The sequence below is a fragment of the Gossypium raimondii genome, chromosome 10 (assembly GCF_025698545.1).
Source record: "Gossypium raimondii isolate GPD5lz chromosome 10, ASM2569854v1, whole genome shotgun sequence".
Taxonomy (NCBI): Eukaryota; Viridiplantae; Streptophyta; class Magnoliopsida; order Malvales; family Malvaceae; genus Gossypium; species Gossypium raimondii.
Window position 1 is genome coordinate 7204727 of NC_068574.1, and position 144179 is coordinate 7348905.

The 144179-nt window shown below is 33.4% G+C and overlaps 12 protein-coding genes, 1 long non-coding RNA gene and 3 other non-coding genes across 22 annotated transcripts in view; 10 read left to right on the forward strand and 6 right to left on the reverse strand.

Moving 5' to 3' along the window:
* The window catches only part of LOC105777731 (ras-related protein Rab7), a 2537-nt gene extending 104 nt beyond the window's left edge, over positions 1–2433 (reverse strand). The window contains exons 1-7 of one of the 2 annotated variants that reach the window (XM_012601126.2): positions 2247–2426; positions 2121–2147; positions 1924–2023; positions 1470–1616; positions 1311–1391; positions 1044–1189; positions 1–271 (exon numbers count right to left, since the gene is read on the reverse strand). The exon at positions 1–271 is cut by the window's left edge and continues 104 nt beyond it. In XM_012601126.2, the coding sequence (XP_012456580.1) occupies positions 202–271; positions 1044–1189; positions 1311–1391; positions 1470–1616; positions 1924–2023; positions 2121–2147; positions 2247–2299 (624 nt within the window). In that variant the 5' untranslated portion in view covers positions 2300–2426 and the 3' untranslated portion in view covers positions 1–201. Of the gene's footprint in view, positions 272–1043; positions 1190–1310; positions 1617–1923; positions 2024–2120; positions 2148–2246 lie in introns of both variants that reach the window. The other variant, XM_052622829.1, reaches the window with a different exon arrangement.
* A 19068-nt stretch (positions 2434–21501) lies between these two features.
* Positions 21502–28596, forward strand: LOC105776181 (uncharacterized). 2 transcript variants are annotated; one of them, XR_001127901.2, is made up of 16 exons: positions 21502–22063; positions 22764–23157; positions 23261–23438; positions 23555–23694; positions 23777–25016; positions 25107–25210; positions 25380–25524; positions 25793–25861; positions 26025–26070; positions 26176–26546; positions 26726–26805; positions 26930–27065; positions 27518–27704; positions 27821–27903; positions 28177–28370; positions 28456–28596. XR_001127901.2 is itself a non-coding variant. In XM_012598707.2 (15 exons), exons 1-15 carry the CDS (start codon positions 21952–21954, stop codon positions 28309–28311), a joined length of 3420 nt encoding a protein of 1139 aa, XP_012454161.1. In that variant the 5' UTR covers positions 21503–21951; the 3' UTR covers positions 28312–28596. The 2 variants fall into 2 exon arrangements, 1 of the variants encoding a protein (XP_012454161.1); XM_012598707.2 differs by having other exon boundaries at positions 21503–22063; positions 28177–28596.
* Positions 28597–29870: 1274 nt separating this feature from the next.
* Positions 29871–31331, reverse strand: LOC105776185 (60S ribosomal protein L37-3). The gene is made up of 4 exons (XM_012598711.2): positions 31185–31331; positions 30945–31080; positions 30225–30326; positions 29871–30122 (listed from the first exon to the last, which is right to left on the reverse strand). The coding sequence occupies exons 1-4, from the start codon at positions 31185–31187 to the stop codon at positions 30076–30078; spliced, it is 288 nt and encodes a 95-aa protein (XP_012454165.1). The 5' UTR covers positions 31188–31331; the 3' UTR covers positions 29871–30075.
* Positions 31332–31875: 544 nt separating this feature from the next.
* On the forward strand, positions 31876–36738 carry LOC105776182 (uncharacterized). Its single transcript, XM_012598708.2, has 9 exons — positions 31876–32082; positions 32356–32991; positions 33079–33167; positions 33521–33874; positions 34081–34383; positions 34497–34739; positions 34888–35109; positions 35259–35808; positions 36157–36738. Exons 1-9 carry the CDS (start codon positions 31953–31955, stop codon positions 36369–36371), a joined length of 2742 nt encoding a protein of 913 aa, XP_012454162.1. The 5' UTR covers positions 31876–31952; the 3' UTR covers positions 36372–36738.
* A 1394-nt stretch (positions 36739–38132) lies between these two features.
* Positions 38133–39081, forward strand: LOC105776184 (uncharacterized). Its single transcript, XM_012598710.2, has one exon. The coding sequence runs from the start codon at positions 38485–38487 to the stop codon at positions 38899–38901; it is 417 nt and encodes a 138-aa protein (XP_012454164.1). The 5' UTR covers positions 38133–38484; the 3' UTR covers positions 38902–39081.
* Positions 39082–39148: 67 nt separating this feature from the next.
* Positions 39149–45383, reverse strand: LOC105776183 (kinesin-like protein KIN-13B). The gene is made up of 12 exons (XM_012598709.2): positions 44909–45383; positions 44110–44334; positions 43198–43389; positions 42863–42964; positions 42180–42257; positions 41984–42065; positions 41520–41679; positions 41132–41434; positions 40483–40701; positions 39998–40355; positions 39826–39891; positions 39149–39713 (listed from the first exon to the last, which is right to left on the reverse strand). The coding sequence occupies exons 1-12, from the start codon at positions 45077–45079 to the stop codon at positions 39534–39536; spliced, it is 2136 nt and encodes a 711-aa protein (XP_012454163.1). The 5' UTR covers positions 45080–45383; the 3' UTR covers positions 39149–39533.
* A 16958-nt stretch (positions 45384–62341) lies between these two features.
* On the forward strand, positions 62342–63727 carry LOC105776731 (pyridoxal 5'-phosphate synthase-like subunit PDX1.2). The gene has a single exon (XM_012599598.2). It carries the CDS (start codon positions 62568–62570, stop codon positions 63474–63476), a length of 909 nt encoding a protein of 302 aa, XP_012455052.1. The 5' UTR covers positions 62342–62567; the 3' UTR covers positions 63477–63727.
* A 3815-nt stretch (positions 63728–67542) lies between these two features.
* On the reverse strand, positions 67543–70391 carry LOC105776730 (mitochondrial arginine transporter BAC2). Its single transcript, XM_012599595.2, has 2 exons — positions 69384–70391; positions 67543–68430 (listed from the first exon to the last, which is right to left on the reverse strand). Exons 1-2 carry the CDS (start codon positions 69615–69617, stop codon positions 67735–67737), a joined length of 930 nt encoding a protein of 309 aa, XP_012455049.1. The 5' UTR covers positions 69618–70391; the 3' UTR covers positions 67543–67734.
* A 2165-nt stretch (positions 70392–72556) lies between these two features.
* On the forward strand, positions 72557–76686 carry LOC105776732 (G-type lectin S-receptor-like serine/threonine-protein kinase CES101). 3 transcript variants are annotated; one of them, XM_052621764.1, is made up of 8 exons: positions 72561–73882; positions 74040–74144; positions 74257–74465; positions 74530–74740; positions 74845–75082; positions 75189–75339; positions 75485–75728; positions 76211–76686. In XM_052621764.1, exons 1-8 carry the CDS (start codon positions 72733–72735, stop codon positions 76228–76230), a joined length of 2328 nt encoding a protein of 775 aa, XP_052477724.1. In that variant the 5' UTR covers positions 72561–72732; the 3' UTR covers positions 76231–76686. The 3 variants fall into 3 exon arrangements, with proteins under 3 accessions (XP_012455054.1, XP_052477724.1, XP_012455053.1); XM_012599600.2 differs by lacking the exon at positions 76211–76686 and having other exon boundaries at positions 72557–73882; positions 75189–75334; positions 75485–75691; XM_012599599.2 differs by lacking the exon at positions 76211–76686 and having other exon boundaries at positions 75485–75979.
* Positions 76687–97366: 20680 nt separating this feature from the next.
* Positions 97367–98402, forward strand: LOC128033710 (uncharacterized). Its single transcript, XR_008189694.1, has 3 exons — positions 97367–97863; positions 98144–98204; positions 98299–98402. It is a non-coding gene; the product is annotated as an uncharacterized LOC128033710 (long non-coding RNA).
* A 9721-nt stretch (positions 98403–108123) lies between these two features.
* LOC105777818 (putative disease resistance protein RGA3) lies at positions 108124–114333 on the forward strand. 3 transcript variants are annotated; one of them, XR_008190220.1, is made up of 5 exons: positions 108124–108654; positions 109123–111911; positions 112663–112728; positions 113187–113372; positions 113900–114333. XR_008190220.1 is itself a non-coding variant. In XM_012601301.2 (4 exons), exons 1-3 carry the CDS (start codon positions 108481–108483, stop codon positions 112709–112711), a joined length of 3012 nt encoding a protein of 1003 aa, XP_012456755.1. In that variant the 5' UTR covers positions 108124–108480; the 3' UTR covers positions 112712–112728; positions 113187–113606. The 3 variants fall into 3 exon arrangements, 2 of the variants coding, with proteins under 2 accessions (XP_012456755.1, XP_012456756.1); XM_012601301.2 differs by lacking the exon at positions 113900–114333 and having other exon boundaries at positions 113187–113606; XM_012601302.2 differs by lacking the exon at positions 113900–114333 and having other exon boundaries at positions 113191–113606.
* Positions 114334–116491: 2158 nt separating this feature from the next.
* On the reverse strand, positions 116492–117543 carry LOC105775173 (uncharacterized). The gene is made up of 4 exons (XM_012597702.1): positions 117446–117543; positions 117061–117301; positions 116805–116935; positions 116492–116672 (listed from the first exon to the last, which is right to left on the reverse strand). The coding sequence occupies exons 1-4, from the start codon at positions 117541–117543 to the stop codon at positions 116492–116494; spliced, it is 651 nt and encodes a 216-aa protein (XP_012453156.1).
* Positions 117544–117615: 72 nt separating this feature from the next.
* LOC128033869 (uncharacterized mitochondrial protein AtMg00820-like) lies at positions 117616–118035 on the reverse strand. The gene has a single exon (XM_052622356.1). It carries the CDS (start codon positions 118033–118035, stop codon positions 117616–117618), a length of 420 nt encoding a protein of 139 aa, XP_052478316.1.
* Positions 118036–124480: 6445 nt separating this feature from the next.
* On the forward strand, positions 124481–124677 carry LOC128034418 (U2 spliceosomal RNA). The gene has a single exon (XR_008190543.1). It is a non-coding gene; the product is annotated as a U2 spliceosomal RNA (small nuclear RNA).
* A 10387-nt stretch (positions 124678–135064) lies between these two features.
* LOC128034378 (U2 spliceosomal RNA) lies at positions 135065–135261 on the forward strand. The gene has a single exon (XR_008190503.1). It is a non-coding gene; the product is annotated as a U2 spliceosomal RNA (small nuclear RNA).
* A 1477-nt stretch (positions 135262–136738) lies between these two features.
* LOC128034181 (U4 spliceosomal RNA) lies at positions 136739–136889 on the forward strand. The gene has a single exon (XR_008190313.1). It is a non-coding gene; the product is annotated as a U4 spliceosomal RNA (small nuclear RNA).
* Positions 136890–144179: the final 7290 nt, after the last annotated feature.

The following is a 144179-nucleotide window of genomic DNA, read 5'->3' on the forward strand; positions in this document are numbered from 1 at the left end:
GAAGTTGAATGAAAAATCAACAGGAGGAGGATCAACCCAACTTTTCTTTTCTAACCAATTTATGATACAAAAATCCAAGTCTTATGTCATCACTAGTTTATTACTAATAGTCAGAGCCTGCAATATTAACTGATAGAAATGCGAAATCTTTGGCAGCTGTTTTTGCAACTCTGACAAAACAAGATCCATCCAATGACTCATTTAACATTCGCAGCCTGTAGATCTCTGTGGCCGTCCTCCACTAGCAACATCAATGGTTTCGGGAAGGTAGCTTTCAATTCACCATCAGAGAACACAAGTAGTGAACAGAACCAATTAGCAAAGACTGGTAACCCAATCTAATTTGTACATTCATAAGGCTTTCTATAAACCATCAATAGCATCATACACATACATATGGAAATTATATTTTATACATGTGAAACAATTCATTAAATATACATACAGACAGAAACATTAGGGATAAAGCAAATTTTATGAGAAATTCATTGTCTATTAGAAAAAGTCCTATATCCTGCAGATTAGCTTTTGAACTGTATAAGGCTCAACTGGTTTTTTAACTTTAACAAGAACCCATGGTCCACCTAATAGAAGATGCTAAAAGAATCTAATGCACATAAAACAAAGATCCCCAAGGAAGAATTCCAGTAACAAAGCAGTTCAAAATTGGAATTACATTACCCCAACAACACGTCAGTTTTGGCTCCAGTGTGGTGAGTATGCATCCCCGCCACACTTGAAGCCATTCAACAAACAGGCCCATAATGGTGTGTGGATAGTTCACCGCTCAAAATAAACCCACAAAACAAGTTAACAAGTTCCTAAGAAATTTCTTAATATGAGGAGCATTCAGTTGCTGTTTAAGAAATAAGCTGGTCCGTCATAGAAAGTTCAGACACATCTCCTAGCATCAATTAACTACCTTTGTTATGTTGTACTTTAATATTTTATTTATTTATTTGAAGACTGATGCATCGGTGTTAACAGTTTATTAGGCATCACCTGCTTCTTTTAAGAACATGTTGATTTAAGGAAATACTTACATTTCTTCTTCAGGCTCATTCTTGAGAGCATTTCTGGCTATGCACTCAAAAGCAGCATCGACATTGAATCCTTCTTTTGCAGAGGTCTCAAAGTAAGGTATGTTTCCCTTTGAAGCACACCATGCCTTTGCTTTCTTCTCAGAAACCTAAACCAGAGAGATATAACCTCATCAATACACCATCAAGAAACCCATTTGAACTCCCATATGATACTATAAAACACTAAGAAAATCGTAAGCAAACGTGGAAGGGAGAAAGGCATCTTACCACGCGACTGTTACCACCATCAACATCAACCTTGTTTCCCAACACAACAAATGGAAAGTTTTCAGGGTCAGACGGACTCGCCTGAACACTCAACCAAAAGATAACATTAGTCATTCTTCCAATTAAGGTACTACATGTGTCATAGTATAGAAACACTACCTGAATCAGAAACTCTTCTCGCCAGTTGTTAAGATTATCAAAGGACTTCATGACATTAACATCATGCACAAGTACACAGCAATCAGCACCCCGATAGAAAGCCACACCTAAACTTTGAAACCTTTCCTGCCCAGCAGTATCCCATATCTATGCAAGCAAGCAAAAGAAAATGAGTATCAACACTAAGAACTGTAATTAAAATTTATTTATCTCTATTTCTCAACCAAAATGAAAATCTTCGCAGAGTACAGAAAAAACTGAGCTCGGTTTCTACAGTTGACGATAGCCACTCAAGGATTGAAAAATCAGACAATATATTAAACTGAAACAAATGCTAAAATTCACATTGCATTATCATCATTAGGCACAAGAGAAACCAAATTCTATTGCAAACAGTTGCATATAAAAATCAAGAAATAAAAATGTACTATTTAAGAAATGACCATATTTTTACCTGCAATGTAAACAATCTATCATCAAACTGAACCTCTTTTGTCAAAAAATCGGCTCCAATCGTAGCTTTGTACTGATTACTGAACTTACGATTAACATACCTAATTTCAATAAAATTAAAAACTAAAACATCAGAACCAGCATATGCAAAATTGAAGAATTAAATAAAATTTAAAGGATTTCAGATTCAAAGCTTACTGATTCATGAGAGATGTTTTCCCAACCCTAAAAAAAAATCAAAAGAAAATGCATGATTAAATTGAAAACGCACCGAAATGTAAAAAAAAATCTTCAAATTCAAATAGGTAAAAAGAAAAAGATTACCCGCTATCACCGAGAATTATAACCTTTAACAGCATACGCCGACGAGAAGCCATGGTATCGGATTTGAGATTTTTATTATTTTTTAGCGATTGCTGGAAAATTGTGAGATTTTATATGATCTTTGGTCAGAGAATAGAAAGATTATAAAAGAAAACTTTGTGGCTGTTAATTTAATTTGATGTGTTCTTTTCAGAAAACGAAATGGATAGTTTTCAGCAAACGGGAAGACTGTTGGTCAAATTCCAAAACTGCCCATATTTATAAATCGAATTTACATCCTCTTTTTGGCTTTAGCCGTTAAGTAATGGTAATCAGTTTCAAATTTCAATTTTTATTGCGGTATCTAGAAAAAGGATATTACCTGTTCTCTTTGACTTTTGGATCGCCTTATGGTTGGCCAAGTTTTGCCTTTAAAGTAAATGGACATGGATTGATTTAACTTTTAACTAATACTAACTTACGGAAAAATTGTTTTGTTTATATTAGATGGTAGTTTAAATTGGTAGTAAACTGTTTTAAGGGAGTCTTAGAGATTGAATTATAAATTTTTATTATATTAATTTGTGATTTTTTTAATTTTGAAGGGGTTACAAGGTAATTTTACCATTTGAGGAAGGGGACAAAGTCTTTATCAACCCTGTAAGTGAAAAAATTTATTATATTGTATATAAGTCTAAGGGTAAACTACAAAAGTAGTTACTTTTATTTGCCTCAGATTATATTTTAGTCACTTATGTTTGAAATGTTACGTTTTAGTCACTTAAGTTATCGTTTTGATACGAAGTAGTCACTCCACCGTTAAGCCCCGTTACCTCCCTAACGGCAATCCTACGCGGTAGTCCAAATAGGTTTTAAATGCCAACTTGGATGAGAATAATATTTTCAATCAAAATGGGAAAAAAAAACTAAAAGAAAAAAGGGGACGAATGGTTTTTCTTTTCCAGCTCAATGTGTAATTAGTTAAAACTTTTCAATTAATTAAATTTATTTAATTAAAAACCTATTCTTGTCTCAGTTGGACATCCAAGTTGGCATTTAAAACCCATTTGAACTGTCACGTAGGATTGCCCTTAGGGAGGCAACGTAACTTAACAGCAGAGTGACCACTTCGTAACAAAATGGTAACGTAACATTTGAAACATAAGTGACTAAAATGCAATCTAAGGCAAACAAAGGCAACTATTTTTATAGTTTACCCTAAGACTAATTAGGATATAGTTTGTCTTGCATATATAAGTTGGATTAACTCCTAAGATAGAAACATAGATATAGTCCTTGGATGAATTGATCCTAGATTTGTTTGTGTATTAATTTACTTGTGTTGACTCAACTTAATTTTAAGTAAATGAATGGTTATGTATGTATAACTTGTATATTTCGATGTAATGAATATTTATGTGTCTTGAAGTAGTAAGCAAAAGTTTGGCATATTTGATCTATGACTTTGCATTACATAGTTTCACATATAGATAGTAGAATCATAGCTCAATAAAAAGCAAATTATATCCTCTAGGTAGCATTTTATGGTTTATGAAAATGAACATGACCACAAGCTATTTGTTTAGGATAAATAATTTAATGATTATCGATGCATATAATGATTGTTTTCATCATAGTAGATGCAATAGAAACCTTAAGATAAAAGTGACAACTTAGGTGAATGGATTAAACCTCAAACGATCATGAATATCATATGAAGGTAATATGGATATAACAATGTCATTAGGTCAAATCTTAATAGCACATGTAGCTTTTGTAATGATATACAATAAGGAGTTTAGCCATGTTATTTATAGTGGTTTGACTCCATAATTAAATAATTATGTAATTCATAGACGAAGAGTCAAAACTTAATTACGTGTTATTTTTGCCCTAATTATATATGTACAATCGATCATTCGCTAGTTCATTACAACTCTATATGAATTGCATGTAAAACTCGTAACTAGTGGATAAACCAAATAGAGAAATAGATTGCATGAGTTACTAATAATAATAATTGTGTTTTCTCAAAATAGCAAGAGATGAGCTAAGGTTAATTTAGATTTTTTAAATTATCATTTAACTGGAGGAATAAATTAAATAATCGAGTATAAAGTGAAAATTAAATTAATTGTTTATTGAAGTTAACTTTACTTGGTTTCTATAATTAAATAAATTTACACATAAATTCTAAAACGATAAAACTAATGCTTTTGACGAAAATAGAATTAAGTGGTGTACACTATCTAATTATATTAATTAATTTTAATTTTGAATATCTTTTTTAATTAGTTATTGAAATTACTTTTTTATCCAAATCAAAATAAAGTAGCTCAATTAAAAGTAGTGGATTGCTTGCTACTCAAGCGAGGGAAAATCTTCCACAGGGGTTACTTAGCCCTAAGTAATCGTTTACCACTCCCTTGAGCCTCCTTTATAAGACTGAAGCTCCTTTAGTTTCATTGTTTTATGACTTTCAATTTAAATTAGACTATTGCATATTTTTCCTCTATGAATATACAACCATGGTTAGTTATATTAGCTATTAAAATAGTTTGGGACTACTCTGAAAAAAATTAATGATAATTTATTTGAGTTTTTTTTTACTTAAATAATTTTTATTTTTCTTGACTTTTGATTTTTTTTAAATTTGAGTGAAATTACATATAACAATTATAATTTAAGATTTAATTAATTTTAGGATGTTTTGTTAGTTTCTATAGAGAATTATACAACTCTTTTAGGGTCATCTTGGATTTATCTTAAAATTGTGTTTTAGAGTAGAGCCCACTCTTCAAGTGTTGATGAGTTCAATAACAACAAAAAAAATTATTAAAAAAATTCATTAATTGGAAAATTGAAGTCTGATTAAAATTATATTTTAAAAAATTAAAATTAATTTCCTACAATTGTCACATCGCATGGTGGATTTTTTTTCATTTGAGCTTAAATCCTATTTCAATGGTTCATCCACCAAGATAGCCACCACGATTCTCATAATCCCTCCCCATTTTACATAATTCAGATTCTCAAAGTCAATTTGAATAGAGCTGTGGAAACATGAAACCAATGGCAATAGGAATTGCATTCACAGTAGAAATCATTTGGATTGGTAGATTTGTTACCTGAATCCAGAATTCAATATCTTCAAGTGTGGCTCCAATTGGCATTCTTTGAGAAGGAGGCTTCTGCTTGTCAGCTTGAGCTTTGCCTGAAAACAAACAAGAAAATGTTTGTTTTCAATTCACTGGGTCCCTACAAAAATAGATTAAGGAAATGATTAAATCAATGGCGTGCCCAAAACTTAATCTCCGTGTTAAATTATTTTATTGGTAAAAAGGTACATATCATAAGCTGAGGCATCCTTCATTCGCCTTCTCTGGCAACCAGATCCACATGATGCCTTTGACACTTACCAACAACATGGCTTTGGTCCATTGAAGCCACATTCGATTATATTTCCCTCTACTGTAAAGCACAACCCCAGACAATGCAAAAGCTCGTAATAATTTCAACAACATGCGCATTAATTAGAAAAGAGAAGTATCGGCGGTGCAATACTATATTATATTATACTTTTTACAGAAAAATCGAATGTTAAAATAATATTGTTGAAAATTATAACCGCAAATTCAAAAAAAATTATCTTCATTAAATATAATTTGAACACGGAGAATAATTTTAAAAAGTAGTTATTGTTTTTTTTTTTTTTTTTGCATAATTTTACTTCAAATGATTCACACATTGTAATTACGTACAAAGAGACTCAAATTAGGTCTCAAGAAATGATAAATGCTTTATTACTAAATTCTGATTTACTTAACAGTATGTGGGGAAGACTATACTTTCTGCAAACCATATTCTTATTTTCTGCAAACCATATTCTTGATAGAGTGTCACATAAGAATTAGACTGTACCCCATATGAATTGTGGAAATGTTATGCCCCTAATATGCAATACTTGAAAGTGTGGGGGTGCTTAGAAAAAGTAGGCTTGTCTGCTTTTAAAAAGAGCATTATCGAATCTAAAAATATTGATGTTGTGTTTGTTGGGTATGCACTAAATAGTGTTGTATATAGATTCATGTCTTTGCATGATCATTCCATATGTAGATGTTGTATTTTTTGAAAATGTTTTTCCTTTAAAGAAATCTAGTATAATAATTGATATACAGTTAGACGAGTATATTTGTTCCTCTAGTACACATAATAGAGATGTTATTAAAAATGATATTTAACTTAAGATGAGTAAAAGACGAAGCACTGCCACTAGTTTCGGACCTGATTTCCTTACTTTCTTTGTAACTGTGACTAGTGGTTTAGACTTGATAAGTGAGTCTATTGCTCATGCATTTTTTTATAGATGAGAATCCAAAAACCTATGATGAATCCATAAAATCAATAGATGCTAGTTTTTGGGGAGATGCAATTAATAATGAGTTAGAGTCTATTATGTCTAATCACACTTGGGAACTAATAGACTTGCCTAAAGGTTTTAGACCTATTAGAAATAAATGGATCTTTAGAAAGAAACTTAGACTAGATGGGTCAACACAGAGGTATAAGGTAAAAGTAGTTGTAAAAGGGTTTATTCAAAAATTTGGAGTAGATTATTTTGATACATACTCTCCTGTGACTAAGATCTCAACCATTCATGTTTTGTTTGCTTTAGCTTCCATTCACAATTTGCTGGTACATCAGATGGATGTAAAGACAACTTTCTTGAATGGTGATTTGGACGAGGAGATCTACATGAAACAACCTCCAGGATTTGTGGCACTTAGTATGGAAGATAAAGTTTGCAGACTTAAAAAATATTTGTATAGTCTCAAACAAGCTCCAAAATAATGGCATGATAAATTTCATAAGACTATTATTAGCCTTGGTTTTATTGTTAATGGTGCAGATGTATGTGTGTATTCTAAGATGTTTGGTTCCGATTGTGTCATCATAAGCCTGCATGTGGATAACATGGTAATTTTCAACACTAATATAAAAGTCATTAACAAAACCAAAAATTTCTTATCTACCAAGTTTGATATGATTAATTTGGGAGAGATAGATGTAATCTTAGAGGTTAAGGTTACTAAATTAGAAAAGGGATTTGCTTTAAACCAATCTCACTATATAGAGAAAGTGTTAAAGAAGTTTAATAGCTTTAATATAATCCCTATAAAGACTCCTTTTGATTCTAGCATACAATTGATAAAGAATAAAGGAAATGATGTTTCTCAATCAGAGCATGCCACAATTATTAGAAGCCTTATGTTCTTGATGAACTACACTCGGCTTGATATTGCTTATGTAGTCAGTAGACTAAGTAGATATACCCATAATCCTAACAATGAGCATTGAAATGCTTTAAAGCGTTTGCTTAAATACTTTAAAGGTACTATAACTTGGAAGTTGGAATTTGTCAAATACCCTATAGTCCTAGAGGGATATTGTGATGCAAACTGGGTAACTAATAATGATGAAGTTAGCTCTACAAGTGGATATTCTTTACTTTGGTGTAACAGCTATTTCTTGGATGTCTACTAAATAAACGTGTATTGCTCACTCCACGTTAGAATCAAAGTTTATAGCTCTGGACTTAGTCGAGAAAGAGGCTAAGTGGCTCAGGAATCTACTTGCAAAGATTCATTTATGAAACAAATTGACACCTCCCATATCTCTATTATGTGACTCACAAGTTGTAATTTGCATTGCTAAGAGTTAAGCTTACAATGGTGAGAAAAGTCATATTCGAATAAGGCATGAATATGTGAGACATTTAATAAAAAATGAAGTACTTGCTTTGGAGTACACAATGTTTGAAAGGAACCTAGCTAATCCACCAACCAAAGTGTTAAGTAGAAAAATGGTTCTCGATTCATCGATGGGGATAGGTCGTAAGCCCAGTGGTTGAAAAATTCATGGTGGATACCCAACTTAGTTTTCTAAGTTCAATGTGGTCTTAGTTTTCTAAGTTCAATGTGGTCAAACAAAACCATGGAAATACTCATAGTGTACATTCTACCTACCCCTATGGTAAACGATGTGCATGCATAAGGTTGAGTTCTTACTCTTAATGAATTCATATCTCAAGGTTTAGAAGGTAAAATTTTACCATCGATATGTGATGTTGAGTTTCTTACTCTTAATGAGTTTATATTTATGGCAAAATTTTAACGATTTTGCCCCTGGTAAAATTTCGAGAAAATATGTTTAATATTTCACAACTCAACATGTTCACTATGACTGAATGGTTTGTTTTAATTTTCGAGCATCAAAATAGACCAAAAACACAAACACAATTTTCTGACCATTTTTTAAGTAATCCATATAGGATTGCAAATGGATCATTTCCATTTCCATTTCTACTTTTGAAAACCTACATTCATTTCCAAATGATTCCATTTTAGAGAAAATCATAATCATTCCTAAATATTTCCCATTTCCTATTCATTCTGTTCATTTCTATTCAAACACGTAATTCATTTATAGTTTCAACGAGCTAACAGAGAGACCGATTGGACATATGTAGTTGAGACTCAAATGATTTATAATTAAGTTTCAACTTTTCGCCTATTAATTATAAACTCATTTAGTCATGAAGTTATTCCACTATAGTATCGTGACTAAGCTCTCTCCAATGACATACCATTACGAAAGTAACTACTCAGTGCTTGTCCAGTGACCTTGTCATAAGTGTGTTACCCTTATAGGATATCATTGATGTAACACCCTTAGCCCATATCCATCGTTGGAACAGGGTTACGAAGCATTACCAGAGTTTACGAAACAAATACAGTTAATTCATGTTATTTACTATTCATACCCAAAACCAAACATTTTCAATCATATCGTCCCTTGAATGGGCCCTTAAGGCCCAAAATATGCGTTAGACTCAAGTCGGGACTAAACCAAGAACTTAAAATTTTTTTGTGAAATTTTAAAAATTTTAATAGATGCAGAGGACACACGCCCATGTGGCCAGGCCGTATGCCTCACACGGCCAAGTGACATGCCCGTGTCCCAGGCCGTGTATGCATTCAATGTGAGGCACACGGCCATGTCCCAGCCCATGTCCATACCTGTGTAACTCTTTAACTTGGGTCACACGGCCAGCCACACGCCCGTGTACTAGGCCGTGTGGACAATTTAATTTTCAAAAATTAGGTGCAGTGGATAGATGACCAAACTACACGCTTGTACGCATGGCCGTATGTCACACACGACTAAGACACACTCCCATGTCTCTGCCCGTATGGACGAAAAATAGGCTATTTTCAGGCCACTTTCACAAACACATTCACAATTTACCTTTCACCTACAACATCATCCAAGCACATTCACAAGCCAATTCATAACTTTTAAATCAGTGTCAATACCAAGTTTTATGCATGACATATTATCTCATATGTTCAAGTGTTTAAACTTACCAAAGACACATATTAACTTAATGACACTCCGTAAATATTTTTAAATATTTATAAAAATATTTACAGTTTGATTTATAAAATTGAGGTCTCGATACCCCGTTTCAAAACCAATTAACCTAATAATTCCTTCTAAACTCAAATCACTATTTCACAAATCTTTCTAAAATCACATTTAAATCATAATTACTAAATAATAACAATTTTCAAACTCACTCGTCAGATTTAGTGGTCTCGAACCTTTGTTTCCGACACCATTGAAAATTGGGCTATTACAGAGCATCAACAACCACATTGGTTTTTCCTGGTTGATAATCAATAACCAGGTCATAATCTTTTAATAGCTCAAGCCATCTGCGCTGTCTTAGATTCAAGTATTTTTGCAATATCAGATACTTCAAACTTTTCTGATCGGTGAATATGTGATATTTCTCACCAAACAGATAGTGTCGCCAAATTTTCAATGCAAACACAATGGCTGCCAATTCTAGATCATGTATCGGGTAGTTCTTTTCATGTGGTTTTAGCTTTCTAGAAGTATAGGATATTACTTTACCTTTTTGCATGAAGACATAGCCTAAACCATTCAATGATGTGTTACTATAAATTACAAATTCTTTACCCGATTCAGGTTGAACTAACATGGTTACTTCAGTCAACAAAGTTTTCAATCAATCAAAACTCTGTCGGCATTTATCAGTCCATTCAAATTTCACATCTTTTTGCAACAAATGAGCAGGGGACACACGCCCGTCTGGCCAGCGTGTAAGCATTCGATGTGAGGCACATGGTCGTGTTCCAGCCCGTGTCCATACTTGTGTAACTCTCTGACTTGGGTCACACGATGATCCACACGCCCATGTGCGAGGCCGTGTGTAAAAACCTGGGTATTCTGTTTTCGAATTTCAAGGTGCAAGGGACACACGGCCAGACCACATGCCCATTTTCTAGGCCGCATGTCATACACGGCTGAGATACACGCCCGTTTCTCTACTCGTATGGACGAAAATAGGTCATTTTATGGCCTCTTTTCTCACCCATTCTTGACTCCAACTAACACATCTGAAATTTCATACATATAGGCCATAACAAAATCTTCAAAACAACCAATCCTATCATTATTATGGTCATATTATCACATATACTCTAACAATCTAAACTAGAACATAAATTAATTCACACATGCAACTACTATATTAACATGCTATACCCATTTCATTCATTACCCATACCAACACGTATACTAAACATGACAAACTATACATATATAAGTTAATATGAAACATAGCCTAAATGTAATTTTAATGTTTACACAGCCATTTAAATTCCTATACATGCCATATAAAACATAATATGTTTAGCAAAATCTACCGACAATTTGGATAGTGTAGTTCGATGCGTTGATCCGACCTCTCGACTACTCAAAAATCTACAAAGAACATTAAACAATACAAGTAAGCTAAATGTAGCTTAGTAAGTTTGTTGGCTTTAAACTTAAATCTTACCGAACATACTAAAATGATGCAATTAACTAAATCGTTCATTACACATTTCCTGTCAATCACAATTTCAATTGATGATTTCACTTATTTCATCTCAAAATCGATAATATCATTAAGTTTTCCAATAATACTCCATATGTCACTTACCAGCCTTTGTCAAATTTTAGAACGTCTTACGGATATGAGTACATCGTATATAGAATCCCGAAGGTTGCATAGAAGCACATAAATGCTAAATGGGAACCCGTAAGGGTTAAACGGAAGCTCATAAGAGCTGAACGGAAACCCATAAGGGTTAAACTTAAGCTCAAAAGAGCTAAACTGAAACCCAGAAGGGTTAAACTAAAACTCATATGAGTTAACTGAAGCTCATAAGAGCTAAACTGAATGCAAACACGGAAGTTAGTAACAAATGCTGAACCTTGGTTTACTTTGGTAATTTGCCGTCAATTCCTCCTGCATAGAATAAATGTACTCAATCTTGCATTCCTTTCGCCTCGAACATTCAATTCAATTTTTATAACTTTAACAACAATTTTATTTTAAACAAATGATATGAATAATTACATAATACCAATCATCAGTTTAACATTTAACATTAAATTTTAACCCTACGAACTTACCTGGGTTAAGTTGTAAGTTTGTAGTAGTTCAAGGATTATTTTGTTAATTTCCCTTTTTCTTCGTTGATCTACGGGCTCTTAATCTAAAATATAAAATTATTCATGCATTAGCATATATTTTAGTTTTAATTCACTTTATAATCAGGACCTTACAAATTTTAAAATTACACAATTTACCCTAACTTTTACAGCTTTTGTAATTTAGTCCTCTATAATCGAGATTCTAGGCTATCTTACGCCTTTGATACATAAAATATAATAGCAAACCCTAATTCTTAAATTCTTCACAATTTAGTCTTAAAATCAATATCTATCAAATTCACTTTATAAAATCATCATATAACAAAATTAAAGCCCTAAATCCATATTAATTCATCACAAACATCCAGAACTCATCAACGGTAACTTTCAAAATTACTCATAAAATCAAAAACTAATGAAATAGATAATTAGACCTAGTTGTAAAAGTATTAAAAACACAAAAATTTCAAGAAACGAGCAAGAATTCAACTCACATGGTGTAAAAATATGAAAAACCAACTTTTGATCTCTTCTATGTTGTTTTTGGCTGAAGATTGATGAAGAAATGTCTAGATTTTCAATTTAGTCATTTTTTAACTTTTACCTTAATACCCAAATGACCATTTTGCCCCTAATTCATCCAATTTCAAGATTTTTCTCTACACATGCCGTTTCAACCTTCAATAAGTGTCTAATTTCCTTTTTGGTTCTTCCTTATTCATCACTTAAGCTATTTAATCACTATTTCTTTAATTAGCAAGTTTTGCACCTTTTTTAATTTAGTTATTCTTATTTAATTAACTATCACAACGTTAACATTTTCTGGCGAAACTTTAATACTAACTTAATGACACTACGTAAATATTTTTATATATTTATAAAATATTTATGGCTTGATTTATAAAATTGAGGTCTCGATACCCCGTTTCAAAACCAATTAACCTAATAATTCCTTCTAAACTCAAATCACTATTTTACAAATCTTTCTAAAATCACTCGTTAGATTTAGTGGTCTCGAACTACTGTTTCTGACACCACTGAAAATTGGGCTGTTACAGAGCATCAACAACCATATTGGTTTTTCCCAGATGATAATCAATAACCAAGTCATAATATTTTAATAACCCAAGTCATCTGCGCTTTCTCAAATTCAAGTCTTTTTGCGATATCAGATACTTCAAAATTTTATGATCAGTGAATATGTGTCATTTTTCACCAAACAGATAGTGTCACCAAATTTTTAATGCAAACACAATGGCTGCCAATTCTAGATCATGTATCGAGTAGTTCTTTTCATGTGGTTTTAGCTGTCTAGAAGCATAGGCTATTACTTTATCTTTTTGCATCAAGACACAGCCTAAACCATTCAATGACGCGTCACTGTGAATTACAAATTCTTTACCCGATTCAGGTTAAACTAACACGGGTGCTTCAGTCAACAAAGTTTTCAATCTGTCAAAACTCTACTAGCATTTATCAGTCCATTCAAATTTCAAATCTTTCTGCAACAAACGAGTCATCGGAGAAGCTATCATAGAGAATCCTTTTACAAATCTCCGATAATATCCAGCTAGTCCCAAAAAACTTCTAACTTCATACACAACTTTCGGTGGTTTCCAGTTAACAATTGCTAAAATTTTATTCGGGTCCACTCTGATGCCTTCAGCAGATACTATATGCCCGAGAAAACCAACTTTCCGAAGCCAAAATTCACATTTACTAAATTTGGCCTACAATTGTTTCTCACGCAGAGTTTGCAGTACAATTCTTAGTTGGTCAGCATGTTCATTTTCATCTCGGAAATATACCAAAATATCATCAATAAATACCACCACAAATCTATCCAGATACGGTTTAAAAATTCTATTCATTAAATCCATAAATACTGCAGGTGCATTTGTCAAGCCGAACGGTATCACAAGAAACTCATAATGCCCATACCTGGTTCTGAAGGCTGCCTTTGGCACATCTGACTCTTTCATCCGTAGCTGATGGTAACCGGAACGAAGATCAATCTTTGAAAATACAGTGTCACCTTTTAACTGATCAAACAAGTTATCAATACGAGGCAATGGGTACTTGTTCTTTATTGTGACTTTGTTGAGTTACCGATAATCAATACATAATCTCAAAGATCCATCTTTTTTTTTAACAAACAAAACCGGCGCACCCCAAGGTGAAAAACTAGGTCGAGCAAAACCTTTCTCAGTCAATTCTTGTAACTGTGCTTTTAATTTTTTAACTCTGTTAGAGCCATTCTGTAGGGTGCTATAGATATCGGTGTTATTCCCGGGACAAGATCTATAGAAAATTACACCTCTTTGACCGGTGGTAATCCGGGTAATTCCTCCGGAAACATGTCAGGAAATTCACAAACGACTGACACTGACTTAATCTTCGATTTGAATACTTTAGTGTCCAATACATACGCAAGGTAGATATCATACCCTTTCGTGATATATTTCTATGCTGACACGGCTGATATCACATTAGACAACCTATCCAGTTTATCAGATTCAATATGGAACAACTCACCATTATGACATTTTAACACAATACACTTTTGCTTACAATTTACCACGGCATCATGCTGAATTAACCAATCAATGCCCAAAATCACATCAAATTCATCAAATGACAGTAACATCAAATTAGCCGAGAAACAATGATCTTGTACCATTAACAAATAATTTTTACAAATTTTATCTACCATCACATATTGGCCTAAGGGGTTCGAAACTTTAACCACGAATTCAGTGGACTCGACAGGTAAATTTTTAATAGATACTAAATTCGTGCATACATATGAATGTGTTGAACCAGGATCAATCAAATCAGTAATATCAGTATTAAGAAGAGAAATAGTACTAGTAATTACGTCGGGTGCAGAGGCATCCTCACGCGCACGAATAGCGTATGTCCTTACCGGTACTCGTTCTTCAGATTTAACTTTTGTCATTCCTTGGCTACCATTGATATTGCCAGGGTGACAGGGTGGTCCACCTCTCAAGGCAGGGTTACTCAGCTTTGAAGTCTGAACAATTTCCTTTTCAGGCTTTTCCAGACATTCTCTGAGATAATGGTCAAGAGAACCACATCTAAAGCATGCTCCACTTCTCATATGGCACTCTCTGAAATGCAATTTATTACAATGTTTACATCTGGGTTTAGGATTTCAAACACTTCCTGCACTTGTTATAGATAGGGCTGGAGGTCTCGGATTAGAGCGTTGAGTGTCTCGATCTCTCCCAGAATACCCCACAGATGTGGTAGAACAATCATGATATTTCTTTAATTTCTTTGAAACCGACTATTGTGACTTTCCCATAAATCTTTTACTGGAAATTCGGGCTTCCATCTTTGCCTGTCTCTTTTTTTTACTTAACTCTTCGGCTTTATGTGCCCGATCAACCAGTACCACAAAATTTTTTAGTTCTAAAATCCCAACCAATAGCTTGATGTCTTCATTCAATCCTTCTTCAAAACGTTTACACATAGCAACCTCGGTCGGGATACATTCTTTAGCGTATTTACTTAATCGAACAAATTCCCATTCGTACTCAAATACAGTCATGTTCCACTGTTTGAGCTCTAAAAATTCTTTCCTTTTCTAGTCAAGAAATCTCTGACTAATCTATTTCTTTTTGAATTCTGTTTGGAAAAATTCCCATGTAACACTTTCCCTCGGTACAACAGAAGTTAGGGTATTCCACCACTGGAAAGCTGAGTCTTTTAGCAGAGATACAACACATTTCAAACATTCGTCAAGTGTGCATGACAATTCATCCAGAACTCTGATAGTGTTTTCTAGCCAAAATTCAGCCCTTTCCGGATCATCTTCAACAGTAGCCCTAAATTCTTCTGCCCCATATTTACGGATTTTATCTACCGGAGGCTTACCAGATCTAACAGGCTCTGTACCTTGTGGCATATCATTAAACAGTTGAGGAACAGGAGAGGGAGGTTGTTGTACAGCGGGATTTATTCTCAAGAATTCAGTGAACCATTCATTCATCATTAGAAAGAAGGCTTCTTTAGCCTCCTCCCTCGGCCCTCAGCTACGGGTCTTCTACTACTTGATGCAACTCTTTGAACTGAAACTTAAGCATTGTTCTTAGCTTCCTCGGATTTAGCTCGGTTGGACGACATTATGATATGAAAAACATGTTTAAAATGGTCAGAAGATATCACACTATCACAAATTATATAATGGAATGTATAGCTAAACTCGTAATTGCTACATTAGTCTAAGAATCGGTTAAATCGTAGCTCTGATACCAATAAATGTAATACCCCTAGCCCATATCCGTCGTCGGAATAGGGTTACGGAGCATTACTAGAGTTTACGAAACAAATAAAGTTAATTCATGTTATTTACTATTCATACCCAAAACCAAACATTTTCAATCATATTGTCCCTTGAATGGGCATCGAGGCCCAAAATATACGTTAGAATCAAGTTGGGACTAAACTAGGAACTTAGAAAAATTTTTGCGAAATTTTAAAATTTTTATTTGATGTAGGGGACACACGCCCATGTGGCCAGGTCGTGTGTGTATTCGATGTGAGGCACACGACCATGTCCCAACCCATGTCCATACCCGTGTAACTCTCTAACTTGGGTCACACGGCTAGCCACACGCCCATGTGCTAGGCCGTGTAGACAATTTAATTTTTGAAAATTAGGTGCAGGGGACACACGACCAAATTACATGCCCGTGCGCATGGCTATGTGTCACACACGGCTAAGACACACGTCTGTGTCTCTGCCCATGTAGACGAAAAATAGGTCATTTTCAGGCCACTTTTCTCACCCAATTTGCCTTTCACCTACAACATCATCCAAGCACATTCACAAGCCAATTCATAACCTTCAAATCAATGTCAATACCAATTTTTATGCTTGACATATTATCTCATATGTTCAAGTGTTTAAACTTACCAAAGACACATTTATGCTTATAGGCACGCTTTACCAATTATGCTAATTCAAAACCATTCAACAATAGGTTTGTATATTTCCCATCATATCACCATTTTATCACACATCAAACTTAATAAGGCTTATATAATTGCATCAAAATATGTCTTACACTAGCCATTCCAATGGCTAGTTACAACCAAAATATTTCATCATTATGCCTAACTTAGCTTATACATGTCATTATACCAAAGGTTAGCTTGCTTTATATACCGAGAAGTCCAAGGGATAGTGTGATGTATCTCCGACCAAGTTCCAACCTTCACGAGCTTCTGAGTGCTATAAAACAAAGAAAGGAAAAAATCGAGTAAGCATTTAATGCTTAGTAAGTTCGTATAACGAAATTTAACTTACCATTCATATTCATTTAAAATAACATAGATAGTACATCCAATTCAATGTAATCAATAACCTAAACACACAAACATCCTCACCAAACATGTTAGTTACATAGTTCATATTAATACCAAGAAATATAAATGAGCTCATTAATGTCTCATTTCCACATACATGTGTTTATTATTTCAAGTTTCCAAGGAACTTGTACATATCATTTTTTTGCATAACAAGTATTCTCATAGTATTTCATCTTGAATTCATATTATCTTTTACCGGAACATTACCCGTTGAATCATTTGAAATATTGATGGATACATGGACAGTACACACAAAGTGTACAATACGATAAAATTCGTTAATTCATATTCAAGAGTGCTTATAAAAGCACATAAATGGGAAGCTTATCCGGGCTAAAACTGAAAGCTCATAAGAGTAATATTCAAGACCCTCAAACGAGCCAATAACGGGTAGCTTCGAAGAGCTATTTATCGGGAAGCTCCGGATCGCCATATATCGTGAAATTCAAGCGATCCATATCAGGGAAGCTCAGAAGTGACAATTAACAAAAAGCTCACGAAGAGCCTATAATCGGGAAGCTCGTAAGAGCTAGTTGTGTCCACAACACATGTAGGATCACAACCAATCGAGATGCCCGAAGAGCTATAACGGGAAGCTCACAAGAACCATGTAATAGGAAGCTCATGAGAGCTAATAACGGGACGCTCTTTCAACCTATGGTGTGTCTGCAACATATGTAAGACCACAACCAATACGGGAGCCCTGTATCCAATCGATTTTCATGTATTCAAACGAGATTTCATATTTATCACGCATTATCGGATTTATAATTAATTTCATAAACATATCAATTATACAACTCACATATACAACATTTCATTCAAACATGTAAATTTCCACAATTTAGTTACACGAACTTACTTCGACATTTGTTCGTATACGAGAATCTACTAAGCTGATACTTTTTGTTTTCCCCGATCCAATTTCGTACTAGGTCTATTCAGATCTATACAAGTAAATTTAACTCAATTTAATGAAATTCATATTCAATTCAATCAAATTCACATTTTAGACAAAAGTACCATTTTGCCCCTATACTTTTAATTAATTCCAATTTCATCCCTAGGCTCGGAAAATAAAATTCATGCAATTTAATCCTTATTCCAAGCCTAGCTGAATTTTCATATAACAATAATAGTCCATGTATTTCACAAAAATTAGAAATTTCCCATGAATTTTACATCTTTTCAATTTAGTCCCTAAATCACAATTTCATGAAAATTTCATTTACAAAAGTTATTTATCTATCAACAACCTTTCATTTTCTACCATAAATTTCAAAATTTCAGCATACTCATCCATGGAAAATTTTAATACTTTGATAACTTTGCAAATTGATCCCCAAAATAGATAGATTAGGTTATTACGATCTCGAAAATGTAAAAATTTCTAAAACGAGACATGATTACTTACCCAATTAAGCTTGCTTGAATTTCTCTCTCTTAGTTAGGGTTTTCATAGAAAAATTTGGGAAGATAATGAAATAAGATGATATTTTTATTTTTAACTAATTATCATATTTTATTTTTCCTCTTTTCCAATTTAGTCCTTTTCTTTTCTTAAATTTCCATGGATGAATCATCATAAATATCTACTAACTTCTCTTAATGATCTATTTGCCTTATAAGGACCTCAAATTTTGAATTCCATAGCTATTTAATCCCTCTAGCTACTAGAATTCAACTTTTGCACTTTATGTAATTTGATCATTACTAACAATTAAACATGAAATCGTTAAAATTTTTTTATCGAAATTTTCATACGTCTTTCCTATCATAATGCAAACCATGTAATAATATTAAAATAAATTTTCTTTTTGACTCGAATTTGTGGTCCCGAAACCACTGTTTCGAATTCACTAAAAACGGGCTGTTACAATTGGTCTCTTTGGGATAATATTCGTTCTCCTAATATAATCTTATTTTATCTCATGGTAAACATTACATCTTCCTTTATGAAAAGTCAATCACTATCAAATAGTGATCAAGTCATCCATCACAAAGACGGATGGTCCGTGGCCACATTTACTTTTCATTAACCATGTAATGCCAATGAGAGTATATCATTTACTCATGTTTTGGGCTATGAATTCCACTATTGCAAATGAATCTACATACTATAGAAGTCGTACACCCAACGCACCAGCTTTCGATTCATTATCTATTTGACCTCAGGCTTTTACTTACATCAAAGTGTATGAGTCACGCGTACATAGTCCATCCATTCAAGATTTAGGTATGCCACACTATAAATATCACAAGTGAATATATCCATAAACAAATTCAGGATCTATTCTGCTTGGGTCCATTCCGATGTAACGTCAGTCCAATTAGCCACATCTATGTCTCTAACATCTGAGAGTCAATCACTCTGATGCCCAAAATAAGGGATCTCCCCAATTGGACTTGATAGACGACATATTAGTCTTTCAATCGGTTTGCTCATTTTCGACTAGACTAAGGACATGTTTAGATTCATATACTAATATAAGCTGTCTTTCTATATTATGATCTGACAACGTAATACCGCTTAATATTAATTAAACATTAGACAACAGGTGAGCAACATTTGCTTTCATTTTGCTTGGCATGCAAAAATCATGTGAAGACAATATATAAAATATTAACGTAATTCATGAATAGTTTTATTAACCAATTTGTTTGAAAAAATTACAAGTGTACATTACCCTCATTGAGTAAATTGGGGTTAAAGGTCCAACACGCGCACGCCACCCAATCCATGTTCATGTTTACACGTAATGCACTTGTTTCTTTTTGAATAAACTTTGCATTCCTTTTATCAAAAATATTTTTTTTTGTTTTTCAAGATTTTTTTTAGTTGCAAAAAATCTTCTAGCTGTTGCAGAATATTTTCGATTAAGGAAAATCCTCAACTATTTTTAGAAACTGACACTGCTATTTTACCGTTTTAACCCTTCAAAAAACAATATAAATAGTAAGCCATTTTTCTCATTTTTCCACAACAAAAAGCAAACATCAACCTCTTCTCTGTCTTTCTTAGCTCACTTATTTTCTGTTCAGAAAAATTTTTCGATCAATTTTTTGACCAAATTTTCAAGTCTACTTTTTCGGATACTTTTGAGAAAAGCAATACCAATTATATTTCACCTTCTTTATTTGGGTGTACGAATATTGAGGTAATGTGTTAACCTTGGGGGACGATGTCGACTACACGATTACATCAATTAGGACAGATTCCCTTCTAAGACAGTGGTTCTTTCACGACATAGTAATTATTTTATTTATTTACGCTTAATTTATTTATCCTGCCAGTGCTAACTATTTTATTTTACAGTAAAATATTTCCAACACACATTTATTTAGTTACCGGTGCAAATTTTTTTTGCAACATCTTTAAATCCTTGAGAACTAAAATTAATGAATAACTAAAAAATTGTGCAACAGTTATGAATAAGATAATACAAAATTTTTAATTTGGTGTTAAATACACATTTATTTTAGATTATATACAAATAATGTACTTTTTCAATAGATCATATAAAAACTTAAATCAAGATTAACATGTAAGATTTATCCATAAAATTAAGGACGATAACCTTTGCCATTGTTGAATTATGTTTTCATTTCTTTTGGGAAAAGTAATTATTCGGTACACTATTGATGAAATTGAAAAGATTACACAAGTAACTGCAGTAAATTATTCAAATTACTTTTTAATAGGTAATATTCCTACTATCGGTTTCAGCTACTTAATACCATTCTAGTAATAAATTGGCGCAATCATCTCTTTTTTGCATTGGTTAAAATTCTAATAAATTTTGCAAAATTTTAATTGCACTAGACGAAATCTTATGCAATGACTATTGCATGGATAATATTAAAAATATTATAATAAATAATAAAACTTTTTACTGAAACATAATTTTAAAACAAACCAATATTAATATACACAAATTCTAGTAGAAAAAATACATTCACCAATAAAATACTATTTTAACCCAAACAATTCTCATGAAAGCGAATAGCCTGCAAATAACTTTAAATTACATTAAAAATAAAATTTAATAAATAAGAGACGTATTCGTAATAGAAAAGACAAAGACACATAATACCTTCTTTTAATTGCATTGCTAATATACCTAATAATAATCCTTAAAAAGAGTTGGTGATGCTTAAAACATATATTCTTTTGAAGAAAAAAGTTATTTTAATTAATTAAAAGAAAGGAATTGAAAAAGTAAAAAAATTTAAATTAAATTAGATAAAATACAAGATCAAATCCAAAAATGTATATGAAGCAGTTATCCAAAATTTTTAGAGAAAATCAGATGGAGAATCATATTGATCTTTAAACTTTCGATTTGAATCAGTGTAATTTGATTTAATATAACAGTAACAGAAGAAGAAAATGGAAAGGCATACCCGAAAGTTGAATCATCAGTAAAACAAGACCTAACAGTCCTCGCGTTGAAGTTTCCCCCCTCAATTTATTTTTTCTATTAGTATCGTTCTCATTCTTTCCTTTTTCTTTTTCACTTTCTTTACAAACACAAAATTTCCTTTGGGTTCCTTCAATTCTTTAACTTTTCACTTCAAATTCGTTGATTCGTTATTCTCACCTCATGTTCTGCTTCCCCACTAATTGACATGAGATTTTTTTTGGCGGGTGATTTACAGTTTCCATGAAGAAAAAGGAGATATAGAAAAACACAATGTTTCGTTCGATTTAGAGATGGGTTTTTGATTTGATTTTTGTAGTCTTCATTTGGTTGAAACAATGAACAGGCAAAAGCCGAAGCCGGTGACGGTTGGTGACTTGGTGGAGGAAGCCAAGAAGCGAATTGTGATTTTAGCTATATGCGTCGTCGGATTGTCCTATCTTATGTCAGGTTAAGTTATCAAATCCTCTTTTTTGTTTTTGTAATTTTTTTTTCGTCTAATTGCCGCTGAATTGGCTCTATTTTTTATTCTTTAATTGTTCTTCTTGATCTTCAAGTTAAATTTGATCAACGCTTTCATTCAACTTACTAGCGTTCACTTAGGGTTTTGTCTCTGTTCAGTTAGGATGGAATTGGATCGGTTATATATGTTTTAGAGTTTGGAGGAAAAAAATGGTTATTTAGAACTCTGGATTCAAAATTTAAGCTGGCACCATAATTTAGCCAGTCTTGCATTTGATTGTCTAGGTGATAAATCCCCAGCTGCAAGCACTAAATTTTTAGCTGTTGTACAGGTCGCACAATTTTCCGAAACTGAACTTGTAAATTAACTTCACTAACTGCTGAACAGACTTAAATTTGTGGTACTTAACTTTGGTTCCTTAATGTGATATTATCATTGGCCTTTAGCGAGCAAAGATAGATCACACTGCTCTCTTTACATTTTGTACGAATTGCCTGCTAGTGCAGTACAATGCTATCAACCAATGGTGGCAATGAAAATTTGAAACACATGAAGTTTTTTTCTTAATTTGGATTTGGAGTTTAAGATATTTAAAATGACATTTTCATTATATGATTTCCATTAATTCCTTTCAAATTTTTTTTGTTTTTCAGTTGATGTTTACTAATTTCCTGTTTCTTATATCAGTGACAAGCTCCTCGGTTTTGGTTAATTTGCCTGCTGCTGCCTCCTTAATCATTCTCCTCCGGTATTTCTCGCTCGAATATGAAATGCGGAGGAAAGCTGATGCATACAACATCAAATCTGAAGCTACAGATGCCTCAACTTCAAAGCAACCACCAGAATGTCCTAAAGTTGTTGGACATTGTGATTGGAGACGTAAAGTAAATTCTCCTGTAGTTGAAAATGCAATAGATCAATTCACAAGACATCTTATTTCTGAGTGGGTGACAGATCTATGGTATTCTCGTTTAACACCTGATAAGGAAGGTCCAGAAGAATTGGTGCAGATCATAAATGGTGTTTTTGGGGAGCTATCAGACCGCATGAGAAATATAAATCTCGTTGATTTACTCACAAGGTATAGGTCCATTCAGTTCCACCACTGTTTTGTTAGGTATTTTTTAAGACTTCTTAAGAGGGACTGCTTAAGAGGGAGCTAATCTACTTTGAGGATGATGCAGGGACCTAATTAATCTCTTTTGTTCACATTTGGAGCTTTTTCGTATCAGTAAAGCTAAATTTGAAAATCAGCAATCTGCACCACTAACTATCGAGTATCGAGATGCTGAAATAAGACGTGTTCTGGCTGCAGAGAATAAACTGCACCCAGCTTTATTCTCTACTGAAGCTGAGCACAAGGTTGTTGAGTTTTTACTTTGACCTTCCAGTCATGTCAAATTAGTCCGTTAATCCCACATTCTTTTTAAGAAGTGTATTATCCTTGAGTATGACAGTGCCCACCTTGTTTATTTCAGGTGTTGCAACATTTGACGAATGGTCTAATTTCTCTCACATTCAGGCCCGAAGATCTGCAGTGCACTTTCTTTCGTTATGTTGTCAGGGAGCTTCTGGCCTGTGCAGTAATTCGACCAGTCATAAACTTAGTGAGTCCAAGGTGATCTGTCTTTTCTACGTTTCTTGACTTCATTTCTTTTATGTTGCTACTTGTCTCAAATAATATTGATATTTGGTGACAGGTTTATAAACGAGAGGATCGAATCTGCTGTTATATCTATGACAAAGGCTAAAAGAGGACTTAATGCTGCACAAGATGCATCTCAACACAAACCAAATAGTTCCTCAAAAATCCCATCTGATCATTTTTCTAAGTTTCTAGATCCTTCTGTCACTGGTGTTGAACTTGTACAGTTGAAAACTAATCAGTCCGGAGCTGCTGGAGGCACCACTGCAGCAGATAACCTAAATGGAACACAACTTTCAAAGGATCCATTGCTTTCCATGGATACTCGAACTTCTCGTTCATGGAACTCTGTGTCCTTGAATTCACAAACTGGTGCTGAAAGAGGTATCGAACGACATCGTTCTGGTGGAGAATGGGGTGACATGTTAGATCTCATGTCACGTAGAAAGACTGAGGCCCTTGCTCCTGAAAATTTTGAGAACATGTGGACAAAAGGGAGAAATTACAAAAAGAAGGAAGGTGAAAAACGATTAACTGAACAAGTTCCACAGCATTCCTCTGCTGGGAACCCTGCTACAGTGGATCATTCAAAAGTAGTATCTAAGACCAGAGACAAGTATCCAACCAAGCTTAACTCATCTGAGAGTCATGGTGCTCAACATGCACTAACTGATCAGTGGAAAATAGAAAAATCATTCCCACATGAAGTTAGGAATGTACCACACTGCTCTTCAGTCCTATCTTATCAGGAAGATGATGATCACGACCTTGTTGATTTGGAAGAGGTTGAATCAGAAAGCAATGATTCCTTCACTTCAGGAGAAGAAGAAACAGGAAATGTACTGGGTCTTGATGCTACTGGAACTAAAGTTTGGGATAGTAAGAGTAACAGAAATCTGACCGTTTCTCACATTCATCATCCACTTGAAAATCCTGAAGGCCATATGGTAAAGAAGGCTGGTGGAAGGCGTGTCCACTATCGAAGATTAACTAGAGCCACATCCAGCAGGAAAAGATCTAGATTGACCGGTCAGAAGTTGCCTGTCTGGCAAGAGGTTGAGAGAACAAGCTTCCTATCAGGAGATGGACAAGACATACTTAATTCACTGAATGGACATGGAAAAGCTGAATATTCCAGTGACGATTCTGAGGCTGAATTCTTTGGTAGACTTCACAGTGGAGCAAGTGCTTCTTCATCTGCTTCTTCTGTCGCTGTTTCAGAAACTTATAATTTGACTGCTAATTCCTTGCAAAGTTCGTTGGCTGTGGGTTCTTTTTTTAAATTGAGATGTGAGGTACTTAATAATGACCAAGGTTGTCTTCTTATCAGTTTGCTATAATTTCGTATATTTCCATGATTATTGCAATATTATTTCCTTTTGCAGGTTTTAGGTGCAAACATTGTGAAGAGTGGTTCTAAAACATTTGCTGTTTACTCCATATCTGTTACAGATGTAAATAACAAGCATAGTTGGTCTATCAAGAGAAGGTGTGTAGAGTATGCTATTTACTTTCCGGCCTTCCTTCTATGTTGCATCCTATAGCATTCATTCTTCATTGCATGGGCATCTCCATTGGATTTCTCTAAAATGTCAAACCAGTTATGCTTATCTTCACCTCTATTGGAGCTGCTAGTCATTTTAATTGTTCTCCTTCAGGTTTCGACATTTTGAGGAGCTGCATCAGCGCCTTAAACAATTTCCAGAGTATAAACTTCACTTGCCGCCAAAACATTTTCTCTCAACAGGTTTAGACATTCCTGTAATACGAGAACGGTGTAAATTGCTTGATGAATATTTAAAGGTTAAACACTTAATCTCACCTTATCATTTTTCTTCGTCCCTGAGGGCATATCTGTTGAACTAAGTTATTCAAATTGATATTTTATTTCTATATTGAACTTCCTTTAGAAAGTATATTTGAAGGGCTGTTTGGTTGCTAATACTTCCATCTGCCCGAAGTGCCATTTAGTTTATGTATGACAAATAGACATACCGTATGCTTTATATAATAGATTTGATTATCTTTCTATTTTTAGGGGAATTATTAATATATATTCTTTTGTTTTCAGAAGCTCCTGCAGCTTCCTACTATTTCAGGATCAATTGAAGTTTGGGACTTCTTAAGTGTTGATTCCCAGGTGGATTTCTATTTTCCTTTTCTTATGGGAAAAAATAAACTTTCTCTTTCTGGGTAGAGATGGTGTTTCTTTTTTCCCTTTTGTGTGTGTGTGTGTGGGTGGAGGGAATCCTAGATTTTCCCTTTTAAGCGCAATCTCTTATTATATGCATTTTGTAATGCAGACATATGTATTCTCGAATTCTTTTTCTATCATCGAAACTTTGTCAGGTAAATTCAAATATGATATGGTAGACTGTTTGTGTAGTTTTATTTTTTACTTCTTAACCTGTCTTCTGGTGATTATATTTTTTGTGTCGCTTGGAAACTTTCTAGTTGACCTTGACGATAATCCATCTGAAAAGGGAAGAAAGGCTTCAAATGTTATGGGGCCTCTGATGGGTCCCTTATCTTCCAGGAGACAACTATTAGACACCGAAAGCAAGGGACCTTCATCGCAAATCAGGCCTAATCATGCAACAGATGGATCAAGAAAAGCAAAAGATGTGCCTTATTCTTCATCAAAAAATCCCACTGAAGAATGGTGCAAGTCTGTTGAAGATACAGGCAGTGGTGATGCTAGAGTGCGAAATACTTCGTCTATAAAAAACACAGGGAAGAATGTTAAAGGAAGAGAGAATGAACGAGTGGAAGATGCTTCTGAGTTGCTTCTTGATGCTGCTACATATCCGACCCTTCCTGTAGAGGTAATCAGTTTAAGGTCAAATGTTTTCTTTCCTCTTTCAATGTCCCCAGAATTAACTTGGCTGTCACAATAATGCTTTGTGGAATGAAAAACTTCATGTGCCGTTTTTAGTATTTGCAACAAGTTTTGAAAGGATACTAGGGTCCTCAAAGGTTTTTAACAGATACATCTTCTATGCAGTGGGTGCCACCAAATTTAACAGCTCCCTTGTTGGATTTGGTGGATGACATTTTCCAGCTCCAGGATGGTGGATGGATAAGGTACATAAATGGCTATAGAACTATTCACTTATGTCAGCAGTATATTTTATCTTCAGCTTATCCTTATCGCATCTACTTCTAACCAGATGCACAAATTTTACCGTACCTTGTATGTGTATTTCAGGCGGAAGGCTTTTTGGGTGGCCAAACAAATTCTACAACTTGGAATGGGTGATGCTTTTGATGACTGGCTGATAGAAAAGATCCAGATGCTGCGCAAGGGGTCAGTTGTTGCGTCAGGGATCAAGCGGATTGAGCAGGTAGTACTTGATCTCAGAAATGAATTTTTCTTTCAAACGCATGTGACTGTAAAATTGTTTAGTGGTATGAGAGACCTAAACAGACATATCCTCTTGACCAAGTTTGCAAGATTATTTAGTGGAAGGGGAAGCCCAACCCTACATGATACTGGCTTGGCCTTTGGGCCGGAACAATGTTCTTTCTAGTGTATTTTTCTATACAGCTTAGTCTAGATCAGTCTGAAAAATGCTTTTAAGAGCGAGATCAATTGGGATTCTGTTCGATGTCTTATCTGACTTAAATTATATCTTTTACATCCTTTTATCTTATCTGTTCTTGCCATGTTGGAGATTGTTTCTCTATATTTTTCCTAGGACTGTAAGTGGTTTGTTTCAAATTGTTTAGAATTTTAAACAGGGGCACCTATGCTTGTAATCACTTCTAATATGGAAAGCCTGCAATTGTCATGCAGATACTTTGGCCTGATGGAATATTCATAACCAAACATCCAAGGCGACAACGTCCACCACCATCCAGTAGCCCATCCCAAGCTTCACCTCGTTCACAATCTCCTGAATTATCTTCACCTAGATTGACTGCTGAGCAGCAACAACTGGAAGCAGAACGTCGTGCAAAATTCGTTTATGAGCTAATGATTGGTAGTTTGTTTATCACAAATGTTTCTTATTTATCATCTGTGCATTGCACATTTTCTAATGTCACTAAACTGAAAATTTTAAGAAAGTCAAACAGCTCAGATTTTCTTGTAACACAGATAAAGCACCTGCTGCTATTGTGGGTCTTGTTGGTCACAAGGAATATGAACAGTGCGCCAAGGATCTCTATTTCTTTATTCAGGTAATTTAGGACATTAAGACTTCTCTTTTTTGTTCTTTTAATGTGGAGCAGGTCTTGTGTTCAGAAACAAGAGTTGAATTAATATGATAGTCAATATTAGCCAGGGACTTCAGATCCGTTTTACAGCTGTGTGAAGGGTATCATAGGTTTATTATCAACACCGAATTGGGTAGAATATGATTGGTGCAACTTGCAGTTGTTAAGTCTCGCTGGTGGATTTGGTTATTATATTAGAAATCGTTATAGTTATGCCTTTGTTCTGTCTTGTTGCAGTCTAGTGTCTGTTTGAAGCTGCTGGCATATGACCTTATTGAGCTATTGATGTTGTCGGCATTTCCAGAGATGGAATATGTTTTCAAGCAGTTGCATGAGGAAAAACATAAGTTTGGTGAATATAAAGCGAACTAATTGAGATTTGATATGAGGAGTTTGAATAATAGAGGTTTGGCCTTGTAATGCCCCCTCAGGTAAGTCGAATATTGAGATTCATATTTGCCATTGCCCTTGATTCATTGCATTGAGGAGATATTTACTTCATTCATGTGTTTACAGTGCCATGATCTTCCACTTCATATAGAGCATCAAATTCTGTAATTAGTTTTTTTTCTTAAAAGGTTCACTTTTGGAGGAAATTGTAAGTAAATCTTGAGAACAGTGAATATATATTAATATAATGGAAAGCTTTTTCCTGCAGTTCTTTCCTCGAACTTTTCCTCTCTTAAACATGTTATGCAGTGCTTAAATTCATTTAAGGCTGGCACTGGCAGGTTTAACTTTGTCCAAAGTGACTGTCCTTCCTTTGTAGACAGCCAAGGTTCAACGTAAACAGGTCTGATGAATAGTGTATGAACCTTTTGTTTCTGTTTATTTATGTGAAGTTAAATAAACAAATATAAATAATATTTGGAGATTCAATTTATTAAACTGAATTTGGTTTATAAGCTCATTGTTTGATTGTTATATAATTGTTATCGCTTGTACTTATTTTGTTTATTTATAATATAAGTATTAATATTTTGTTTGATTATTTTATATCTAAAGTAAAAAAAAGTTTCATTTTTCAAAATATGCCTGAAAAAATTCATTTAATTTAAATGAATTTATTTTACTTTAATAAGCGAATGTGGATACAACTTTTAATTTTTTTAACGAATATATATTAATAACTTGATAAATAAACAAACAAACATGATCAGAAATTTACCTGTTCTGTTCAATAATAATCCTCCTCCAATTTGCAACCGTTTAACTATTGGGGGTTACGTACCATAAATTTGTCCAATTTGATTGGATTGAAGTTGTTATTTAACCATCAAAAATTAATTTTATTTAATAATATGTTCACAACTCAGAATTAGCTTGCACAGCCATGAAAGGGTTTTCTAAAGGATTCGTTTACTCCGATTTCTAGACTTGGCCAATCCTTCAACTTCAGATTCAGCAACTGAGTATACAGGATAAACCACGATTTCGTACGAAATAATGCAAACTCCAATACAACCATGACAAAACAAAAAATTAAGAACAAAAACGATTTGCACACTCATTTTATAATTTACGATCAGTTTGTTCAACTTTCCAGTTTTATGATCGTACCACAAATTTTGGGTTCCACCGATTGATGCATGTGGTTAGACATAAGAGATTGGGCAAGAAAAATATCATGCCAAATACACTAAGATAAGCAAAGAACCTAAACCTCACATGGAATAAACAAAGAAAATTTTAAACTCACATAATCTGATTCACAGCACATACCATCAAACATGTGTTTTGGAACAGTTAAGTTTCAGTATCAGCTGCAGAATTTATATAATAAAAAGGACTGATACCTCAGATTTTATTATGGCAAGTGCCAAGCAAAGATTATACCTTTCTAGAATGTAACTCACAAGATGTAGAAAATACTTCAAACAACAATACTCGAATAAAGAAGACTATAATTTGAAACAAGATGAAGGGCATCATAACCGAAACAAGCACATGATTAACTTCATCCACAAAAATATCCAGTAATTAAGTGTCAAGCAACAATAGCCTAAGCAGCTACATGAAAATAGAAACTACAAATATTTAAAAGCATCCAATGTAATAAATGACATTTCTCATGTAATGTTCCCATAAAACTTTTACTAAAATAGATGGATTCATCAAAACAACCTCATAGCCAACTTAAGCCGAAGCTGCTGCAACCTTCTTCCTCGGTGCTGCTTCAGTACCTAGTATCATGATCCAACACAAATATTTAACAAAATGAAAGGGGGAAAAGCCCTTAAACTAGAACAGAATATGTTTATATAATGAAATTAGCAATTTCGTACCTTCTCTGAAACCAGTCTTGAACCTACGAGGAACATGGCGAAGATACCTCATCCTACCAGTTCCAGTGGTCTTTCTTCGGATTGCCTTAACACTCCAGTTATCTGATTCCCACGATAAACAAGTACCCCTTAGATTTACAATCCATTAACATACACACTCTTAAAACTCTCAAACATATTCATGGCACCCGGATTAATACGATCTGTGAGTATAAGCACGTTTCTTGTAACATTTAAACTAACAAATATCAAAATCATAACAAGAAACTGCAGATATTACCATACAAGTTGTATTTTAGAAATGCACTTTCAAAGTTCAAACTCCTAGAAATATACAAGTTCATACCTTTTCTTTCTTCAAAAAAAAAAAAAAAAAAACAGCAGATGACATTCAAGCTGTGCCAGGAAAACAGGGTTAAAGATTCTAGGATTGTTACAACCGCCTCTAAATGTAAGAACTTTAACTTATATGCCGAGATTTTACTAAACAAAGATAAAAGGGATAAGAGGAATGATATTCAATTAGAATAAATACATTGAAGTGGAAAAACAAACTAGAAAACTACAATCACAGATACAGTCTTATCAAAGAGATTAATTTGATTAAAATGAGCACGTAAAGAAACAAACCCAGAAAATAAATCAGCTAAACAAAGAAGAAATCCAGATTTTGAAAGCCGACCTAATAACAGTATGCAACAAAAAAAGAGGGGCACTTACATTTCCTCTTACGGGCAGCAGGGAAAGCACAGGCAGAGCAACGGCTCTTCTGGAGATGGAAGCTACGGCGGCCGCATCTCACGCAAAGAGTGTGGGTCTTGTTCCTTCGTTTACCAAAACTCCCAGTTCCCTTTCCCTGCGAATTACGATATTCATTTCAATTGTAAGCATCCAACCAGATCAAAGGAAGGAATAAAAAGAAAAGGAAAAGAAAAGGAGTGTTGCTTTTTGCTATTTCACCATTGGAGCTGACGCAGGAGAACCCCAAGAGTTGATTCTTTGGGCTCTGAACAAGAAAGAGAGCGGCGGAGGAAGAAAGTAGTATGGCACCAAAGGGTTTATCAGGATTGAGTTGAAGAAGAGTTTGATTACATGGATGGGCCAATATCTGGGTTGTTTCCATTTTGGGCTAAAATCAGAGATTGACCCAATTTAACCTTCCAAAGGACTAAAACACATAGGGTAAACTACATTAGTATTTAGTAGTCTCTCAATTATTATTTTTTCTTTTATAAAATAGTCACTCAATTATTATTAATTTTTTTTGGTCACCTAACTATGAACAGTTACAAAATATTCACTTAACTATTCAATTTTTTATTTTTAGCCACCCAACTATATTGAGTTTTTGAGTGTTTCCATTTCTACGTTAGTTAATTGGTGATCAATAAAGACAAAATTGAATAGTTTGGTGACTGTTTTGTAACTTTTCATAGTTGGGTGATCAAAAATAAATATTTATAGTTGAGTGATCATTTTGTAATTTTTCATAGTTAAGTGACCAAAAAAGAAAAAATTATAGTTGGGTGACCTCTACTGTAATTACCCAAACAAATATCTGTTCTTTCAAATGGGCTTAGGTTTGGTCGAGAAAATAGTATATAAATAAAATTTTAAAAAAACCTATTCTTTAGGGGAATTTAGCGGGAAAATCAGAGAAGAACAGCAAAAGAACTTGGGGAAAAAAAGGCGAAGGCGCCCAAGTTTCAGTCGAGAAAAATAGAAAAAATGGAAAATGGAGGAGAGGCAAAATTTCCAGCATTTCCTTATAAGCCATATTCAATCCAGATCGATTTCATGAATGCACTTTATCACTCTTTGGATAAAGGCGGCGTCTCCATGCTCGAAAGCCCCACCGGTACTTTATCTTTCTCTCTGTCTACTGTTTTTTTAAAGTTTGGCTGCTGAGAAAATGGTTAGAAGAATATTGCAATGTTGAAGCGGTAAAAGAAGAAAAGCTAAAATATTTGTATTTTAACTTAAATAGAGTCCCCCCCCCCCCTTTAATGTATATTTTGTATAATTGATTTTTTGTACATGCTTGGTTCCTTCTTTTTGGTAGAACCAGAGGGTTGTTAATTTTAATTGAAAAAATAGAATTTATTTTTTTGAATTTTTCATGTAAAATCAGGAACCGGCAAAACTCTGAGCATTATCTGTAGTGCTTTGCAATGGGTGCTTGATCAGAGACAAAAAGATCAATCTGAAAAAAGGGTAGAATCTGATGAAAAAAAGGGAAAAAATGGTGAAATTGGTTCAGATGATGAACCTGATTGGATCAAAAACTTTGTTGTGAACAAAGACAACCAAGTTGATGAGAAGAAGAGCAAGAAAAATAAACATGGTTTTGCATCAGAAAAATACAAAAAAAGAATGAATAAAGATAGTCACAGGGATTTATTTTCACGCAATATAGATGAAGAAAGTTTCCCTGAAAACAAAGAATGCAAAAGATCAGTTAAGAAAAATGATGTGGTGGACTTGGATGATAATGAGTTTCTGCTTGAAGAATATGAAAGTGAAGAGGAAGGCGGTATTGGAAGTTTGAATTCAAAGAGGAAAGGCAATAAGTTTACTGTTAATTCTTCGAGTGAAGAGGAGGAAGATGAGTTTGAGGAAGAGGAGGAAGTGACATTGAAGGTCTATTTTTGCAGTCGCACGCATTCGCAGCTTTCACAGTTCGTGAAGGAGCTAAGAAAGACTATCTTTGCCAATGAAATGAATGTTGTGTCGTTGGGTTCAAGGAAGAACTTTTGCATCAATGAAGGTTTATCTAAAACTTTGTAATTTAGTATTGTGTTATTCATTTTTTAATTTGATATTTAGCTGACCTTGTGGAAGTTTTACATTTCAGAGGTTTTGAGACTAGGAAACTCTACTCAAATTAATGAGCGTTGCTTGGAGCTTCAAAAGAGTAAGAAAAAGGAAATTTCTAAAATGAAGGTACTTGATATCCTTGTTCTAACTCCATAGTTAAGTTGTAATGCACTTTATCATGGATGGTATCCTAAGCCTGTTAGCAGTTGCAATTTGGAACTTAGAGCTAGAAGTTCACCAGATTGTCAATGCAACCATGCAGGTTGCAGCCGCATAACTAGTTACTTATCCATATTCCATTACGTCATTAGCAAAGTTAAGACATCATACACCCAGGTCTGTTTACTTTGGAGACCTTTAGTCTTGCTTTTAAGTTCAGTTCACACCCTAATTCAAGTGAGACTAACAACCGAAGAATATGTTGCTGGAAAAAAAAGATGGTTTTCTTGACTGATGACAGTGTACTTCATCTTTTGCAGAATTTAGGCGCAAAGGGAAAAGTACGGCGAACCAAGGCTTCTTCTGGATGCCCAATGCTCAGAAAACATAAGCTACAAAAACAGTTTAGAGATGAAATTTCTCACCAAGGGGTATTGGATATTGAAGATCTTGTTCAACTTGGAAGAAATATAGGAACATGTCCATATTACGGTTCCCGAAGTATGATCACGTCAGCTGATCTTGTAGTTCTTCCATATGAATCACTCCTTTCAAAAGCAACCCGTGAAGCTCTGGGGCTGAATTTGAAGGATAGTATTGTTATAATAGATGAGGCTCACAATCTAGCTGATTCCCTCATTAGTATGTATGATGCGAAAATTACTTTGTCACAGGTATTTTGGCTTTGCCATTGGTACTTGAGAAATAGTGTGCAATCTTGGTAGTTACAAATTGATTTAGAAACCTCATCGTTTTTAGAAGGAATTTGAATCTCCTCCTACGTATTGTTTTTCTCAGATGTACTAGCTTTTGATGTTATATTGTTTATGCTAATTCATCTAAAATTAGAGTCACTGAGTTATTCCATGATTCTTTTCAGTTGGAGAATGTACACAGCCACTTAGAGAAGTACTTTGGAAGATTCCGCGGTCTATTGGGACCTGGAAATCGAAGATATATTCAAACACTTTTGGTCCTTACCCGGGCATTCCTCCGCGTTCTACTCAATGATAAGGATGGGAATCGTTTAAACACTTGCCCAGATGCTGAAAAAGGTGTTAGAGAAAACAAAACCTTTGACTCTTCCATGGCCATAAATGATTTTTTATTCTCCCTCAATATTGACAACATTAATTTGATCAAACTGCTTCAGTATATAAAGGAAAGCAACATTATGCATAAGGTGATTTGTGTCCATACGACCTTTTTTTCTATATTCTGAAATTATGAGCTTAGCTCTTTCTCTCTTTTATTTTTCCCAATTTTATGTCAGAACTCACAGTACCATTGCTCCAGGTCAGTGGGTATGGAGATAAAATGACTACCATGCAGAAAGGTTCAGCAGTCAAGGAAAATGGGGAAAGTTGTGATAATGGTAGCATTCTATCTGGCTTTCAGGCATTAGCAAATATGTTATTGTCACTGACAAATAATGATGGTGATGGAAGGATAATAATCTCAAGGAAGAGACCATCATCTTCAGGACAAGGGGCTTACTTGAAATATGTTATGCTCACAGGGGAAAAGATTTTCTCTGAGGTTAGTCTAAGAATTCAATAATTTCAATAATTGTATTTAGTTCATTTATTCCTTTGTTTGAGATCAAAACTTGGTGTTGAAATCTGTATTTTAAATACTTGACATGGTCTTGCTCTTTTAAGGTAATCCTATCTACAAATACTTGCAGATTGTGCATGAAGCACACGCTGTTCTACTGGCAGGGGGAACTCTGCAACCAATAGAAGAAACAAGAGAGCGACTTTTTCCATGGTTACCATCGGATCATCTCCATTTCTTTTCATGTAGCCACATTGTTCCTCCAGAGAGTATATTGCCACTTGCAGTATCTCATGGACCATCCGGCAGATCTTTTGATTTTAGCTATGGTTCGAGAAGTTCATCAACTATGGTGAGTGTATTGCATCAGAATCTGTTATTGCAATGAATTTTTAACCAACCATTATTGAACCTCTTTCTTTTTTTCTCAATTTGGTTATGGTCAAACTCACTTAAACTGACTTCATTACTGTTTTCATTTTCTGGATCTTGAATATACAGATGGAGGAACTAGGTCTCTTACTTTGCAATTTGGCAACAGTCATTCCTGAAGGAATTGTTGTGTTCTTTTCTTCATTCGAGTATGAAGGACAGGTCTATGATGCATGGAAAACCTCAGGAATACTTGAAAGGATTTTGAAGAAAAAGCACATTTTCAGAGAACCTAGAAAAAATACAGAGATAGAGGTCATTCTCAAGAAATACAAGGAAGCAATTGATAACCCTGCTCCTAAAAGTGGTGCAATACTCCTAGCTGTGGTTGGTGGCAAGATATCAGAAGGCATCAACTTCAGTGATGGGATGGGTCGATGCATAGTAATGGTTGGACTCCCCTATCCTAGCCCTTCTGACATTGAATTGTTGGAAAGGGTGAAGCATATTGAAAGCTTGGGTGATACAAGTTCTACGGAAATCCCAAAACTTTCAATTAGTGAAGAAGAATATTATGGAGGAGACGTTCAGTCTGGTTTCAGCATTCTAAGGAGTTGTAGGCGCAGGGGGAAAGAATATTATGAAAATCTATGCATGAAAGCTGTAAATCAATCAATCGGTAAGTGCAAACCATTATTATAGTACATACTATTGTGAGGATATATCTTCTGTGATATTTGTTATAGTCACTATATAGGAAGGGAGGTGAAATTGATTTCTCTAGGCTCATTGGCTGAAAAATCTTGGCCTAATTTCTTTAAAACTGAACAAAATGCTAGATGTAGGGTTTCTGTTTGATTAGTACCTATACAGAAAATAATTCAAAATGAATTCCTGCCTTCAATGCTAAATGCATACGCTCATAAATGTAACTATATAGTCTCTATAATCTCTTGCTTTATGTCAATCTTGATTTTTGACGTTGAACTGCATCTTATGTTTGAAATCTTTATTTGGTTTATCTTAGGTAGAGCAATTCGGCATGTAAATGACTATGCTGCAATTTTATTAGTGGACACCCGTTATGCGTCAGATTCTTCGAAAAGAAGTTTTTCTCATCCAAGCAGCAAACTCCCACAGTGGATAAAAGAGAGTCTTGTTTCTGCAACTAATAATTATGGTGAAGTTCTCAAGCGGCTGCATCAGTTCTTCAGATTCAACAAAAACAGAAATTGTAATTAGAAGCTGATTAGAGGTAAGAATGAATGATAAAGCAAAAGCCATTGTATTTATGTACAAGTCAAGAAAGCGATAGCCATTCTGAGAAGAAGTTGAAATTGGCAAGGTAGCTATGGATAGATTCCTTTCTCTATTAGATATTAATACTTGTTTTTTGCTACCATATATGTTCCTCCACACATGAAGATGACTCAACATAGAAGAGCATCTCATAATTTCCTGTTGAGGAACCAATAAAATGTGTATGGATACAAGTGTACGTATTGTGGCAATGCTTGCACTATCGAACTTTTGCAGCTCTTGGGATTTTTTACACTTGGAGCACCTTCCACGATAACTTTCTCTAGTAAAAGTTTGCAAATCAAATTCATCTGTTTTGTTGCATTAGATGGACAAACTTTGGTAGCACCGATCTCTGCATCAATATCATGCTCATCATTGTTCATATTCAGGCAGTTCTACAACATCATTATCAATTTTTGGGAGTAATCGATGGAAGAAAAAGCATCTCTTTTTTTGCCAAAAGCCACGCAATTGTTTTAATATTTGATTTTTTGTTTTAAGCGGAACAACTAAACAAAAGATGATAGTTTGTTTTGATGGAACAATTAAGCAAAAAATGATTATTTTGAGTGTGGAAAAACTATTTTAAATTTTCAATTCTAAAATTTTAATTTTAACTTAATATTTAAATTAATTTAAGATTTAAAATTAAAATTAAAAATATATATTAAGGGTGGTACAAAATTGATGTATCAACAATTAATTTTTTGTATAATTTATTTTATTTTACTTTTTAATTAATAAAATATTATATATTTTAAAATTTTAATATACATATTAATATTTTAAAATAAATATCTATTTTTATTATTTATCTTTTATTTTTGAACTTTAATTAAAAATTTAAATTAATAAAAATGGAATAATTTATTTTAAAACCCCAAAACTTTTCTTCATCGTCTTTGCGTCTCGCCGAACTATCCAGCTAAGGGTGGGTTTGGATGCGGTGCGGTGCGTTTAGCTTACTTTTTGTCTCACGCTACACTATCACTACAGTATCTAATCTCACCGCCACCGCCATTTTTACACTAACCGCAGATAAACGCACCGCCCATCCAAACTCAGTCTAACACTGCAACAAAGAACTAATCGTCAAAATCCTCTGCAGTGATGGCTCAGAATATAGGGAAATCTCCGCTTGACTCCAAAATCTCCTATGAAGAACTTCAAGAAAAGTTGCTTGACCACGAGGCTTTTCTGCATACAATTACAACCGCTTGTTCAAAAGAGCAATCCCACTCGCACTACTCATGGAGATCTGCTTCACCTATTTGATATCAAACTTTGTAATAAAATTAATCATCTTGAAGCCAAAGCCAATTCTGTTGCTGGCTTCCGAACAAATGCCGATGGCATCGAGGGAGCCCAAATGGGTGATGGTAATCTCTAACACTTGGTGTACCGAAGATCAAACAAAACCTTATCTTTATTTCTAAATCATGTTACATCAATTGAATTTTTTTCCTTTTATTTTCTAATGAAGGACGCTAGCATACGACCAGAGGTGGATTTTATGAGTGGTCACAAATTCATCCACCAAACCTTCTGTTCAAACATGACACCTACACCTAAAAGTTATGCGGTTAATTTTGAATAAATTTACCCTTGTAGTGCAATTAATACAAGAAGAACCTTTCTGATCATTAGATTCATAAGACCGCAATCACTTCAAAATCTTTAATTTGCATTATTCAACTACTCCTTCAGCCCCCAATGCCATTGCGATGAAGAAAAAGAGAGTGAAAGTGGCAAAAATAGGAAGGATAAGGATAAAATGTAGGGAAAGTCAGTGCAAAGCCTATAGAGAAGAAAATTGCAGGTTTGGGCTCCATTAGCTTTGTCTTTAGTTGCATCTAGAAATACCAATAGATTATTAACAAGCCTGTGTCTCACCATACAACACTACTTGCCAAAAAATAGCTGCTGATAGAAACACCGATAACTTGTTTCACAAACCACTTTAGAACCTTAAATCTTTCTTCTTTGTTGGATTCCAAAAAAGCTATCCAAACCCCCTTTTTTTAAGAACTAGGAAGTTGGTTTAGAGGCAAAGATGAGAAACAATGATGCCATCACATTATTGAAAGCGCAAATGAGCATGAGCTTTGTAGATAAGAGTCCAATGAAGATCACAAAGCATAATGGAGGAAAAGAGGAGAAAAACAAAGTGGGAAGTTCACAATTGAGTAAAGGAGAGGAGCAGTTTTATATCAAGAGAAACGGAGGAGAAAGTTATGCATTAGCAAAAAAGATGAAGGAATTGGAGATGATGAATGTTGGAGACATGGAACATGTATTGGATGTAGAAGAGGCACTCCATTATTATTCCAGGCTTAAAAGTCCGGCTTACCTTTCTATTGTTGACAGGTTCTTCAAGGAAATGTACTCGGAAATCTTCATTCCACCGGCTTCCTCCTCCGCCGCTGGCATCAACAGTTCGAAGCATAGGTTCGGATCAATTAGGATGTAGATCAAGTCTTGAAAGCCTTTTATTGCGCATATCAATATGCTTTCCTTAGCCTAATTTGTTTTCTGTGTCGTGTTTTTGTCTGCATTGTTTCTGCTGCTTTAGCTTTTAGTTGTGTCTCTCTTTGATTGTTATAATTTGTTTGATAAGTTTCAAAGCTATTGTAACTGATTTGCCATGGAAGTTCGATATCAAGATTTCAAAGCCCATAAAACATTTGAAAAATTAACCAAAGTAAACCGCAAATTCGTTACGTAATAATTCATGCAGTGCCTTTTTTTCTTTTTTCCTTTTTTGTAAATGAAACATAGGATGATTCCAGTTACAATGCTGCAGAACTTTACAATAGCAACCCAAAAGGCATGAAAATGCCTAATGCCTAATTCTTTTTAAAAATAACAAAATAAAGGGGAAAAAAAATAAAAGAGGATAGCATTATGGAAAAGAAAGAAGGGCAGCTCACATGGTGAATCTGAATCATCCAGCAAACTGCTGCCAAATCAAATTCTCAATAGAATCTCCCTTAAAAATTGTAAAAAATAAAAAATCACAAATCCAAAGACTCTTAACCAAACTAGCAATGTATCTGGGAGAAGTCAAATGAATAGTTTTGACTTCTATCTTCAATTCTGTAATCAATAGCCGGATGAAGATACTAACACATTATGTTCCTTCAAGCGCCTCTGGAAATTAGCCAAGCGAGTTTGTAACTGTGTGATACCGGCAGCCTTCTGAGAAAGAATAGTGGTCAATCTCGATATATAATCATCCAGCTGGTTCCCAGGTTGATCTGCTTCAACCAGCAGGTTCATCTCCTGCATATATATATATGTCCCAAAATCATGAAATAGCTCAAAACTATTGCTTAATGAATTAAGATAATGGAAGCCCAATGAGCTAAAGAATGTGTAAAGAACTAAGGGTTACCTCTTTGACAATATTCATAGTTTCCTCCACTTGTTTCCTATGGGCATTTACAAGATCCTCCTCTTCCTGTGTAAAGGCAACACATGGGCTTTTAACAATATTCATAGTTTCCTATGGGCATTTACAAGCTACTTTTTGTCTCGTAACAATATCATTATCTTGTAAAAGTTACCTGTAGGAGAGCATTCAAATCATCATCTGATTTTGAATGCTTAATATCTGATCTTACTGGTTCTTTCCATTTTGTCTGACCATTAGGCTTCCGCAACTTGTTCTCTGCAGTAGAGAAACCGTATTGATCAAGCTTCCCATTTTTCTTCCACATCAGTTTCTCCTGCTCAAAGGAGTCTTCTGGTGCATTGAAATCATCTCTTTCATTTTGGTCAGGCCATGTATCGTTAATATCATCCTCGAAGGTCGACGCAGTTGGTAAACCCGATGATAAGGGCTGAGCAGTTGATTCTTTCAGATTCATGGTTGAAGATAAAACATCTTTCTTAGAGTTTCCCCCTTTTGAAAGGCTCTTCACCCTAGATGTAGATTTTACAATGAACAGAAGTCAAATGCGTGAAAGGAAAAAAGAAACTAAAACCAAAAGAGGAATAATTTAAAAGAGATGTTATAAACCATTTTTACAATCAGATAACTCTTATTTACCTATCGGCATATCTTAAGGTGTTCAGAGTGTGTTCACATGACCCTGAACTTGGTGAAATGCAAGATATCATAACTGTACGGGAATTTCCCATAAATGAGTCCCTTAGAACCTCTGTCAGTTTACTGCCTCTGAAAGGAATGTGACCCTGATCATTGTCAAGGGCTCTTATGCACTCCTTCAAAGCGAGCAAGCTCTTGTTGATCTCTGCACCTTCCATTCTGCATTACAAATAGAAATGGCTAAATTAAACAAGCACATCCAGCAAAATTAAACTCGTACATATCTAAAGTTTGTCCGCATAAAGGGAAAAGTTTTGGTATGCTAGATCTGAAATCACGAATTGAAACCAAATTCTAAATGCAAAAATATCAAGTCCAGGACTGTTCAGACTACTAAAACACCCTTCTATTTTGAAATGTTTGAACCTACTAACAAATCATGAAGTAAAATCAATGTAGTGGCCAAAGCCACTAAGACAACTACATTGAAAGTTGAGATGATCCAGAAACTGTGGACTACTTGGCTTAACTGTCTCCAAAATTGTCTTTTTAGCTTATATATTAACAACATTTTTTATTTTATACCAATTTCTGCAATTGAATCTGCTCTATATACATGTCACGTTGCAATTTAAAAGATGCAGCCTACCTTGTCTGCTTATCATTATCTGTAGTATCTGCACCTCGTTCGCTTCCAGCCAAATCTATAAAGGAGAGCTTGCCAACAACACGGGGAGGCTTCGATTCTTTGCCATCAACAGATCTCTTGATGGCAAGCTGAAGTATGGCATGAGATCGGGATGATTCCTCATTTGCACCTGTGGTCCCAGTACTTCTTGTGGCATTTCCTTTCTCAATAAGCTCCTTAATAGTCTCTACATCCGATACTCTGAACTCTTTCAGGCCAACAATGCAAACTTGCTGCTTACCGTCCTCTCGCATGCAAAGTTTCCTGCAGTAAGAAGGATTAGTTTTCAATGAATTCAGAAACTAATAGCACTGACCAGATAAGGAGAATGCTTGTAACAACAACTTACTTCCTATCACTGAGGAGATCATACAGTTTTCCTCCATATATCTCAAAGAAGCTTACAAACAAATGAAACCCTTGGTTCCTGTAGGTATGGTGCATCAACCTCAAAATATCCCTAGAAGCTTTAAGCGGAAGAGGCTTCATAGTATAGGTTTTTCCACTCCCTGAACAAGAGAAAGACCTATAATATAAGTACAAGATAGCTTAAATCTGTAATTTAAAAATAAGAAATAACTTGATGCAGAAGGAAACTTTAGTGTCCAAAAAGAAAATTTCACAGTAAAAAACAACCATAACCTCCTTGAACTTCACCAATGATGGAAACCCCAATGACCAACAGTATAAAATCACATATCCTCATAAAAGATTAAGCCAATAAAATATTACACTAGATGACTAAATTCAAATTTTGGGTCATGCAACCAACTCCATCATAGTATCTATCCAAGATTCAGTGAAGTTATTCACCTGTTTGACCGTATGCAAAACAAGTGGCTTTAGTGCGTTGAAAAATTATAGGAACTATGGGCTCCACTGTCTCACGATAGACCTACAGAGAGAAAATGAAGCCAAGACAGGCTGAGAAAAACAACCATTCCAGGAAATCCATGTCCTGTAATATATCCTTCCCTTATCCACTAATAAATTTAGATCATCAACTCACCTCATCATTTGAGACCTCCTCGTTCAGCACCGCATCAAAAACAAATTCATGCTTCTCCATGTATTCTGTAAGGTCAACCTACAAAATGTCAAGAACCACGTGTGTCAGTAAATAGCATAGATTACCACTCATAAGCTACAATGCTAGACTGTTAGTTTAAGTGTGTTAAAAACCAAGTAATAAATGAACACAACATAAAAATGCTATAAGTTTCTTAGGGTAGGTTTGGATGGACAATTAGGTGCGGTGCGGTGCGTTTAGTTTACTTTTTGTCTCACGCCACAGTATCGCTACAGTGTCTAATCTCACCGCCACCACTATTTTTATACTAACCGCAGGTAAACGCACCGCTCATCCAACTCACCCTTAATGTACTATGTCATGGCATAAAAAACATATAGTACTTCCTCTAAGGACCAAAATAATAATTTGATACTGAAATACAAGTGAACATCCCTTGAGATTCCTGATTGATGCACGTAACTGCTGCTTAAAATAATTAAATGTTGAAACAACATGTTCTTAGTTCCATTAGCATTTTTCTTTGTTACCTCAGGGCATAAAATTGGGAAATATATATATTGGAGATTCTCTGGGTTCATTTGGATTCCTATGCTCTTATTTGACCTTTCTAGTATGGTATAGTGTTGACCTTGTGGATGACAAAACAGTGTTATTGTTACCTTAAGTTTAGTCTCATGCACTACCAGGGAATTTGAAAGCGTCTCTATAATATCTTCCTCATTCTTCGCTAACTCCTTTTTATTGAGGGGTCTCTTGCGCACCTGCAGCCAAAAACCATAGAAACTTGGTGGTGGTAGAAGTAGCCAGAAGTAAAGATTAAATAAGATGTTGAGCATTATTTTACTTGTGCAAAGCATGTCATGCATGCATGTGGTTCAGCATGAATTCACAAGCTTAACCATCATCTGCTGCTCTTGCTGGTGTTGCAATTTGTTTGGGTTGCAAACTGAGCAAATTAAGAAGTCAAAGTTAAACCAGCAGAACAAAGACATACCACAACTTTGATCTTTGCAACTGAATTGACCTTCTCTTTGTCCACAGCAAAGCTTTTCAGGAGCTCATTCTCTGGCACAACACCACTTCCCCCTGTTTGTTTGTTTGAAATATAGGGTTCAGAGTCATCAAAGCTTCTACCTCGAACTGGATTATAGAGAGAAGGACCATTATACAGGTTGGGAACAGGCATCTGTCACCAATAAAAAAAAAACAGTACAATAAATAAGCATGAAAAGTGAAATTACTCCTGATTTTTTTTATTATTTCCCAATGTGTTGGCAACAGCAAAAAAAGTGTTCAAAAAGTAGATGTAACACATTTGACGCATTTGGCATCAAATCCATAGGTTCAAAAACTCACAATTGAATCTTAAAAATTTAACTTGCATACTTCTAGAGAAAGCTAAAGTATAAATATCTTTCAATTTCATTGCTACTTTGTATTTATGGGCAAACGGAAGTCTGCACTGAATAAAAAGGAAGACTAAAAAAAGCCATGGATTGCATATGGCACAAATCAAAATAAGTTATTAACCATAACTAAGGAATCCACCCAAAATTATATTAAGTGATGGAGAACTCAATCCTAAGTTGCCATAAGAAGAAATTGATTTCACTCAAATAGCTTACTTACAGCAATCACCAAAACATCAATTTATACTAATTTTCATACATGCTCCTTCCCTCTTTTTCTAAATGTAAGCATCAACTAGTACTAATCAAAATTGCAAGAATCTAAACTATCTTCTCTTTGTTTTTTTGGTTGAACAATAATGCTTCACAATTCTAAAACTGGAAACTATTATCTTAGTTTCCAATAAACTATTCAAAGACTCTAAACTAATGTTTATGCAGCCCCGATAAAGAAAACACACACTAATTATTTTTAAAGAAAAAAGCGAGTGACCAACCTCAGGCAGAAGCTCTGTATCAAAAGAATGCAGATCTAAGAGACCTGGACTGAACTCATTGGGTGACTGATCACCATTCATCCTCTGGCTTGACGGCCGTGAACCAACTGGAGGAGTTGTAGGCTCCGTGAAAAAGTCATTCCCCATACTGAATTCCCTCTGTATATTCCTATACATTCTAGACCCTTGTCCTCCCCCATCTCCACCGCCATAAAATGCATAATCCTGATCTCAATTCAAGCAGAAAAACACAATCAAGCATTCAAAAGAATAACAAAATTTTATTGAACATCAATCAATAAAGATCCAGAAGGCACTTCTTCAACTAAAACATTCTCTTCCTGATTTTTTCCATCTTTACTTTTTCACTCTTCAAGTTGTAAAACGTGAACAGAGCATCAAAATTTTAACAGATTATACGAATACCCTCTTTTACTTCTTAGTTCTTATTTTTACAGGTAAAGTAAATTTAGATCTACCCAAAAATAATAATAAAGAGCAAAACCCATTTATGTTCCAATGAAATGGCATCTAAAAACTGTAAAATATATAAATACCAAAATAATTTTGAGTTAAAGCAACCGGCTCTTTTCTGGCAATTTTCTTTATCATTAAGACTAAAAATTATGTAATTAGATCTAAAAAATTTCACTCATTGTCCATTTATTATTACCAAAAGAAGTATATGTATATACACTTAGATAGATAATTTCATTTTGAGTCATCTGCGCATTATCCGGAACCATATAATGCAACAAAATTTAAAAAAGTGAAAGGGGAAAAAAAGAAGTATGAGAACCTGAAGAGGAGGAATAGAGTTGTTAGAAGAGTGAAGATGCTGAAGGCCAGCAGACTGAAGCCACCTTCCATTGGATGTCGTTTCCAAGAAGTTATCCGAGTATTGTCTCTGATGGTGAACCTGCAACCCTGCCGCACCAGATCTCTTCCCCTGTCTCCCCATTCCGTTCATCTCCCAACTCTCTCTCCCCTTCCTCGATTATTTATACTTGCAATATAATGTTTTTATATAACAAAGAACAAAAGCTTGGATGCTTCGATCCAACGCTTTCCTTGTTCAGTCCCTTCTTAAAATGAAACTAAAAAAGAAATAAAATGCACGCGATTTACACTTAATTGGATCTCAATAGGGTTTTACCCAAAAGAAGAAAAAAAAATCTCTTTTATATTTGAATTTCTTTAGCTTTTGGTTTCAGACAAGATTCAAGGGAAGAGTGAAAAAGAAGAGGACTGTGTCAGTCACTGAGAGGAAGAGAGAGAAAATATTTGATTTTTGAATTTTTGAAGACAGATTTAAAGACACGTGCCGCACGTGCCGTTTGGGGTAAAATGAGGGGAGACCTAAAAACGACGGCGCACTGTGCTTTGATTGGGATGGTGGTGGATCGAGTGGGCCGTACAGAGTTTGGGTAAACAGGATGTTTTTTTTTCGAGAATGGGCCTATCAGCAACCACCGTCTCACATGGTGGGGGCGGCAGTATTAATCGGTTGCGCGGCCGGTTTTGACTATGTAAGCCTTCTCATTCAAAATCCCCACGTGTCATGACCTATTTTTCCTTTTCTTTTTTAATTCTTAAATACATTTTTTAACTTGCCGTTGGTTCAGTGAGGTTGAATGAAGGACGAAGACGAAACTACAAATTGTTATTTGTTTGGCATATAATTTGATAGACATAATTTTTTCTCTGAATTTAATACGAATGAAATACAATTTATTATAAAACCTTTTTTTCTAAATCTATATACATAATTTTATAGTAAACTATATGCTACTTGAATCATTTATCTTACTTAAGTTTCTATGTAATATATTTAATAAGTCATAGACGTGCTTATGGGTTGAATAATTTGTCTAAATTTAAACATGAAATTTGAAATATGGGTTCAAACAAAAAAAAATTTTAATTTATTTAAAATATCAGTCGAGTTTATATATATATATATATGGAAATGAATTTGGTTGTATGGTGTGTGAAAAAATACCAGGTAGAATATTGCAGTATTTCGTATTCTGTTTCTGAACTTATTTGGATTGAACAACAGCTAAAGGAACTTGCAGTGCCTATTGCTAAACCTACAGCTTGGTGTGACAATACATCCACAATTATCAAAAATGAAACATGTTGAAATCAACATCCATTAGTCAGAGAAAGAGTTGTTGGTGGTCAATTGCAAGTCAGTTTTGTACCATTTGAAGAGCATATTGCTGATGCGCTTACCTAGCCTATCAGACCAAAATTCTTTGTAAAGATGCATTATTAACTAATGTCTCCTTTGGTAGAAATATTACAGTTTTAATACACTTGTCAGTACATCAGTTTAAAATAATTAACTCAAGTAAAAAAATTTACCTCTTTTAAGTATGACTTATTTTTCACATGTGTTTTTCCTTACAATTTTTCTAGCGGAATATCATTTATATATTTTCAGATTTTTGTTTTCGACTCTCGTTTAAGTTCTTGAATCCATATATATGTGGTTTTCAATTTTTCTTCTTCCTTAAAAAGAAGTTATTTAGTGCTATATTTTGTAAAAGACATACATTTTAAAACAAAACAATTGATCTTTTGATGTTTTATTTATTCATTCTTATAAATTTTCTAAATTATAATTATATATATATATTACGATACAAATTGCATAAAAATGAATAGAAATAAAAAATTGTATAAAATGCTTCTATTCTAAAATAAAAAACAATATGGTATACCTTTTTTATTTTTTATTTTTATTTATATTCTGTACATTATCCAGAAAAGGAAAAGAAGAAGAATAATTTGTATTTTTAACCTTTTTTTTATAAGTTTTTTTTCTATTTTGCTGACAAGATGGTCTTGGTTTCTTGAAAATTACATTTTAAAAAGTAAACATTCTCGTCTCTCATTTTGGGTTCTTTCTTTTCTTCTCTTCCTCTTGTTATTTATCAATTTTATCTAATAAATTATTATTGAATTTAAATATTAGTTGACTCGTATTTTGGTCTTTAAATTATTGAGCATTTGTCCTGGAAATGGAATAAATATTGAATTTAAATATTAGTTGACTCATTTTTGGTCTTTGAAAGTTAAGTTGATCTAAGCATTTTTAGAGCAATAGAGATAAATTGATAACCAAATTGAAAATAGATAGATAAATAAGAATCATATTTATGGTGTACCAATTCATTTTATGCTTGCAATTGAATTCTTGAATTGAGATTTATGGTGTACCGACACATTTGTTGCATCGTAATTCTTTAAATAGGTGATGAGTTTATGGGCAAAATTGATATTTTATAAAATAATACTCATGTTTTACTTGTTTAACACTTTAACCAAACAAAGTAATATATATTATTACATTATCAACAATCTATTTATTCATCGTGTTACTACACTAATTTTTTTATATTATTATACTAGTAACCAAACAAGATTTATGTTTATAAATTCTTAATGCTGTAAGTTTTCATGATTATGTCGAAAAGATTATCTCAATTTACTCCTTCATATTATGGTTCTTGATTTTTTTTTCTTTTTAACTTTCTTCTCTGTTATGTTTTATTTTTTACACTTGTTAATTCTTATTACATTCTGCAACAAACATGTCATAGAGGAGCCTCACAACCATATACCATAAGGAAATCCAATATTAGCAATTTTCTCAAATAATCCCCATCGAGATGACCCAGCAAACCGCATAAATAGTAGAAGGCATGCGTGAAGCCTAGCTGGCCTTCAAAAGAAACAAACCTAAGAAGGGGTCGAGTAAAATCAATTTCCACTCAAATCCTTAAAAACTTTCCCCAACTAACTAGCTTCACATAAATTATCATCAAAGGTGATAAATCAACCTATATTATACCATAGATTTAGTTAAAAACCTCCAAGACAAATACATAAAAGATACCCACATAATGGGGTGGATTAAGATTATCGTCATAATCACGTAATAACAACATATGATTATCAAACGCTCATGGTGCACCATCCAAAACACGTATATTAATGCATACAATCAAATTCAATAGGGATTGTAAATTTGTCTAGAGATGAAAAACCCTATAGGAGTAGACAATTTCCACAACGTCTTTAACACCGAGTTGACAACCTCCAAAACTGCAGCACATTCCCCTTGTAAACGACACACCATCCAATAAGACGAGCCAAGAGACTCCACACTCTCATCCAAACCTGAACTTCTCTACATATCTTTCTTGGGAATTGAACATAGTGTAGTTTTTTTGACCAAGTTTTTTCAACTAGTTTTAAAGCTTTATTTTTATTTTATTTCTCGATTCCTCGGATAAAAGCAATACCAATTGTGTTCTACCTTCCTTATTCGGGAGTACAAATATTGAAGTTCTGTGTTAACCTTGGAGGACAACATCTACTACATGATTACACCTATCAGAGCGAATTTACTTCTAAGACAGTGATTCTTCTACGGCACAGTAATTCTTTCTTTTATTTACGCTTGATTTATTTTTCAGTTATTGCTAACGATTTTGTTTTGCATTGGTATTATTCCAACATTAAGAATTAGTGTGTGTTTTGTATTGACAAAAAAAATTAGTGTGTGTATTACGAGTAAATTGCACAAAATGCCCCCAAATTATGAGTCACATTAATTCTAAGCTCCCCAAACTTTAAACGTACTAATTACTTCTCCAAATTTTTGAAATTATATCAATTAAGTCTTTCTGTTACTAAAACAATTAAACGGCTCATCAGATCCTATATGATATAATTTAAAATTAAGAAAAAATTAAACCTTAAAACTGAAAGAATGTTCAAAGTTGAAAAATTGGCAAAACTTTGCCACATAAAATAAAATAAACTTAAAAAGAAAAATATCAAAACTAAAGTAAAACTATGAACTAATATATAGAAAGAGAGAACGTGAAACTTTCAGAAAACACAAAAGCTTCAACAATATTTAAAACTCAAACCTAAAGCTAAAGATTTAACAATATCAAAACCTAATTGTGATTTTCATATTGTTGAATTTTTAGTTTTAAAATTTTACCTTCTTATAATTTTATTTTGGTTTTGATTTTTACCTTCTTTAGTTCAGTTTATGCAGCAAAGTTTTATGGTTTTAGTTTTTTTAAAATTTTAAATTTTAAATTATGTCATATAGGATATGATGTATCACTTAATAGTGAGATTAACAGTTTTAATAATGAAGGATTTGATATAGCCTCAATAGTTTAAAGATATTACTAAAATGTTTCGGAGAGTCTATGACTATCTATAACTATTATCTTGGTGCCAAAAGGAGCTCGATCTATAACTACTAATAAGAATGTTAGTTCTTAATGTTCATATGTAATGATATGAATATACATACCAATTTATTATGTATAGATGATAAATTTCCATTGATATAGAGCCAATTCCAATAAACTTATTGGATGGTTCTACTGACATTGCATCTAGTAGGAATTGAACTTATGAATTTGCCAAATATGAATTTGGCGCTTTAACCATTCAACCATAGATAGGGATTTTCGCACATGATGGATAGCTAAATTCCAAGTGAAATGAATTAAAGTTGGGAGACTAATTTAATGTGTGTAATTGTTTGTGATTATGCAATGATGACATGTTTAGTTAATCATTGTAATTCGTGGGTCTCATTGATTTGGGTATAAATGAAGCACATAAATTGTACTTTTCAATTCTTAAGGGGTGAGGATTGAAGCAATTACACACAAATCCAATTACTTCATGGCTTTCCAAACACTTATACATGATTTAACTTTAAAATAAGCTTAAAGGTGTAAAAAGCCCTTAATCTTTTTCAAAAAAAGGAATTAAGCCCTTTTTTTGCACTTAAATGAGTACTTGAACGGTCAAAATGCATAAAAAAATGTCATTTGACTATTAAAGTTAACTGCACTTAATTTTTTTCAGTTAAAGCCACCACATTTCACAACCACGATATGACATGTGACAAAAAAATTGATAATCAATAAAAATTATAAAAAAATATTAAAAATTAGAAAAAAAATTATAAAATCATAAAAAAATTATAAATATATAGAAATATAGAAAAACTATAAAATTTTATAAAGTCGTAAGAAAATTATAAAAAATGTAAAGAAATATAAATTTCGTAAAAAAATATAAAAATTACCGTACCAAAAGAAGCATTTTATAATTTTTCTATAACTTTTATTAATTTTTATTTTTTATCATTTTTCGCCACATGTCACACTGTGTTGCGACATATGATGACTTTAACTGAAAAAAAACTGAGGGTTATTAACTTTAAGGGTCAATGGAATGGTTAAATGGTCTTTTTAATGCATTTTATAATTTTTTTTATGATTCTTATAAATTTTCACAAATTTTTAATTTTTTTTTAAATTTCTTACGATTTTTTTCTAATTTTTGATAAATTTAAAATTTATATTTTTTATTTTTTATTAAAATTTAATAATTTTTATAACTTTTATTTATTTTTATTTATTTACAATTTTTTTTCCACATGTCATGCTGTAGTTGTGACACGGGGTGGCTTTAACTAAAAAAATTAGGGACAGTTAACTTTAATAGTTGAAGTTAATGATCAAAGAGCCTTTTTGATACATTTTGATAGTTCAAGTACCCAATTGAGTGTAAAAAAAAAAAGAAAGAAAGAGCAGGGGCTTAAAATTTTTTTGAAAAAGTTTGAGGGCCTTTTCTATATATTTTAAAAGTTCAAGTACCCAATTGAGTGCAAAAAAAAAAAAAAGCAAGGGCTTAATTGCTTTTTCTTTTCTTTTTTTTTTAAAAAAAAAGTTTGAGGGCCTTTTTGATGTATTTTGAAAGTTCAATTACTCAATTGAGTGAAAAAAAAGGACTTAATTGCCTTTTTTAAAAAAAAAAGCAAGGCTTTTACATCCTTAAGCCTTAAAAATTATGTTTTATACAAGTTTAAGTGATCAAAAATATATTATAAGCATGATTATGTATAAGTGTTTGAGATGGTTATAGCAAAAATATTATATTATAACAAAACTTATATTATTTAAATTCAAAAAAATTTAAAGTTATGGTCAAACAGAATATTATAAAATAATTTATGTGGTATAATATACTTATATATCAAAAGTTATGACAAAAAGTATGAATATAACTTATTTACTTGTCCATGCTAAACATTATAAAATATATACTTATTATGTGATAAATGTTATGTAAATACAAAAGGTTTTCTTTTACCATATCGTGAGATTTGATTTTAATTTTGTTACTTTTTAAAAACACTATCGATAATTTTTATAATAATTAATATTTTTAAAATATAAATTATACAACTGTAATTATAATTTATACCATCAAACATAACATAAGGAATTATTATGTAATTACACTCTCTCAACCAAACACGCATAGAGAATTACATCGTAACAAAATCAATTTTATATTTGGCTAACAGAGTGTTATTACATCATAATTTTTTATCATGTTTGGTAGTATAAATTATAATTACACAATTATATAATTTATATTTTAAAAATATTAAATACTATAAAAAACTTAGTATGATAAAAAAATTTCTAAACAAGTAACAAAAATTAAAATCAATTCATCATATGTATTATGTTATTCTCAAAAACTAGTTGATAACATGATTACTAATAAAATAAACATCGTATGCAATTTTATCTAATTGTTCTAATGCATATTTGTTGGGTTATTCCTCTTTAATAATCAACATATGCTTCTTATTATCATCTGTTAGTTTTTAACCAAGCTCATCATCATCCGAATTTGAATCTATATCATTAAGATTATCAATATCTCATTTTTCCATGTACTCTACGAAGTATGAATTATCCCAATTCCACCTATGATTAAAGTTATGAAATATGCAACATGTTAGTGCTATCCAACATTTTTTTTATGCTATACTAAGATGATGGTAATATAGGAAATATTTTTTTTAAACAATGAATATCTTCTCCACCATATTTCGAAGCTTTGAATGTTTCAAATTAAAGAGTTCGAGAGCTGTTTATGGTGCTTGTACCTAGCACCATTCTCTCAAATGGTATCATACTTCATGATATGGTGCAAGAAAACTTTTTCTTTTGCATAATTAGCATCGAGTTTATAATATTTGGATTCACAGTTTAAATAGTTCATAGCTTTAATTATAAAAACTTATACAGACCTAATTTGGAGAAAAACTTATGTTAGGTTATATCCCTTTTTATAATATATAAATTAATTAAAATAATATAAAATTTATAATATATAACTTGTATGAAAAATATTTTATAAATTATCCAAAATTTTCATAACACTTTTATAAATAATATATATATTTGTCATAATTTTATAAAGTTTTTTATAAATAAGTTATGATAAAATAAATTATAATATTTTATGAATAAATATATTACTTTTATAATATATAGTATGGACACATAAATAAGTTTTGTCTATACTTAACCATATTTTTTATAAATAAATATACTATAACACTTTTATAAAAAAAATACATATCTTGACCATAGCTTTAGAATGTTTTTAAGATTTAAATAATATAAAATTTTGTTATAACTTTATAAAATATATAAATTATTTTATAATATAATTTTTAATATTTATAATATAATAAATTTTTTATAATCATCCTAAATACTCAATTATATTCATACTTATAATATAATTTTTATAACTTATATAGAAATAGTTTTTAAAATTTAGATTTAAGTGTAATTGCATAACTAATTAGCCTAATTCTCACATTCCCTTCAAAATTAAAAGTTGTAATTGAATACCTCAATTACACCTAATCTAATGGATATAGTAAGACGATTAGTGCAACTCGAATCCAGACTATATCTGAAATAGTGAAAACTCTTACCATCTGGCCAAAACACAATATTCTCTTATACCAATTACAAATACGAAACGGGAATGCGGAAGATAGTAGATTTTATTACAAAAGTAGAAGTAAATGAAAAGTTTTTACAAGGAGAGGATGGTAAATGAAAAGTAAAAAGAAATATTTCTAAACTATTTTTCGATGCCTTATTTAGGCTTCCTCTGTCCCTATTTATAAAAGAATTCTTAAACTCTATTTTATTTTCTTTGAATCCCGCACAGTGTTTCTAATAAGGATGATATTAATAGTTATTTTCACGTAGCTTTCTTTTTGTTTTGTCATATCATTAATGGTTTCTTCCATGTTGCAATCTTTTTGTTTGTATATGGATGCCTTATCATTTAAGTAACCTCTAATCTTGAATGCCCATTTCTTGGTTGTTATTCTCCCACGTGGCTTCCTTGTTTGGCTTTATCCTTCTTGAATATTATTTAGATTCATTAACTCTATGTCACCTAGATGTAATGAATCTGTTGACAGTCTTGGTGGTGAGTTCCAAATCTCCCACGTGTTCTTGATTTCCTCTATTATGTGCGATGGAAAATCGTCTATCTCCATGTCAGCTATCTTTTTTAATAGTTGCACGGATTCTTCATCTCTATCATCCTGGATATTTCCAGTATCATATGTCAATATTCTTCTTCCATCAGTCCTGAGTTTATAATTCTTTTGCTGAAGTAAATATTGGGCTTTTGTCATTAAATCTATCACTGCTTGGATTTGATAATAATTGAGATTATTGTAACACTTGTCAATGTAACGCCCCAAAATTTCTAATTTTGTTATTGTGAAAATATGACACAAATATCTGTCAGCTTCAGTGGTTAAGTGTTCTGGGTGTGTGTGTGAGGTCCCAAGTTCAAGCCTTACATGGGCAGACTTTGGTATTTTTATAAATAAAACCTTAACCTTGTGCAAAGGGCTTAAGTTTAATTGTTGGTAAGTTTATATCAGGATGAGTCTGCTTGTTTAGTGGTTAAGTGGAGTGTTGGATGTCTTGTGTTTAATTCTTTGTGATGGTGTGGAGACAATATTTTTGCTCCAATTTCGGCAAGAGTTGTGTTGGGGCAAAATTCTAAGTAGTTGTGTTTTAGTGGGTTAATAGGGAGTGATTTTAGGAGATAATTGGGTAGAGGTTATCAGAAAATAATTTGATTATCTTTTTGTTGCAAAAAAAAAAGAGTTTCGGTTTTCTCTCCAATTTCCCAAACTTTTTTTGACGTTTTCTTCTTCTTCTTCTTTTTTCTCTCCTCTGCTGATTCTTTCCCTTTGTTACTGCCGAAATTTCCATTATTTTTCCCCTTCCGTTTCTTTCTTTTTTTTAATTGATTCGGTTGTTCATCGTTGGTTGCGCGTATTCGGTAAGTAACGGTTTTGTCTATTGTTAATCGTTCTTGGTTGGGATTCCTTTTTGGTGTTGAGGAGTTAATCAAGGGGCTGGTGGTTTTGAATCAACGCTGTGATTGTGCGAAGTCGTGGTTACTCAAGCGAGGTAAGGGTTTTGTTAGGTTTTTAGTCGAGTTCCTTCCAAAATTGGTTGATTAAAAACGAATTAAGTGATTAATCTGGAGATATGTTGGTCGATTTTTAGGTTCTGGAGGCTTAAGAGTGCTTGCGCATCAGAAACGATACCAAGTGTGTACCCGAAACGCAGAAAAAAGGATTCAGTGAAAAGCTAAAATTGCTTGCTATCGAGCAATAAGAGAAATAAGAGAAAATGATGCAAAAAAAAAATTGTAGAGAAAGGAAATAAGGGTGTTATAAACTTGGAAATCAACATTTTGCACTAAAATAGTTTTGGACAGCAGCAGTAGTCTAACTTTGAAAACTCGTCAAAAATAGTGGCAATTAAGTTAGAGGTTGAATAAAATATAAAATTAAATTTTATTGAGTCTAGTTTTTCATAGAAGAAACATTGTAAGCAATGAAATTGTAAATTATGAGATATAATAAAGTTTGTGAGACAATGTCATAATGATTTCGGGTTCACCTGTTTTGACTTTGGAAAATCATCAAAAATTGTAAAAAAATAATTAGGGGCTTAAATTTATAATTTTAAATCTTTAACAAGTCTATTTTCAGGAGAAATAAACGGAAACATCATCCAAATTTTGTACTAAGAGATAAATAATTTTTAGTAAGGAAAGGTTGAAGCTGTCAAACAGCAGAATAAGGATAACTTTGAAGATTTTACTGTACTTATTTGATAAGCTATAAATTCTGAAAATTTTATGGTAGAAAGATATTTGAGTCTAGTTTCGAAAACATCAAGCGGATCTTAATTTTTAATTCTGTATCTCAAGATATAAATAATTTAGTGACAATGACTCAAGTAGACAGTTTTGAATGAACATATAAGTAAATAGTGAAAACATATATGAATATTTAGCTAGCATGAGTTACATTAAAAATGAATCACACGGCCAAGGCCAATTTGGGCCGAGTGGGCCACAAGGGCTTGTTTACCCATTTTTACCGTAATATTTTTAAGGTTGCACGGGTCTCCCAAGTCGACTGTGAACCTACTATAAGGTCGGTAAGCTCTACTTAGACCCCTAAATGTGTGAAATTGACTGAATGATATCTATACTGAGCATGTTAATATTTGAACTGAATATATGTACTGAAATTGTATAATAGCATATCATCCATGGTATGTTGCATTGCATTGGGTTGGGGGTTGTTATTCGGAGGAAGTGTACTGAAAGGCTTTAAGCCTAATTTACTGGCAGCTCAGCTGCAAACAACTGTTTTGTCCCATATTCGGTACTACTGGAGTGTAGGAATGGGTGGGTTGATTATATCCCCACATGGAGTGTAGGGTTGGACGGAGATAGTGTGTAGAGGCTGGTTGGGTAGGATTTTGCTACTACATAACTATTACTGCTACTGATACTGTGATGGGCTAAGACCCTACTGCATTTTTGACACTGTACTGAGATGGGTTAAGGCCCAAACTGTCACTAATACTAAAAAGGGCTTAGGCCCAATACTGTTCAACTGTGCACTGTGAATACTGATTGTTTGTTTCTGCGAAATTACACACTGAGTTTACGTAAACTCACACTTTTTGTTTAATGTGCACAGGTAATCCCCAAACTTAGACGGATCGGTGCGACGGAGGACCCAGCGGTGACCACAGTAATTTTTGGACTTCATGGTTTTCAATTTAATTTATGATTTGATTATTATTGATTATTTGGGTTGTAATTTAAGGACCCTCTGGGACTTTGGTTTTAAATTTGAGTTTTTATTTATTTATTTTACTTTATGGATTTATACCTGCTGGTCGTAGGAAATTCGGTTTTCAAAAAGTTAAAGTATTTTCTAAACGTATGATCATTTAGACTATTTTATTAAAGCTTCCGCAACGAGGGATGTTTCAAAATAAATGTTTTAAATGAATAAAGACGACTTCCTAAGTTCTAATAAAGGTTTACTAAAGATAATAACATGGAATGTTTTCATCGTAACAACGAGGTTTCAAAAACACTATCGTGTGACATTGTCAGGTACGACCATAACGTCTAGGCTCGGTTTGGGGTGTTACAGTCAATTTTTTTGTCAAGTGTCCTTTGTCTTCTTTGACTGCTGATAATTTGGGACTTCCAATCATTTTTTGAATAATCCAAATTTGATATGGCTGATAAAATTATTCTTTTTCAGCTATACCAATAAGACTACTTATTTCAAGATAAAAATAACAGTAAAAATCATCTTCATATATCGTATGTAATAATATAGATTTAATAAATGCAGGAAAATCTTTTAATAAATGCAGGAAAATCTTTTAATAAATGAAAAGAGAAATTTTGCACTATTATTTCTTTAACATAACCCCATTCAATACTGCTTATATCAAATGGTTTGTAATCAAGTCTAAATTTTATAGTAGGAAATTTTTCATCTAAATCATTAATAAAAACATAAGTTTGTAGAAAATATTCTTAAAAACTTTTTGAAATTGAGCTTGTTGTTTGCAAATAGCTCCATTTATTTTTGTAAAAATTTCCACTGGTACAATTTTTCTAGCTTTATTATATAAACAATGCCTAAACATTTTATTCATAATAGGACTATTTATTCCTTTATTAATAAAATATATTGATATATATCAAGAAAATTATTTATCTCCTTAATATCTAAATAACCTATTTCAAGCTCTTCCCAATCTTTATACAAAATAGATTTTAGTAATAAATCATGAGCTTCATTTTCTTTAGTTGTTTTTTCACCTTAAATTTGTGAAAGCTTAGTGAGAGCTCTTCTAAAATTAGCTCTTTGTTCAAAAATATGAGTTTTCCATATTTCATTAATAAAGTTATATAATTCTAAAGGTAAGCCTGGATTATAAAAATATTTTATTTCTTGAATTTGTTGTGTTTTCAACAAATTTTCTACTCTTTTTATTATTTCAGCGTAATTGGCTTGATATCCTGAGTTTGGATCTTGGGACCAAGGGAATTGACCTACTGTTTTTGGTGTAAAAGATAAATGAGTTCCAACTGGTTGTCTCACCATTGGATATGAAATATAATATATTTGATTAGGATAAAAAGATATTTGTGCAGGTAACGTCACAAGTCCTTGATTAGGATTTATTGTTTTCCCTTTGTTGGGTCTTTTATGAACAGTAGTCCATTCACCAACTTTTTCGAGAGGTTTGTTACCTCTATCCATAGGGCCTGCTAAGATAATCAACAATAACATTATCAGTTCCTTTTACATATAAAACTTTAAAATTAAAAGTACATAATTCATTGTACCATCTAATTCTCCTAGATACGGTTTCCAAACTTTTGTTAGTAATGAATTGTTTAATCGCTTGATTATTAGTTATTATAATAAATTTTTCAGGTACTAAATATATAAGAAAGTTTTTATTCCCTTTTTATTGCTAATAATTCTTTTCATATATAACATAATTAATTTCATTTGGTTTAAATTTTCCTGAACTATATCCTCATATTAGTTCTTCATCATTTATTGTTTTAGCTTTTAAAATACATCCCCAATAATTTTGTGAGGCATCTGTTTCTAAAATTAATTTATCACCTTGTTTAGGTAACTAAACTTTTGGAATATGATTTATTTGATTTTAGGTTTTGTATAATTTCGAGTTTTTTAGACCAAATAAAAGGCTTATCATTTTTTAATTTTTCATATAACTTACCTATTTTTTCAGATAAGTTAGAAAATAAATTTCTTCCATAATTAATTATTCCCAAAAATTGTTGAAGTCTTTTTATCTTCAATGTTTTCGGAAATTCTTTTATTTTTACTATAATATGATCTTGTAGTTTAAGACCATCTGCAGATAATTTCAATCCTAAAAATTATATTTCTTTTTTCTAACTCTATTTTCTTAGGGCTTAATATGATTCCATGTTTTATAAACTCTTGAGAAATAATATTTAAATGTTTTCTGTGTTTCTCTAATGTATCTGAAAATATTAAAATATCATCTATATAAACTACACAATTTTTTTTAAATTTATTAAATATAGAATCCATCCATTTTTGGAAGATTTGCGGTGCATTACATAATCCAAATGGCATTACTCTCCATTGATAGTGTCCATTGGGTGCACTAAAAGCTGTCAAAGATTTAGATTCTTCTGTTAGCATGATTTGCCAAAATCTCGATTTACAGTCAAATTTACTAAAATATTTTGTTTGTTTAGCTTGATTAATTAAAACATCCTTTCTTGGAATAAAATATCCATAAAAAAATAATATTTTGATTTAGTCTTTTATAGTTAATAACCATTCTAGCTTTTTCTCTTTTTATTTCAGCACGATTTCCGACCATAAAAGCTGGACTAGAATGCGGACTATTAGTTTTTTCTATTAATAATTTTTAATAATTCTTTAATTTGTATATCAAATTCATCTATATCTTGTTTAGTATAGATCATTGGTTTAACTCTAATAATTTTATTGAGATTTTCTAATTTAATTTCACAATATCTAGGGCTATTTTGCCATAAGTTTAATGGTTCTTCACTAAAATTATTTTCTAAAATTTTAAACAACCAATAACTTGTTTGAAGTTGTTTAATCTGTTCTTTTCTTGGTGGTGTAAAATTTTATCCCACACAAATTTATGATTTTCTACTAATGGTATTTCTATAGAAGATTTTTCTATAGATAACATAATTAAATTTTTATCAATAGAAAATGATAAATGCTGGTATATAAAATTATTTCCTAATAATATACCTCCATGCATTGGAAGAAAACATAATATTTTGGGTATCACAAATATTACATTATTTATATAGATTGGTACATTTCTAGCTTTATATTGGATTATGGTTTCATTACCATCTATTCCTATTGCTTTTATTGGATGTTTAATAAGTTCTCATTTTTCTCAGGAATGATATTCTTTCTGCAACTATTAGTTGTAGCTCCTGTATCTAATAAAATATGCAATGAATATGTTTTATATTCTCTAAATTGAAATGTAATTTCAATATATGTGTAATATTTCTGGATTGAAAATTTGAAAATATAATTACATCACTTGTTCCAATTTTCATTTGTTGAATAATTGTTGAAGTTTGTATTTCTTTCATTCTAGTGTTTCTAGAATCTCTACTTGGTTCTGTAAGAAAAATAGAAATATGAACGATTTTCATTCCTATTGGTATATAATTTGTACTTATATTATCCTCTTCTTCCTCTATTGGAGTATTTAAGGGTAAAATTAAATTGTCATTTATATTTGTTCTAGCAATATTTTTAAAATATAATTTATCTCCGATTTACATATATTTTATAGTACTTACAGTTAAGAAGTACTTGCACTACTTATCTTTTCTATCATCCAGTCTTTTGGTATTGATAGATCTTTTAAATGTAATAATTTTGATTGTATTTCAGTAGTAAATTTATTAGGTTCAAAGAGCTCAATAATTTTATTATTAATCTCTTTGATTTCTACTTCTCTTGTATTTGTATGTTCATTAATAGGAGTCCAATTTATTACTAGATCTTCTGCTAAATCATTAATTTCGAGTTTTTTGTTTGAATTCTTAGACATAAACACTCTTCTATTAGAGGATCTGTAATAGATATAAAGTAATTTGGTTTAACTTTAAATTCTATTACACTTGTATGTAAGTTTGATTGAATTCCTCCAATAAGTGCTTTTATTGGAGTTTCAAATCTTTATCTAGCGAACTTCTATTATCAAGATATCACGACCTTTTCTAAAGAAAGCTCTAATAGTTATCATTATTATTCCTAAATGTATATATCTAACTTGAGGATATTTTTTAATCCTCTTAATTTTAAATAATGAGATTTCGTTAATCCTCCTCTAGTATCTTTAGCTACGGTGTTACCACTTATTTTTCTCTATGTCTTTGACTCCATATTTTAAATTTAGATATTTTATATATTTCTTGTTTAGAAATATGATTTTTATTTTTTATTATATCATTTCATCAAAAAGTTTTTTCTTCTCCAATTAAATTTCCTAATTTTATATCTTCTTGTTCATTTTAGGAGTTTGTTCTAATTGATTATTAGAACAACTTCCTGTATTAAACATAAATATATATTCTTCTTCATCATATCATAATCTGCTTATGATATTAATTCATATAATATTTCTTGAGATTTATTTCCTCTTCTAAGTATATTTCTAAGTCTTGTTCTTCAAGTGTTATAATCATTTTCTTTGCACTTTTCCCTTTATTAGGACAATTTGGTGCTATGTGACATTCTTCTTCACATATAAAATATTTACATATTTGTTTTTAGGTTTTAGAAGTTTTTCTTCTAATAGATTTTTCTTTTATTATAACCCGTATATTTTCTATTTTCGGTTTCCATCTAACTAGTTTATACCTTCTATTTTTCTTTTGATATCTTTTATAAGTGTTAGGACGTATTGGTTTACATCCAAATTCCCATTCATTTTCTAAATTTTTTGTACAATGTTTAGTACTTAATTTATGCTTAGCTTGTTTAGAAGCTTTACTTTGTAAACAAGATAAAGTTATTCTTTCTTTTGCAAAATTTATTCTATTTCCTATAGAGTCTATATTTTCGATGGTACACCAACTATTTTACTATGCTTTTCTAAAAAGAAACATATTTTTTTATATATATCTCATCCCACGGTGGTGATAATTTATGAAAATATTGGTTTTCTAAAATTCTATATTTTCATTTTTAGTTTTGATATTCATGAATAAATTTTTAAAGAATTCTTCTAAATATCTAATATCACATAATTTGATTTTTGACAATTTATAACTAGATATACTATCTTGATCTTTTTATCAAAATAGTCACAAAATTACTGTTTTTAGAATAAAAGTTAATCCTTTTAAAAGATCTTTGGGAGTTTTTATCTGGTTGATTAACTACCCTTTTTGTTTTTTTCCTTTATCAGATTCTTCCCATCTTCTTAGAAATTGTAGAACATAACCCTAAAATGTTCCAACAAAATAGTTAAAAAAACTTTTTTGACCACATATTGTTGTTGTTTACAACAATAGTCATAGATTATGCCCAGTCATCTATGGTTTTTTTTTAGTCTGCTATAGGAATATTAGTTAAATCTAAATATATTCCTCCTTGAGCAACATTTCGTTTATTTAAATCATCTACTCTATGTGGAACTGGTTGAGTAGATGATTCTCCTAGATTTTCAGTTTTTATTTCATTTGTAGCTATATTTTCTGTTTTATTACCAAAAATTCTAGTTGTATTTTTAACTTTTTCAAAATTTTTATTAAAAGATCTCAGATAATCATCATTTTAGAGATCGACTCTATTTTTCTTTTTCATAAGGATCTGTTTGATCATTATTCATATGTTCTGTATTTCTATATTTTAGTCATCTATTGAAGTATTTTCTTGATCGATTTATAACTTGTAACTTTTAGTTCTTCTAAGTTTATAGAATTTTCAAAATTATTAGAACTACTACTGTATATAGTGTTATAGTTTAACATATAATGATAGTTAAATAAAGTAAATAAATCTTTATGTTTTCATAAAATTGTTCTATTAATTTTAAATATTCAACTCTTTCATTTTATTAGAACTCTTAATGATTTTATACTTCCAATGTTCTATAAGTTGTTTATAAGATTGGAAATCATATATTTTATTGATGAGTATATTTTCTTTTATATTTTTATTTCTTTTATTAGTAAAAGATGATTGTTCTAAAGAAGTATTTATTCCTGACAAAGTTAATATTATATTACTATTTCCGTAATATAAAGATTCTAAATATATTTTTTGTTTGTATATTTTTATTAATAAAAATTTGTTCTGATTTATTATTAACATTAGATAATATTTGTTTAGATTGATTGTTGTTTAAATGTTATTGTGTGAATTTCTTTACCACCGACTAAAATGAAAACCCATACCTTTGAATCTTCATGAAACTTCTCGAACTAACCAAACACCTCCACCCAGCCTTTCTTTCATTCCCTCCCTGCGTTCCAATCGACAATCATCGATCTCCGACGCTCGAAACTAACCAATCCGAAATACACTCCCGCTTTTTCCATTGAAGCAAATCCACAAGCATCTGGCAGCCATGGCAGAAGACGGAGTCGTAACACTCTACAACAACACGGCCATAACCGACACCAAGAAAAACCCAGTCTCGATCAAAGTGGGCCTGACACAAATGCTCCGTGGCGGAGCCATTCTCGAAGTTTCCAACACCAACCAAGCCAAAATCGCCGAAGAAGCAGGCGCCTGTTGTTTAGTCATCACTGAACCCAACCGCCAAGGCATTTCACGCATGCCGGATCCTGCTCTCATCAAACAAATAAAGCGCGCCGTTTCGATCCCCATCATGTCTCGTTCCCGCATCGGCCATTTCGTCGAAGCCCAGATACTCGAACGAGTCGGGGTCGATTACATTGACGAAAACGAGGTTTTAGCCATAGCTGATGAATTCAATTTTATTAACAAGCATAATTTTAGGTGCCCTTTTGTTTGCGGCTGCAGGAACCTCGGCGAAGCGTTAAGGAGAGTTAGAGAAGGAGCTGCAATGATTAGAACGCAAGGTGACTTGTCAGGCACTGGTAACATCGTCGAAACAGTTAAAAACGTCAGGTGTGTGATGGGTGAAATTAGGATCTTAAATAACATGGATGAAGATGAAGTTTTTGCATTTTCGAAGAAAATTGCCGCACCTTATGATTTGGTTGCTCAGACTAAGCAAATGGGTAGACTGCCAGTGGTACATTTTGCTGCTGGGGGAATCGTGACTCCGGCAGATGCTGCACTGATGATGCAGTTAGGGTGTGATGGTGTCTTTGTTGGGTCAGAAGTGTTTGATAACTGCTCGGATTCGTATAAGCGTGTTCGTGGGATTGTAGAGGCAGTTAGGCATTATAACGATCCTCATGTTTTGGTCGAGAATAGTTGCGGATTGGAAGGGGAGATGGCGGGGCTTAATGTTTCTGAGGAAAGTATGGAACAGTTTGGAGAATAAGGAGCTTGATCAAGTAGTGCATCTTCTCTTTGCTTCTTCTTGTAGTTGGGAATATGAGTCCTTTCCCCCCTTTGCTTTGTTATTGTTTACTTGTTCTAGTTTTGTTAAGGTATACTGTATTTTGTTTGCCAAGTTAATAGGAATATGAACCAGAATAAGTTGGTCGATTATTCTGTTACCATAATTTTGTATGTTGAACTCTTTGAGGCTATATATAATGCAGGAATGAACTAGAATAAATTGATTGATCAGTCTGCCAAGTGTTTAAATTACCTTTATTTTATTTTCTCACTACTTAAATTTTCTATGAGATTGGTTCAGTGGTTAGTTGCTACTGAGTAATTACAGGTCCATAGAGAACTGAACTGATTTGTGTGATTAAACGTTTGTTCCTTTTTCCCCAAGGTTAACAGGATAGAATGTATGTTCTGTGTGTCGTATATTTGTTTATCATCTCTTTCTTTAGTTCTTGCAAATTAAAATTTCTGAGCTATATAGAGAAGAATAGGACCTATGATATTGGCTGGGTGTGTTTACTAGTACTGTTCCATACAGAGTAGGACCGTGTGGTTGTGAAGGAAAGCCACACAGCTGTTGCTTATCAGGGCACTGAGTGGCTTATTATTTGACCCCTATTGCCAATACAACTAACCATTGTTAATTAGTTGCCGTCACCTGGTCAACTTTTTCCCCCTTAAATGCAAATGATGCATACTAATGTCTTCGAAGAGATGCATCCTGTAGTTTTGCTGCAATTTGGAATATGATTTTGGAAGTCGTTCTATATTAGGTTTTTAATTGTACGTGTAACCCATTAATACATCATATTATCAGCATTTGTAAAATGATGTTTGAATCTCATACTATTTAAATAATAGGCATGAAGATTTTACTGGCACCCTGTGAACATCTTGTTTGGTGTTAGTTGTTGGTGATGTTGATTTACCAATAAGCCCATGTAGACGGCCTTTCGTATTTCAGTTTGTACCAATGAAAATTAGATCCAAGAGAACACCATCTCCTGGCTTATTTAAAAGCTTCTGAAATTACCAAGTGTTACTTAACCCCTTCCTCTTGATACTCATGCTTTAGCTGTACCTGTTGGTTACCTTGTTTTGACCATGACTGGAACTCGTAGAATTCACTCCCACCCCTGCGCCCCTAACACCCCCCCCCCAAAAAAAAAAAAAAAATCCTTGTTCCTGTGATTCTGGCTTAGATATTCTAACCCGTGTTTACGTGGAAGGCCAAAGCACAAGGGTAACCAACCAAGTAAATTTAAACTCATCTTCACACTCTTTTCCCTCTTGTTTCATTCTGATTCACTTGTGTATAAAGATCGCAGCATCATGGAGTTGTAGCATTAAGTAATGGCGACCAGGATAAGCAAACTGCTGAACAGGCCAAACAAGCCCCATGCTTGTTTGCTCGGGGATGCAAGCATTGCAGAAGCATCCTTAGCTAAATGAAATCAAATGAGCTGTAATGACGGCATGTGCTGGACAGGTTTGGAAGTTCAACTAATATTAGAAATACTAGAAAATATGGGTAGTTGATGTTGAAGAGAGTGAACTCGAATTTGATGGTTATAACATTGATGTATGGATATAATAAGATATGATAAATGTATGAGATGGAGCACGTGCTGGTTGATTTATATTATTGAACAACAAGGATGAGGATAGGATGTTGTCTGCTTCCTGAGCTAGTAGCAGAAAATCAAAAGTATAGTAGATGGGTCCTGTTGGTCCTGATCGACAGTCTTTGGCAAGAGAAACCCAGGCTCATGTTGATGTGTCTGTCATGATTTGAGAGGGCGTGATGGATGCATGTGGGATCAGAATATTTTAACTGTTCAGGCTTGTCTATAAGTGAGTTTGGCCACGTTAGGGCTAGATGCTGCCGAGGCAAAGGAACTGAAATGCTAGCAGTTGCGGTGAGGATCCTAATTATGTAGAATAAATTGGTCAAGTAATCTCATGACTTGCTGCATATGGATATTTTTTCTGGTGACAAAATGTCTTAAGCTTCATCAGATCTATGCTTGTCTATACTTTGAAGTCACAATTAAGGGCAGTTCTTTATTGCTTAAAAAAAATACTTTTAACTCTAAAAATATTTTTGAAAGAAAAGCTGTGAAGAAGAAGCTGCTTTTAGTTGAAATTTTTAGCTTTTCAGAAGTGCTTTTGAAAGCACTTCTGAAAAGGAGCTGAAAAGGAGAAGCTAAAAATTTTAGCTTTTCCTCTCTCAAAATCACTTTTGGTGCTTAATTACTTTTTCACCCCTCCAATAACATAATATTTTTCTTTTTTTTCTTGATGCTTAATTACAATTGTGTTAAAACCATTAATTAAAAATAAAAAAATATTTTTTAAAATACTAATTACAAATATTTAATGGTTATATTTAAATATTTAAAATATAGTTTATATATTCTAATTAAAATTTATAATTAATTAATATTTATTGCTTTAAAATATTTACAATTTATATTTCATATATTAAAATATTAACAACAAGTTATAATAATTTTTTTATATTATTACTAATATATAATAATATTAACTAATTTAAATATTACTTAAATGCATATTTGTTACTTATAATAACATGTCTAAAATGTACATTTTATTTCTCAAAAGCACTTTTTGACAGCAATGCTAAACACTCAAATTTTAAACTAAACTTTTCAAGAGCACTTCTCAAAAACACTTTTTCACAGCACTTTTCAAAAATAACGAAGAACTGGCCCTAAGTCTTCTCAGTAGCTAACGGATAAGACCGGGTGAGTCTATTCGGCTGAACAGAGGGGAGGTGAACGAAACCAGGGTTTGTGAGCTTATTGATGAGTTGAGTGTTGGCTGGAAGGAGGAGAGGGTTCGGGAAATCTATGGTGACTACATGGGGGACCAAATCTGCAAAATTCCCATTCTCCATAATGGCCCTGACGATCACCGTATTTGGTTTCATAATCCCTTGGGGTCCTACTCTACAAAATCCGCTTATTCCTGGATGACTCTCAAGCATGTGGGTTTCGGTCCCCATCGGGTCTTTTGGAGGCTTATCTGGAAACTTCATACCTTACCAAAAATCAAGGTTTTCTGCTGGCGTATTGGCCATGACATTCTGCCAACGTACGAGAATATTTCTAAAATCAGGAGGGATTTTAACTGCATGTGCCCGCGTTGTGGGATAGAGAAGGAAACTCTTATACATGCGCTTAAAGATTGTCCGAGAGCTAGGGCGGTCCTGATTTACGGGGGCCTTGATAACGTTTTGGTGGAAGGCAACTACCGTAGATGCGTGGACTGGATAGAAGATGCGGCGCGTTCGCTGGACAAGAAGGCACTTTCGGACCTTGTTACGGTGCTCTGGAATATTTGGAACAGTAGGAATAATAAACTGTTTAGTAACAAGGAGGAAAAGGCGAAGGTTATCTGGGATAGAGCTGCTTTGTTGAATAGGGACTTTCGTATCTTTAATCTTGTGGAAAAACCGATGATTCCCAAGTCGGTCAAAGAGAGAGGGTGGCAGAAACCTGGAGCTGGGGTGGTTAAAATAAATTTTGATGCTGCTGTTGTTGGGAGAATGATGAGCTTCGGGCTAGTGGCTAGGGATCACGATGGTTTTGTGCTTGGGGGCGTGCAGGTGTTTTGGAGATTAACACTGGAGCTGAATGGGCCGAGTTGCAGGCGTTGGCTGAAAGCATGGAGCTGGCGCGGGAGAAAAGGTGTCTCAAGCTGGAGCTGGAATCAGATTGCGCAAATTTGGTGAATCGGCTAAAAAGAGTGTCCGTTGACTTTTCTACCTTTGGTTTCCGTATCCGGCAGCTTCTAAATTCTTTTGACCCATGTTTTGTTTTTAATTTTGTTTGGACCCCGCGTTGTTGTAATAAAGCGGCGGACCAGCTCTGTAAGTGGGCCTTTAAAAATAATTGTACTAAGGCTTTTGACATGGACTATCCGATTGAGATCCATGATGTAATTTTGAGAGATGCTATTAATTGAGCTTTCGACCTTCGGGTCTTTCCTTCAAAAAAAAAAAAAAAGCTAACGGATAAGACAGGTTACCATAAGTTCTCTTCAATTGTTTCTCATTTCTGGAAACATTTGGGTAAAGAATATATTAGACTTTCAACATCTTGGCATATCATACATAATCCTTGACCTGCGCTTATCAGCTATAAATAGGTGGGTTATTGAATTATCGTCACATGGTGTGTGTTTTTGACCATCTTGACTCTTTTGTAAACTCCAGTTTATTCTAGATTGTGTCCTGTCTGAATGTTTCCATTGTTGAATAAACACCTCAATGCAATCTCATAAGCAGAAAATATAGCCCCATTGACTACAAAAGCTCGAGCGACAGCAGTTCCTAGCCCTCGCCATAGGACGCTATATCCTTCCTGTTTTACACTTTTGTGGAGGCAATCAATGATGCCATTGTACTTTTGTGGGGAGGCTGGTGACTGAGCCTGCAGTCTAGTCTTTACAACATCCAAGGGATAACAGCAAACCCAGCTAGCAACCCCTGCTAAACCTCCTGCTATTAGCATTGTTCTGAGGGTTTCTTGGCCACTCTTTCTGCACCCCGGATGAAGCTGTTCTCGCATGTACTCGTATGTCCAAAAGTAGAAGCCGTGAGAAGGCGCATCTCGAAGGGCGGTGATGGTAAAACCCCTGTATATCCCCCTTAAGCCTTCTGTTTTCAGTATGCTTTTAGCTACACTAATTGGTCCTGTATGAGCACCGACTGATTGAGAACCTGGGAAACTTGTGTTCTGCAATTGCAGGCGGATTTTTATTAGTTCTACCGGAGTGAGCATGACGCTCTGTAAGGCACCAGTTCCAACCCCTCCTAGAGCAACACCTTTGTAGGATGGTGGATTGGTGGCAGATACAGACGAGTCAAATGCTCGTGAAAGAATGGCGTATATCTGGAAAACCATAGCATTCTGCAATGCACAAATCACTCTGTCAGCGCTACCCTTATCCAGCTCAGGAACAATAGGAAAAAAAAAGATGGGAAACATCAACTTGAGCTTTAATGGTGCGTTTGAGCAGTCAAATTCTAATATACAGCGAAAGCCCCGATTTCCAATTACTTCACAAATAATTGATGTTTTCATGCAAATTTCTTACATACACTATGATTTGCGAGTTCCTTCCCCTTCTCTTCTGGTTTATATATTAGACTGTTCCTTAATGAAAAAAACTTGCAGAGAGATTAATTCTTGTAGGCAGGTAACTCTTTTTTTTTTTAATGATATCGACCTTATTTTAATTAAAACATCGGGTCACGAGCAATGATAATACGGCCAAACTCCTTTAACGAAAGTGAAGTCAGTGTCTCATAAAGATCAAAATCCTTTAACGAAAATGATAATACGGCCAAACTCCTTTCATAATTTCTAGGCTATCAAGGGGGAAAAATTAAAGAGATAATTAAAAATATGATATCATATTTTATGAAAAAATAGACGGTTCAAAAACGTGTTACACCTAAACACTAATATATATAAAGATATTAAACGATAAGCTATAGGGAGTTGGGCATCGTATCAGGCCAAATTCATGGACAGTGACTTGCACCAAAAAGCAACAAATGTCTAATCAGCAAAGCACCACAAAACTTGAATAAACATAAAAAAGGAAATTTGGGGGAGGGCATAAGATTGACGATGAGTTCACTTGGTTAACAAATATTTCATCAGCTACATCCTGATAAGTGATAAGGTTCTAAGAACCCTCCATGTGATTCATTTTAATGCACTTTTTTCCACAAAAGAAGAAATCTTAAAGCATAAAACAGCCACACCTAAATCATGAACCACAAATAGAAACCTTTAGATTGAAACAATTCATTGAATCACCAACACAGTAAAAATGGAGAAATGAGAAAAAGAACCTGAAAGGTGACTGATGCCAATGGCGCAGCCATGCCTCTATAGAGAGCACCGGGTCCTTCCGTGGCTACAACCCGGCGTAAGATCCTAAGGGCAGAACCTGAATCGGTGCTTTGTTGCCGGATTCTAAGGGTGTCAAGTGGATAACCGGAGATGATACCAGCCATTCCACCAAAACCTCCAGCCACAAATTCTTTTCCCCAGCTACTTGCAAGAAACTCTGGCCAAAAATCCATTATATGCTCTAAATTTCAATTATCCAAAACAAAACAATAGAGAATATCAAGTTTTGGAACCTATTCAGTTCCCTACTTTTTATAAGCAAAGCCACTTGAACAAGACAACTCTAGTGTTCTTTTCTTGCACGACTTTGAATCTTCTGTCTCTGCTCCAGCTTGGAAACAGATTTTTCACCTTTTTTTGGTCAGGAAAAAGCTTTAAAAGGTCGGAAATTTAAATCATCCTCAAGCTTCTCTAACTCTAGTCTCTAAGATTACAAAAAAAGAAAAGAAAAAAAGAGGCACTTCCTAGGCATAAAAAAAGGCAATATACCTAAGATTCCTTAAAAATCCGATTCTGTATCTTATCTGTCCCTTCAACTTATTTATCTGATCTCCTAAGTCCTACCAACCAAAAGTAAAAAAAAAAAAAAAATAGAAATAGAAAATTTTCTTGATGTATCCCAGAAAGAGCAACACTAAGAGAGAAAGAAAGTAAGAGGACAATAAAAGAGAGAAAAGAAGGCAAATGTAGAGAAAGCAGGTTTTGGTTATGATGACGGAAACAAATGGCACCGGTGGCAGTTTTGTTGGGAGCGTCGAGTGTGTCCAGTAGGGGGAAACAGCCAAGCTCTTCTTTTCGGGTCCCCATTAGCGGCTTCTCCAGTGGCCCAACCATATCTCTACACGTTAACTTGCCTTGGCCTTCTTCGGTGCTGTTGGATCAGTATTCCATGAATCCTTCGTTACTTATTATTTGTCCCAAATACCAATGAAAATTGGTCTCAGTGGTGGAGTGACGCAACCCAATTCTTGCCCATATGTTTGTTTGATTTTGATTTGATAATACGGTGATTATGCACTACTACGTACATATAGCACAAGCACAAAATAGTTTTTTTAGATTTAAATTTTAGGTTAATACTATATATTAATGGTCGAGGCGAATTGCAGCCTGGCAGGTCTGCCGTTACTTAGAATGAATTTTTTTTTCATTTAAGTATTTAAAGTTTTTAAATTTTTAAATAATAAAAGTAAAATTATATTTGATTTTTTAAGAATGATAAATTTTTTATTTAATTTTTTAAAATTTATATTTTACTATCATAAAATTACATTTCAATTCTCTTAAACAAAATTTCTAGCTTCTCCCTTAAATAAATTTTAATTTAATTGTTTTTTATTGTTAACATTAATTGGAATATATTAATTTTCGAGTTAAAATACAATATTATACTATTACTTAATTATGATTCAGACTTTTTATCCATCACACAAAAGGCAAGGCAACATGACTCCAAATATGCTATAAACCTGAATTACATGCTAATTGTATCCTAATATTTCACTAAGTCTATCAAGAAAGATTATAGTTACGATTAACATATATCCATGAAGCCTTATGTATACACATGTCATATAAGAGCATTTTAATACTTTTGTTTAAATTCATATTAATAAAAGCTTTATGAATATATTCTTTTTTTATAACATGGTTCACATAGGGAGCAATAAGTTCAATTACTAATAATATTTTCCAAGCAATATTTGAGAAAGGTCGTAATGACCTCAAATTTAACCAAACTTCTAAATTTCATCACTATACATGTTTCTTCACTTCTAATATAGTTTTTAGTTATATGTTGATTTTATCGGCCACTTAGCAATATTGTTACATATTTATCAACACTTTTCACTCATTAATTAACACATTCATATATATATATATATATATATAATCATACACACTGAATCATTTTCATTTTTCATCCCATAGCAATTCACAACTTAATAGCCTTTACAATTATAGCTTATTTAGACTTGTTTCCCAACCAATTATTCTAACACATTTAGGTTATGGAAATTACACGTAATCTTTTATCATCCATTTTCACATTTATTATATATTTCTAATCATTTTCGTATTTATTTTTAGGTGTTTTTAAACACAAAATTAATTCTTCATAAACTTAGACTCATCAATAACTTACCATTAAGTTATTATTTGTGCATTCAAAGCCGATATTAGCTTCTCTTGGCCATGAACTTTGAAACTTGAAGTCGTTATTTACTTATGAGTTTGTAAATGTATAAAAAAAAAACCTTCAATTAAGAGTTGAACCCCAACACCCCAAGTATTGTTCTTAATGGAAGTTTTATTTCTTGATTTGCTAAGGTGAGTTCACAAAGTGGCTGTACTGAGAACTAGCACAAGTAGTTGCATTGTTGCTTATTAATTCCCCATAAGCTATAGGGCAAGGGCAGAGCTAAAGGGCTAGTAGGAGCCTTGATCTCCTTAAAATGAAAAATTTCACTTTTAGTCATTTTATAAATTTTAAAAATTTAAATTAATATATAATAAAATTACATTTTGTCCCCAAAAAAAGAAAAAAAATTAAATTAATCTTTTAAAAATTATAAAGATATAAACTATTAAAATGATAAAATTTCACTTTTATTATAATAAAAATATATAACTTTATTCAGCCCTCAAATTTTTTTTGGCTCCACCCTTATTATAGGGTGCGAGTAACTCCTCTTCAAATCTTCTTTTCATACACTCAAAAGTTCCGAATAAACTTTATAAATCCAACGAAAACTGAAAGGCAAAATCCTCCATCGGGGTTGGAAATCCTACCCCCAACAAGTTCCATCTAAACATCCATGTTGAATTTTGTGTTCATCCTGGTCATGCTCAGTCACGCGTTTTTGAAACTTTTACATTTTCTACAACATTCGAACTTAAGCTCTGCCGCTTAGTTTTAGTTGGCATGTGACTTCAATTAGTCAAGGTCGTCTCAATATTTTAGCATCTCTTGGTCAAAAAATAAATTGGTTTAATAGTCAGCAGTCTTCGAAAAGGAACCATGTGAGGAAAAGTTGACTCGGAAATTAAGGTATGTATGCCTTGTAAGTAAAGTAAAACAAGACGATGTTGCTGAACATCTACTTAGAAATAGAAGAGTACGACGTCAAGGTTACAATATCTTTAGGATTGAATAGGTTGTATATGATTGTCTGTATCCTATAATGTTAACCAAAGTTAACGTCTTTAATTGATATAAGCCATCAAATATGAGCGAAATTTGTAGTATCTGAAAAAGGTAGCGAGCCGAAACTGGACTCTTCCTTAATGGCAAACACAACAAGAAATCTTCTTCTCTTTAGTCTTTCATGTTTTATCCCCTTGCTTTTTAGACCTACATGTTCTCAGATAGCCACGATATCCCATGGCCAACAGCTGAAACAGGATCAGCAGTTGGTTTCAACTTCTGGAATGTTCAAGTTAGGATTCAAATCTGTGCACAAGGATAATTCCTACTTGGGAATATGGTACAACGGGGAAGATGACAATCTACTTTGGGTTGCCAATCGGAACACCCCAACATTTGGCAGTACCGGGATTCTTGAGATAGATGATCGGGGCAGCTTGAAAATTTTACATCAATCGGCAGACCCTGTGGTACTGTACTCTGTTGAAGAACCAAGTAACACCAGTGCTACTCTAGAGGATTCTGGCAATTTCGTGCTACATGAACTGAATAGGGATGGGTCTGTTAAGCGGCTTCTATGGGAAAGCTTCGATTACCCTACAGATACGCTTCTTCCAGGGATGAAACTTGGGATCAACTCCAAGACTGGTCTCAACTGGGCTCTGACATCATGGAGAAGTGATAAGTCCCCTGCATCAGGGTCTTTTAGCCTTGGGTTGGACCCTAGTGATTCAACTCAGTGGGCTATATGGTGGCGAGGGGAAGTCTACTGGAAAAGTGGGTCTTTTCAACATGGGTTTCTCGAGGTCTTCTTATCCAATAGTTCCTACGATTTCTTTTACGTTTCGAATGAGAATGAAACATACTTCAATTATACTGTGAAGAAAGCAGTTACCATTTTCCCAAGGTTGAAACTGAATTCGGAGGGTGAACTCGTGAGTTACAAGGCGGATTCTGTGGCTTCACAAGTTTCATGTACCAAAAACATGAGCATAGGGTGCATGAAACTGAACGTACCTGAGTGTAGTAGAAGCTTGGGAAATAACGTTTTCCAGCAGCATGTGGGTTACATTTCCAACACCGGGTTTAAATTCAGTGAGACCGACAACCTGTCCCGAATTGATTGTCAGGCCAAGTGCTTGGACGATTGTTCTTGTGTGGCATATGCTTCGAAAAATGATGATGGGACCGGCTGCGAGATTTGGAGCACTGGAGTCAGTTTTACTGAATCAGTTACCGGAGATAATAAGCCTGAAGTCAAGCGTGAAGTATTCATTCTTGAACCAAGAGGTAAGACTTAATTTACATTGTGAAAAATTGGAGCATGCATGTCTTGAGTTTCTACTTAAGTTAGGGGAATTAGCAGTTAACAGAGATTCTCAAGGAATCTGAATCCAATGATAAGTTGATACTCATGACACTATGAATTAATGTTTTCTCATTTCAGAGAACAAGTGGTGGATATGGCTGATCGCATCGGTTGGCGTAGTTATGATTGTACCCCCAGTATGCTCAATATGTTACAAAATATGGAAAAACAGCAACAGAGGAGGTAATTATATCCTTAAAAGGGAACTGAAATGAGGATCTCAGTTCCTTTTATGCCTAAGTTATCAATGATCACCAGATGAGAACATCTTAAATTCCTGTAACTTGATTATTAGGAGTTGGAAAGACGAACCAAAGGGTGCTGTTTGATGAAATTGGAGGTGGTGCAATGGCTTCAACCAAGAATGACACTTTGATAAGTCGCAGAACAGATGGACATGATAAGCAGTTGGATGTGTTCAGCTTTGAAAGCATTGTTGCTGCTACAAAATGTTTTTCAGTAGGAAACAAGCTAGGAGAGGGCGGCTTTGGTCCGGTCTATAAGGTAATATGGTGTCCCGGAACCGAGTTTAATATTCATTTGCAAATTACTAATGAGATAATTTCAGGGAAAACTTGTGGATGGGAGAGAAATAGCAGTAAAGAGACTTTCAAGTCATTCAGGGCAAGGATTGGTGGAGTTCAAGAATGAAGCCATACTCATTGCAAAACTACAGCACACCAATCTGGTGAGACTTTTAGGATTTTGCATTCAAGTGGAAGAAAAGATGTTGATTTATGAATACATGCCTAACAAAAGTTTAGATTTCTTTATCTTTGGTAGGCCATCCTTACCACCTTAACAGTTTCATATTCGGGAATTCTTTAACATCTGCCATTTCATCACAATCATCATCTGCTGAATTGTTCTCTATATGACACAGATTCCGAAAAGAAATACATGTTAAATTGGAAGGAACGCCTCAACATAATTGAAGGGATTGCTCAGGGACTAATTTATCTCCATAAATATTCAAGACTCAAAGTGATTCACAGAGACTTAAAGGCTAGCAATATTTTACTTGACCATGAGATGATCCCAAAGATATCTGATTTTGGCATGGCTAGAATATTTGGATTAAATGAATCTGGAGCAAATACTAAAAGAGTTGCTGGAACATTGTAAGTATAGTGAATAGGAAAATAAACAACTAGCTTTTCTTTTTCCCTTTTTCTTTTGTGAATTTTCAAGTACTGAAAAGCATCCTCTGATTGTTTTGACCTCAAGTGGCTACATGGCTCCAGAATATGCCATCCACGGCATTGTGTCAACGAAAACTGATGTGTTTAGCTTTGGAGTCCTACTACTAGAGATTGTGAGTGGCAAGAAGACCAATAGTTGCTATCATCCAGAACGTCCATTGAATCTTATAGGTTATGTACGTACACTTCTCATCTTTCTTTCTTTTTCTTTCCAAAGTCGAAAATGAGCCATTGTGGAAGCTGCAATCGAGTTCTTCTTCAGTTTTCACGTATACATATATGTATTTATATTTCTGATTTCTGTACAACGATTTCCATCAGGCATGGCAACTTTGGAACGAAGGTCAAGGTACAGTGCTTATAGATCCGATATTAGATGAATCCTGCAATCAAAATGAAGCACTGAGATGCATTCATGTAGGCCTCTTGTGTGTGCAAAACCATGCAATAGATAGACCCACAATGGCAGATGTTGTTTCAATGCTTTCAAACGAAACTGTACAGCTACCAGCACCGAAGCAACCAGCGTTTTTCATTTATGCAGCAGAAGAAGAGGCAGATATAGGTGAAACCAAGTGGAACAACTGTTCCATAAATCATGTTACAGTCTCAGTGATGGAAGCAAGATGACTATAGTTGTATAAATAAGAGTTTTTTCCTAAATGAAAGTAGTTTATAATCTTATTTCCTTAAAATATGATTTCCCATGTTTCTCTTTTGGATTTATTTGAAAATTCTCTCATTTTAAGCTTCTTGATTTGGGATCAGTTTCATGTTCCAATTGCTAGTTTATTTCATTGCTGTTAAATAAGTGCGTATGTGGTATTGGGGAAAACTAAGTTTGACACTGATCAGGAATTGAGGAGAACCATGAACAACGAAAAAGAAAATCTCAATAAAATCCTAATAATATTCTCCTCCCATATTGGTTAGTGTCAAAGTAACATGTTTTAATCTTATTATTAATGCATTTTTAGATAATTATTAAATGTTAATTGTAAATTTTATATTTCTAATTCTTTAACTTTATGTTTTTATACTTAGCAGAGCATTTGGGAGTAAAATGAGCGAAAATCGAAAAATTGGAGTAAGATACAGGAGCCACACGGGTTGACTCATTCCACACCTCTTGGCCACACGGTCATGTGGTAGGTCATGTCTATTTTGCGAATTTGAACCCTAAACTGTGGGAAATCACATTTTTTAGGTTTTTCGGGCCTAAGACATATATATGACAAAAATAAAAAGATTAGAGTGAATCATATAGAATATTCAAGAAAACAGCTCAAAAAACACTATTGAAGTCAATTCTGAAGCAAATTTCCGTCAAGATTGAAGATTCCAGTTGATTTCTTAGAAGATTATCATGAGTTTTTTTTGTTTCTTTTGGTTATACTGTTTCTTTGATGATTTTATTTTTAAGTATGAATTAATTTTCTAAATACCTAAGGAGATGAACTCTATGGTGAATTTTGTCTTTTGATTTATATTTTATGCAATAAATAATTAGATATTGTTTTCAATTATGTGTGCTTAATTATTAGTTTAATATTTCTAGATTATTGATCTATGTTTGATGAACTTACATTAGAGGAGGAATAAATCCTGTTTAAGAGTAGGTCTTGCGTAATTGAGTAGAGTTGCATGTAATCTTAGAAATAAGACAATATAAATCTACCAGATTAGAGTCAAATCTAATAGGGAAATCCATAACTCGAGTTAATGCGATAATAGATGTTTTAATTAGAAAGAAATTTCAATTAATTAACTTGAAGTCAGTTGCTCTTACTCTCGAAAGAGATATTAGCATAATTTAGGGATTTCTATGGATCAAGTTACTAAGTAAAGAAATTGGGTAATTTAGATTGATAATGACAGATTAAATCTAGGTGAATTCTTTCCTGGGTATTGTTTTGCTTCTTGGTTATTAATCGATTATTTTCTTGTTTTGTTCTTTATCGTGTTTGTTAATTAATTAATTTAGTAGTTATACTATTAATTAATAGGTACACTTGTCTTAGTCAAATTTTTAGTTAGTTCACGGCGCATCACGTATTGATAAAAATGAAATATTCTCTTAACTTACTAACTACGTTTTATTAGTGTGCTATAGAAGTGTTCATGGATTGGGTTCGGGTCAGGCCTAAGTATGGTGTTAATATATTTTATGCTTGTCCAAGCCTGGCTCGAAATATGAGCTTAAAATTTTACTCAAACTCGCTCATATTTGTAAAAGACTAACCCAAGCTTATTTTAGGTCCGCCTAAATTATTTTTAATTTTTTTTAAAAATATTTATATTATATTATATTATATTATATTTATACATTTTATGCATTTTTTATTTATTGAAAATTTTTATATAGTCATCTTGACATTATTTTAATGTTTACATTAGAATATATATTTAGTATAAGTCTATTTTTTTATTGTGTTCTAAATTACATAATATATAAAAATAACATAACATAAAGTATTATAAACTTAAAAATAAGTTGGGTTGGGCTCGAGCCTTGAATGTTCAAGCCCGAGCTTGACTCATATTTTAAACGAGCCTAATTTTTTTCAACCCATTTTTCGGGCTTAATACTTTTTCCTAAACCCTTCCAAATTTTGAGCGAGCCATTAGTCCTAAGCGGGTAACCGACCCATGAACAGGTCTGTTGCCTTGTAAGATTTGGTTTTATTGAGCCAATTTTATTGATATAAAGAAATAGAGAAAAAATCAAGTAAATAAAATTGCATCTTAATAACATAAATTAAGGTAAAATAGCATATAAAAATAGAAAATAATAATTAATAAATTAGGAATTGTCGTGTGTCACCATTTGAGTGGTTCGACAATTGATTTTAATAGTCAATATGGTCAAAGACAGAAATAGTTAACGGAGAGACTTAATTAATTATTTTTGTTAAAGACAAGAGCTCAATTAGGTGTGAATTTAGTGTAAGGACTCAATTGATTTTTTTTCATTCTTTTTTTCTTAAGGCCTTTTGTACCTATAAGCTTTTAAATAAAACAAATTAGATTAAATTGTGAATGAAAATAAATTTAAACAGGTAAATACATGCGACTAAGAATATTAAATGCACTCCAATTTCCTTCTAACTCGTATTGCCATTTTCTATAGCACGTTAAAATGTCATCATGTTAGGAAGCATTATTTAACATGTTATCAAAATGCCAAAATTTTATCATGTTGATTGTTTCAAAATTTAACATTAAAATAAAATAATAAAAGATTTATTTAACAATTGAATAATGGGTAAAGTGATAACTTAGTTAAAAATTAAAATAAAATTTTGGTTGAAATGATAAAGTTGAGATACTATTGATGCTGATGGCATAAGTTCATATATTTTTATATGCAAATGTTTTATTGATTTTCTTAAAAATATAAAAAGACAAAGTATCCTCGTAATAATATAATATATTTTAAATATGGAGGGTTAATTAGTAATTTAATCAACTGATGCATGCAATATGTACAAAATTAGAATAAAACAATTTAGTTTAAATTGTGAATAAAAATAGATTTAAATAGGCCAATCCATCTGATAAAAATATTAAATGTATCCTAATTGTTTTCTAGCTTAGATTGTCAATTTTTTTATAGCAAGTTAAAATGCCAATCATGTTAGGTAATATTATTTGACATGTTATCAAAATGCCAAAATGTTATTATGTTGGTGAAAGCAAAATTTAGCATTAAAAATATAGTTGTAAAATATTTATTTAACAATTGAATCATATGTCGAATGTAAACTTCATTTTAAAAAAACCTCTCATCAATCTTGAGTTAGTATTGAATTGATTTGTAACACTAACTCAATTTACAACATTATCAATAAAAAATTATATACTGAGTGAAAAGTAATAGAAATTATTGAAAAAATATTAAAAAATAGAAAAGAAAATGAATTATTTGATGGTTAAAAAGTGTTTAAAAATATGAAAATTTTAAGTAATTTCATTTTAATTAAAATGATAGTAAATAAATTCTAAGTTGTTGCCTATTGTTTAGGTGTTCACCTTTCGAATACTTTGATTTGAATCATTGTTGTAAAAAAAAAAAGCTAAAGAAATCATACTTAATATTAAAAAGTACAAAATATATCATAATAAAGCTATGGTTGTAAAGACAAAGTTAAAATGTTATAATTTCTAATGTTATGAGTTTAAATCTTAATATTTTTTTTAGTTTTTATTTTCTTTTAAAAGGACAAAAGTAACATTGTAATAATATAACTTATTTAATATATGTAATGTTATTTTCATCATTTCATCAACTGGGTTGGTATCACTTGACTCGTGATATCACACTCAATCACGACTTTAATCATAATAGACATAGTAGAGATGAGTTGGTGTCACTTGACTCATGACACGAAACTCGTTTAGGGCTTTAATCATAGTAGAGATAACAACAATGTGGGTGAACTGCAATAATATGAAATTGTACAAAAAATTAATATTAGAATTAAGTGATCCGAATCTTTATTTAAATAAAATACAATAGTAAAATAAAATAAAAGTAAAATTCATATAGAACTACACTTCTTTTATTTTATTTTAGAATAATGTTTTTTAAACCTTATTAAACTCCATCTATTTGATATTGATTAGAATAAGGTGTTTCAATCTTACTACACTTCTATTAGAATATGGTTTTACAAGGCTATAAATAGACATAGTCTACTCCTCTTGTAATCATTCGAATTGGACATAGTGAATTTTCTTTTCCTTTGCCCGTGATTTTTTTCCCAAAAGGGTTTTCACGTAAAAATTTGTGTGTTCTTTATTTTATTTCTCTTTTTTTTTGTGATATATTGTCATTATCGAGATTCTATTTTTTACAAATTGGTATCCGAGCTTCTGGGTTGTTCATCTCGATCACGGTAATGGCGTCTTTGAAGTATGAAATTTCGCTGTTGGATCGCAACACCAGATTTGCGTTGTGGCAGATTAAGATGCAAACAGTTCTTGCGCAGATGGATCTGGAGGATGCCCTGCTATGGATAGATAAGATGCCTTTGACATTAACGGATGAAGAGAAGAAGCGTAAGGATTGAAAGGCGTTAACACAATTACATTTGCATTTGTCTAGCGAAATTTTGCAACATGTGATGAAGGAGAAGACCGCTGCTGCATTATGGAAAAGGCTAGAACAAATATGTATCTCAAAACTCTAACCAGCAAGTTACATATTAAATAGCGTCTTTATGCTCATAGTTTGGAGGAAGGTGCGTCTGTGCATGAACATTTAACAATGTTTAAAAAAATTCTCTCAAACTTAGAGGCCATGGAGGTCTAGTATGATAAGGAAGATCTAGGGTTGGTTCTACTTTGTTCGTTGCCCTCGTCTTAATTAACCTTTAGAGACACAATTTTATATAGCCGCGAGTCTCTTATAGTTGATGAGGTTGATGAGATTTATGATTCTTTGACCTCGTATGATAAGATGAAGCATCTTGTGGTTAAACCCGACTATCAGGAAGAGGGTCTCATTGTTCGTGGGAGACAAGATCGGAATGCTGATGATGATCGTGAAGGACACAAGAACGAAATTCTCGCGGTAAATCTTAAGGGTAGATTGAAGTCTTTAAACAAAGGTAAAACTTGTAACTTCTACAAGAAGAAATGGCACATTAAATCTAAGTGCTATAAGCTACAGAACAAGATCAAAAGGGAGGCTGCGAATCAAAAGGGAAAACAACCAAAAAATTTCGGTGAAGCTGATGTTGTAGAAGACTACAGTGATGGTAAACTTCTAGTCGCTTCTGTCAACAATTCTAAAGTGAGCGAGGAATGGATCCTTGATTCGGGTTGCACCTTCCACATGAGTCCCAATCGGGATTATTTTACAACTTATGAAATAGTGTCTGGAGATTTTATTTTCATGGGAAATAATGCTTCGTGTAAAATTACAGGTGTTGGAACGATTAAAGTTAAGATGTTTGACGTAGTTGTCAAAACACTTAGTGATGTGCGACATGTTCCAGAATTGAAGAGAAATTTAATTTCGTTGAGTACTCTTAATTCAAAAGGGCACAGATACACAGCTGAAAGTGGGGTTTTGAAGATTTCCAAAGGTTCCCTCGTTGTGATGAAAGGGTAGAGAAAGACTGCCAAGTTATATGTTTTGCAGGGTTCTACTGTTATTGGTGATGCAGCTGTCGCTTCCTCTTCCTTGTCAGATGATGATATTACTAAACTTTGGCATATGCGCCTAGGGCATATGAGTGAGAATGACATGGAAGAATTGAGCAAAAGAGGACTTATTGATGTGTAAGGAATTTGCAAACTAAAGTTCTGTGAGCACTGCATTTTTAGGAAGCAAAAGAGAGTTTAATTCACTAGAGGCATCCATAACATGAAAGGAACATTGGAGTATATTCATTCTGATCTATGGGGGCCATCCAAAGTGCCTTTGAGAGGTCGAGCTAATTATATGCTAACTTTTATTGATGATTTTTTTAGAAAATTTTGGGCGTTCTTCTTGAAGCAGAAAAGCGATGTGTTTTCCACATTTAAGTCTTGAAAAACTATGTTTGAAAAACATACGGGAAAATAAATAAAACACCTCTGCACAGACAATGGCTTAGAGTTCTATTTTGATGAATTTAATGAACTATGCAAGTTAGAAGGGATCGTGAGACACTTGATAGTTCGTCATACTCCACAACAAAACAGAGTTATAGAACGAATGAACAGAATGATCATGGAGAAAGTTCGATGTATGTTGTCGAATGCTAACTTATCGAAGTCATTTTGGGCTTAAGCAGCCTCTACTGCATGTTTTTTAATCAGCCAATCTCCATTCGTTGCTATTGAGAAAAAGACTTCACAAGAGGTATGGTCTGGTAATCCTACTGACTATTCTGATTTAAAGATCTGTGGGTGTTCTGCGTATGCTCATGTTGATAATGGAAAATTGGAATCGAGATCCATTAAATGTGTTTTTATTGGTTATAAAACTGGTGTAAAAGGGTATAAGTTATGGTATCCTGAAAATAGAAAAGTTGTGATTAACAGAGATGTTGTTTTTTATGAAACTGCTATGTTACCTAACTTATCTCTTAAAGACTCTTTCAATAAAAAAAATCAAAAGCAGGTGGAGTATCAGATTAATCCAGAATCTACAACAGAGTCAACTCATCAGGCCAGTACAAAAATTTAGAATAAAGTTGCTTCTTCATCACAATAGTTTATCACCAAAAACAGAACTAGAAGATAAATTAAACCTCCAAAAAAGTATGCCAGGGCTGATCTAGTTGCTTATGCGGCTGATCTAGTTGCTTATGCTTTAAATGTGGCTGAATATATAGATGCAAACCAAGAACCATCTAATTATTCTGAGGCGGTTAGCTGTGAAGACTCAAAAAAGTGGATATTTGCTATGCAATAGAAGATGGAATCACTCTACAAAAACAGAACATGGGATCTTATGAAACTTCCTAAAGGTAAAAAGGTTGTTTGTTGTAAATGGGTGTTTAAAAAAAAGAAGTTGAAGAACCCAGATATAAAGCAAGGCTTATTGCAAAGGGTTACAATCAAATTCCAAGAATGGATTTCACAGATGTGTTCTCCTCAGTTGTAAAGCATAGTTCGATTTGAACTTTGCTTGGTGTTGTGGCCATGCATGATTTGGAGCTTAAGTAGTTAGATGTAAAAATTACATTTTTGCATAGAAAACTTAAAAAGGAAATTTACATGCAACAACCAAAGGGTTTTACAGTCTCAGAAAAAGAGGACTATGTTTGCTTGCTGAAAATGTCCCTTTATGGTTTGAAACAATCACCAAGACAGTGATACAAGAGGTTTGATTCTTTTATGACTTCTCATGATTTCAAAAGAAGTAGCTTTAACAGTTGTGTTTACTTTGAGGAAAAAAGTGATGGTTCTTTTGTGTATCTACTCATTTATGTTGATGACATGTTGATAGCAGCGAAAGAAAAATGAGAGATAAGAAAGGTCAAAGTCCAACTAAGTGAAGAATTTGAGATGAAAGATTTGGGACCAGCAAAGAAGATACTTGGCATGGAGATTCTCAAAGATAGAAAAGCAAGTAAATTGTACCTAAGTCAGAAGGGGTACATTAAGAAAGTTCTTTGCAGGTTCAATATGTAGAGTGCTAAGCCTGTTAGTACTTCTTTAGCAGCCCATTTCAAACTTTCATCAGCTTTGTCTCCACAATCAGATGATGAGACTGAGTACATGTCACATGTTCCATACTCTAGTGCAGTGGGATCTCTCATGTTTGCTATGGTTTGTTCACGTCCAAATTTATCATATGCAGTTAGTGCAGTTAGCAAATACATGGCGAATCCCGGTAAAGAATATTGAAAAGTAGTTCAGTGGATTTTAAGATACTTACGAGGTACTACTAATGTTTGCTTACAGTTTGGAAGAACTAGAGATGGAGTCATTGGGTATGTTGATGCTGATTTTGCCAGAGACCTTGATAGAAGAAGATCTCTTACAGGTTATGTCTTTATAATCGGAGGTTGTGCAATCAATTGGAAAGCCACTTTGCAAAATACAGTCGCTTTGTCTACCATTGAAGCTGAGTACATGGCGATTACTAAGGCTTGTAAAGAAGCTATTTGGTTGAAGGGACTCTTTAGTGAACTCAATGAAGACCTTCAAATCAGTATAGTATTTTGGGACAGTCAAAGTGTCATCTTCCTTACAAAAGATCAAATGTTTCATGAGAGAACAAAACACATTGATGTTCGGTATCATTTTGTTCGTGATATTATTGCTCATGGTGATATTGTTGTGAGCAAAATTAGTACTCATGAAAATCTTGCAAATATGATGACTAAGTCACTTCCTATAACCAAGCTTGAGCATAGCTTAGACTTGGTTGGTGTTCATTATTGAAGTTAAACCCTTAAGGGGTTTTATGGAAGAGGTGGAGAACTTGTTCGTTGAGAGTTCACGATGAAGAGCTTGTTCATTGAGAATTCGTATCAAGGTGGAGATTGTTAGAATTAAGTGACCCGAATCCTTATTTAAATAAAATACAGTAGTAAAATAAAATAAAAGTAAAATCCATATAGAACTACACTTCTTTTATTTTATTTTAGAATAAGGTTTTTTAAACCTTATTAAACTCCATCTATTTGATATTGATTAGAATAAGGTGTTTCAATCTTACTACACTCCTATTAGAATATAGTTTTACAAGCCTATAAATAGACATAGTCTACTACTCTTGTAATCATTCGAATTCGACATAGTGAATTTTCTTCTCCTCTGCCCGTGGTTTTTTTCCGAAAAGGGTTTCCATGTAAAAATTTGTGTGTTTTTTTTATTTTATTTCTCTTTTCTTTACGATATATTATCATTCTTGACATTCTATTTTTTTACAATTAAAATAAAGGTTTGTTTGTAGTGGTAAAGTTGAGGTTTTATGTATGTTGAAGGCATGAGTTTAAATCTCATTATATGTAAAAAAATTATTGGTTTTATTAAAAGATAAAAGGACAAAATACCATCATAATATAAAATTTTTTATACATGAAAGAGTAGTTTAGTAATTTTACAATCGAGTTGGGACCACTTGAAGATTACACCAACTCAACTAAGGCTTAAATAATAGTATAGATACTAACACGGTGGGTGAAAGCTTTTGTGTACTAATATTAAAATGTAAAAAAACAATTCGGTTAATATATTTGAAAAATATCAGATCGGTTAACGGTTAAAGATTTTTATATTTTAATAATTCGATTAATAATAATTTAATTGAGTATTAATTGAATCATTGTTTAAACACCCAAAATAGATTAATTTTATGAAGTCTTTTTACATAAAATTCATATACAATTTGAGAATAAAATAAAAAGCCCTTTAAATTTTGGCGAATAATAATAAGTAGAGTTTAGGGTCGATAGATTTGATTAATTCTTTTTATGTGGTAATCTGTCTTTTGGGTTTGAGCTTTGGTACTTAATTTTTGAACTTACACTCTATGGTATAACAATATATCTCTAGATATAAAGTGATTGGTTTATAATTTTAAAAATGAATTATTATATAAAATTGAATATTATTAAATAATAACTACTTAATTATGTTTTAGAGTTATAAATTATTAATATTTTTATAATTATTTAGGAGTAAAATCTTGAAAGCATGTCTATCAGGCCAGGTATTTATTTAATTATAAAACAAAATTTCTTTGTGAATATTAAATGTACCTATAAATAAATGCAGAATCCAGCTCCCTTAAATGCATTCTAAAAACTTGCCCTTTACATACACTATTTAAACTTTAAATAAAATAATTAATAACAAATTACAATCCTAATTTGATCCAATGTCAACATACAAATAATTATAAAACATTATATTAAAATAAAATAAAAATAATTAATAAATAAAAATTCCTTCAAATTGGATTTTAAAAAATTAAATTTAAAAGTATTTAAACTATGACATAGAAAACGATAAAACACAACATAATATTTTAAATTTTATATAAATATTTAAAAATCTATATAAAATTTTTATCTCTTTATTTCCTTTTCTAGTCTCTCAAAATTCCTTCTTATTTTTTTCCCCTTTCTTTTCCTTTTTCTCTTTACTTTCCCACCCTTCTTCACCTCCTTTTCCTATTTCTCCTCAGCTCAGCCTAGTAAAAAAACCCTCATGGATCATCCCTAAACCACAACACTCTACATTACTTAACTACGTATCTTCCTTTTATTAATGTTATGATAGATTAATAATAATATTTTTATAAGTACTTAACTTTTAATGTTTATATAACTTCTCAACATTTAATATTTACGCAAATAAATTTATAATCTTTAATTTATATTTAATAAATTTTAATATAATAATATCTCATTTGAAATAAAAGTCTACTAGTTACAAATATAAATATGTCTTAAATGCAAATATGACCCTCAAACTATGTTGTTTTTCTCATTTAGGTGCTTAAAATGATTTTTTTTGTCAAAAATTATATCTGTACTATCAATTTTGTCACATTTTACTCCAAAATATGATCTTTGCCAATAAGAACATGGCATGTGGTATGTTCTTATTAAACGCCATACACTACAGAGATCAAATCAGACGAAATTGATAATTGAAGTACCATTTTTGTAAAAAAGAATTAGGCGCTTAAGTAAAAAAAAATTTGTAACACCTTGAAACTGACTTGATAACCAGGTCTAAGCCAAGGTGTCACATTTGTTGTCGGAGGAACCACACAACTAATAATATTCAATCCAACATCATTGTACATTTAAATATAAATAATCCATGCGTATTAAACAATACATAATCATTTTTTGGTCTTACACGAGCTTACGAAAGTTCTTTTGCTAACCCGGGGTTGAAATGAATCAAATTGTAAATATTTTTGAGTTAACGTCGCGACTTCGGAGGTTTCCTTTTCGTGACGCGACTCTCTGACTTAGATTCGTCATGACCTAAAGACTACGTCGTCGCAACGTGAGCCCTGAATTGTTTCTCGTTGCTACGTTGGGGGGTACGTTGTTGCGACGTGACCCCTGAATTTCAACAATGTCCAATTGGTACCTATTCAAACATTCCAAGCAAACAACCTATACTAGATTGTTGATCTTAAGACCTCAATTCAACCATTTACACATGCAAACATTTTCAACATAAAGATTTTAAGCCATTAACAACTTTTCTATGCATAAACATTAAACATTTCATTAAATTTTCAAAATTATGCTTAATTTGATCATATGTAAACTTTGAACAACTAAAGCCTATGTACATGCCTTTTAACCAAAAGAAGAGAACTATACAAACTATATTGAGTCGATGGATGCGATCTGGATGCTGACTTCACTTTTTCGGAACTTTGAGGGTACCTGAATCTATGCACGGAATAAACAAACCGTGGGTTGAGCAATAGGGCTCAATGGTACTTCCATGACTTAAAATAAAATAAAATAATAACTGTAATGCCCCTAATTCCATAGCTTATTTGAGTGTTAATTGTGACATGTAAACTGATTTGGTTCAGTAGTTAAGTGTTTGGTTGTATGCTTGAGGTCTTGTGTTTAATACATTTCCCTTAATTTTTTTTTTATTAATTTTCCTCCAAAATCTATCTTGTCATGCCTAGCTTTTTCTTTAATCTTTGTATGTTTTTTAAAAAGTGTGAGGCATTGACCTAGTGGTTAATGAGTGTTGTAAGTTTCCTTGTGTATTGAGCTCAAATCCTATTGTGCTCAAAGTTGAAATATTTTTGCTTCTTCTAACTTCTCTGTTGTGCCACCCAACTTGTTAGAATCCTAATAAAACTCAAATTCCAAATATTTAGTTGTGATCAAAACAAAATTGGTTTAAATATTTCCTTATATTTATATTTATATTTTTTTAATTATTCATAAAATCTCTCCCTAGTTGTCATCCCCCACACTCCCCTTCATTTTTCCACTCTTTTTTCATTTTCACTTTTTTTGTTAAACAACACATCTCTCTTATTGTCCTCTCCCTTTACTTTTCCTTTCAATTTTTGCATATTTTTCACTTTGATGATTTCCTCCCTTTGTGTTCTCCCCTCGCCGTTCTTCCTATTGTTTTTTTTTTGTCGTTTAGAACTTGTTTTCCCTATGTCATCACTCTCTTTTGATTATAGTGATGGCCATGCGTGATTTGGGTGTTGATATTATGTCTATATCTCTTCGTAAGTGCCTTTTGTACTCCTCTAAGGGTGTTTATTTATTGGTTCCATGTGGGAGGTATGTAGTTGTTTGGGTTGGTCAATTAGTGTGCAGATGTTAGGGTCTAATTGTTTTGTGTTTATGTTTAGGTGAGGAACGTGTGGCGCACACCCCTAATAATATTTTTGTGTTTATGCTTAACTAAGTATTTAATCTTTTTCTCTAAGGGTAAGTAACTGAATGCCCCAACCATAGTGATTGGTTTGTGTTAGCAATTATAGGAACGAATGCCCTAATAATTATGTTCGAATGTTCTAAGTGAGCAAGGGCTAAATGCCCTAAATTGGTTTTGTGTGTGGATAGTAATTGGCTGGGGTTTGATGTCGTGTGCATAACGTGGACTATTGTTGTAGTGCCGACATCCTGAAAGCAACTAGGTGTATGTCCCTAATTTGAAAACTCGTAAAATGTGAGTGTAATCGAATGTGTGTAGACACGACACACGGGCGTATGGGCCCATTCCAAATGGTTTGTTAGGGCCATGTTTAGCTGAATGTGTGCGAGTGTAACAATATTATTTTTGCTTTGTGGCTATGTTTGATACCTCATAAACATAATCCAACATGTATGACATTATGTGTTTATGTTATGAAAGCATGTTAGTTCATGTAGTAATATGTACACTTATTCATATGAATGTGTTTACTAGCATTCTCTAATCTGTTATGTCTGTATATGAGTATGTTTGGTTTGAGTATGCCTAATTGTGTTATGACATATGTATGTGCATTGGGGTTGGGATAGGTGTATGGTATGGAGGAAGTTCCGGCAAACTACAATCTGCAATTCTAGCAGTCTACTTGCAAATTTGATTTTGGGCAGTTAATCTGCATTATCAATTTCTGGTGGTACATTTTTTGTTATATCTGGCAGCTTGTCTGTATAATACTTTAGTGGCTTATGACTACAATTTGGTGTGTTGGATGGATGGGTTCTTAGTAACTTTGTTTGGTGTGGTGGTTGGTCAAAGATAGTGCGTAAGTAGGATTTGATTTGTCTGATACTTTGCATTGCTAAGCATGCCATGTCATTTGAAATTTGTTTTGATACAACATATATTTTTGTATGTTGTGTTTTATTTGATATGCCATTATGCTATGATACACATTGGGCTTTTAGCTTACTTTTTTTATCTTATTTTTCTTAGGTAAACCACAGGATTAGGATTGGGCTCGACTCTCGGGAGCTTTGATTCGGATTCTCGTAATAGATTAGTTTTAAATGATTTCTTAAGTATGGACGTTTTGGATGATGGTTAACATTTTGGGCTTATACTTTGGTATTTGGACTTTGACATTGGGTTTTAGTAAGTTAGATAAAATGTGGTGCATGAATTCATTGTTAATAGATTATGAGACCGTTTTCAAAATTTGATAAGCTATTGATTTTTTCCATTGCCAATAAAATCGCACAATTGAGTTTTCCAAAAATCCTAATTTTAAAACATGGTTTCTAAAGTAACTCGACTTCAAAATAATGAACGTTTTGGCAATAAATTGCTTAATATAAGTTTTCTGGGAGCAAAATAAAATAGGTTTTCACAAGACAACTTCACGAGTTCAAACAATATTTTAGAAAGGTGCGAGCGTTTTAGCCATCTCGGTGCCTAATGTAACCTCCATAATCCGGTCATAACGTCTAGGCTAGATTTGTCTAGGCCAAATTTGGGGTGTTATGATGATCGCATGCACGCGTGCATAAAAAACAAACAACTTTATAGAACAATTTAAAAGTACAGTATTAACTGCAAGTGAACAGTGTCAGTTGTAATATTTATAGTGTCAATGAAACACTAGAGTACTCCAAGGTTCGAACCCAATGGATTGCCGATAAATGTTTTTATCAAGTTAATTACAAGTTAAGCAATTACTAATCTAATCGAGTCGGAAATTATTAGTGCAAATTCCAAAATAAATTGTTTATAAACTAAATTTTAATTGTCAATAAAACTAACTAATCTAATTTTCTTCCCTATTGCTTTAGACAAGGTAAATGATAAAAAAATGGTCGGTTGATTTGTTAATTGCTGGCTAAGCTAATAAACCTATATTGATTATATTGTTTGTCAGTCTTAGCTAAGAATTTCCTCTCGATCTTATCTTAGACTAAAAGATACCACCTAGGTTCTCCTCTTGGTCTCACCTAGGTATATAGATCTCCTTTCAGTCTCATTATTCGGCACGATTATATCGTACTATCTAATAATAAACTTTCCTCTTAGTCTCGTTTATCTAGATTTTCCACTAGAGGCATCAATTCTAGCATATTAAGCATTTCAATATAATTGAACAACTAATTAATCAAGCATAAACATGAACTTAAGCTAACAAATAACTAACCAACCAACCATCAAACAATTTAGCTTGTAATCAAACTTAAATTCCAAACAATCATTTTATCAAACACATGGTAGACATAAAATAAAAGTAGAAAGTTTGAGAAAATTTTCATTTAATTGATTGGAATCTGATGAAGCCCAAGAGTTTGATCCTCTTTCTTTTACATAGTCTTCAACAAGAAGAAAGAAATAAAAAAACAAAAAGAAAATCTATTCTAAAAAGAAAAGAGAAAATCTAATCTAAAAAAAGTGAAAAGAAAGGAAAACCCTAACCTAAAACTATAAAACCTAAGGAGAATGTTCAGCCACCAAAATTTGAAAATACAAAGATTATAAAGTAGTGTTTATAGTCTACTCACATTTAACCTAATATTGACCATTATGCCTTGAAATGAAAACAAAGACTTAAGCTTATTTGGACATAAAATTGCCTCTACAGTGCTTTCACCCGTCAAGTAGCGGTAGTGTATCACGATACCCAAAACAATCTTGAACTTGGGTGGCTTGGGGGTCTCGGTATTGCGATATCACTATAGTTGGCCTCAATTTTCCTCACTTTAGCACTATTAGTGGTATCACGACTTCCATGTTTTGATATCGTGATACACCTATTCTAAGTGATGTTTTCTTCAAGTTTAGACCATTATTGACTCCCTACACCACTCAAGCATATTTTTAGGTTTCCCATGGCATGTTTGGCCAATTTGGGTCTTAGAAGAGCATAAAACTCACAAAAAACAATTTATTAACAACAAAACCTAAAAATTGATAAAAGTAAATAAAAGACACCTAAATTGCTTGAGAGTAAAATCTTTAAGTGTAATGGGAAGCCTAATTTGACGTATCAAATTATGCCAGATCAAATAACATATGCATTATTGAATTGTTAGGAGGTAAATAATATCAATGATTATTTAAAACATGTTATATGATGTCAAATAATCATATTAACATATTCATATTTGAGCATACTATAACAATAGGAAAATTAATTCAATTCACTTATCCACTACCTAACTTTAAACCAATTTCAATTTCAATACAATCAATTCTATTATCATTTAACACTAATATATCGTTTAACCCACCATCCAATCGTTTTTTTTTGAGTCTATCGACTCATTCGTATTCATTCACCCCAAGGCTTATTTTCAATCGATACATATATTAGTTTACATACCTTATCTATCTTAACACACATATAAGCATATTGTATCAATTCATTAACATCCCATAACTTCTATATTACTTTTGTCATCCTGGGTTGCCCGGCAGCGATAACTTTTGCTATCAAGACTCATTGTAGAGCCCAATTTTTGCCCGAACCGTCAATAGAATAAAGTCAAATTAAAATTAAAAAAAGTCCAATAAAATAGCAGTCCAAATTACAAAAATACTAAGCCAAACATGGCTCAAACCCAATTACAATGACCCAATACCAGCCCAATGGCCCAAATCTCTACCCAAGCCCGAATCTAAACCTAAACATGCCCTAAACCAAAGTTCCAAATACCCAACACCAGCCCATTGGCTATCCCTAGCCCGATGGCCCAATACCAAACACTTCAGCAAACCCTAGGGCGCCGCTCCTGCCTCTACCCAACCCCAGCGCCGCACGCCTCCTCGCGTGCCCACCACACGCGATGGCTCACACGAGCCGCGCCACGTCTCTGACATCGCACACCGTACCTGCACACAAGCAACAAACACAAAGAAGGGCCAGCTACAATGCAGAAAATGCAGAACAAAAGAGCAAAAAAAGACGGACAGCAAAAAAGAAAAAAGAAAAAAAACACATTTTTCTCTTGTAATTTTCATTATTTTCGGCCATAAAAGGCCATCTTTCAGCATTTTGTAAGAGCAGGGAGGAGGCTCTTTCTTTTCTTTTTTTTCCCCTCATGCATACTGTAAAAAAAATAGGCAGATTCGAATACAAAAAAACTTGAAAAGGTGATTTTCGGCTTTGCTTTCCTGTTCACAAATCATCTTGTTCTTTTATTTCTTTTTTATTTACGCTTTTTTATTGTTTATTAAAGGAAACAAATAATAAAAAGAAAAGGAAAGCGTACCTGGGGGGCCGAACCTTTGCTTCCTCCGTAGTAATCGGAGTCGTGGCGAGGGGAGAGGGCCCTGGGACGGCATTTTGCCGGAGCGGCGTAGAGGAGAGTGTTTTAGTTTAGGTTTTTTTTGTTTTGTTTTATTAAAATGAAATGGCTGCTAATTTAGGTTTTTTTTTCTATTTTATGATGAGGAAAACGACACCGTTTGAGGTCTTTCTCAGTGGCCTAAAAACGGCACCGTATTGGCCATACTACCCGCGCAGGTGACCCGACCCGGGGAGGATCCGCGCGTCCAGCCTAATGGGCTATTTCGGAAATGAGTCCCTCTGGTTTTGTGGAGTTTCGATTTAATTTTCTTCAATTCTTTGAATTTGTATCGCATATTTAACTTTGTTTTCATTTGGATCCAATTCCAAACGGTTTCGTTTCACGTGATTGGCATTGAATATTCAATTGTATGTTTAATTACTGACTGGGTCCTACAACATTGAATTTGGTTTCGATTTAGGGTCTGTTTGATTGCCAGTAAAATATTTTCCGTAAAATGATTTCTGGAAAATGTTTTACTTTTCTGTAAAATGATTTCTTGGGAAATATTTTCGGTGTTTGATTGAATCATGTAAAATATTTTCTGCTTGCTATGATTTTTGAAAATATTTTTCGGAAAAGTTGTTTTACATATATTAATATATATTAATAAATTTTATATTTTAAATTATTTTTACATATATTGCAATGATTTTTTTATAATAATACTCAATTATTAAGCTACAATATTAATCGTTATAAATTGAAAAAAACTAATATCAAATAAATTATTTGTAATTGTGTTAAAAAAACAAGTATTGAATAATTAAAAAAACAAGTTACTGGAAAATCGATAAATAGAAGCAGTTTTCTACCGGAAATGAAGGAAGGAATAAAGGAGGCGATAAAGAGGAGAGCACGGAAAATGTCTTACGAAAATTGAAAGGGTAAGACATTTTCCCTAAAATGTAACCCATTTTCCCTTGTTTTGGAGTTCATTTTCCAAATGGAAAATGTTTTCCGCCAATCAAAAGCTGGAAAAGTTGAAAATGATTTTCCGGAAAATCAATTCCGTCAATCAAACAGACCCTTAGTTTAAATTTGGTTTCCTTTTTTCTGTTTTCCGATTTAATAGCAAATTTTAAATATGATTAGTTTTACATTAATAATATTATCAATCTTTTTAGTATTACTTTCATATTTAACTTTAGCTAGCTTTTAAAATTCATTATTATTATAATTTTAAAACATAAAATTTATTATTTAGTTTGTATTTTATATTTTAAATTCATTTTATACCAATATTTTGAAATCTATTTGATATTTGTTAATTTTGTTTTCTTTGTATTATTATTTTAATTTTTATTTAAGTTTTGAATCTTTGGTTTTAAAATTTGTAGATTAGTATTTTCAATTAAAAAAAAAACCTTTCCTTCATATTTTGTTTTGTCTTCAAAGTTTTTAATAAATCTATTATTATATTAGTATGTTTTAAACATTATTTTTTACCATTGGCTTAATATTGTTTACAAACCCTTTTTATACTTTTATTTTCCAAGTTGATACATTTATTTATTTCATCACACTTAATATATTTTTAGAGTTTGATATATTACTTTATATTTCTCAATAATGTATTTTAGAATATAGTCCCAAATTTTATTTTCACCATGATATCCTGTGATTATTATATTTATACGTATAATTTATATGGAATTATTTTAATACATGTATATGTGTGTATAAAATGCATCATAACTTGTAATTTACAAAATTTTTTATTTTCAACTTTTTATTCATTTCGATTATTTTAAGTGGTTACATGTGATTAAATTATCTTTATATTAATTATTCTCATTTTGTTATTTGTTAAGATTGATTATTAGTTTATTTGATTATCAATGTCGATGTATTATATGTTTGGTTGTTCAATTGTAAATTTAGCTTGCTATTCACCATTTGATTTGTATATTGATACTTTATTATATGATTTGTAAAAATTGCATTTCATTAAAGCATAATAATTGTTTTATTTCAAAATCCCTACAAAGCTTGGTGTTTAAAAATTCTCGAGAGGATTGTGCCCTAACTTACTGGGCATCAATTCTCCTTTTTGATTTTAAATAGCCGTTTTTTTTTTCAATTTGAACATAGAAATTTCAAAATAAAAGCTCATTCTTGGTAATTTGACACGTTGTGTCTTAACGCATTAAATATGACGTATTATTTTCTCGAGATGAGGATTTTAAGGCAATGTTCGATATTTAGGAATTTTGTGAAATCGAACCCTAACTTACTGGGTTTTGATTTTCTCATTTGACCCAGATAATCAAACATCCTCCTCAAAATGCATAGGTTTTAAAAGACGAGAGATAAACTTAATTTTGAGGATTTAAAATGTTGCACTCTAACTTACTGAGTGTGACGATTTATTTCTTTGAAATAAGTGAGTCTCATCATCTAATTCATTTTATTCAAAGTAAAAGGATCGTATTTTAAAATCTTTTCAAAATTTCGACATTAAGACATTAAACAATCAAATCGGTACCAATTTTGGGCGTCACGAGGGTGCTACCCCTTCCTCATGCGTAATCGACTCCCGAACTCATTTTCTCAAAATTCGCAGACCTAAAATTATTTTCAAGGTGATCCGATCACACCACAATAAAAGATCGGTGGTGACTCCCAATTTTCATTCTCAAAATCGATACCCATTTTTCAAATTTCATAAAAATAGTTTCGGCACTCATTATACCATCCTGGATGGCTCGACAATAATGATTTATTCTAATTCAATATTCTACCATCTCGAATAGCCCCGAAACGATGGCTTTCACTATTCTTACAATTTACCATCCCGGATGGCCCAACAATAATGGTTCTCACAGTTTACCTATCCTACCATCTCAGATGGCTTGACAACGATGGCTCTCACTACATACACATTCTACCATCCTAAACAGCTGGGCAACAATGATTTTCTACTTGGGGCATGCCAACTAATTTGACAGTACTCAAGTCCGTTAACAAAGTTGCACTAAATTAGTAAACATCATAACCACATATTGTGCTTTAATCTCATCACCAATTCATCATTTCATCACATCATATAGTATATTTCAACACAAATTCTTACCAAATAACACATATCAATTCAATCATACTATTTTTCATTCTATTCAATTTAGTCCCTGTCTCTGAAATTCAATCTCAATCATAACAATTCAGTTCAAATATCCATTGATAACTCACATAAATATTATATCACACAAAAAATCATAAATATGCAACAATTAAATTGATCCTGAATCATAGAAATACAAATCGGGGTACCACGTTACTCGTCGACAACTCTTGCTTTTGCTTTCCCTCTCGATGACCCAGCATCAACGTTAGCTATGAATAATAATTCAATAATAACACAATATCAAATTTCATTCAAATCAAATTCAAATAATAAGTGAATCATATTTTATAATTTATTCAATTTAGTCGCTAAACCCGAGACAAGCCTAACTTTCAATTCCTAGCTTCGAATTAAAATCTAATTTCACATTTATTCATTAGGGACCTCCTACTTTCTATTCCTACCAAAATTTCATAATATTTTTTCATTTTATTTAATTTGGTCCCTTATGTACGAAACCAACAATTAAGCTTTACAATTTAGTCCTTTTCATAAAGTAAGCTTCATTTTTATCAATTTCACACCTAATTCTTCAAGAAATCAACAGTGGCAATTTTCTAAAACTTTAAAAATTTTGCAAATCGGTATCTAAGCTAGCTAAATCAAGCTTACGTGACCTCAAATCCATAAAAAAAATACAAGAAAAGGACTTGAATTCACTTACCAATTTAAGGCCGAATATTACAAAATTTTCTTAGGTTTTTCTTCTTGAAGGGACGGCAAAGACAAAGATGAATGAAGAAAATGACTTCTCATCCACTAATTTTATTATATATAGTAGGATTAGAGTTTAATTAATTTAGCTTAATTAAGTTAAACTTAGTTTAATTGAATTAAACTAATCATTAAGCTTATTTAGTGGAGATGTCATCATCATCCACTATGCTATTGGAAATTGGTCTAATTTCCATTTAGGACCTTTAGCTAGTTACAAATTTAATCCTCAAGCATTTCATTAATTAAAAATCTATAGAGATTGGAATTTTACAATTTAGTCCCTAAGCCCTAATTAACTTAAATTTCGACCAAATTACGTAATCGAATTTCAATTTATCAATATAATAACTCCGTAAATATTCCTATTTAATATTTACAGGCTTGATTTACGGAAACGAGATCCTGAAATCGTATTTTTTGACACCACTGAAAATCAAATTGTTACAATTTAAGGACCAAATTTATAATTAAATCGATAAAACTTATTTAAAAGCTTATAGAAGAAAAAGATAATTCAAGAATTTGTTTCTAGCCAAAAATAAATCAACTTCAACTTTCCATAATGGTTATTTCAAAATCCAAAATCAAGGAGTATGGACTTCTTACTGTACTCATTATTCTTTAATAATACGTTTGAAAACTTGAATTTAAAAATTTAAATTTAGATTTTAAATTATTATATAAATGGCAAGAATGAAATAAACTAATTTGTTGAGATTAAATCTAATATATATGTATATATTTAAAAATATATATAAACATGCATTTATTAAATCCAAAAATATTTTAAGAAGAAAATATGGGGATTTGAGAAATGACAATAAATATTACCATTCTAAATAATTTACTATTTATTTTACACTATTTTTAAAATCTAAATTCAAATTCTAAAATATTAATTTCAAACGCTACTTAAACATTTCAGCCCATTTTCTCTACTCGTAATGTATGTATCAAACTCAAAATAAATTTTAGTGTAAAATCCTTTCAATTTGGTGACCGCTGTTAGAATTTTTTATTTTTTTTTAGTGGCGGATCCATTAATCCATAATGGCATCTGACGTGTCATACCATTTGTTGGTCAAATCCCATTATAAAATACTTTTTTTCACAAGTCAAAACTTTTGCGCCGATCGAAAGTTTCTCCTCTTCCATAACCCCATAACCTTCGCCTGCATATATTTGTTGAATCTATTAGCTGTTGAATGAAATTACATAAAATATCAAAATGACATATGATCAGTTTCATTAACTCACAGTTTTATCCTTTGTCTTTTGGGGTTTCGTATAATGGGTTACCAAATACCAAAAGCAAACCATGTCCAGAATCTTTTAGAACAAGCCATAGAGCTATGGAGAAAGAAATCTCAAACAAGGTTAATTTGCTCCACCAAAGTGCTGAAGAATGTGAAGAGCAAGGGGTACTATTTATTTCTTCTTATCATTTTTGCATGCAAACAATATATATTTGCATGAAAGGTTCACATTTATAATACGTTCAATGCGAATTCAGACTTTGTTTTTATGTACTTTAATTGTCTTTCATGTTTTCGGTGAGCATTGAAGTTAAAATTACAGCTGAGGTTCCCATAAAGAATGTTGTTCTATGAAGTGCTTACCTCAAAGGCAGCATGGGTTGTACTTGATAGGTAAATAGTTTGTGATCATCATTTGCCTTATAATTGTTTGTTTTATATTGAATCAATGAAAATGGTGATTCCTTCCATAATAAAGGTTTTCCATCTCTCCTCTACTTCAATACTTTGCCGTATGAGACTTGTTGATTTTGCTATTTCTCATATACGTACACATCTCCAGAATTGGTTAGTTTCAGTGAACCAGATACTGTACATTAAAAGATGTTTTACTCCATGTCCAAGCCTATACCTCTATCAAACTTTCACTTTATTGAATATATCAATCCTTCAGAAACCTCGTCAAGAAGATACTCTTCGACTCATAACTACAGGATCTGAAGAAAAAAGGACTCGTATGAATACATTTTTCTTTCCTTTTTCTTCACATCCTTCAGTATTGTTGTGTTTATAAACTATTTATTCATTTAATTTATTTTTCTGGTCCAGTGATGGCTTCTTCACTGGCCAACACAGTTTGAGAGCAGGGAGTAAAGGGGCAGAAGGAAGGTGCGACAAGTTTTGTAGGCTAATCTGGTGTTGGAAAATTCCGGTTAGGAAAATAGTTTTCAGTTATAGAAATTTAAAAATTTTGAAAATCAAATCGATTTGTGATATAATAAATCTTTTTCTGAATTATTTTCAGTAAGAAACTAATTCTATTATAATTCCCACAAAATAGAATTTATTTTAAGCAAATAAATTTTGGTTACTTTATGATAGAATAATAATATATTAAACTTATGTTTTAATAGCTCTACCAATATCATTTGTTTATAGAAATATAGAATAATTCTAGTTGAATAAGAATAATATAAATAATATTTATTTAATAGAAAACATTCCCCTAATTCAACTAGGAGAGTGATGAGCGGCACACCCTATTAAATATTACTAAGGTTACCACCCCTAACTTATCATAGGAGGGGATTGAACTTCTCATGTATTGAGTTCAATTATATGTACTTTCTAGGTTTTTAACCTAACACTTATAATTTAATCCAATTCAATATTTATTTTTATTTTCCAAAATAAAGATTAATTAACTAATTTAATTAATCAAATTAACTAAATTAATTTCTTAATTAAATAATTTTCTCAACCCAACTTTGATTCCGTTAAAATCATGACAATTTTACTATAAAAGAATATATGAGAAAATATATTTAATTTCCATATTTAACGGATTCATGATGACTAATTAATTTAATTTCATTTTGAACTTCAATTATTTAATTATAATTAATTAAATAATAATTCAAAAATTTTAAATTAATTCTTAAGTCATATCTATACTTAGTGAGAAAACACATTTATTTGTGAATGCGACCCATTTCTCTAACGTCATTACTTCCATTTATTTTTGTTCATTTGGTTCTATATACAACTCATTTCTGGTTTCAATGAGCTAACGGAGGAATCGGTTAAACATATATAATTAGGACTTAAATAATTTATAATTAAGTTCCAACTTTTCACTTATTAGTTATAAACTTATTTAATCACGAAGACATCCCACTATAGTATCGCAACTGAGCTCTCCCAATTACATACCATTACAAAAGCTACTTAATCAGTGATCGTCCAATGATTTTGTCAAAAGTATATTACTCTCATAGGATATTCTTAATATTTTAGGATAAATTCATTCTCCCGATATGATCTTATTTCATCTCATCATAATCATTACATCTTCTTTCATAAAAAGTCAATTACTATAAAATAATCAAGTCATTTATCACAAAAACAAATGACTTCTGGTTGCGTTTACTTTTCATCTATCATGTAATGGCGATGAAAGGATATTATTTACCCATTAGTTTGGCTATGAATTCCACCATTGTGAATGATGTTACATATTGCAAAAGTCATATACCCAACGCACCAACTTTCGGTTCCTTATCTATTTCAACTAAGATTTTTATTTACATCAAAGTATATGAGTCATGCATACATAGTCCATCATTCATTTAGGATTAAGGTATGCCACACTATGGACGTCACAAGTAAACAAATCCATAAACAAATATAATATTTATTTTACTTGGGTCATGTCTAATATACTGTCATTCTGTAACACCCCAAATCCAGTCTAAACATTATGACCGGATTTGGGGTGTTACATTTAGTGGTATCAGAGCTTCTGTTTAGTCGGTTCTTGGACTGAACGTAGCATATATGAATCCAGCTATACATGTCATGTTATGACTCGTGATGGTGTGATATCTCCGGGATCTAACGAAATTATTTTGTTAAGACAGAGATGATTTTCAACTGAGCTATTTTCGATAATACTGAAAATGATATTGACATAAATGAAATATGCTCACGTTATGTTGGAATTTGGAAAGGTAAGAATAAAAATTCGTGATATGTATGTGTTCATGTATGAAAAGAAATGATCATAAGTTGAAAAAAAAGAAAGAAAGAAAAAACGAAATGAAAGTTTATGTTGTGATAAGCTCATCCAAGTATGTTGGTGATTATATGATGTTATGTGCTTAACATATTTGATTAAGTGAATATGGTAAGTGAATTTACTTAAATAGATGGAATGTGTGTTTATGTACATCTGCTTGAATAAGTGAAATTAGTACGTTCATAAGATAGAATCTTATATTTAATTGTTAAATTAGAGGTAATATGATGTTTTGTTTTATGTCTTTATTATTGAACCATGAATATTATAATAGTATGAAAACTAAATTAGAAGATTAAATTGAGTAGAACGCAGGAATGAGTACTTTCATTCAGTGATATGTGATGAATTGACGAAAAAGACCATGGTTGGACCATGGCAACATGTGATATGTGATTTTCGTATAAGACCATATCCGGGATATGGCATCGGTGTGATATGTGCTACTGTGTAAGACCATAGCTGGGCTATGGAATCAATATGTAAATATGTGTAAGACCATAATTAGACTATGGCATAGAGAAAACGAAGTACTCAATTCTGTAAGACGTTCTCTTATTAAATAAATGTAGGTAAATAAAATGGAAGCTAAGTATTGGAATTCAATTAGATATTAATATTGAGCTCGAGTAAGTAAATTCATTGAGTGAAATTGTGGGTGACAGAAAATATTCATAATAAATAGATGTGTTAATTTGCTTGGAATGAACTACGTGGTTATGATGGTATTACATTGATGATGAATGCAAAGTCATATATATATGTATCTATGAGAGCAAGTTAGAAGCTTTATGACCTCACCATCACCCCCTTATCAGTATTGTTTTATGACGAAAATTATCTTGATGAGACAGATATGTTTTTCAACTGAGTTAATTCTGATAGTATAGAAGTAAACACTTAAATGTTTGAGTGAAAATGTATTGATTATGAGTTGAAACTCATAAAGGTATGGATCAAAGAGTACAACATTTTGTTATTGATAATGTTATAATTATATGAGCACATGAGTTATGACATTTGGATTATGATGCTATATAGAAATTTCGATTGTGAATTAGTGATTTGAGTTGGCATATGAATTATGTGTTGAGAACAAAAATGATTAAAAGCAAATGTTTATTAAATGCTTTGAGAATGTGAAATTAGTAATGAATTGGCTATTTGTGATAGTATGTGTTATGCGCATTTATGTGTAAGATAAATTTGAGGCTTTACTACACTCACCCCCATATCAATAAAATGTTACAATGAAATTTGTAAGATTTTGGTTGAATAAGCTTACGAGTGTAGTGTTACAGAAGTTTGTGTATGGAAGATTAATAATGTGGTTAGAAAAGAGAATGAATTAGCAAATGAAGACAATATAAAAAGAGAGATATTGGATATTTCTGAAAACTACTCAGATTATGCAAAGTTACTGTCACAATAGAAGTTAAATCCGATTAAATAATTTATTCAGGTATGTTATTTAAAGAAAGAATTAACCGAAAGTTTTTCTGGATCGATTTCTGTTAGTAAAGAGATAATGTGAAAATTCTGATGACAAAATTAGACAATTGAGTAATGTTTGTATTGTATTAATAGCTGAGTACAATAGCTATAGGGGTAATTACTATGATTCCTTTTAGACATTTTGTGTGTACAATTATCCTCAGAGGTATATGTGACTGTTTAGTTTCAAAAAGAATTCTTATCGTATGAGAAACATTAGCTAAACATATTAATAGATGAAAGAATTATTGGTTTGTTTGGGTTATGTTCGACATTGCCATATCTTTTTCTGGTATTTATTCCCTTGTGTGAATATGAAAATCGACGGTAAAGTCTAAGTGAGGCTAATATTTTGTTTCTACTGGTTATTGTTCTATTGAATATACGTGAAGATTATATTGCTTCTTTACTTCAGATTCCATTAATTATGAGTGACATTGATCTTTCTAGACATTTTTTTTTATCATCGGAATGGATATCATTCTATATGGATTGTAATTTTTCGATACTTTGTGTAGCTTCAAATGCTGGAATATTGCTATCCTGATTTTCTTATGAATCTATGTGATTATCTATAAAAGTTATGAAAGTCCAAAATCATGTGTGAATTTGAAATGTACTGTGTTGAAGCAAATCATTAATCTACTTTCTGGTAAGATTTTCGAGGACGAAAATCCCTAAAGGGGGAGAGTTGTAATAACCCGAATTTGGGGCTAGTTGAAATAGTGGTTTCGGGACCACAAATTTGATGAGAAACAAATTTATTTTCATTATATTTTTATGGTCTACGATTTCACAAAATGATTTCTTGAAAATTTCGTTCGAAAATTTTGAAGTTTGGGCACTCAATTTAGTTAAAATGACTAAATTGTAAAAGTGCAAAAGTGAGTTCTATATGTTAGAGGTGTTTAATTGTTATGAAATTTTAAATTAGAGGTATTTATATGGTAATTAGACCATTGGTTAAGTTGATGGACAAAAATGGGTATGGTTAGGCATGTTTCCAAAGTTTTTCATTAAGGGTATTTTAGTTATTTAGTTATTAAAATGAATTAAAAACAAAATTAAAAGCCAATTTTTGTCCATCTTCAACCCCTAGGCTGAAAATTACATAGAGAAACCATGGATAGGATTTTTCAAGCTTCCAAGCTCGATTGTAAGTCCGTTCTATCCCCGTTTTTAATGATTTTTACGTTTTTAAAATCCTCGTAACAAGATTTACCTATTTTTACCATTGTTTTGAACTAGGGTTTGTGCTTTTACCCTACTTTTAAAACAAAAAGGAGGATAGTGACACATATAAGAGCGGCATTGAGGCAACGATACCGTGATGATGGCATTACTAACAACAACTACACTGACAATAAAACCCTCTCTGATTCCTTCCTATCTGTGCCTTTATTTTGATTCTACGCCTAAATCAAGCTCTTGCATCAAATTTCAACTTCAGGCCGATAGTTTTACTTGCCTATATGTCTCCCCTTGGCCTGCTTTTCGTCGAAATATTCTTACAACGAGGAATAGACATGTTTGCATGGCTGCCAAAGTAGAGAAAATGGCTCGTCGCTCTTCTCTCGACTTCCCTATAGTAACTCCTTTCTCAAATCTCTTCATTTTGCTCGTTTCTTTAAAAAAAATCTTTTCTTATTGGAAACAAAAGATTGAATTTATGAAGACCTAGCCCTGGAATATAACCACTTAAGGTGTTGGTGACCCGGAAGAGCAACTTCTAGTTGATGACATCAGATTGAGAGTAACACTAACTCAATTAAAGGTCTGTTTAGTAGTGCTTAAAAAAAACACTTCTGGCTCCAAAAGCACTTTTGGAAGAAAAGTTGTGCTAAACAAACTGTTTTTGGTTGAAATTTTTAGTTTTTAAGAAGTACTTTTGAAAAGCATTTCTGAAAAGGAGAAGCTAAAATTTTAGTTTTTTCTCTCCCAAAAGTACTTTTGGTGCTTAATTATTTTTTCACCCCTCCAATAACATAGTACTTTCCTTTTTTTTTCTTGGTGCTTAATTACAAATCATTAAAATCATTAATTAAAAATAAAAAATATTTTAAAATACTAATTATAAATTTTAATGGTTATATTTAAATATTTAAAATATACTTTATATATTTTAATTAAATTTTATAAATAATTAATATTTATTGCTTAAAATATTTAAAATTTACATTTCATATATTAAAATATTAACAAGTTATAATAAACTTTTATATTCTTACTAAAATATAATAATATTAACTAATTTAAATATTATTTAAATGCATATTTGTTACTTGATAATAACATGTCTAAAATGGACATTTTAATTCTCAAAAGCACTTTTTGACAAGAATGTTAAACACCCAAATTTTAAACTAAACTTTTCAAAAGCACTTTTCACAACACTTTTCAAAAGTATTGCTAAACTAGCCCTAAGAGTTTTATTAATAATATAAATATATAGATTTTTAAGGAATAAATATAGAATGAGATTTTCAATTTTAAATTAAATAATTGATATTTTATTTGTATTATTACTAAATTTTTATATAAATTTAAATTATATTTAAGAATAAACCATAAAATTTTTATAAAAATATTTTGATAATTTTTAACCTATAATTATTTAAAAATATATTAAAATATGTCATAAATCCTTGTACTCTTTAAAAAAAATATTAAACTGCTATTATTTTAGGCATTACAAAAATATCTAAATTTTCACGTAGAATTTGAAGAATTGTATTTGGTGGCTATGGAAAAATACAAATACTCGGTTCAAGGTTAAAAATCATGACTGTCATTCGATTCGCTAATCAATTCCCTTCACGAAACACATGCTTGAGCTCAATTTTCCAATCACAAGCAACTAGTCTTTTTAGGTTCCGTAGCACAACATTATCCTAACCTATCGCAGCCTTCATACGGATAAGATTGAAAACATGAGAGTATATATTGAATAAACAAAGAATGGCTATACCAACAAGTGTTGAGTGTTTATTTATAAAACACATTATACTTTAAAGAAAAAGTTTAAGCTCAAACTTTAGAGATAATATTGTTTGAAAATCAATCTTGATTCTCTCTTAGAAAACTTGAATGTCTCAAATTAAAAAGTTCGCGAGTTGTTTATGATGCTTATAATGCTTATGTTAGGCACAATTCTCTCAAATGATATCATACCCCATGATATGGTGCGATAAAACTTGCTCTATTTACATAATTAACATCGACCTTATAATATTTATGTTCACAATCCAAATAGTTCATAGTTTCAATTATAAAACTTATATAAACTTAATTTGGAGAAAGACTTATACTAGGTTATATCTATTTTTATAACACGTAAATTAAGTAAAAGTTATAAAATTTATAATATATAAACTTTATAAAAAATGTCTCATAACACTTATTATAAATAATATAATTTTTGTCATAAATTTAGAAAATTACTTTTATAAATAAGTTATGATAAAAAAATTATAATGTTTTTTATGAATAAGTATATTAACATGGACATATAAATAAATTAGGTCCAGATTTGGCTATAACTTTATATAAATAAATAAATTACAACATGTAAAATATTTTTATAATAAAATATTTTAGGATTTAAATAATATAATTTTTTCTATAACATTATAAAATACATAATTTATTTTATAATATCTTTTAGGATTTATAATATAAGATTTTTTTACTATAACCATCCCAAAGGCTCTTATGTGTTCATAACTATAATATAATTTTTTTAAAATAAACCTATAATATAATTTTTTAACTTATATAAAATATATTTTTAAATTTGATTTGGATGTAATTACTTGTGTAATTACTAATTCACACTCTCGCTTTAAAACTGAAAAGTGTAATTGAATGCTTTAATTACATCAAATTTAGTGAGATTTACCAATTATAATGTTTATCCAAACATATTAGTAATATGTAAGTCGATTGAGTCTTAGCTCGATTAGCATGGGCATTGTTGCCAGTATAGGAGGATTAGGGTTTGAGTGTACTGAAGCGCATTATCCTCTTATTTAAGGGTTGGGGAGGGGCTATGGGTAGACCTGTCCATGGTTTGGGTTATATATATATATATATATATATATATATTGATATTTTAAATATTTTTGATGTATTATATATATTTTAAAAGGGTAAACTACAAAAATAGTCACTTTTGTTTACCTCAGGTTACATTTTAGTCATTTATGTTTGAAATGTTACGTTTTAGTCACTTATGTTATTATTTTGTTACGAAGTGATCATTCTTCCGTTAAGTTCCGTTATCTCCCTAACGGTAATCCTACGTGGCAGTCTAACTAGATTTTAAGTGCTAACTTGGATTTCCTAATGGGATGAGAATATATTTTTTAATTAAATAAATTTAATTAATTAAAAATTTTAAACCCTAAATCTTAGTTAAAAAATCGTTTATCTCCCCTTTTTTTAGTTGACTAAGAAAGCTATTATCATCAGAATTTTTCATTTACCTACAAAAACAAAAGAGGATTCAATGGAGGGTCCAGGTATGTCTTTTTCACTGACAAATTTATGTTCTAAGACTTAAAATCAAGTGGTTGTCGACAAATTTATGTAATAAGATGAACTGCAATGACTGCAGCATGTGAAAAAATGATGTTCCAGTTAACATCCTAGAATGAAAAGCCAAAATAGTTTGTTTTAATGGCTGAACTAGCTTTTGTTCAACTTGGGGCTTTTTCCATTTTTATTTGACATGGGATTGTTTATTCAGAGAAAACTCAAAATTCCTATGTTTTGTTAATTTCCTATTTGATCTGGTTTCAGGTAAAAAAAGACAGAAATGGCAAACCAGCTTGGAGTTCTTAATGCGTTGGATGCAGGAAAGACACAATGGTACCATTTCACTGCAATTGTGATTGCTGGAATGGGTTTCTTCACTGATGCTTATGACCTTTTTAGCATCTCTTTTATCACAAAATTGCTCGGTCGTATTTACTACTTCGATGCACTTTCTGAAAAGCCTGGAACTTTGCCTCCTCGTATTGTAGCTGCTGTTAATGGTGTGGCCTTTTGCAGAACTTTAGCTGGACAACTTTTCTTTGGTTGGCTTGGTGATAAATTAGGCCGAAAACGAGTTTATGGACTCACCTTGATGCTCATGGTGATCTTTTCCATTGCCTCTAGACTTTCTTCGGAAAGTCTCCAGATGGTGTAATGGCAACCCTTTGCTTCTTCAGGTTTTGGCTTGGTTTTCACATGCTACAATCATTGCAGTTCATCTTATTACATAACTTTATCGACAACCACTTGATTTTAAGTCTTAGAACATTAATTTGTCGGTGAAGAAGACATACCTGGACCCTCCATTGAATCCTCTTTTGTTTTTGTAGGTGAATAAAAAATTCTGATGATAGTAGCTTTCTTAGTTAACTGAAAAAAAAAACTAAAAAAAGGGGAGATGAACGGTTTTTTAACTAAGATTTAGGGTTTAAAATTTTTAATTAATTAAATTTATTTAACTAAAAATCTATTCTCATCCCATTAGGAAATCCAAATTGGCACTTAAAATCTAGTTGGACTGCCACGTAGGATTACCATTAGGGAGATAACGGAACGTAACGGAAGAGTGATCACTTCGTAACAAAATAATAACATAAGTGACTAAAACGTAACATTTCAAACATAAGTAACTAAAATGTAACCTGAGGCAAACAAAAGTGACTATTTTTGTAGTTTACCCTATTTTAAAATTATATAAAAAATAATATAGGCGGGCCAAGTCGGGCCCGAGTTTTTACATTTTTATCTGGGTCAGACATTGACAAAATTTTAGGCTCATTTTTCGGGCCGAGCCAGGTCCAAACCTGACAAATGGACTTAAATTTTCAATTGAACTCGACCCAGCCCATGCTAGAGGTGCTCATGGGCAGGGCCAGACCCGAAAAAATTTTCGGCCTGCATCCTAGGCCCGGGCTCGGCCCATCTCGAAATATGGGCCTGAAATTTTGTTCAGGCTCGGCCCGGAAAAAATTTCTAAGCCCGAGCTAGGCCCATTTTTTAATAAACACCAAAAATTTATTTTAAAAATAAAAAAATAAAAAAATAAAAAAAAAGTATTTTAAAAATATTTTAAAATTAAAAAAATAAATATTTATTATATATTCAGGCTCGGGCCAAAAAAGTGGTGCCCGAGACCCAAAAACGGGCCTTATTTTTTACCTAAACCTATATTTTGAGTCTATATTTTTACTCAAACTTTCTTATATTTTGAGTAGACCGTCGGGCCAGGAGCACCTCTAGCCCATGCACTAATGTGAACTTCTAGAATAAGTAATGGAGAAAAACGATTAAATAAACTTCTAGCTAGAGTAAGTAAAAGGCCAAAAACGCTTTTTTGATGTTTTCCTTATTTAAGTCGATCATGCTTATTTTCTTCTTTGTTCAACTTCCTCGATGGCATCGAAAGCACGGCACCGCCTTAAATTATGATGGTTTTTGCCTTCCTGTTGAAGCCTCGTAAGTTATTTATGGAACTTCGCGTACAAAACCAGAAGTAATTGTTCAAAGAAAAGAAAACCCAAAGTAACAAAAAACAAAGGCAAGCCCCCCAATTCATACCTTCACGAACCACGAGCAAGAGCACACAGTTTTTATTTTATTTTTTCTTTTCTAGTTTGCTTTGGTCCCTGGTTGGTACTTGGAAAGAAAAAAAGGAACTCAGTCTGAATAAAAAAAAAAAAGCAATGGCGAAATCAATCGTTTCAGCCGTTTTGGAGAAGTTGAGTTCCTTCTTAATGATACCTGGAGAGATAAAACACAACTTTGAGTTGGCCTTAGCTCTCGAAGAGGAAATTGGAAAAGTGATTGCTCATTTTCAGGATATTCAATCAGTACTCCAAGATGCAGAATCAAAACAGGTACATGTTGTCGCTATTCTTTTTTTTTTTTTGAAGTATTAGTTTGTGGGTTATTTTTGTCTTGTGGATTATTATATATGGCTTTCTGAGTTGACTGTTTCAGTCATGGGGCCCTAGTATCCTTTCCTCTCGTACATAGTATTTATATCTAACATGGAGAAGAATAAAGTTTGATTTTAAAATCTAATTCGGGCACCTTCCTCGAAATATCAGTGTAAGCGGAAAATAAAATGGATTATTGAATTTGAAATCCCGTGTTTAGGGTTTGAAATTTTAATTCTGGAAAACGATCAGTGTTAGATTTGAGATCATAGTGGACTTAAGCGGGTTGAATAGTGGTATTCGATTAAGCGGGTTGAATAGTGGTGTTCGATTCCTTACTGAAATTGTTGGAATTCAAGATATTAAATGAAATTTATGTTGCCCATCTGATTATCTTAAAGTAAATCTTATCTTACCTTTCAATAGGTAAAGGATGCGAATGTGAGAAATTGGTTGAAGAAACTGAAAGATGTAGCCTATGATGTTGATGATGTGTTGGACGAGTGGAATTCTGAGAAACTGAAATCACAGATTGAGAAAGAACAAAAAGAAGCCAGAAATTTCCCCTTGCTGAAGAAGATGCGCAATTCTATCTCTTCTTTTACCTTTCAAACTATTCTATACTATAAAATTGCATCCAAGCTAAACGGAGTAAATGAACAACTTGATAGTATAGCTACTGAAAAAGATAGGTATAAGTTCGGGTTAGAGAAGGTAGTTGAAGAACCCCGAAGGCTAATAACTGCCTCTTTCATAGATGATGAAGAAGTTTATGGAAGGTGTCAAGAGACAGAGATTCTAGTGAATGTGTTGGTGGGGGAGAATAGTAGTGGAGGAGGGTTGAAGCTCCCTGTCATATCTATCATGGGGATGGGGGGAATTGGGAAAACGACACTTGCTCAACTGGTTTACAATCACAGTGATGTTGAATGTCATTTTGATAAGAGAATATGGATATGTGTCTCAGACCCTTTTGATGAGATAAGGATTGCCAAAGAGATCCTTGAAGCATTTAAAGGCGAAAGTTTGAATTTAGTTGGAAAGGATAACATCTTGCAGGAAATTCGTAGCCATGTTTCAGGGAAGAAAGTACTTCTTGTGTTGGATGACGTGTGGAGTGAAGATGCAACAAGATGGGAGCAATTGAGAACCTCCCTCAAGCATTGCTCTCCTGGGAGTAGAATTTTGATAACCACTCGGAACGAAAAAGTTGCTATAATAATGGGAACAACATCTTCAAACTTATTTCTATTAAATACTTTGTCTCTAGAGGAATGTTGGTCATTACTTAGCCGTAGAGCATACTATGGGAGGACAAGAGAGGAATGTGAAAATTTAGATGATATTGGTTGGAAAATTGCTGAAAAGTGCCAGGGCTTGCCCCTTGCTGCGAAGATTCTAGGTGGTCTCTTGCGGTTCAAGAGAACCAGAGAACAATGGCAGAATGTATTGGATAGTGAAATGTGGGACATTGAAGAGGCTGAACAAGATCTTTTCCCTCCCTTATTTTTGAGTTATTATGAGCTGCCTTTGGCTTTTAAGCAGTGCATTTCATATTGTGCTGTCTTTCCGAAAGGTATGATCTTAAGAAAAGATGAATTGATCAAGCTGTGGATGGCGCAAGATTACTTGAAGGGAGTGCGGTGTGAAGAGATGGAGATTGTTGGTGAGGAATATTTTGATGAGCTACATATGCGTTCATTTTTTCAGGATTTTAGAGGGGATGAACTAGACAGCGGTATTATGAAATACAAAATGCATGATATAATTCATGATTTTCTTCTAGTTTTAATGAAAACCGAATGTGTGATGCTAGTAAACCATGATTCTGAAGAGTTAAAAGCAGACTTGTCATGTGAAAGTGCTCGCTATGGAACACTGATTCGTAAAGAAGCTGCACCAACAGAACCTAATATTTTCCGTTTCAGAAAGTTGCGTAGCCTCCTTATTGACTCAAGCTATCATGATACCTCATCACTAAGACTATATTTGCCCAGGTTGTTTGATCAATTGACTTGCCTAAGGACTTTAAATTTGAGTAACGGTTTATTCAGAAATTCAATTGAAGAACTTCCTGATGAGATAGGAAAATTGGTTCACTTGAGATATCTTAACTTGAAGAACAATAAAAAATTGAAAGAATTACCTGAATCACTGTGTGGGTTATGTAATTTACAGACCTTAAACCTCAAATGGTGTGATAGTCTTAAAGAATTACCGTGTGGAATTGGAAAAATAATCAACTTGAGGCATCTTGAGAATGATCAAACAAACTTGAGCCTGATGGCAATACCAAAAGGAATTGGAAGATTAACGAACCTTCAGACACTAAGTTTGTTTGTTGTAATGGGTAATAGCGATACATCTAGTCTTGGAGATCTTCAAAACTTAATTCATCTTCGAGGACTTCTTAAGATAAGTGGACTGGGAGCTGTGTGTGATGTGACTGAAGCTAAGAAAGCAGAGCTTGAAAACAAGAAAGGCCTTCGGACTTTGATACTAGATTTTACTATTTCGAAGGGGTTAATGTCAAATAGGTGGCAGAGAGATGATGGAAGACTCCTTGAAGCTCTACGACCACCTCCTTACTTGGAAGAGCTAGAGATATGGTGGTACAGTAGCCCCACCATCTCTGCCAACTGGATGATGGGCTTGACCAAGTTGAGCCATGTTTCATTGGGTTATTGCTTGCACTTGAAGTCTTTGCCTCCCTTGGGGAAATTGCCATCCCTTGAATCACTCTATATAGGGGGAATGAGCAGAGTGGAAAAAGTGTCAGTTGAGTTTCTGGGTGTAGAAAGAGAAGAGATATTAGCACCTTCATCATCTTTGGAATCACCTTTATCATCTGTTATTGCCTTCCCTAGTCTAAAACATCTTGAATTTGAATTTTTTGATTTGGAAGAGTGGGAGGATTGGATGCCATTAACAAGCAGAGAAGAACATATTAGCATCATGCCTCGGCTTTGTTCCCTAACTATTAATTCCTGCCCAAAGTTAAAGGCACTGCCCTGCTACGTTCTTCATAATACAAGTCTAAAGCAATTGAACATCAGTCAGAGTCCAATTCTTTCAGAACGTTGCAGAAAGGAGACCGGGGAGGACTGGCTAAAGATTTCTCACATCCCAAGCATCATGATCGACAGTGTACGCATACAAGTAAACTGCTCTTCTGTTGAGGAGTTCGGGGTATTGCAATTTCAACCACTACACAGGTGTTCTTATATTTCATTAATAACAATATTATTATTGTCTGTCCAAATTACAATACATTCAAATATATATTTGCTGAAATTTGTTGTTGGATTGTCTAAAAGTTTTCCAATATCTGAAACCGTTACTCCATATATGGCATGTGATAAGGATTTATCTTTCTGATGTGTTACATTGTGCTAAAGATGGTACCCTTTTGATCTTTTAATAACATTTGAACTCCATTCTTACTCCTTTTTCTTCTATTTTAGAGATGATTTTTTCGCTATTATATTTTAGGTTTAATAATGCCCTCAGTCTATGTGCTGCTTGAACTTTTGAAAGTTGTATTTTTAATTCTAGGTTTAATTTAAAAATTAAAGTCCAGTTGATAATACTATTAATGAATATACATTAGATTTGAATATGTGACATTTAATATTCGAAATTCTGAATTAAAAATCAAAGTTTAAATGATAACACGGGTTTAAATTTAACAGGAGCCTGTGTTATCAATTGAACTTCAATTTTTAAATCAGGCAAGTAAAAAACTTCTTCGAACCATTAAAGTAGAAGGATCAAATTTCAAAAGTCAGAGTACATGGATTGAGGGCATAATTAAAACCTAATATTTTAACATTTGACTTTTAGCAAAATGAACTTGTGAATTTTATTGTTTTTGTCAGCACAAAAAGAAAAGAGAAGCTGTATTACATCAATGCCCTTATGCCTTTACCTTAACTAATTATCTCCGCTACTTGTTATGTTTTACAGCTCTTCGTTAAGTTCGAAAAATTTTCTCAAAGCGTTCAGTCAGAATTGACGTGTATTACAGGAGAGGTACGTATGAACTCTAGTTATCTTTATGTCATTTGTTGTCAAACGATAATAAAATTTTTGGAGTACATGATCTTTGTTTAACCCTTTCTTTTACCTTCTTAGCAATCAACTTGATGTTAATTTATAGCAAGAAAATCTAGTAACGATAGGAAACTTTTAGAACGTTTGTTTTGTTTTGAGGGCACATTTGTAAAATTATCAGAATGTTTTCTCGCTAACTTCTAATTAGTAGCATTTGAAGTTCCATGTAACATCAAGGTTTATACTTTTGATTTCCAAGCATGTGATGATGAAATTTCATTTGTAAACGCTTAGGTATTGCATGGAACATAGATTTGATAATAATGATATCTTAAATGTTAATGATAAATGGAACCAAGTGATTAGTAGTTTAAAGTTTAGGCATATTAGTTCCGAATTGATGTTCTCTAACTATTTGCCATATTGATGCTGTGAAGACAGGAACTGTGTTTTAAGGCAAGTTACATGGGATGCCACTGGCAAGAAGGAAGGTGACTGGAGCATGTTGTGCCTCTTTGTATCTCACGTTTTTTTCTTAGTAGAGGTCGACAAGTTCGTTGTACAAAGGGTTATTGAACGAAGGCGTGATCGCTCATCCTTCTTGGAATTGGTCATTCAGCCTTGTATGTAAAATATTTCTTACTGATCACCTATTTCCTTTCTTCAAGTTACATTTAATTGGTCATTTAATTTTAGAGGACTAGGAATGAAGAAGCTTTAAAGGTGGAGATTACGCTTACACATGACAATATTATGTATTCGTATGTATTCCTGTTCATCCAATCCTGTTGGCGTCATTTTCAACTTGTATATTCCAAATTTTTATATTTAATCAGTTGCAGCACTAATTATTCAAATAGTTTCTCATTTCTATTTTTATCCAATTAACAAAACCCATATATACTTTTGACACGAAACGTGAGAAGGGAAAAAGAAGTCATGATTTTCCCTTGGGTCATATACAGTAACCAAATTTCATAGAGTAAGCAAACAAAAAACCCACCTTCCTCTCAACAACACAAACACCTTTTCCTTGCGCGCTCTTCTTTTTTAAGCTATGTACTCGTAACCTTTTTTAGAAGTGAAACTTCAACCTAATTTTTTCTGATGATGATATTTTTTATCCATGCGCTCTTTCATGTTATCACAGCTTTGTTTGCAAGCTTTGATCTCATCAAGGATGAATAGAGCTTTAAGATTTTCAACTGGATTACAGAGGCGTTGGGTAGCAACAATCTCTTCCCCAGGTATATATATAGCGGAGTATCAGAAAATCTCATAATAAGTATCCCATATTCACATGTAGACAAACACCAGGATCTGATGAAAGGAAATGCTAAACCCGCATTTTGCTATAAAGCAATGTAATTTTCTATCAAAAACGTCACTTGACTCAAGGAAGCCAGTGAGCAATTTAATCTAAAACTGAATAGGTTATTTATTGGTATTAATAAAATATAGATGAAGACGTAGCAGAGCATGAGGTGAAAGTTTTTGAAGCAAAAAATTAAAGAATTATAAACTTTAGAAGGATAGTAGTCCAATAGATATGAGAGGAAAGGAAAGATGCGTTCCAATTTTCAAGAATTCAATGAAGTTGTTTGGAGAATTTCATCGTACATTAAGAGTGTCCAGATACCTGGAAGCACTGTTTTTAACCGGAACAAGTGAGAAAGTACTTTAAAAGGAAAGGAAAGAAAACAATAAAAGGCTAGAATTTTTGAGATACTCAAAGGGCGAGAGAAAAATTCTTTCTTCTAGATTAAGTGATTCATTTTTCTACTCATTGTAACCATCAGACCAAAGCCTAAAGCCAAATAATTCCTTCTGGCAAGCTCCCAATTTCCCTAATTACAAATCTCAGTACCACCAGCTATTGCATCTTTGTTATTCAACAGATCATCTAATAGTATCTTTCTTGCTTCACTATTATATACATAGCAATTCTGATACTCCTTAAGCATCCAGTTAGCGAAGGAAAATTTAAAAATGTCAACTTCACAACAATACATATTAAAACTCCTAATTTGTTGAATTGTAAACTCTGAATGACTAACTTTTGAATTTCTCAATCGTAAAAGGTAAGAAAAAGAACATGAGATTTTTTCTTTCTTTTCACCAAAGCTTTCGGTCAAAATAAAAGCCTCCTTCAATTAATTTCTCTAGCTCAAGAATGATCACGCACTAACTTTAGTCCAACGTTTGATCTAGTTGAAGGCTTTAAGATTAATGGAGGTCAACAGGGAGAGAGAAAAGGAGGAGAGGGGTGGTGCCGAATGCTTAAGATTAATGGAGGTCCACGGGGAGATAGAGGGACTTAGGATGAATTGGGAGGGGAGTCATCCTGCAATACTAATATTTTAAGTATTTATAGTTAAGTGATCAAAACTTTAATTCAAATAAATAAAAATATTAATTATTTGAACTAATTAATGCATAAGGATTCTCAACAAAAATCCTAGGCCCGTTATATATACCCACCTTTAGGTGTCCCTCCACTCGTATTTTGGCAGGCATATTCAAAATTTCTATCCTAAATAATTGTTTGTCGTTAACATTAAATCTCGTTTCCTTCCCCTTCCTTTAACGACAAAACAATAGTTAAAGTCCAGAGAGCAATTTTTTTTATCAGAAAAAGAGGTTGAAGCCTAAACACAAGCACCAGACTTGTTCTTCTCCATCAGCATTCACCCTATGTTTGTAAGAATCAATGAGTTATATACTATTTATCCCCCTTGGTGGCACCTATAAAACATACTTTTAAAGTCTCAAGAACATATTAGGGATGAAACGGCCTCTTACTGGGTTTCTCAAATCTCAATTACCCATTCGGCTTAAAGCAAGAAGGCGACGACATTAAATTTGCTGTTGACTACTAACTGGTAGGAAGGGTCAGGTTCCGATTGAAACGAAGAAAGAAACAAAATAATGAGAAGATGAAGCAAAGTTAAGAAGTGGAAGCATTAAGTTAGATGATGAATAATAATCTGACTCTTCTTACCAATTAATGGCATTAGCCGAATTGAAAGCTAAGCTGATGGTGGCAGTTTTATTTGAATGCTGCAAACTGCATCAACTTTACCGATCTCTTTAATCTCTCTCACCTATATCTATACATATATACGTACACACACACACACACTTGAATTTCATCTCTAAATCAAACTTAATAAGCTTCTCTTTTCTTGCCTTAAAATAATGGTGGTGTCAACTTTAAGGAATTCTTTTCTTTTGATTTTGTTGGCGTTTATAACAAAGAAAGAAAGCAAACAGAGAATTAGCAGTATAACAAATCTGCTCTCATTTTCATTTCCTTCAAGCTTTACAATATATAAGAGTTTCTTAGCCAGAGAACTCAACAAACCCCACTATTATAATCCTGAAACTTGAAATATATTTCTTATACACAAGTAAATTAACCAAACATGTCAGTCATTACCTAAACACATAAAAATATCTACCAACTAAGATTAGTTTTACCGAAAACAAACACGTACTTATCATTGGTAGCGTGCACCAAAACATTTTCATTTTAACTGAGGATCAATTCGCAGACACATTTTGCGAATACACTCCGCAAGTCTTCAATCACGCCATACAGATTGCAGCTTTGTTCTCACTTGGTTAGTCCACCAGGGTTGCTGTGTATGACCCGTCTGCAATCATGGCTGTCCACATGATAGTTCGCATGATCACATAATGGTCCTCATAACTACAGTCCGTGAGACAATTCATCAGATGATTATCCACCAAGTAATTCACATTTGGACTGTTTGCCATTTGTGTGAGTTGTTGCATGGTTGGCCATCTCGCAACACTCCTCCTTGGCCATCCTGCTGCGAACACCAATTTCCTTTCTGAGCCTTTCGAACCTTGCCCTTCCCAGAGGCTTACTTAGAATATCTGCTAACTGATCTTCAGAGCTGTAATAAATCAAAGTCACTTCCTTACTCTATTCAACTTCTCTCACAAAGTGATACTTTATTTTGAAGTGTTTTGTTCTTCCATGAAAAAAGAGATTCTTCGCAATTGCAATGGCGGATTCATTGTCTCACAAAATATTTGTTGCTTCAGTCTGAACAATATTCAAGTCGCCAAGAAGTTTTCTCAGCCAAATAACTTGATTTATTGTTGCTGCTGCAGCTACATACTCCGCCTCAACTGACGATTGAGCAACAATCTGTTCCTTTTTGGAGCTCCATGAAAATACGTCAAATCCAAGTGAAAAGAGAGAGCTAAAGGTACTTTTCATATCATCCACCAATTCTGCCCAACCACTGTCGATGTAGCCAACTAGCTCAATGCTTCTACCTTTTCAAACCATTCGCCAATGTTGGCGGATCCTTTGATGTATCTTAGCACTCTATTAGCAGTCTTGCATCTCTTCATGCAAAACCTCTTCAAAATCTTCAAGGCAAAACTCTGCTGATTGATAAATATCCCTTCCTGGACTTGTAGCATCTCCATCCCAAGAAAATATCTCTTTTTTTCAAGATTTGACATCTCAAATACTTTCTCCATCTGCAGCTTAAACTTCTTCACCGAGTTATCACTGTTCCCAATTACCAACAAGTCATCAATATATAAAGAAACGATCAATGTTGTGACCTTTTCAACTATCTTCAGATATAGAGTTGGTTCACTTAGGCTTTTCTGAAATTTCAAGTTCTGTAGGTACTCAACTATCCTTGCATACTAGGCCCTTGGAGCTTGTTTTAGCCTGTATAAGGCTTTCCTAAGCCTGTAAACCTTCTCTTCATTTCCTCTAACTGTGAAACCAGGTGGCTGTTCCATATAAATCTCTTCTTGCAAGTAACCATTTAAAAAAGTTGATTTAACATCCAACTAATGAATTTTCCATCACATCTATGCCGCCAAAGCTAGAAGTAGTATGGTTGTATCCAATCTCGCTATTGATGCAAAGGTCTCCATGTAATCAATCTCATATTGCTGACTAAACCCTTTCATTACCAACCTTGCCTTCAACTTGTTGAGTGAGCCATCAGCATTGAGCTTGGTTCTGTTACAGTTGACGCCAATAACTCTCTTGTGTGATGACTTATCAACAAACTCCCAAGTTTGGTTTTTATGAATCATTTTCAGCTCAGCTTGCATTGCTTCCTTCCAGCCTTCTATTAATGCAACTTCTTCATAATTGATGGGTTTAAGAATTGCCATATCAGCCCTTTCATAAATTTTGCTGATAGGTTGAATCCCTCTTACTGAAAAATCATCAACATCGATCTCATCTTGTTCATACATTTCAGATTCATCAGTTATAACCATCTGACATCCACTGTTTTGTTCTGGTTCTGGTTTGTCCCAATTCCAAGTGAAAAGTAATTGGTAACAAATTGTAGGATATAATTCTTTGTTCCCTATGGATAAATAGCTTGAAAAGCTCGCAGAAGTAAAAAAAGTGTGAGAGAGAGACAACCTTGTGACCATTCCATGCTAGTTGATACCAGCATGAAAGGGTCGGGTCAAAGGCAAATATAATAATGAATATGAAAATTTTGAATAAACTGATTTGTGTTCGCACAACCCCTACCAAATTTTAAGTTAGGAAAATAATAGCATACCTAGGATTTAATAATGAATATGACATAATTTTCATGCAGCATTCGTCAAGTATGTTTAAAAGCATATTTTTCAAGAAGCTCACAGAAAAAAAAAAATGGAGAAGTCCATCAGGCATCCTTGTGACCATTTCATGCTAATTGGTTTACAAATTAAAATTATATAAACTGAAACAAATCTATTAAGATTAGATGTCAACTAGTAGAATTAAGGTTTTTAAAATACTGAATAAATTTAACATTGTACATTTATTTTATTCGTAAATGTTTGGGTTTTGACAGAAAAACAAAGGAGAAAAGAAGCAAAGTAACTGATGCAAAGAGAATTGAACAAAATTGAAACCTGAAAACTGATTTCATATTAACTTTCATTAAGATAAAAACATATATGTTACATGACAGTTTCCTAATGCATAACTGCTCCCACTAATTGCTTGACTACCATAGCTTAAATTACACACAAAATAAAGCTGACTTATCAGCTATTACATCACATTTGAACATCATTCAAATCAGCAACTAATCTTACTAACTTTAAATACAAATTACAAAAGAACTAAAGCTAGTTACATATGAACAAAATGTTGCTGCTGTACTGGTTGAGCTTCAATGCTTCTCTGCTGTTGCATTGCAGGCCAAAGTTCAACAATAAGCAATAAGCATTAGAAAATAAAGTCTACCTCATCGTGTTGTAATCCCATAAAGTCAAGCTCGTCAAATAAATTACATTAAATAAATATTAAAATAAATTACACTATTAATTATTGTTACTTAATTTTTAATGTGTTTTTGTTTTGGTCACCAAATTGCAAAAAATTTTAATTTCATCACTAACGTTTTTAACTGGTTTTGCTTTAGTCGATCTTTGTTAAATCCTTAATGAAAATGATGATGTGGCATTTTTAATTGGTATAACAACGCAATAAATTATGACAAACAAAACATAAGGGTGGGGCATATAAAGAGAGAGCATATCACTACGTTTAAACATACTTTACCTGGACGGGGTGATCATGGAGTCTCATGGCCTAGGGTAGTGAGTAGTGACATCCATTGCACTCGGGAGGAAACGATCTACACAGCTTCAATAGGGTTAAAGGAACAAACCAAAAAAGAATAGAAGAATTATATCACGTTCTAATAACAGAGATATGTGCCTTTAGAACAAATATTATTCAAGTAAGGTTATGATAAGTGTTGAAGTTGGCCAGCATGCTGTCTCTGTTGGACCAGGAACAGCCCGAGCAAGTGAAGCTCTAGTAGCAAATCGAGCTACTATTTGATTTTGTTGATTTTGAACTAATGTTTTGTAGCTTGGTTGATAACAAAACAAATTGTACTTGATGTTTTAGGTGATGATAAGATTTTGTAAGTAAGGTTTTGTAAGTTACAATGTAATTAGTGGAGTTAGATAATGTTTTAGGTATGGATTTCACTTGTGCTGACCAGCTCATGTCTGGTATTTGTATTGGCTTATGCCATTGTTTATTTTTAATGAAATCAATTCAAGTTTCATCATCTAATACTTCTCCATTTCCTTTGTTTTTACTTTCAATTTCTGTTTTGAATTATGTTTTGTTTCTTCTGCAAGTATCGAGCCTTGTTGCTCAAGTCAAGAAATTGAACTTGCTTGCATTTGTTCTTAACACCAACAATTGGTATCTAGAGCTGTAATATCAGTGGACCTGTTATAGTTCAACATTTAAAACGATGGTTTCATCAGGCTTCTCACCAGCTGCACCACCAGTCTTTAATAGAGAGGGCTATCACATATGGGTGGTCAAAATGAAGACCTACCTGCAGGCATTCGACCTATGGGAAGTGGTCAACTCAGATGTCAAACCAGAGTCACTTAGAGCTAATCCAACTGTGGCTCAAATCAGACAGTATGCTGATGAAAGGACCAAGAGGCATAATACCATGTCTTGCATTCAAAACTCTGTGTCAAATGTGATCTTTACAAGGATCATGGCCTGTGAGACACCAAAGCAGGCCTGGGACAAATTAAAAGAGGAGTTCTAAGGAACTGAGAGAACAATGTAGCAACAACTATTGAACTTGAGAAGGGATTTCGAGAACTTGAAAATGAAGAAGCAAGAAACTATTAAACAGTATTCAGATAGAATTATGGCTGTGGTGAACAACATAAGGCTCCTTAGAGAGCAGTTTAGTGAAGCAAGAACAGTGGAGAAGGTGATCTCAACCTTACCTAGAAGGTATGAAGAAAAAATATCTTCCCTCGAAGACTCAAGGGACTTGACCAACATCTCATTGACAGAGCTGATCAATGCTCTTTATGCATAAGAGAAAAGAAGATCCAGTAGACTGGAGGAGCACCAAGAAGGTTCATTCCAAGCAAAAACTAAACCTGCCTCGAGCACCTCTGCCTATAAAGGCAAAAAGGCTTGGAGAGATAAGCCTAACTCAGATGTACAAGAAGAAGGGATCAACGCTGCAGGCATTGCAAAAGACCTGGTCATCCAGAAGCCAACTACTGGTTTAGACCAGATGTGCTGTGCCAACACTGCATAAAGATGGGCCATGTTGAAAAGGTTTGCAGAAGTAAAGGCAGACTAAGGCAGTATCAACCACAATAGCCAAAGGCTAAAGCTCGAGTAGTAGAAGAGGGAAGTGACCATGAAGAGCAAGTTTTTACAATTTCATGCTCATCTACAAAAGAAAAGGCCATAACTCATAGATAGTGGCTGCACCAACCATATGACACCAGATGCTGCCATTTTCAAATCAATTGACAGAAGCTTCAAAACAAAGGTGAAAGTAAGTAATGGCCATTTCATCAAGGTAGAAGGCAGAGGGGATGTGCTGATAAGCACTCCCATAGGCAACAAGGTTGTTTCAAATGTGTTGTTGGTGCCTGAGATCAACAGAAATCTGCTCAGCTACTGGAGAAAGGCTATTCTGTTGTGTTCAAAGGCAAGGAGTGCCAAATCAGTGATCCAAGTGGATCCAAGCTCATGTCAGTCATTATGGCTGATAAAAGCTTTGTTGTTGATTGGACAAATGACTCAGACTCAGTCTACACAACTTCTTTAGATAAATCCAAGCTTTGGCACCAAAGGCTTGGTCATGGCAACTACAGATTGATGACCAGTTAACCAAAGAAGATCTGGTTGAGAACTTCATCAACTCAGTTGAAAAGGAGGAGGTTTGTGAGGAATGTCAGCTAGGAAAGCAAGCCAGGTTGCCATTTTCTTCAAACAAGGCCTGGAGAGCCTTAGAAAGGCTACAGCTTGTGCACACTGATGTGTGTGGCCCCATGAAGACTCAATCATTGAATGGCAGTAGGTATTTCATTCTATTCATTGATGATCACTCGAGATTTTATTGGATTTATTTTGCAAGTTCAAGACCTTAAGGTCTGATAATGGAACTGAGTACACCTCAGTTTAGTTTCAAGTATTTTGTGATGAGGCAGGCATCAAACACCAGCTCACCAACATTTATACTCCTCAACAAAATGGTGTCAGTGAAAGAAAGAATAGAAGTTTGATGGATATGGCCAGGTGCTTGATGTTTGATAAGAATTTGCCCAAAACCATGTGGGCTGAGGTAGTTAACACTGCAGTATACATCCAAAACAGGCTTTCAACCAAGGCTTTGGCTCACAAAACTCCATTTAAGGCTTGGTTTAGGTTTAAACCATCACTGACTCATATGAAAATCTTTGGTTGCATATGTTATGCACATGTTCCAGCTGTGAAGAGGGATAAGTTGTCCAAAAGAGCTTAACCTGGTATTTTGGTGGGCTACAGCACAGTCAAAAAGGGGTATAGGATCTTGGATCCTTCAACAAACATGGTGATTTTAAGAAGGCTTGTGAATCAACCTATAGAAGCTTAGTTGGTTGTTTGCTATACTTGACTGTCACTAGGCCAGGCATCATGTTTGCAGTAAGTTTGCTCTCAAGGTTCATGCATTGTTGCAATGAGAAACATTTTCAAGCTGCAAAAAGCGTGCTCAGGTACATCAAGGGTACCCTGAGCTATGGAATGTTGTATAGCAAAGCTGAAAGCTAGAAATTGGTTGGCTATACTGATAGTGACTAGGCTGGTTTGATGGATAACATGAAAAACACCTCTAGGTATGCTTTCAACCTTGGTTCAACTATGTTTTACTGGATCTTGAAGAAGCAAATAGTAGTTGCTCAATTTACTACTGAAACTGAGTATGTAGCAGCTGCAAGTGCTATCAACCAAGCCATTTGGCTAATAAAAATCATGGCAGATTTGAATGTGCACCAAAGGGAAGCAACAGAGATCTTTTATGACAACCAGTCTGCTGTTGCAATTGCAAAGAATCCAATATTTCATGGAAAGACAAAACACTTCAACATTAAGCTTCATGTTGTCAGAGAAATGGATCAAGCAGATGAAGTGAAACTGATTCATTGCAGTTCTGAGGATCAATTGGCTGATATCCTAACAAAGGCCCTTAGTGTGACAAAGTTTGAGCACTTGAGAATGAGTTTGGGAGTTTGCAGTATGCAAGCCAAGGAGGAGTGTTGAAGTTGGCCAGCATGCTGTCTCTGTTGGACCAGGAACAACCCGAGCAAGTAAAGCTCTAGCAGCAAATCGAGCTACTATTTGATTTTGTTGATTTTGAACTAATGTTTTGTAGCTTGGTTGATAACAAAACAAGTTGTACTTGATGTTTTAGGTGCTGATAAGATGAAAAATCAGCTTGTCCATGAGTGCAAGTAAGGTTTTGTAAGTTACAATGTAATTAGTAGAGTTATGTAATGTTTTAGGTATGGATCTCACTTGTGCTGACCAGCTCATGTTTGGTATTTGTATTGTCTTATGCCATTGTTTATTTTTAATGAAATCAATTCGAGTTTCATCATCTAATACTTCTCCATTTCCTTTGTTTTTACTTTCAATTTCTGTTTTGAATTTTGTTTTGTTTCTTCTGCAAGTATCGAGCCTTGTTGCTCAAGTCAGCAGTTGAACTTGCTTGCATTTGTTCTTAACACCGACAATAAGTGACTCTTGCTCCGTCCTATAAACTCCTCGAACAACTATTATGTTCTTCCGATGTGGGTGTCCATTGTTTCCAAAGATGAAATGGCAGAGCAGTTTTAATGAGAGCTAGTGGGCTTATTTTTTAATGGCTTTGATTGATGTTTTTGTTTGGACTGTATAATTAATTGGGCAAGGCAAATATCAGTTGGTTTCGATACAATTATAAGTATTTACCCTCCAAAAGGAGCCTCCCATAAATTCCAAAATGGTCACAGATAAGACTAGAGGAGATAAAGGAAGGCATAAATTGTTTTTAGCTGAAAACAGAATAAATCTAATAATTCAATGTTGAAATATGTCGGTCAAAATAAAGAGATTTTAAGTTGTTGACAGCATCAGCTTCCAACTGATGAGCCACTCCATTTCCTATGAAGAGGCTACCTGTAACAGCGTTTTGGACTCAAAGGCAAGTTGATAGCTGCCGGTTTTGTGGAACGTCACCGGACAGACAACTAGGCCTGCTCACTTCTACAACTTTCCTTGAACTGCTGCCAATACCATATCTAGAAGAACTGAGTCTTCTATTATCTTTCCTATCATATCCATTAAAGCAGCTACAATCTTCCTATTCAAAATTATGTCACCTGCAATTGGGCTTTGAAACTCTTTTTTCTGAATAAACAATTAATTAATTAATTTAAAAATTAATGTAAGATATTAATCCATAAGATGTTTTAATTATGGTAAATGTAAAATATAATATATTTTAAGAAATTGTGGACGTCAACAATTCCCAAAGTAAAGATAGAAACCTTTGCAAAAGTATACAAACAGAAATTTCTTCCATGTAATGTAAACCTTACAGTTTGCGACTTCTTCTTTAGTATTTAATGGCTTACCTGCCAATATTGCATAGTTGGAAAGATTGATTGCTTCTTCATCTTTTGACCTATATCAATCCACAATAAGAGGACTAGTGTTATAATATCCAAAAATTTTCATGTGCAAATTCACCAACATGCAATGTGCTGTGCAGGAAAAATTATACTAATTTTGTCCATAGCAAACTAAAAGTTCCTTCTGACATAGTTGAAATCCCATGTCGAGAGGGCAAGCCAAGGCTAAGGCAGAGATGCATTATAAAAGAAATATCAAGACGAGTTCAAGGTCATACCTTTCTCGGCCTTTTGGCTAAGATCAAGTGTAGTATCTGTTCTTATCAGTTTAATATCTGATACGTGGATCATTGATCCACATGATATTAAATCAATATTTTTAGGGGGAGAGCTCATTGACAATAGCTTGCTATTGGGGTCCTCGAGTGTCGTCTTTGTTTTGCACTACTGCATTCTTCTGGCACACCCCTCCGATTGTAGTTTTAACCTTTTCAACCAATAGAAGGTAGCTTCTTATTCGGATTCTATTAATAATTGAGGTGTAAATCTGTCTAAAGACAATATTACAAGGGTTAATGTACTTCAGGTTTAGTCCAAACCATAGGGCTATAATTTCTCACTATTCAGTTCCTGTTTGCCCTCCTTGATTAGGTTTTAATTGTTTAAAGTAATGGATGGTATGTAATCCGGCTACTAGTTTTAAATTTCTAAAGTTTATTGAAAAATTGTTGTTTCAATTTGTAGGTGGCGCATACATCATTGAAAATCTTATAAGCATATTGTTAAAATGGTAGTTTGAATTTTCACGCTAATTAAACGCAAAGTTTACATATGCATGCACCAAACTAGAGCAGCGAAATGTGTCGACTTTGACTTGAGTTCACAACCCATGAAAGCCAAGTTTCAATAGATATCAGAAGGCTTGGATTTAAAAGGCAATTGAAACATAATGTCAATTTTTGCTGGCAATAGTGGGCACCGAAAGCTACACAGAAGATATCCTCTTTCAATTGAAAAGCCTTATTAAATGTGGCTGTTGACTTGAAGGTCATGTAAACTAGTATAAATAGGCTTTAGTTCTTAGCTATGAGATACATCAACTTTGAGAGTGAATTAGCTAGTGAATGGCTAATTGAGAGTAATTGTATAATAGCTCTTGGGAATTTTTCGGGGGCGAGTTGTAAGCTTTTCAGATTGTGCTTTGAGTGTCAAAACACTTGTAATCTTCATCTTCTTGTTGTAGTGAAATTTCTTGTTGTCTCTATTAATAGAGGTAGGCTTTAAAGCTGAACCACGTAAATTTTTATGTCTATTTATTTATTCTTTTTCGCACATTATTTATTATGGTGTGTTCTATTTATTCTTGATAAAATTATTTGTGGTCGTATTGACGTAGTTAATCTGATCCATCCTCAACAAACTAGTATCAAAGCTTTATTTCGAGTATTTTTGTGGTATTTGCAAAGTGGTTGTGCTCGTGACTTATTTTTGTTGCTTCCGTTGTCACTTTAAAAATTGATATGGCTACAAGTGTATCATCAACTAAATACTAAGTCCAGGAATTCACTAGGAAAAATAGTTTCAATCTATGGCGCATCAAGATGCGGGCGATGTTGATTCAACAAGTATTGCTTAAAGCGTTGTCTGGTAGAGACAAATTACCAAACACGCTTTCGGAATAGCAAAAGGATGAGATATTGGAGAAAGAACATAGTGTTATTCTACCATCTTTAGGCAATGAAGTAGTACGAGAGGCAGTTGAAGAGACCACAACGTCCAGTTTGTGGCTCCGGTTAGAGAGCAAGTACATGACGAAGTCATTGATGAACCGACTCTACCTCAAGCAATGACTCTACACCCTAAAGATGGAGGAAGTTTCACCTATTTCACAACATCTTGACAAGAGGACATTCAAGCAAAACTCATCCTAGATCGCTGTCCAATAAAAGAATATAGTGTTATTACTTTAAGAAGTTTGGGCACATAAAGAAAGATTGTCTAAAGAAGAAGGACAAAATAGAATCGCAGGAGCAGCAAAATGATCATGCAAATTTGGTTGATGTAGAAATTTCAAATGATGTCGAGTTCATTTTGGCAGTATCCGACTCCACGCTGGTGAAAGGTGGATTCTTGATACAACCGCTATATTTCACATTAGCAAATTCAAGGATTTATTTTCAGCATATGAGAAGTGTGCTGGTTCAGTGTTAATGGGAGATGACCATGCATGCCAAGTCATGGGGATTGGCATAATTTGTATAAAAATGTTTGATAGTTTTGTCAGAACCTTATCAGATGGTCGACATATTCCATAAATGAAGAAAAACTTAATTTCCTTGATTACTTTAGACAAGAAAGGCTTTTGATACTCCGGTATAGGTGGAGTGTTGCGCAGAAGCGTGTAAAAGAGTAAAATTATTGTACTAAAAAATCACACTAAGTTCAATTCCCAGGAAAGAGAGGTGGATCACGAGGATCGCTTAAGTACCAGGTCTTTCCTAGCCAGAATATCCCTCTATCGTAATTTAATAGCACAATAAATCACTACAATCACACTCACAAAATATGCAGAATAAACAATAAAGAACACAAGAATTTTAACGAGGTTCAGCAAATTTTGCCTACGTCCTCGGGCACTACCAAATATATTTCACTCCAAAATACAAGTGAAAGTTTACAAATAAGGAGAGAGAAGAATGCCTTAAGTAGAGAATGGCATTTGTGGGATGATGAAAATGAGAAGTAGCTAGGCCTATTTATAGTTGAAGCTTAAGGATCAACTTGCAAAGTCCCTATATAATTAGGGACCAAAATTGCAATTATCCCTAGCCAAATTTCAACCCAAAAATCTATGCCTTAAATGCTTAGATTTTCGGTGCCCAATTTTCTGACACAAATATCTTTGAAAAGTCAAAGATTATAGGTTGCCAATAATCTCCACCTTGAAGATTTGATTAGGATAATCTTATCTTCACACAATTCTTTTTGCCTTCGACAACAATACTTGATAGTGCATTCTTCAACTGTTAAACATGCAGAATATTGATCAAGTTCAAACAATGTTCGAACTTGATTGTTGTTACCACCTTGGTCATCATATCTGCGAGATTATCTGCAGTCTTAATCTTCTGAAGACGAATTTTCCCCTCATCAATAGTTTCCCACACAAAATGGAATCGTACGTCGATATGCTTTTTACGTGCATGATAGACTTGATTCTTTGCTAAATGAATAGCACTTTGACTATCACAGTACACGTCAATATGCTCCTGAACCAATCCCAAGGTTTTAACCATACCTTGTAACCAAATAGCTTCCTTTACAGCATCTGTTACAGCCATGTATTCGGCTTCTGTGGTTGACAACGCAACTGTAGACTGCAGTGTAGACTTCCAACTTATTGGTCCTCCAGCAAGTGTAAACACATAACCGGTGGTTGATATTCGTTTGTCCAAATCAACGCATAGTCGTAATCAACGCACCCAATAACACCTTTACCAAGTGTAGTATCTTGCTTGAACAAGAATCCAACATCCACGGTCTTGAATATACCGTAGAATCCATTTCACGACTTGTCAATGTCCTTTTCGAGATTATGCATATACCGCCACTATACTAACGCCAAAGAAATGTCGGGTCTTGTACACACCATTACATACATCAAGCTACCTTTCGCATTAGAATACAGAACTTGTAACATGTATTCTCGTTCCGTATTCGTCGAAGGAGATAGTTGTGCAGAAAGCTTGAAATGAGAAGCCAACGGGGTACTTACAGGTTTTGTCTGCTCGTTCATGCCAAACTGCTGTGGTACTTTCTTCAAATACTGCTTCTGAGACAAGCTAACTGCCATGAGCTCTATCTCTACATATTTCCATGCCAAGAATCTTTTTAGCTTCACCCAGATCTTTCATCTCAAACTCGAGATTGAGTTGAGTCTTCAATTTCTCAATCTCAACTTTGCTCTTAGATGCTATCAGCATATCATCAACATATAAGAGCAAGTATATGAAAGTTCCTACTTGTAGCTTCTGAAAATACACGCAATGATCAAATTTACTTCTTGTGTACCTTTGCCCTTTCATGAACTGATCAAATCGCTTGTACCACTGCCTCGGAGATTGTTTCAATCCATAAAGCGACTTCGTCAGTTTGCAAACCCAATTTTCTTTATCAGCAACCTTGAATCCATCAGGCTGAGTCATATAGATTTCCTCCTCTAAATCACCGTGTAAAAAGGCCGTCTTCACATCAAGCTGAACTAGTTCAAGGTCATATTGCGCAACCAATGCTAGCAAAATCCGAATAGACAAATGCTTCACAACTGGAGAAAACACTTCATTGTAGTCTATTCCTTCTTTCTGAGCATAACCCTTTGCTACCAATCTAGCCTTGTATCGAATTTCATTTTTACCAGGAAATCCTTCCTTCTTTGCATATACCCATTTGCATCCAATTGCCTTCTTTCCCTTGGGCAGTGTCACCAACTCCCAAGTCCTATTTTTATGAAGAGACTGCATTTCTTCATTCATAGCTTGCTTCCACTTTACACCATCAGGGTTACTTATTGCTTCTGTATAAGTAGAAGGAACATCATCATCTGCAATTGAAAGTGCATAGGCCACTATATCATTAAAGCGAGTAGGCTTACGAATCTCTTTTCTTGGCCTCCTATATGCAATTGAATCTTGTTGCTGTTGAAGTTCTTGGGTCGAAACTTCTTCATCATTTGTTCCTTCAGTATTAGCTGGATCATCATTAACCTTTTCAAGCTCCACCTGCTGCAAAGCGCCACTGGTTTTGTCATCCTTTTGTGAATCCTTGTTCTTCATCATGGTTGATTCATCAAAAGTCACATCTCTACTGAAAACAATCTTCCTTGTATCAGGACACTAGAGACGGTATCCTTTTACTCCACTAGTTATACCCATGAATAATGCTTTCTTTGCTCTTGGGTCTAACTTAGATTCTTTTATATGATAATATGCAGTGGAACCAAAAACATGTAAAGAATCATAATCAGTAGCAGGTTTACCAGCCCACATCTCCATAGGATTTTTTCCATTTATTGCAGCTGGTGGCAACCGGTTAATCAAATGGCACGCATATGTAACTGCCTCAGCCCAAAATTCCTTGCCCAATCCAGCATTAGACAACATACATCGAACTTTCTCCAGTATAGTCCGATTTATACGTTCTGCCACCCCATTCTGCTGTGGTGTATCTCGAACAGTGAAGTGTCACACAATGCCCTCATCTTGACATACTTGTAGAAATGGATCACTTTTGTACTCAGTACCATTATCTGATCGAAGTCGTTTGACCTTTCGACTAGTCTGAGTCTCCACCATCTTCTTCCACTTCAGAAATGCATCCAAAACTTCACTTTTTCTTTTCATTAGATACACCCATACTTTTCTTGAATAATCATCAATAAAAGTAACAAAATAGTGCATACCTCCCAAAGAAGCCACTTTGGTAGGTCCCCACACGTCACTATGAACGTAGTCCAGAATTCCTTCCGTACTGTGAATTGCTGAACCAAATTTTACCCTCGTCTGCTTGCCCAGAACACAATGTTCATAGAATTCCAATTTGCAAGAATTTGCACCTTTCAACAGGCCTTGCTTCGTCAAAGTCTGCAAAGCTTTTTCACCAGCATGTCCCAATCGCCTATGCCATAACCTGGTAGCCTCTGAATCTGCATCTTTTGTAGAAGCTGTTGATGTTGATCCAATATCTGTACTTCCATTTAAATAGTACAGGTTATTTCTTCTAGTGCCTTTCATCACCGTCAATACCCCAGCTACTACCTTTAGTAATCCATCTCTTAAAGTGACTGTGAGCCCTTTAGATTCTAGGGCCCCTAATGAGATGAGATTTTTCTTCAAGCTAGGTACATAGCGAACATCTGTCAAGAATTGGATTGAGCTGTCATGATTCTTCAATTTGATTGTACCTACTCCCATTGTCTTACAAGCACTGTCATTGCCCATAAAAACAACTCCACCTTCTAGTTCTTCAAGACTAGAAAACCAGTCCTTATTAGGACACATATGGTAAGTACATCCCGAATCCAAGATCCACTCATCCGTATGACATGTCATTGCCATACCAACCAAGCTAAAGTCTGACTCCTCATCATGCTCCGCTATACATGCATCAGAAATAGCCTTGCCCTTTTGTAACTTAGGACAATTCTTTTTCTAGTGCCCTTTCTCACGACAAAAAGCACATTCATATTTGGCGGGTCTCCCTTTGGACTTGCCCCTTCTACCAGGTTTGTTACTGTGTGAACGACCTCTTACTGCTAAGGCTTCTGCAGTTGCATCTCTGTGATCTCTTTTATCTTTCTTTCGAGTCTCAGATCTATACAACGCGCTGCAGACTGTATCAAATATGATCGTATCCTTCCCATGAAGCAATGTGGTGGTAAGATGATCATATTCATCGGGAAGAGAATTCAACAACAATAATGCCTTGTCTTCATCTTCAAACTTCTCATCCAAATTTAGCAACTCTGCTAAAATTTTATTGAATGAGTTCACATGGTCATTCATCGACATACCGGGTGCATACGTGAATCGAAAAAGTTTCTTTTTCATATAAAGCTTATTTTCAAGACTTTTTGTTAGAAACTTTTCTTCCAGTGTATCCCACAACTTCTTCGCTGATGTCTCCCTCATGACAGAGTACTTCTGCTCTTTGGCCAAACATAGGCGGATTGTACCACACGCCTGTCTATTGATCTTGGCCCACTCCTTGTCATCCATCTTGTCAGGTTTTTCTTCAAGAGCTATATCCAACTCTTGCTGACATAAGACATCCAGGATCTCACATTGCCACATACCAAAATTATTGGTACCATCAAATTTCTCTACTTCAAATTTTGCATTGGTCACGGTAGTCTTTGTTGATGACGATGCCTCTGCCATTCTTCTCCTCGATCCCAATTACTGTATACGTGAACAGTACCGTCTACGTGAATAGTACTGTGGATGAACAATACCGTATACGTAAATAGTATCGTAAACGGTCGTATTCCCCAAGTACGAATCTAGCTCTGATACTAATTGTTGCGCGGAAGCGTGTAAAAGAGTAAAATTATTGTACTAAAAAATCACACTAAGTTCAATTCCGTGAAAGAGAGGTGGATCACGAGGATCGCTAAGTGCCGTGTCTTTCCTAGCCGAATATCCTCTATCGTAATTTAATAGCACAATAAATCACTACAATCACACTCACAAAATATGCGAATAAACAATAAAGAACACAAGAATTTTAACGAGGTTCAAAGAAATTTTGTCTACGCCCTCGGGCACTACCAAATATATTTCACTCCAAAATACCAGTGAAAGTTTACAAATAAGGAGAGAGAAGAATGCCTTAAGTAGAGAATGGCATTTGTGGGATGATGAAAATGAGAAATAGCTAGGCCTATTTATAGTTGAAGCTTAAGGATCAACTTGCAAAGTCCCTATATAATTAGGGACCAAAATTGCAATTATCCCTAGCCAAATTTCAACCCAAAAATCTATGCCTTAAATGCTTAGATTTTCGGTGCCCAATTTTCTGACACAAATATCTTTGAAAAGTCAAAGATTGTAGGTTGCCAATATGGAGTGCTAAAAGTATTCTCTGGTGCCATGAGTGTCAGCATGGACATTTAGAGCGAAACCTTTATTTCTTGGATGGTTCCACAGTTACAGGTGTTGCAGCAGTGTCATCATCAATTGATCTAGATTCTAGCACCACTAAGTTATGACATATGCGACTTGGGCATATGAGTAAGAGGGGTTTATTTGTCTTTGAGCAAATGAGGTTTGTTGTTTGACTGGTGTACAGGGAAGCTTAATTTCTGTGAGCATTGCATCTTTGGAAAGAAGACTCGAGTCAAGTTTAGCACTGAGATTCACAAAACCAAACGTACGGTGGATTATATCCATTCTTATCTTTGGGGGCCCTTCTCTTACAATTTCAAAAGGTGGTTACAAATATCAATTAACATTTATTGATGACTACTCAAGAAAGGTTTGGGTGTATTTCCTGAAGCACAAGGATCAAATGCTTGTCAACTTCAAGCAATTTAAGGCCTTGATCGAAAATCAAACAGGAAAGAAGATCAAGCGGCTTCAAACTGATAACAACTTGGAGTACTGCTTGGGTGAATTTATTGAGTTCTATAAAAGTGAAGGAATAGTGAAACACCACATTGTTCGCCATACACCATAGCAAAATGGAGTTGCAGAATGCATGAATAGAACTCTCTTAGAGTGATCTCGTTGCATGCAATCAAATGATGGGCTCGACCAAGACTTTTGGGCTAAAACTGCAAATACTGCATGCTATCTAGTAAATAGATCTCCATCTACAACTACTGAGCTGAAGACTCCTAAGGAAGTATGGTCTGATTCTTACCATTATAGGAATTGAAAAAGTTAAAAAGCATAAGGAGGTGATTTTGAAAAAGCTAAAATAGAAATTTGGTGTACATTATAGGAATTGAGATGAGTTAAATGCTTTGTCCGCCTATTATGTCGTTCTTACCATTTTCACTATGTATGTATCGTTCATCCGTTCTTTTCCTTGGATTGAGCATTAAACTAACAAGGAGAAAAGGGCCAAATCATATCTAATGAATACCATTTTTTACTATGTAGTCTCTACTTCAATAAAATTTGTTGTTTAGGGAACAAATCCTTTTCAATCAATTTGTTCAAATAAGTACTTTTATTATGAATTAAGTAGGATTAGATAGGTTTGTGGTGTTTCTTTCCTTGAAAAAGAGGTTGTATGATGGATTTATACACTTAATAATTTTAAATCGAATTTTATTTAAAAATATATTTTAATATTAAATCACTTAATAATCTTAAATCGAATTTGATTAGAAAAGGGATTTCAATCTTAAATTAGTGATTTAAGAAAATATCACTTGAATTCAAGTGTATTATTCATGGTAACAATGAGTATACTTTTTATATTTATGGATATTTTAAAATATCAATATTTGATATTGAGAAGTATTTAACATATCACTATAAAATTAAGAACAATGTTGATAAAAAAAAAACTATTATTATTGACAGAAATTAAGATTGGGAAATGTTAATAATTAGTGTTTAGAAGTATTGAAAGGTAAAAATGTTCTAAATCTTTATGCCCACAATGCAACCTGAATCCCACATTGCTAGCGTATGGTAAACAAAACATAAAGGGTGGTGTATAAGGAGAGAGGATAGAGCAACATTAAAACATACTTACCTGGACGGGGTCAATGAGTGATCAGGAAGACTCATGGCCTAGAGCAGTGACCTCCATTGCAGAAATTTCTATTTGATCATCAAACTACACAAATTTCTAATTTTATCACTATCGTTTTTAATTGATTCTGTTTTAGTTACTCTTTGTTTAATCCTTAATGAAAATGATGAAAATGATGGTGTGAAATTTTTAAAGAATATAACCACACAATTAGTCCACATCCCTAGTATATGATAAACAAAACGTAAGGGTGGACCATATAAAGAGAGAGCATATCACAATGTTTAAACATCCCTGTACGGGGTGCGGCATATAAACGGAGTCGATGGGTGATCATTGAGTCTCATGGTCTAGGGTAGACAGTAGTGACCTCAATTGCAGTCGGGAGGAAACGATCCTCTACACAGCTTCAGTAAGGTTATGACCAGAGATTCGTGCCTATTGAACAGATACTGTTCAAGTAAGGTTATGACCAGCGACTCTTGCTCCGTCCTATAAATTCCTCGGACAACTGTTATGTTCTTGCGATGTCGGTGTCCATTGTTTCCAAAGATGAAATGGCAGAGCAGTTTTAATGAGAGCGAGCTTATATTTTAATGGCTTTGATTGATGGTTCTTTTTGGACTATATAATTAATTGGGCAAGGCAAATATCAGTTGGTTTCGACACAATTATAAGTATTTACCCCCAAAGGGAGCCTCCCAGAAATTCCAAAATGGTCACATATAAGACTAGAGGAGATAAAGGAAGGCATAAATTGTTTTTAGCTGAAAACAGAATCTAATAATTCAATGTTGAAATATGTCGGTCAAAATAAAGAGATTTTATGTTGTTAACAACATCAGCTTCCAACTGATGAGCCACTCCATTTCCTATGAAGAGGCTACCTGTAACAGCGTTTTGGACTCAAAGGCAAGTTGATAGCTGCCGGTTTTGTGGAACGTCACCGTACGGACGAACTAGGCCTGCTCATTTCTACAGCTTTCCTTGAACTGCTGCCAATACCATATCCGGAAGAACTGGGTCTTCCATTATCTCTCCTATCATATCCATCAAAGCAGCTACAAATCTTCCTATTCAAAATTATGTCACCTGCAATTGGGCTTTGAAACTCTTTTTCTGAATAAAAAATTAATTAATTTAAAAATTAGTGTAAGACATTAATTCATAAGCTGCTTTAATTACGGTAAATGTAAAATATAACATATTTTAATAAATTGTGGACGTCAACAATTCCCAAAGTAAAGATAGAAACCTTTGCAAAAGTATACAAACAGAAACTTCCATGTAATGTAAACCTTACAGTTTGCGAATTCTTCTTTAGTATTTAATGGCTTACCTACCAATATTGCATAGTTGGAAAGACTGATTGCTTCTTCATCTTTTGACCTATATCAAGCTGCAAAAAGAGGACTAGTGTTATAATATCCAAAAATTTTCATGTGCAAATTCACCAACATGCAATGTGCTGTGCAGGAAAAATTATACTAGTTTTGTCCATAGCAAACTAAAGTCGAAATCCCATATAGAAAGCGCAAGCCAAGGGTAAGGCAGAGACGCATTATAAAAGAAATATCAAGATGAGTTTAAGCTCATACCTTTCTCGGCCTTTTGGCTAAGATCAAGTGTAGTATCTGTTCTTATCAGTTTAATATCTGATACGTGGATCATTGATCCGCATGATATTAAATCAATATTTTTAGGGGGAGAGCTCATTAACAATAGCTTGCTATTGGGGTTCTCGAGTGTCGTCTTTGTTTTGCACTGCTGCATCGTTCTGGCACACCCCTCCGATTGTAGTTTTAACCTTTTGAACCAATAGACGGTAGCTTCTTGTTCGGATTGTATTCATAATTGAGGTGTAAATCTGTTTAAAGACACTCCTTTAAGGGTTAATGTACTTGAGGTTTAGTCCAAACCGTAGGGCTATAATTTCTCATTATTTTCATCTGCATTACTTAGTTGCTGTTTGCCCTCCTAGATTAGTTAATTGTTTGAAGTAATGGATGGTATCTAATTTAATTTCTGAAGTTCATTGAAGAATTGTTGTTTCAATTTGTAGTTGGCGCATAGAATTGCCGTTCAATCATTTAATTGGCTTTTCAGTTCTACGTTCTAATCATTTAAATTGAACCTAGAAGCTATTTGATTTTAAATTTTCACTGTTTTACGATAATAGAAACAATGCTTAATATTTGTATATAACATTTACATGGCTTCACACACATGGTGCCGTGTTCTTCAATTAAATACCACGTAATCGAGATGGAGTTTGGAACTTGTACACTAAGGCTGTTGTCTTTGTGAAGCTGATGGAGGATCTTCCTCAATTGAGTGAACTTAGGGTTCTAAACTCGGAGGTATTGGAGTTGGATAAATGCTTGACTAATCTCAGAGGAAGACTTGAAGGCAACGAGTGTCTTTATGGTGGCATTCTTGTGAATGTGTCATGGTGTTGTTCCGCAACGCCAACAGCATGGCTAATGCCGAGTTTTGATCGTGCTCGTGTGTTTTGCGTGGTGGTGATTTTTCTCTAGTTGACTTTTAGAGCTGTTTTATGTGGCTTGTTTTATATGGTTTACTGGTGTTTTCTGGTTTTATTTTGGTGTATCGTTTTGGTTGGGTTATTTTTTTATGTTGTTTTATCTTTGTAATCCCACTGTTTTCAGTGGTTGTTTTATTTTTAATATAATCATTTTGATGGCCGAGCAAAAAAAGTAGTAAAAAAAATTTAATGCCAGGCTTTAAATTTCAATTTCTTAAAACATTTTCTTTTACAATTTGAAGTACTAAACATGGCGCTCAACATCCACCTCAACTCATTTGCATCAGCAATGACCTCCATATTTGATATATTTTTAATTGATGATAAAGTATTATTATATTTATATTTTAAATTTAATTTTTACTCAAATCATGTTTTAGCATTTTACTTTGTAACTTATAATTATTTAGAAAAATTGAAACTTCAAAATAATTCAACCACTAAAAGTGGCTGACTTGAATAGAAGACAAGTAAAAAAATCATATGTATCGTATTTTTATAGTATTATTATTTAATATAGGTAAAAAGTTTTAATTACACATTTATTCATTTAATTTTCTTGTGAAGTTAAACAAAAAAAAAAAAAAAAACTACGCTAGAAGCTAAACAAGGATACAACAAAATACACAAAATTAGGCTATTATAATCCCACATGTACTGGACAATAACTCAGACAAATCTTGCACCTGCTATAAAATGGAGCTAAAAAGGTCTGGTCAAGCCATCTTTGCGCTTGGGGCAATGACGCAGCTAGTGAGGTTTTAACCGAGGCGCGTCTATTGCTGGTTGAAAACTATTTCCAAACCCCCTCTTAGGCCTGGGTTCTGCCCTGGCCTTTGAGAATTTCTGGAAGGGTTCCCTTCGGGGTAAAACCCTACAATTTCTAGTTAATTACTTTGCTCTTCTTTTCCCCTTAAAATTAAGATGGAACAATTTGTTTATGAAATTAAGGTGTTCAAAATATTTGAAGGATTTAGCATTTTAATATTTATTTTATTTGTAAGAGATTAGTATTTAAAAATACAGACAATAGCAATTCAAATAATCAAATGAGAGATTGTGATAAACTTGTTGAGCAAGGTTATGAAAATGGAGTGTAGGAATACACCTTCTAAGTTAGATGAAAATAGCACTTAAATTCGGTCTATTGAAATATATAACTTTAATAAATTCGGTGTTTAAAATTTCTAACTGATTTAACATAGTAATTACTACCAGAGATAATAAAAAGAAAACGTAAAATAGAATAGAAAAAGCAGAAACTAAAATTAACGAAAGAGCAATAAAAATTGAGAATTGGAAAAGAAGAATAATAAGTATTACATGGCTAACAAACCTCTTGGCCAATGATAAGAAAGTTGTAAGCTTGATTTATTGTGAGAACTTGATGAGGTGTTAAGCAACTATGAGAGGTTGTGATAAACTGGTTGAATAAGGTTACTGGAATGAAGTGTAAGAATACACATTCTAAATTCAATCGTATGGATGGAGTATGGCTCGGATTATATGGATGGAGTAAGCTTGGTTTCAATTCACTTTCTTATGAGTTGCACCATTTTTCCCTCTTTTCATGGCTTCATACTCTTCTATAGGTTGTTTGTTTAGGGAACTTGGGTCTTTCTTCTGAAAACATGCATAACATTTTAACCTTGATGAGATTCCTAACCTTGTTTTCCAAAGTAGAACGATTGTTTGTTGAGTTTCAATAATTTTTATAATTGTAACGATCCGGTTTCTAGTGGTGTCGAAAAAGACGGGTTTGAGACTCCATTTCCGTAAACCAATCCCGTAAATATTATTAAATACTTACAAAGTTATTATATAAGTGAATTGAATTTTGGATAAGTAATTTAGTCGAAATTGTGTTTAATTAAGGTTTAGTGACTAAATTCTAAAGTCCAATCACTATAGATTTTTAATTAAGAAATGACTTGAGGACTAGCATTGTAATTAACCAAAGATCCAAAATAGCAATTAAATCATATTTAAATGAAAAATAGTGAACGGTAAGATTATTTAGTCACTAACCTAAGTTAATTAAGGTTAAATTAGTTAAAACATAAGTAATTAAACTAAATTACAAATTAATCCTATTATAAATAAGACAATTTGGTGGAATGAAAGAGGCTTTCTGTCATCTTCCACCTACAAACCATGAAGAGAAAAACAAAAGCTTCCAAGGGTTTTCAAAGTTTTGGTCACTAATTAGATGTTACAATCAAGTCATTTTCTTGTAATTTTTTATGTTTTTGAGGTCATGGGAGCTTGATTTAGCTTACCCATGTACCAATTTGTAAAACTGTTAAAGTTTTAGAAAGTTGTCATTGTTGATTTCTTGAAGTTTTAGGTGTTAAATTGATAGATTTTAAGTTTAGATGTGAAAAAAGGACTGAATTGTAAAGTTAATTTATAACTTTGTACATTAGGGACTAAACTATATAAAATATTAAATTGGCAGTAGAAATAAGAAATAGGAGGTCTCTAATAGGCATTAGTGAAATTAGATTTCAATTGAGCTTTAAATTGAAAGTTAGGTTAGTCTCGGCTTCTGGACTAAATTGGATAAATTGTAAAATATGTGTGACTTTGTAATTATTTGTGATTTGAGCTGGAATTTAATATTATGTATTGTCGGGCTATTATTCGTAGCAAAATACGATGCGGGAACGTCAATAGGGAGAGGAAAGATGAAAGCCGATGACGAGTAACTCGTGTGTTCGATTTTTATTTCTATGATTTGATTAATTTCAATTGTTGCATAGTTACCTTGTTTTGCATGTTATGGTAATGACGTGAGTTAAAAATGATTAATCAAACTGAACTAATACGATGTTGGTTGATTATCAAGATAAATGATAAAATTGAATAAAATTAAAAATAATATCACTTGATGAAAATACGAAATTTTGATCCCTCAACTTTCTTAAAATTACATTTTGACCTTAAATTTTCCTAAAATTACATTTTAACCTTGAAAGTTTTGCGTCCTCTACAGCTTGGTCCTTCTGGGTATGTCAGACCACCCCAATCAGCATCCGGGCGTGCACTGCCACCTTCAGCTACTTCGATAGTCGGCCTAGGCTCATGATGCCTTCCACTGCCACCTGAAGACAAAGGAAAAGAAGACAAAATCGGTAAGATAAAAAGGGAAAAAATGAGAGGGAGGGTTAGATATCAATAAAAACAAAGCAAAAACAAAAAAAATACAACAAACAGCTCCAAAAGCCGCACCCCACTGCCACCGCAACCATCACTCTTCCGTCGCCTGCACTGCCACACTACCACAATCACCGAACCAAGCAACCAAGCCATGATAGAGAAAAAAGTAAAAAAATAAAAAAAGAGCAGCAAAGAACAACAAAAAAATAAAACAAGAAAGGGAGTAGGAGCCATGACCACCGAGGATGAGCACGGGCAGCGGCACCTTTCAATTTGGGACTGTCAAAATTGGAGAGAAAGGGAGAGAAGAAAAGAGAAAAATAAGGGAAAGAATAAAAGAAAAAAAGAAGGGGGAGGGAAGAAGGGGATGTTGGCGGCTGAAACACCATAGGCCAAGGAGACGGCGGTGGCGGTGAAGGAGGCTAGGGTTTGAAAAAAAGAAAAAGAAAAAGGAAGAAGAAAGAGATAAAAAAGGAAAGAAAGAAAAAAATAAAAAAATATAGTCGGGACAACCCGACACAACCCATCCGATCCGGATCTGACCAGGATTTGACCCGATAGCAGCCGGCAGCACCTCTAATAGGCCCAAATCCACCAGACCTAGCAGCTCTGTCCAAAGAAGCAGCCAAGTCCTAACAAAGAAGCCAAGACCCAACAAGCGGCGACAACCTGAGTAGGCGTGCCAACAAAGAGCTCAAGCGCGTAATAAAGAAAAAGAAAAAAAAAAACAACAAAGACCTAGATTCTAAAGCCCAACTGTAATAGCCAATAAAGACAGCCAATTTACCCCAAAGCAGCCTGTGCCCAGAGAGTGCCGAGCAAGTCGGTTCAAGAAGTCCAACAAGAGAAAAAAAGAAAAAAAGATAAAGGGAAAAGAAAAAAAAGAGTCGTGTAGCCCGATTCGGTCAAAACCATAACTTTGGGTTTTCGGTAAACTTTCGATCTTTTTTATTTTATTTATTTAGTCTCTGTATTTAAATATTATTCCATTTTAATTAAATTAGCATTTTCATGGCATTTTTGAAATATTATTTTGTTTATTCCATTTTATAATTTTAAATTTAAATAATTTCAACAAATAAGGCAACTAATCGATTTGACATTAAGCCGTTGATTTCATCGCTATGTTGGGTGAATATACATGAGCAAAAAAAAAACCAAGAAAAAAATAATAAATAAAATTTAAAGTCTAATAAAAACAGTCCAAATACATGAGCCTAATGTGGCCCAAACCGTTTTTAACCCAAATTAGCCTAAACCTATGCCCAATATTCTAGCCTAAACCAGAAGTCAGAAACCTTAGCAGCCTCCACACACGCCAATTAGTACCTGTACGTGCCACGCCGCAGCCACCAAGACCTTCGTCCTCACGTGCCGAGCCTTTACCCTCGCGCGCGCCTTCCCACGTACGCCACCGTTACGTGCCACGCCTCCATGCGCTGCGCCGAGCCGCGCCACGTCGCCATGCGGCCTCTGTATACCTGCAAGAAGGACAAACAAACGGAAAAGGCATAGAAAGCAAGCAAAAAGAATTGAAACCGCCAGCAAATTAGAAAATAGGAAAAGATAAGAAATTGTAAAAAAGGGGATTCGGGGGGGATTTCATTTTTTTAATCTCGGCCTATAAAACAAGGGCAGAGCTTTTTTTGTAAGGGGACAGAGAGAAAAAAACGCACAAAAAAACACACGCATTCGAAATACAAAAATTTTTTGAAAGATCAAAAAGGTGATTTCTGGGTTTCTTTCTTCTTTGGCTGATTTAGTTTCATTTTCCGTATTTCTTTTTCTGATTTTTGAAGCTCATTAACCTTTGGTTAAAAGAAACAGTAAAAAAAAAGGGGAAACGTACCCGGTGGCCGGACCTTTGCTCTCTCTGTAGTTATCAGAGTTGCAGCGAGGGGAGAGGGCTCTGAGGTGACGTTTCGTCGAAGTGGCGCAGAGGTTTTAGTTTAGGTTTTTTTTTCCTCTGATGAAATGTTAGGCTTTTAGGTTTTTTTTTTAGTTTTAGCAGTAGGTTTTAAAACGTCGCCGTTTGTAGCTAATGCGATAGCTTCAAATCGGAGTCGTCTGGTGGCCCTCGACCTGCACGGTGACCCGACCCAGGGGAAGGATCCGCGTGTTTTGGGTTTGAGGGGATTTTTGCGCACTTAGTCCTTTTTTTTATGATGCATTCAAATAAACCTTTATATTTTGTTTAAATTTGGCCGTGCATTTTGTGTTCATTCCGTTTTGGCCCGCACAAAGACACTGCGTTTTGGGGGTATGGGAAATATTTCCCGTTTGGTCCCCATGTTATCCGCATGTCGCGCTTTGACCCCCCATTTTATTCTATTTTTGACATTTTTCCTTTGATTCTGTTTGATTTCTAATTTACTCCCAATTAATTCATCTTAATATTTTTTCTATAAATTCATCACTTAATGCTATAAATCTATTATATTTTTAGATATCATCTTAATATAATTTATGCATACCTTTTTGTTTGTTTTCATTCATGAATGCATATATATATAATAAACTTTAAAATTTTTTTAATAATGCTTTATAATTTTATATATATACGTATTGGAAATACCTTTGTTATTCTTATGATCTTATGGGTTGTTTAATTTTGGTAGCATATATATATGTTTGCATTATATGTATCGTTGTTTAATCATGCTCTTTTTGTAAGAATTGATTTTTTATTAAAGCTTCATAATCGTTTTATGATCCTAAAAAAGGGGGCTTGGCGTTCATAGATTCCCGAGAGAATTGTGCCCTAACTTACTGGGCTTCGATTCTTATCGATGAACTTAGATAATCAAGCGCCCATTTTATAATAAAAAACCTCCAATTATTAAAACAAAATTCTTAAGATTTCAAAATGTTAGATCCTAACTTACTGGATATGACATTTTGTTATCTCGATTTTAAAAGAATAAAGGCAATGTCGGTTGTTTAAGAATTTCGAGGGATTAAACCCTAACTTACTGGGTTCGAATTTCTCGATTGACTTAAATAATCGAATCTCCTCTTTAAATCACGTGATTTTCTAAAAAAGGGAACAAATCTAATTTCAAAGATTGAATTGTTATACCCTAACTCATTGAGTGTGGCAATTTATCTCTGCGAAACGAGTACATCTTATTGCTCAACTTGGTTTATTCAAATTTGAAATTAAAAAGGGTTGTATTTTTTTAAAATCTTTTCAAAAGTTTCAACATTAAGACATCAAACAATCAATTCGGTACTGATTTTGGGCGTTACGAGGGTGCTAACCCTTCCTCGTGAGAAACCGACTCCCGAACCTGTTTTCTCAAATCTCGCAGACCTAAAATTTATTTTAATGGTGAACCGGTCACACCTTAATAAAAGACCGGTGGCGGCTCCCACTTTATTTTTAAAGGTCGATCCTTGTTTTTCAAATTTAAAATTGGTTTCGACAGCTATGTTGGGTGAATATCATTGGCTCGTGTTAAATACGGGACACCCTTCTAGAAAATCGAGAAATTCAAAAATCCTCGTGTTTTAATAAAATGTTTATTTTGTAAAATATCAAATTATATTTTAAAGGATATATAATAATATGTAACTTATCAAATTTTTTAACGGATCACGATTAAATATTAAATTGAACTCGTATTTTTAAAAATTAAGACAACGCGCGCTTAACGAGATACCAATTTTGGTCATTACGAGGGTGCTAATACCTTCTTCGTGCGTAACCGACTCCTGAACCCTAATTTTCTCTGAATTTTGACGTAGACCTAAAAACGACTCTTTTTTAAAGAAATTTTAAAAGATAATTTTTCTTTTTTTTAAAAAAGAATTTAATAGGTGTCCGATCACACCTAGAAAAAAATCGGTGGCGACTTATATATATTTTTTAAAAAAATCGAGACTCTGTTTTCAAATTTTCAATAATCACTTCGACTAGCGCTCGTGCCAAATTTTTAGGTCGCTACAGCTGGCGACTCCACTGGGGACATCCTTTTTTCTTTTAGAGTCGAGTCTGATGTTAAATGTTTGTTGTCAAAATTTTTAAAATTCCTTGTTCAAATTAACTTTTAATCATGATCCTTGAATTTTGTTTTTGAAAAGTCATGCATCTGCATCATGTTGTAAATATTATTTTAACTTGTTTTTATCTTTTTGCTTTTTAGCTTTAAATTTTGCTATTTTGGTTTTTAGTAAATAAAAAAACAAAAGGTTTATGAGTTTCTCCCCACACACTGTGCACTTGCATTCTTTCATAACATGAGCCCTCTACCCGAGCTCCGTCCGTTTAAGTGGAAGTAAACGCTACGCCTTCATGAGTTAACTTGTCCCTGCGCACAGGCTAGTGAAATACTTTCGGGTTACATATGACTTATGCTTTTGTGAGTTAACTTGTCCCTCCGCATAGGCATAAGTAAATGTAGTCCCTTGCATTGAACTCGTGAGCCTGTGATGGGTGATGATTGAGGCTCCGTACTAACCTTAGAAGGCGACAGTATGGACAATTCGAGTACCTTTCTAGAACCAAAACCACATATAGTGAATCGTACAAGCCACCCAATTAGAGCCATACCGAACCTCCGTCCGTTGGATAGTTACCAAATAAGCACACGGGAACGTTGTCCTCTACCTTGTTTTTCTTTTACATTTACATTTTTGCGAAGGAATCGGGTCTGTGTAATAGATTTGGGATCGGGTAGATTATCTGATAAGTATGTGGGGTAGGTTTGTTTCGTAGAGCATGATAGGGTAAAAACATGGGTCAGTTTCTCCAAAAAATGCATGATTAAATAGCTTATTTTATTAGATTTATCATGGTTTTTCCTCCGTTTATATTTGTTGTGAGTACTACCTAAGGTTATTTGTCTTCATTTTATTTCTCATCATGCCTCATAGGCATCCTATTAGGAAGGTGTTGATTAGAGGTTGGTTGCCAAAAAAAGGGTTTCTAATGGAAGAGTCAATTACGCAAGTAACCGAGAAAAATGCTGTAGTCTGAGACTGGTCTTTGAGGACTCAGAAAGCA

Excerpts from the sequence above, each read along its gene's own strand:
- LOC105776181 (XM_012598707.2), top strand. The coding sequence starts at position 21,952 with ATGAACAGGCAAAAGCCGAAGCCGGTGACGGTTGGTGACTTGGTGGAG. Across the intron at positions 25,211-25,379 it reads AGTTGGTCTATCAAGAGAAG|GTTTCGACATTTTGAGGAGC; the intron begins GTGTGTAGAGTA and ends GTTCTCCTTCAG. Across the intron at positions 27,705-27,820 it reads CGTTTATGAGCTAATGATTG|ATAAAGCACCTGCTGCTATT; the intron begins GTAGTTTGTTTA and ends CTTGTAACACAG.
- LOC105776185 (XM_012598711.2), bottom strand. Across the intron at positions 30,327-30,944 it reads TGCTGCCCGTAAGAGGAAAT|ATAACTGGAGTGTTAAGGCA; the intron begins GTAAGTGCCCCT and ends CGTGGGAATCAG. Across the intron at positions 30,123-30,224 it reads CAAGACTGGTTTCAGAGAAG|GTACTGAAGCAGCACCGAGG; the intron begins GTACGAAATTGC and ends TCATGATACTAG.
- LOC105776182 (XM_012598708.2), top strand. The coding sequence starts at position 31,953 with ATGGAAAATGGAGGAGAGGCAAAATTTCCAGCATTTCCTTATAAGCCA. Across the intron at positions 33,168-33,520 it reads AGGAAATTTCTAAAATGAAG|AATTTAGGCGCAAAGGGAAA; the intron begins GTACTTGATATC and ends CATCTTTTGCAG. Across the intron at positions 34,384-34,496 it reads AAAGCAACATTATGCATAAG|GTCAGTGGGTATGGAGATAA; the intron begins GTGATTTGTGTC and ends CCATTGCTCCAG.
- LOC105776184 (XM_012598710.2), top strand. The coding sequence starts at position 38,485 with ATGAGAAACAATGATGCCATCACATTATTGAAAGCGCAAATGAGCATG.
- LOC105776183 (XM_012598709.2), bottom strand. The coding sequence starts at position 45,079 with ATGAACGGAATGGGGAGACAGGGGAAGAGATCTGGTGCGGCAGGGTTG. Across the intron at positions 43,390-44,109 it reads ATACAGAGCTTCTGCCTGAG|ATGCCTGTTCCCAACCTGTA; the intron begins GTTGGTCACTCG and ends TATTGGTGACAG. Across the intron at positions 42,965-43,197 it reads TTGCAAAGATCAAAGTTGTG|GTGCGCAAGAGACCCCTCAA; the intron begins GTATGTCTTTGT and ends TTTTGGCTGCAG.
- LOC105776731 (XM_012599598.2), top strand. The coding sequence starts at position 62,568 with ATGGCAGAAGACGGAGTCGTAACACTCTACAACAACACGGCCATAACC.
- LOC105776730 (XM_012599595.2), bottom strand. The coding sequence starts at position 69,617 with ATGGATTTTTGGCCAGAGTTTCTTGCAAGTAGCTGGGGAAAAGAATTT. Across the intron at positions 68,431-69,383 it reads TGGCATCAGTCACCTTTCAG|AATGCTATGGTTTTCCAGAT; the intron begins GTTCTTTTTCTC and ends TGTGCATTGCAG.
- LOC105776732 (XM_012599599.2), top strand. The coding sequence starts at position 72,733 with ATGGCAAACACAACAAGAAATCTTCTTCTCTTTAGTCTTTCATGTTTT. Across the intron at positions 74,145-74,256 it reads GAAAAACAGCAACAGAGGAG|GAGTTGGAAAGACGAACCAA; the intron begins GTAATTATATCC and ends CTTGATTATTAG. Across the intron at positions 74,741-74,844 it reads TTTAGATTTCTTTATCTTTG|ATTCCGAAAAGAAATACATG; the intron begins GTAGGCCATCCT and ends TATATGACACAG.
- LOC105777818 (XM_012601301.2), top strand. The coding sequence starts at position 108,481 with ATGGCGAAATCAATCGTTTCAGCCGTTTTGGAGAAGTTGAGTTCCTTC. Across the intron at positions 108,655-109,122 it reads AAGATGCAGAATCAAAACAG|GTAAAGGATGCGAATGTGAG; the intron begins GTACATGTTGTC and ends ACCTTTCAATAG. Across the intron at positions 111,912-112,662 it reads CAATTTCAACCACTACACAG|CTCTTCGTTAAGTTCGAAAA; the intron begins GTGTTCTTATAT and ends TATGTTTTACAG.
- LOC105775173 (XM_012597702.1), bottom strand. The coding sequence starts at position 117,543 with ATGGAACAGCCACCTGGTTTCACAGTTAGAGGAAATGAAGAGAAGGTT. Across the intron at positions 117,302-117,445 it reads AAACAAGCTCCAAGGGCCTA|TGATAACTCGGTGAAGAAGT; the intron begins GTATGCAAGGAT and ends AATTGGGAACAG. Across the intron at positions 116,673-116,804 it reads ACTGAAGCAACAAATATTTT|CTCTGAAGATCAGTTAGCAG; the intron begins GTGAGACAATGA and ends GATTTATTACAG.
- LOC128033869 (XM_052622356.1), bottom strand. The coding sequence starts at position 118,035 with ATGGTTATAACTGATGAATCTGAAATGTATGAACAAGATGAGATCGAT.